A 144,179-nucleotide genomic window follows, 5' to 3' on the forward strand; every position below is an offset into this window, starting at 1 on the left:
AGGTTATCCCTAATTACTCACTGAGATGTGACTCTCCACTATTTTGTATTATAACAGTTATGATATTTTTGCTTCTATAATTTCAGTTATATATTACTCATTTTAAATACATATGACTGATGCAAAATAATATTGAATTGAAAAACACAGGAACATACAAAAATAAGAAAATGTATTACAAAAGCAGCTCAAGCTTATGAAAAAAGTATATATATTAAAATGTCATAGGCTGGGTACTGGTGGCTCACGACTGAAATTCCAGCACTTTGGGAGGCTAAGGTTGGAGGGTTGGTTGAGCCTGGAGATGGAGATTGTAGTGAGCCAAAATAGTGCCACTGACTCCAGCCTGGGTGACAAAGCAAGACCCTGTCTCAAAATAAATAAATAAATTAAATAAAATAAAAGTCACAAAACCTTTAATTAAAAGATGCTAGAATAAATAATTTTAGAATTTTCTGAAGAAGATACAACAAAATTCAAATGCTGAAATGATTCTGTCAAAGAAATAGATATATGCACTCACACACATCTACACACATATATGACACGTGAACATATGTTTAATAAATGTTAACCTTCAACCTGAGCTCAAAATCAGAATTCTATATTTGCCAGACATTTTTAATCTGTAGGAATAATATAAAAAATAAGTAGTAAAAAGAACCTCCCAAATTTTATGTTCATTTGTAAAAAGAAAAATTCGTAAGATCAATTATTGCAAAATATAAAATTTCAAACTGTCATTATTCAGAAGGTCATCATTTATTCATCCTTCTATCTAATAACATCTTCACAGTCTTTTTAGTTTATAACAATAACATTTGAACTTATCAGTTTGATGATGATAACCCATTAATTCCCTTTCTTTGCAGACTCATTTATCCATCATTTAAGGGTGCAGCTACTAACAATTCCTTTAGGAAATTGGACGTTTTATAACTTGCAAAGTTTATTTTGAATGAAACCAATGAATTTAAATGAAATGCTTCAAAATTTTCCTTCCAAACATTGAATTTTATTAAATTAAATGCTATCCCTTATGCTGTATCTCAATTGGAAGATACATTTTCCTTTGTAGATCTAAATCAAAATTATACCACTAGGACGCAAAGTAATTCCCTCCAGTAAGTGTCACTGTTTTATTTCTAACCAAGTGGTAACTATTTCTGCTGATGAAGTTGTTGCAGGAAAGAAAAACTTGATTTTAGCATATAAAGGCAAGTTGAATAATTAGAAAGACAATTGTACAAACATGATACTACTTGTTTCTTAATTAAAATTGAATTTTTAACACAATACATGGATGGTAATATGTATTCCTGCTCACTGAAAATTCTTTCTAATATTATTATTATATAGTAAGAGCCCTTACCCAAATGGTTTGCTATTGAAGAAACATCTGAGAGCATTTTAGAAAATAGTGTAGCCATGAACATTTAAGCTTTAACCTTTATTTCTTCTAGACCCAAATTGTTTTCACAATAATGGCTCCTAGAAATGTTTAATCAATTTATGTTAAAAATTCACATGGAAAGAAGCAAGATTAAAAAGGATTTATGCAGTAATTTTGTTTTATTTGTATCTAGTTGAATTGTGGAGAGATATTACATAAATGCAAATGGGAAGAAGGAAAAAATCTCTTTTAAAGGTAGTGTTAAATAAGTTACACAATTGAGAAAAAGTATAAAAGAATAATAATGAGGTGACATATAACAATTCAACAGAGAAAGACTATGGGATATTAAAATGAGATTGAAAAGGAATGCAATAATCGTGAACTCAAACAATATACACACAACAAAAGCACTCAATGCATATTTATTGCTGACAATTTTTATGGTGACTGATAAAATTAATTTACTTAGTTCCTTTTAAAAATAATAATGAAAGAAACAAATTTAGGTAAGAATTGTTTGTGCTTGTACTACCAATGTTTTTGTTTGATGAGACTTCTTGTTTTTTTCAAAAAAAAAAACATTTTTATTTAAATAAAACATTCTAGGTAAACAAAGTTCAAAGAAAGTATTTAGAGGTAAATTATTCCTAAAAGGGAATTAAATAATATTATTTTTAATAAAAATAACATGTAAAAAGAAGTTAGTAATAGACATATAAGCAACTCTTAACATAGATTTGTTTTCTGAAGCAAAAAACAGAATACGAGTGAAAGTTTTACTTTAGTAAGTACTGATGAACTGTAGTAGTTTAACAATGCTTTGTCTTACCAGTTATAAAATAAACAGGTAAATTGATAAAAACACAAGCAAATATTTAACCTCTAGCTTTTCCAGTGGAATATAATCACAATAATTATAGACAGGCAAATTTTTCCTTCAATCAATATATTTAGGTGGCAAAGTCATACTTCTAATAATATAATTTGATAGATATATATGCCAGTTATCTTTGTAAAAGAGGAAAATAGGTCCATGAATATAGAGGATTGGCTGACTCAACACTACTTAGAAAAGAGGGAACTGCTAATCAAAATATTAGAATGCTAACTCAATTCCATGTAATCGTTTAAGCTTTAACGAGAACAATAATAACAATGAGATAATAATAATTATAATATTGAAAAATATGATTACACCCAAAACACTTTGATAATCAATTCTTAGATGCTAGTTCATATCAAAGTACATTTCTATAATTATGGCCTGTCTTACCAATATAGTGTAATTTTATAAAGTCCTTCCTTTAAGACATTATAGTAGTAGAGAATGGAGTTTGTCTATTTATTTTGGTTTGAAATTTTGGAAAATAAAAAGTTGATAATATGATTAGTCACCTTAAAATATATAGGCAGTTTGACAAATTATTAAATACACAAGTAAAGAATCAGAGCCTTAAAGTTATCATTTTATAATGGAGAAAGCACAGATATGGCATCAGTAATGCATGTTTTACTTGAATCTTGATTACTTAGCAATTCTGTGATCCTCGTTATTTATTTCTGTATATTGAGACTTACATCTCTCATAGCAATAAATATTGTGAAGAGCTTTGAGAATTCTGGGTATTATATGTGAGTAACCAAGTAGTTTCTAAATAAACAGCAGCCATATTATTATTATTATTATTTTGCTGACGCTATGCTTCATATGTTAAGGTATGAAAGTCTAGCTTATAAATTGTTTTTCATCATATTTTGCTACCTATCAAAAAAATAATGAGCCATGCAGAGACCAAAGATTCAATAAAATGTTCAACTAACCAAGATGCTGCAATTATTGTCCATTATTTACCTTCAACATAGCTCAAAAATATTCAAAACAAAATTGAGAGTTCAAAAAGATACTGTCAACCCAAACCCAAAGGGAGATTCTAATATGTCTGTCTCAATATTTAATATATCATGTAAGCAAAATTATATATTACTATATATATTATGTAAATTTGTATATACTATATATTATTTATAATTTTTGTAACTATGCATATAGTTATATGTCTACATACAAAGTATATAACTACACATATTTTTGCAGATATATTTCTAATTATTCAATGGAAACGTCTACTGTAATGTAGATCAACTTTGATCAATTTATTATCTTATTAGACCTCCTACACTTCATGTTTCTTACATTTTAAGGGACTTATAATCAGAAAAAAATAACAAACTAAACTACAACTTCTTTTTTTTTTTTTGAGACGGAGTCTTGCTCTGTCGCCCAGGCTGGAGAGCAGTGGCGCGATCTCGGCTCGCTGCAAGCTCTGCCTCCTGGTTTCACGCCTTTCTCCTGCCTCAACCTCCTGAGTAGTTGGGGCTACAGGGGCCCGCCACCACACCCAGCTAATTCTTTTTTTTTTTTTTTTTGTATTTTTAGTAAAGATGGGGTTTCACCGTGTTAGCCAGCATGACCTAGATCTCCTGACCTCGTGATCCGCCCACTGGCCTCCCAAAGTACTGGGATTACAGGCGTAAGCCACCTCGCCCAGTCGCTAAACCACAACTTCTAAGTAATTCTTCTCCGTATCTATTAAAGACAGAATAAAAGAAAAAATATTCTGAAAAAGTTTTTTTTTCACCAGTTAAGATCTAATGAGGCCAGGCGCGGTGGTTCACGCCTGTAATCCCAGCACTTTGAGAGGCAGAGGCGGGCAGATCAATTGAGGTCAGGAATTCAAGACCACCCTGGCTAACATGGTGAAACCCCATCTTTATTCAAATACAAAAATTAGCAGGGCGTAGTGGCGGGCGCCTGTAGTCCCAGCTGCAGGCTATGTATGTATGTTGGAAGGCTGAGATGAGAAAATCGCTTGAATCTGGGAGGTGGAGGTTGCAGTGAGCTGAGATCGCATCACTGCACTCCAGCCTGGGCAACAGAGCAAGACTCCCTCTCAAAAAAATAAAGAAAATAAAAATAAAAAAATAAACGAACAAAAAATCCCGGAAATAAAGAGATAACTGTGAGAAAGTTGTGGAATCCTTCAATCTTGACATGTATTGCCAAGAATAACTCTAAAGGCTTTTTCATCCCTACAGCGAGGAAACCTGGCAGCATTTTTAGTGGAGCTGTTGACTTCCCTGCATAAGAGAGAGGAATACTTTAGAGGTTAAAAGCCTTAGAACAACAACAACAAAATGACTTTATAAAAGTAGTGGAGAAACATGTAACTTAGTCTGTGAATTTTTTGTGGCTATTTTGATATTATTAAATTAAATGTGAAGCCACTGTGTGTTTAGTAATTCTATTCATAAATTTGATATTTTCCCACCTAAATAAATGAACTTATTATTTGAAGTTGCGTACTGAATTTTCAGATATTATGTAGGCTGGTCTACCAGATTTATTAAAACACTGATTTTACCCTCTGAGATGTCAAAATGACCAGCAGAACCCAGAAGCCTATTTAGAAAATGTATTACAGTACATGCATATGTAAACGTATCTAAACCAGATGTCTTTCTACAATTTTTAGAGAGAAGCTTTCTCTAATTAGTAGAGAGAACATTTTGTTATAAAACTTTCATAGTATCCATTCAGAAATAGTAAGCACGGCTTCTATATTATGAACAACTTTCTGTGTGCCAACTCAGTGGAAATAATTATTGTGGTAGGTGAATATTAAATACTATATTTTTTAGTGTTTATATACTACTAGTCCTGTGCACGAGATAGAGCATAGTAAGGGAAGGAGTGAAGGGTAGTTTTTTAATTGACATGTGACATAACTATCCAGATATTGTGTTTATTTACAGATTTATTTGTTCATTTTTTTCTTTGTTTTTAGGCAATATTTACATAAAGTGGAATGCAAAAATATTTATTTCATTAGTTCTTATAATTGTTCGGTATATCCCTTTGATTTTCTATGTAAACAACCATAATAGATAAAAATAGAGACCATCTTTCTTCTTCCTTTCCAATATGATTCCATTTTTTTATTGCAATTTTTTTCCCTGATTGCACTAGCTAAAACTACCAATAAAATTCCAAGTAAAAAGGATAAAATCCTTCCATTTTGCTCAATCTTAAATGAAAAGCATTCAATATTTTACCAATAATTATAATATCAGCTATAGCTTTTATAATTTCATTGTTTTGAGGCAGATAACAATATTCAGTTATATCTTATTTCTTGATTACTTTAAAGAATTTAAGTTGAAATTTTGCCAAATACTTTTTCTGCATCTGTTGAGCTTACTGCATGATGTGTATATATACCAGTTTTATTTATCCATTCATTTGTTTATGAACACTTAAGTCGATTCCATAGCTGAGCTATTCTGAATAGTGCAGCAATAAAAATGGAAATGCAGATATCTCTTTGACATTTTCTTTCTTTTGGATATATACCCAGCAGTGGAATACCTGGATCATATGGCAGTACTACTTTGCATGTTTTGAGGAAACTTCATACTGTTTTCCAAAATTATTATACTGATTTACACTTTTACCAGCAATGTAGAAGGATTTCCTTTCCTCCACATCCTCAGCAGCATCTGTTATTTTATGTCTTTTTATAACATCCATTTTTACTGGGGTGAGATGATAAGTCACTGTGCTTTTTATTTGCATTTCCCAGATAGATGATAAGTGATATTGAGCATTTTTTCATTTACCTGTTGACCATTAATATGTCATAATTTGAGAAATGTCTACTCAGAACTTTTGGCCACTTTTAAAATTGGATTTTTAAATTTGTTTTGTTGCTATTGAGATATTACATTTTATTATGTATACTTGTTAATAATCTCTTGTTGGATAGATAGTTTGAAAACATATTCTCTTATTTTGCAGGCTGTCTCTTCACTTTATTATTTTCTTTGATGTGCAAAAGCTTTTTAGTTTAATACCATTTGTTAATTTTTGCATTTGTTGCCTATCGTTTTGAGGTTTTACTCAAAAATTCTTTGCCCAGACTAATCTCCTGAAGCATTTCCCCAATCTTTTCTTCAAGTAGTTTCATAGTTTCAGGTCTTGCATTAAAGTTTTAATCCATTTGGATTTGATTTTTCAGTATGGGGAGAGACATAAAAGTTGTTTTCTTCTACATAGGGATGCCAAGTTTACCTACCATTATTTATTGAAGAGATTGTCCTTTCTCCAATGTATTTTCTTGGTGCTTTTGTTGAGAATGTGTTGAATATAAATTCAACTGTGTTCTCTGAGTTCTCTATTCTGTCCCACTGGTTTATGTTTCTGTTTTTATGTCAGTACCACACTGTTATGGTTATTACAGCTGTGTGGTATATTATGATTTCAGTTAGCATTATGCCTCCAGCTTTGTTCTTTTTTCTCAGGATTACTTTGGCTACTCTGGTTCTTTAGTGGTTCCATATGAATTTTAGGATTTTTAAAAAATTTTCTATGAAGAATATTATTAGTATTTTAGTAGGTATTGCATTAAATCTATAAATTGCTTTAGGTAGTATGAAAGTTTTAACAGTATTAATTCTTCCAATCCGTGAACATGGACTTTTTAAAATTTTTCATGTCATATTCAATTTCTTTCATCAGTGTTTTATAGTTTTCATTGTAGGAATTTTTTGGTTTAATTTATTTCTTGGTAATTTTTTGTAGCTATTGTAAATGGTATTGCTTTCTTGAATTCTTTTTTAGATAGTTAGCTATTGGCATATAGATATGCTACTCTTTTTTTTTTTTTTTTTTTTTTTTTTGAGATAGTATCTCACTCTGTCACCCAGGCTGCAGTGCAGTGGTATGATCATGGCTCACTGCAGCCTCAACCTCCCAGGCTCACACAATTCTCCCAACTCATCTTCCTTAGTATTTGGGACCACAAGCACGTGCTACCACATCCAGCTAATTTTAAAATTGTTTTTGTTAGAGGTAAGGTTTCATTACGTTTTCCAGGCTGACCTCAAACTCCTGGGCTTAAGCAATTCTCCCAACTTGGGTTCCCAAAGTTCTGGGATTACAGGCATAAGCTGCTGTGCCTGGCTTGCTACTAACTTTTGTGTATTGATTTTGTATCTGACAATGTTATTGAATTTATTTATTGATTCTAAGCGGTTTTTTTTGGTGGAAACTTTATGCTTTCTAAATATAAGATTATGTCATTTGTAAACAAGGACAATTTAACTTTTTCTTTGGATACTATTTATTTCTTTCTATTGTCTAATTGTTCTGGCATGTAGAAGAAACATACTACAAAACAGTAAGAACCACATTTTTTGCCAATTTGCATATGTTAAAACATCTTTGTATCCATGGGTAATCATGATCATTAGATCATAATTTTTTTAATATATTGTTGAATTATGTTTGCTAGCATTTTATTGAACATTTTTGCATGTATATTCATCAGAAATACTAGTGCTTATGGTTTTCTTTTTTTATTGTGTCTTAGTCTGGTTTTTGGATGAGTGTAATGCTGGCCACTTAGAATGAGCTTGGAAGAATTTCCTCTTATTAACATTTAATTACTTGGAATAGTTTGAGTAGAATTGGTATTACTTTTTCTTTAAATGTTGGCAAAATTTATCAGTGAAACCATTCAGGTCTGGGCTTATGTTTGATAGGATTCTATTATTATTTTTATTACTGCTTCTCACTCATTACTCATTATTGGTCCATGTTGTTGTACGAGAAGTTTCTTACAGTCAACACACAGTTCTGTCTTTCTACTTTTTTGTCCAAAAAGCCACAGTATGTCTTTTAATTGGATAATTTAGTCCATTTACATTTAATGTTGTTATTAATAGTTAGAATTTCATTACTCTCACTGTTTTACTTGTTTTCTGGTGTTTTTGTAAATTCTCCCTTATTTTTTAAAATTTTTTATTGTTTTTCTTTGTTAAGTGATTTTCTTTGGTAATATGATTTATAATTGATTCTTTTTAAGTGTATTTCTTATATGTTGTAGCTCATGAGCCTTACAAAAAAATACCTTATAGTTATAACAAGTCTTTCAAAACTAACAACAACCTAATTTTGATTGCAAAACAAAACCATACAAATAAGCAACACTAAAACCTCTGTACATTAATTCCACCCCTGACTTTCTGTTGCCTCAACTTATATATTTTCATATTGCCTATCTCTTAAAAAATTTTGTAGTTATCATCTCTATTTTTTACTTTTACCAGTGAGCTTTCAGTCTTCAGATGATTTCTTCTGTCAAGAGTAATGTTCAGTTATTTTGTAGAATGTCTTTCAATTGGGATTTTCATAATATTTTCTCATTATAAGACTGAAGTTATAAAGACTTTTTTTTGAAAAAAGACCATAGAGATAAAATGCTATTTTTTATCATATCTTATCAAGGGTACAAACTCCTAAGAAGCTTGTCATTGTTGGTGTTAAACTTAAGCATCCTGACCGGGCACAGTGGCTCATGCCTGTAATCCCAGCACTTTGGGAGGCCAAGGGGGGTGGATTGCCTGAGGTCAGGAGTTCGAGACCAGCCTGGTCAACATGGTGAAACCCAGTCTCTACTAAAAATACAAAAATTAGCCAGGAGTGGTGGTGGGAGCCTGTAATCCCAGCTACTTGGGAGGCTGAGAGAGGAGAATCACTTGAACCTGGGAGGCAGAGGTTGCAGTGATCCGAGACTGTGCCATTGCAATCCAGCCTGGGGAAGAAGAGTGGAACTCTGTCTCAAACAACAACAACAACAACAAAAACAACTACTACTACTTAAGCATCCTGGCTGAATACCTGTTCTCAGGTATTGGCCCCAAAAAGTTTTTTGTTTCTCCCCATTTTCATGCATTGTTTGGAAGAAAATTACTATTCACAACTGTGTCTTAAAGAGTAGAAAAGTTTTCTTCCCCTCTTTTAGGGCAGAGTGTCCTCATAAGTAATTTGGAATTATTTTATAGAAAAGCATTATTCATTCTCTCCCATGTACTTGCTTATTTAATTATTTATTTACATCAATATGGACTCATGGATATTTATTTTATACTTGGGTTATAATTGAGTACTATTTAATGTAATTTATTACTCAGATTATTTCAGTTTTAGCTTTTGGGAGCCTGTTTATTTGGCTTCTGCATCCTTTTATTATGCCATCATTTTTTTAGTAAGTTTATCCTTACTTTCTGGCAGTGCAAAATGCTTCAGGCTCATCTTGTATATTTTCTGCTTTGTAGAATTAGGATGGGAGCAGAAAATATACAAGATGAGTCCAAAGCCATTTCTCCAAGGAGCTCTGTGTTTTTTTTTCTTTTTAATTAAAGAGTAATATGATCAGCCAATATCAGAACACTAAGTGTGCTTGTTTCTACTGGGGTATCATTGTTTCAAGCCCCAATTCACTGACAGACAGAGAAATAAAATATATCTGTATACTGACAAAAGTGTATGCTCATATTTGTAATATTTCTATATGTAATCATCTATACCTAAATATGAGCCTAAACCAGAGCTAGAATTTTCAGAATAAGCTAAGTGGCACATTAATGAAAAGTTCAAACGTATTATATCCTCAAAAAGCATTTGGCAAATTTGTTAATGATATTCTACTTTCCAAAGGGCGTCTAATTTTAATTCTAACAGTGTATTGCTTTGAAATAAACATTGTGTTGGCAAAGTAACAAGAAAAATGTGGATAATTCTACTAAGTTTTAGCTTATATAGAGGTGCTCAATCTTAATGTTTATATATAAAACCCCTGTTATTTAATTTAGAAATAAACCAGGTGTAACAGGGTGCTACTATAAAAAAATAAGAAAAAAATGTTAGTCATGAAGTGAATAAATTTGAACTTTTGTATATGTTTGACAGGAATTCAAAATGGTGAAGCAACTGTGAAAAACAGATTGGAAGTTACTAAAAAATTTAAAAGTACATCCACCATATGAAAAAACAGTTTTACTTCTGGGTATTTATACAAAAGAATTGAAATCAGGATCTCAAAGAGATTATTAACACTTCTATGTTTAATGTAGCACTATTTACAGTAGCCATGCAAAAACTAAATGTCCATTAACAGATAAAAAGATAAAGAAAATATTGAATATACACACAATGATATCTAGTCAGATTTAGAAAACAAGAGAATGTGGCAATGTGGACAACATGAATGAATCTTGAGGACATTATGCTAAGTGAAATAAGGCAGTCACAGAGACAACCACTATGTGATTCCAAGTATATGAGATATCTAAAACAGTCAAATTTATAAAATCAAAGAGTGGGATGGTGGCTTCCAGAAGCAGAAAGAAAAGGAATGTGGAGGAGTTTCTAATCAATAGGCATAAAATTTCAGTCAAGCAAGATGAATATGCTCTAGATATGTGCTGAACAGCAACGTGCCTATAGTCAACAATAGCATACTGTATACTTAAAAATTTTGTTGGGAGGATAGATCTCCTGTTAAGTGTTCTCAACATAATAAAATAAAAATTAACAAAATAAACCATGTTGTATCAGTTACAGCCAATCTTGAACCTGTGAAAATATGCATAAAATTAAGTTTTGAGTAAATTATTACAAAAAAAAATTTAGATTCATTTCTAAAGATAAAACCAAATACCACAAATTAACACCACACTCAATACAAAGAATTTTGAAACATTATAAGTGGAAATTAGAAATATATGTATAACTTAAGAACACTAGTTAGAAACTGGTATTTTAATAAAACCATATTTTATTGACTACTTCAAATTTTTATATTAGATAAGAAAGTTGGGTGTTACATTCCTGAGATTTTTAGGGTGGTATAAATAATTCGTTATTTCAGTCACAGATGATTAAACTGCAACTCAAATTACACCTTGAGACCAGCACTTTGGGAGTCCGAGGCAGGCAGATCATGAGGTCAGGAGGTCGAAACCATCCTGGCTAACACAGTGAAACCCCGTATCTACTAAAAATACAAAAAATTAGGCGGGCATGGTGGCGGGCACATGTAGTCCTAGCTACTTGGGAGGCTGAGGCAGGAGAATGGTGTGAACCTGGGAGGCAGAGCTTGCAGTGAGCCGAGATCACACCACTGCACTCCAGCCTGGCTGACAGAGCAAGACTCCGTCTCAAAGAAAAAACAAAAAACAAACAAACAAAAAAACGATATGTCTTCCATTTTACTATTATCATTCTCTTTGTTCATTTCTTTGTTTTTCTTCAGAGACCTTTTAGTTTTGGATAAAAGCCGGTACCTAACCTTTTCTTTATTTCATAATAGATTTGCATACTAGTTGATATGGTTTGGCTCTGTGTCCCCAACCAAATGTCACCTTAAATCATAATAATTCCCATGTGTTGTGGCAGCGACCTGGTGGGAGATAATTGAGTCATGGAGGCAGGTCTTTCCTGTGCTATTCTCATGATAGGGAATAAGTCTCATGAGATCCGATGGTTTTATAAAGGGGAGTTCCCATGCACATGCATGTCCCCTTGCCGGCCACCATGCAAGATATGACTTTTCTTCTCCTTTTTCTACTGCCATGATTGTGAGCCCTCCCCAGGCATATGAACAGTAAATCCACTAAATCTCTTTCCTTTACAAATTACTCAGTCTCAGGTATGTCTTTATTAGCAATGTGAGAACAGACTAACACAGTAAATTGGTACTGGTAGAGTAGGGTGCTGCTGTAAAGATAGCTGAAAATGTGGAAGTGACTTTGGAACTGGGTAACAGGCAGAGGTTGGAACAGTTTGGAAGGCTTAGAAATGGGAAGATCTGGGAAAGTTTAGAACTTTCTGGAGACTTCTTGAATGGCTTTGACCGAAATGCTGATAGTGATATGGCCAATAAAGTCCAGGCTGAGGTGTTGTCAGATGGAGATGAGGAGCTTGTTGCAAACTGGAGCAAAGGTGACACTTGCTGTGCTTTAGAAAAGAGACTGGCAGCCCTTTGCTCCTGCCCTAGAGATCTGTGGAAGCTTGACCTTGAGAGAGATGATTTGGGGTATCTGGCAGAAGAAATTTCTAAGCAGCAAAGACCTCAGGAAGAAGGAAAGCATAAAAGTTTGCAAAATTTGCAGCCTGATGCTGAATAAAAAAGACAAACACATTCTCTGGGGAGAAATTTAAGCCTGCTGGAGAAATTTGCATAAGTAAGAAGGAGCCAAATGTTAATCACCAAGAAAATGGAGGAAATGTCCATGGTATGTCAGAGACCTTTGTGGCAGACCCTCCCATTACAGGCCCAGAGGCCTAGGAGGGAAAGACAGTTTCATGGGCCAGGCTGAGGGCTCCCCTGCTGTGTGAAGCCTAAGGACTTGGTGCCCTTTATCCCAGCCACTACAGCCATGGCTAAAAGGAGCCAAGGTAGAGCTTATGCCATGGCTTCGGAGGGTACAAACCCCAAGCCTTGGCAGCTTCCATGTGGTATTGAGCCTGCAGATGTTTAGAAGACAAGAATTGAGATTGGGAACCTCTGTCTATATTTCAGAAGATGTATGGAAACACCTAAATGTCCAGGCAAAAGTTTGCTTCAGGTGCAGAGCCCTCATAGAGAACCTCTGGTAGGGCAGTGTGGAAGGGAAATGTGGGGTTGGAGCCCTCACACAGAATCCCCACTGTAGCACTGCCTAGTGGAGCTGTGAGAAGGGGACCACCATCCTCCAGACCCCAGAATATTAGATCCACCAATAGCCTGCATCTTGCACCTGGAAAAGCTGCAGACACTCAATGCCAGCCCATGAAACCAGCCAAGTGGGGAGCTGTACCCTGCAAAGCCACAGGAGTAGAGCTGCCCAAGGCCATGAGAACTCACCTCCTGCATCAGCGTGACCTGGATGTGAGACATGGAGTTAAAGGAGATAATTTTGAAGCTTTAAAATTTGACTGCCCCGCTGGAATTTGGACTTGCATGGGGACTATAGGCCCTTTGTTTGGGCCAATTTATCTCATCTGGAATAGCTGTATTTACCCACTGCCTGTACCCCCATTGTATCTAGGAAGTAACTAACATGCTTTTGATTTTACAGGCCCATAGGTGGAAGGGCCTTGCTTTGTCTTGATGGGACTTTGGACTGTGGACTTTTAAGGTAATGCTGAAATGAGTTAAGACTTTGGGGGACTGTTGGGAAGGCATGATTGGTTTTGAAATGTGAGGACGTGAGATTTGAGAGGGACTGGGGTGGAATGATATGGTTTGGCTCTGTGTTCCCACCCAAATCTCACCTTGAATTGTAAGGATTTCCACGTGTTGTGGGAGGAACCCAGTAGGAGGTAATAGAATCATGGGGGCAGCCTTTCCTTTCTACTTTTGTGATACTTAATAAGTCTCATGAGATCTGATGGTTTTTTGAAGGGGAATTCACCTACACAAATCCTCTTCCCTGCTGCCATGTAAGATGTGACTTTGCTCCCCCTTTGACTTCCACCATGATTGTGAGGCTTCCCCAGCCATGTGGAACTGTGAGTCAATTAAATCTCTTTCCTTTATAAATTACCTTGTCTTGGGTATGTCTTTATTAGCAAGTAAAAATAGACTAATTTATTTTAAATGTGAGGTACTCATTGATGAAATGTAGACCCATAATTTTTAATCTACAATGACTTTCATGAATGTGTTTCGAATCTTCTCCAGTGTTACATTTTTAGGGAGTTCTGTATTAGACTGGTTTGGAATGTGCCTTAGCATGGAGACTTTTAAGGATTGTGCTGATTTTGTGTCCCCAAAACTTTTCAAATATAGATACTATAAATATATATACATATTCTAAATGTGTGTCTATAAATTATATACTTAAGAATAAGTAATTGTAATGACTCTTGGAAAGAAACAGTCTAGACAATTTCACGCATATATAAATAGCCTAGAAATGTTGAATAGAAGATTAAAATGTCAATATTATTATTTTCAGAACACTTCAGAACAATTCACAATGATCTTTAAATTCTGTGCATTTCTAAATTGTGCTTGAAATTCTTAATTATTATTACCTTTTATTTCTTTTTTTAAATTACAAGCATCCATTTGTTATGGCCTTGTACTAGAAACTGTCTTTGAAAACTTAAGATAATGGAAGGTGAATCACACAATTAATTATCAGTCAAGGCATTTTTCTTTATTAACAAAAATCTAGCCAAACAGCCCAGTCATTCATGTCCCCAAAGAGAATTCTAAAAAAAAAAAAATTCTTTAGCATATTCAATATGCTTGATCATTTCAAACAATATGTGTAAGTAGTATGTATGTATACATGTATATATATCATACATAAACAATATACATAAGTAATAGATTGGAAGAAATAACATGTGAAATTAAGAAGCTAACTATCTCATGTAGATTTTATAAAGCTTGCATACAGAATTGATAATTTTGCATCCAGGATTTAGAATCAGATCAACTAATGAATATAATTTTAAAATAGAAGATATCAAACATCCCGAATCCTAGTAAATACTAAATATAGTATAGAAAAAGCTAGCTGTTCAATATAAATAACGTAAGCAATAAACCTGTATGTCACCTAATTAGTAATTAAGCATTCAGCATTAGTGTATCTGGGTTCTCCTTGTGTATGCAATGTTATTAAATTCAACAGTATCTGTAAAAATTAAATTGAATATATTTATTTTTAATAAAATATGTTGCCAATATATCAAGATTTTTTAAAAATGGAAAGCTGAGAATGAATTTGATTTTTGCTCTTCATTTTTCATACAACCAACCCCTATATACCATTTTTACTATGTCTGAAATATATGATAATAATGTAATTTGTCTCCACATCCAATGACATGACAAATTAAAATCTGAATTCTACAATGTCAGTATTATATATTATTTTTTGGTTATAGGACACATAACCCCAACATAAAATACCTTCATAAAAATATAACTTGAAAGGATTTTGGAATAATAAGCTTGAAGAATATTAGGATCAGTTTTTATGTCCTCAGTTTTCTGTCTCTTTTTAGAGAGTTCATTTATATTGAAAAGAACAAAAAACCATACAACTAGGAAGTTCTAAAACTTCAGCCATCACAGGTTGCATTGAGTTGTAAGGCCAAAATTTATGGAAAGAGCTCTGATTATCTCACCTTATGAAGGAATAGAACAGGAAGTTGTCAAAAATAGAGTACATGACAATGAGAAGTCAGTGTTTCATGTGTTGTAATGGTTAATTTAACAGGTCAAATTGACTAGGCTAAGTAATACTCAGATGGCTGGTAAAGCATTGTTTCTGGATATGCCTGTGAGGGTGTCTGCAAAAGAGATTAGCATATGAGTCAGTAGACAGTAAAGAACACTACCTTCACCAATGTGAATGGGTGTCATCTTATCCATTGAGGGCCTGAATGGAACAAAAAGGGCGAAGAATGAGTGAATTTGCATATTCTAATCGAGCTGAGACATGCATCTTCTGCCTTCAGATATTGACACTCTTGATTTTTTTGTCATTTGGACTTGGACTTGAACAATATCAGTGGCTTTTCTGGCCTTCAGCTTGCAGGTCACAAATTGCATGAGTTCTCAGGCTCCCAAATCTCACGAGAAAGTCCTCCATAAAAAATCGTTTTACACACACACACACACATACATCCTATTGTTTCTGTTTATCTGGCAAACTCCAACTAATACAGAATTTTGTATCAAGGGTGGTGTCTAAAGCAATGAAAATTTAAAGATAACTTTTCTAATTTGACTGTGAAATTTCTGAAATTGGTTATCTAATCTGATTAGATTTAAAGATGCTAACGACTTTGTTTCTACTAGTAAAGAGACCACTGATAGCCAATGGGGTGAACTGTTTATTGATATTACAAAATATTTGCATTAGATACTTCTAATCAAATAATTCTAAATAGCAAGAAACTGGGTGACTCTATACATGATACTTTCAAGTATTTCTGGAAAATTAACTAATATAACAACATTGTTTGTTTGCTCCTAATGTTTCTAGACAGATGGTGAAAGAAAAGAATAAGTTCAGAAATGTGAATTCTCAGTTCAAGATATAAATGACCTAAGAGCTTCTATATGTTCCTTATCTCCTATAGCCACAAGACTAAAACTGCTGAAAATCAGACACAAATGCTCATCCTATGGGTGGCTGAATTACAACAAAAGTAGAACTCTCAGCCTCACAAGATGTCAAATCTTAATGTGAGGGCATTGGTAAGGAAAAAATGGCATCCTATAAGATGGGATAGAGCATGTGGGAAGTCTCTAATAAAGCTGGGGACATTCAGTCCCTAAATTATGATGAATCTTCTTGCCATTGGAGGATAGGTTCACATCCTGGTGGAAGCAGCCTTTCCAAAATCAGTGACAGTAGTGTTTTCACCACCAGTGATATTAGCCTCTTCTCTGTAGTGGCATTTGTCTTTTTACCTCCATCAGAAGATTAGCCATATACTGCCCAAAGAAACTCTAGTGGGCTTCCCTATTTGGTAGGGACCAAATAGTGGCATTCAACCACAAAAGGTAACATGTTTGTGGTTACCATAATGGACAAGAGTCAAAGCAGCATTCAGAATAGTCTGGTTCTGCATTGGCTAGTTAATTCTGGCATTTCTAGAAGTAAAATAGAAGCTGCTATGATGTAAATGTGTATTTCCAAAATTTATAGGCTGAAACTTAATTACCAATATGATAGTATTAATAGGGAGTGACTTTAGGAATCAATAAGTTATGAGGTCAGAGAACACATCAATAGAATTAATTACCTAATAAAAGGGATACAAAGAAGCTGTGTATCCTTTTTGTTCTTCCTTCCCTTCTACCACTTGAGGATACAGTGTTTACCACCTCTGGACACACAGCAACAAGGCATCATCTTGAAAAAAGAGCCCAGGTCCTCACCAGCTATAAAGTCTTCCAGTGGCCTGATCTTCTACCCCAGCATCTAGAACTGTGAGAAATACATTTCTGTTGCTTATAAATACCCAGTCTCTGACATTTTGTTTTGGCATCACGAACAGACTAATACAGAAGCCTACTAAATTCTTACTTGATCTGCATAAGCAGTTTCAGTTCAGTGAACAGAAGACTAACTTGAACCACAAAAACAGAGTCACAGCCTTGCAATAATTCCCAAACTTGAGCCAATTTACAGATCCAAAACTCCTTGAATAAAGGGCAGGCCAAGTTTCTTTGAGAAAGGACCCCACCACAGTGCACTGAAAATGTATACTAATTTCTCTTCCAGCCTTCCCCGAAAGGACCTACAACATTTTACCAGGTTAACTTTACATTGAAGAAAAGGAAATAATCAGACCTACTGGGGAATATTGGACACCGTCACTGAACTGGCACTGGTTCCAGGACACCCAAAGCATCACTGTGGCCTACGAGACAGGCCTTATAGAGGTCATGTGATCAGTGGAGTTTTGGATCAGATCCATCTCACAGTCAGTCCCTGAACTCACCTTATAGTTACTTCCACAGTTCCAGAATGTATAATTGGAATGGACATACTTAGCAGCTGGCAAAATGCCCAGGTTTGTTCCTTGACCTGTGAAATAAGGGCTATAATGGTGAAAAAGGCCAAATGAAAGCCACTAGGACTGCTTCCTAATTAGGTATTAAAATAATTAGGTTAATTATTCTAGGAGAATAATTAACCAAAATCAATACCACAGCTTTGGAAAGATTGCACATTAGTGCCAGCATTAAAGACTTGAGAGTTAGAAGGGTGGCGATTTCCACCACATCCTCATCCAAATCTATTTGGCCTGTACAGAAGACAGATGAATCTTGGATAATTACAGTGGATTATCATAAGCTTAACCAAGTGATGACTGCAATTGTAGCCACTATACCAAATTTATTTTTATTGCTAGAGCAAATTAACATATCTTCTGGTATTAATACTTAGTATGCAGCTATTGATCAGGAAAATGTCTTTTTCTTCACCCCTGCACATAAGGTAACCAGAAGAAGTTTAGTTTTGGCTAGCAAGGCTGGCCATACACCTTTATTGTTCTATGTCATGGATCTATCAACTCTCTAGCCCTATGCCATAATTTAATTTACAAGGATGTTGATTATTTTTTCTTTTCACAAGATATCACATTAGTCCATTACCTTGATGACATTTTGTTGATTAGTTTTGAGTGGAGCCCAAGACAGGAGATAACCATGCCAATAGGTCCAGGCTGCTATGCAAGCTTCTTTGCCACTTAGGCCATGTGATTCAGAAGATTTAATGGTGCTTGAGGTGTCAATGGCAGGTAGGGATGCTGTTTTAGAGTCTTTGGCAGGCCCTTATCAATTAATCACAGCACTGGCCTTTAGAATCTCAGAGTAAGGCCCTGCCAACATCTACAGATAACCACTCTCCTTTTGAGAAATAGCTCTTGGCCTGCTACTGGGCCTTACAGAGAAATAAATGCTTGACCATGGGCCATGAATTTACAGTGCAACTTGCTGAAATCTGATTCATCAACCCATAAAGTTAGACATGCTCACCATCACCCCATGATCAAATGGATGTGGTATTTATGACATCAGTCCTAAGTAGTCCCTGAAGCCACAAGTAGGTTACATAAAGAAGTGGCCCAGATGTTCATGGTTCCCACTCTAGCTACAGTGCTTTTCACTCTAATCCTGCACCTATGCCCTTCAGGGGAGTTCCTCATGGTCACTTGATAGAAGAGGAGACCCAGACCTGGTTGACAGCTGGTTCTGATAGCCAGTTACCACTTAAATGAAGACAGCTGGAACATCACAGCCCCCATCTGTAACATCTCTGAAGAACTTTTATGAAAGGAAATCCGGCCGGGTGCCTGGTTCACGCCTGTAATCCTAGCACTTTGGGAGGCTGAGGCAAGTGGATCGCAAGGTCAGGAGATTGAGACCATCCAGGCTAACATGGTGAAACCCCGTCTCTACTAAAAATACAAAAAAGTAGCTGGGTGTGGTGGCAGGCACCTGTGGTCCCAGCTGCTCGGGAGGCTGAGGCAGGAGAATGGCATGAACCTGGGAAGCGGAGCTGGCAGTGAGCCGAGATCACGCCACTGCACTCTAGCCTGGGCGACAGAGCAAGACTCCGTCTCAAAAAAAAAAAAAAAAAAATAGAAAGGAAATCCTCCCAGTGAGAAGAACTCTGAAAAGCCTACTTGGATGTGTACTTTGTTTCAAAGAAGAAATAGACAGTCTTTTATTATATACTTACTCCTAGGCTGTAGCTAATAGTTTGGCTAGTTGGTCAGGAACTTGGAAGAAAAATAATTGAAAAATTGGTAGCAACGTATTATGTGGATATAATACGCATATAGACCTCTCTGACTTAGAAAAACCTGAAGGTATTTGTCTCCTATATGAAACTTCATCCAAAAGTGACATCAGCAGGACATTTAAACAATCAAGTGGATAGAATGACCCCTTCTGTGGATACTGGTTAATCTCTTTTCCTAGCCATCCCTACCATCACCCAATGTGCTCATGAACAAAATGGCCTTTTTTTACCCAAAATGGCAGATTAGAGGCTTTTAGCATGCCTCAGCCACTTGGACATAGGAAGACAGTGCATAAAGATCAACTCTGTGACTTTTAATTCAAGAAGGGAACTGGTAATCCACAGGAATCATGAAGGTGTGAACACCAAATATCTGAGATAGGTCTCAGTCAATTTAGAAAGTTTATTTTGCCAAAGTTAAGGCAAAATAATGTGCACCCATGACACAGCCTCAGGAGGTCCTGACAACATGTGCCTAAGGTGGTCTGAGCACAGCTTGGTTCTATACATTGATATGGTTTACCTGTATCCCCACTCAAATCTCAAGTTGAATTGTATCTCCCAGAATTCCCGCATGTTGTGGGAGGGACCCAGAGTGAGGTGATTGAATCATGGTGGCCAGTATTTCCCATGCTATTCCCATGATAGTGAATAAGTCTCATGAGATCTGACGAGTTTATCAGGGGTTTCCTCTTTTACTTCTTCCTCATTTTTCTCTTGCTGCCACCATGTAAGAAGTGTCTTTCACCTCCCGCCATGATTCAGATTCTTCCCCAGCCATGTGAAACTGTAAGTCCAGTTAAACCTCTTTTTATTCCCAATCTCAGTTATGTCTTTATCAGCAGCATGAAAACAGACTAATACAATAAATTGGTAGCAGTAGAGGGGGGCGTTGCTGAAAATATACCCAATAATGTTGAAGTGACTTTGGGTAACAGGCAGAGGTTGGGACAGTTCCGGCTTAGGCCATTCCCTCATCCCAGTACGATGTCTGTCCCCTGCCATAAGCAGTAATGCCGCAGTAGATTTATGCCACACAAAAGCTGTGAGCCTTCTGCCTGGGGAAGCCCTGCAAAAAGTTTGAACAGGGGTCTGTAGACTCTTGCCAGTGGGGACAATAGGATTACTTCTAGGAAGGTCTAGTTTAAATTTAAAAGGGGTAAAAGTACAAACAGGAGTCATGGATTCAGATTACAATGGGGAAATTCAAATTGTTATATCTACTTCTGTTCCCTGGAAAGCAGAGCCAGGAGAGCGTATAACACAGTTCCTGATTGTGCCATATGCAGAAATGAGGAAAAGTGAAATTAAACAAACAGGAGGATTTGGAAACACAAATAAACAAGGCCACAGCTTATTGGGTGACTCAAATTACTGATAAACATCCTACCTGTGAAATAAGTATTCAGGGAAAGAAATTTAAAGGTTTGGTAGATACAGAAGCAGACATTTCAATCATTTCTTTACAACACTGGCCATCCATGTGGCCAATTCAACCTACTCAATTTAACATAGTTGGAGTTGGTAAAGCCCCTGAAGTATATCAAAGTAGTTATATTTTGCATTGTGAAGGGCCCAATGGACAATCTGGGACTATTCAACCAATTATAACTTCTGTACCTATAAATGTATGGGGAAGAGATTTATTACAACAATGGGGAGCACAAGTTCTAATTGCAGAACAATTATATAGCCCTCAGAGTCAACATACAATGCATGAAATGGGGTATGTCCCTGGTATGGGACTAGGAAAAAATTTGCAAGGTTTGAGGGAAACACTTCAAGTGGAAAGACAAAGTTCCCACCAAGGTTTAGGATATCATTTTTGATGGCAGCCATCGTTAAGCCTCCAGAACCTATGCCTTTAAAATGCCTTTTAACAATTCCTGCAGTAAACAACCTGCAGCCTGCTAAGCATTTTCACTGGAAAGTGTTACCACAAGGCATGTTAAACAGTCCAATGATTTGCCAGACTTATGTAGGGCAAGCAATTAAACCCACTCATAAAAAATTTTCACAGTGTTACATTGTTCATTATATGGATGATATCTTTGTGCTGCCCCCACTCAAGAAATATTACTCCAATGTTATGATCACTTGCAAAATTCGATTTCTTGCACTGGTTTAATTATAGCTCCTGACAAAATTCAGACTACTACTCCTTACTCCTACTTGGGTACCTTCGTAAATGACACTACCATTGTGCCACAGAAAGTAACCATACGTAGGGATCAATTGAAAACATTAAATGACTTTCAAAAGTTACTAGGGGACATTAACTGGATACGACCTGCTCTAGGCTTTCCTACCTATGCCATGAGTAATCTATTTTCTATCCTTAGAGGAGATCCTGGTCTCACTAGCCCTCAGCAATTAACAAAAGAAGCTGAGGCAGAGCTGCAGCTAATCAAAAAGGAAGTCCATAAAGCTCAAATAAATAGAATAGATCCAGAGAAGACTCTTGATTTGCTAATTTTTCCAACTCAGCATTCACCTACTGCTGTTATTGTCCAAGAGCAGGACTTAGTAGAGTGGCTTTTTCTTCCACATACTAATTCACAGACTCTATCGCTACTACGATAGGAAATGGGAGAACTTGGATTGTTAAATTACATGGATATGATCCCGGAAAAATTATTGTCCCTCTCACGAAGGCACAAATATAGCAAGTTTTATAGATAGTCTTACTTGGCAAACCCATTTAGCTGACTTTGTAGGTATTCTCAATAATCATTTTCCTAAAACAAGACTGTTTCAATTTTTGAAATTAACTAATTGGATTCTCCCTAAAATAACTAAATGTAAACCAATTTGAAAGTGCTGAAAATGTTTTTACAGATGGGTCTAGTAACGGTAAAGCTTCTTATTCTGGCTTGAAAAGTAAAGTTTTTCAGACGCCCTATAGTTCAGCTCAAAAAGCAGAGCTTGTAAGCTGTTAATTGAAGTATTCACTGCTTTTAATATGCCTATTAATGTGATTTCTGATTCTTCAGATGTGGTTCATTCCACACAGATAATTGAAAATGCTCAGTTACAATTTCATACAGATGAAAAACTGATGACCTTATTTACCCAATTGCAAACAGCAGTTAGGAGTAGAATGCACCCTTTTTACATCACCCACATTAGGGCTCATACGCATCTTCCAGGACCTTTAACTGCAGAGATTCAAATGGCTGATTGCCTAGTTGCTAATGCAATATCTAATGCTCGACACTTTCACAATTTAAGCCCTGTTAATGCCTCTGGTCTCAAACACAGATACAGCATTACCTGGAAAGAAGCTAAAGCTATTATCCAGCAATGCCCAACTTGCCAAATAGTGCATTCCTCATCTTTTACACGAGGAGTTAATCCTTGAAGATTGGAACTTAATTCTCTTTGGCAAATGGATGTCGCACATGTTCCCTCATTTGGAAGACTAGCTTATGTACATGTATGTGCGGACACCTTTTCTCACTTGTCTACATGCCAATCAGGAGAGTCTTCTGCCTGTATTAAACATCACCTTTTGCAGTGCTTTGCGGTTATGGGCATTCCAGCTTCTATTAGAACAGATAATGCCCTAGGCTATACTAGCCAAGCTCTAGCTATATTTTTCTCTATGTGGAATATTAAACACATTACTGGTATCCCATATAATTCTCAAGGACAAGCCATAGTGGAAAGAATGAATCTCTCCCTGAAACAGCAGTTGCAAAAACAGAAAGGGGAAAATGGATTATGGGATAGCCCACATAAAATTGAATCTAGCATTATTAACTTTAAATTGTTTTAGCCTGCCTAAAGGCCAGATGTTATCAGCAGCTGAACAGCATCTACAGAAACCAGCTACAAAGACAGAAGCAGAACAACTGGTTTGGTGGAGAGATCTGATAATAAAAATTTGGGAAATAGGTAAAATAATAACTTCAGGTAGAAGTTATGCTTGTGTTTCTCCAGGACCAAATCAACAGCTGATTTGGATACCCTCAAGACGTTATCATGAGCCAGATGCTGAGGAATAGATTCCAGGAGGATTCCGAGGACCCACCAGTTGTAGCCATGTTGAGACTGACACTGAAGAGGACCCCAACTATCATGCGCAACCCCTGTTGAAGACAACCACCTACCTGGGGACAGGTCAAGAAGCTGTCACAGATGGCAGAAGAAAACCTGAGGAAAGTGGGACAACCAGTCACAATGAGTGGTCTAATGGTAGCTATAATAGAGGTGATCACCATTGCCATGAGTATTCCTTCAACAAGGGCTGGCACAGAGATCAATTATACTTATTGGGCATATTTATCAATCTTGGCTGGCAATAATGCCTGGATGTAATCACTCTCTGACACAGTTACACATGCTTTCTGATCTCAGTATTTACCATAATAAATCTGCTCCTATATGTATATGTATACTGTCATAAAGTAAATAGAACTGCAATTTATGATCATAACCATTTTAACAACTATTTTAATATCCTATGTTGTATACTTCTCTAGCACATTTCAAAGTGAAATAATTTTATCCTCCTTTAGGAAAGTGGGAGTTTATCTGTGGCAGTATTGTTAAGCGGGAGTTGTGGGCTCTGTGTTGTATTCCCAATGCTGTGCTCTTCCTCCTCACTTCTGAATATCTAGTCTCCGTAAAACAGTGGACCAGAAGATGACATTTCAGGGTTTATTACTGCCAGATATTTTCTGTATTTAAATATGTAGTATCTCAGGTAAAAGACTGAGGAGGGCATGAAATCCAATATAACTTTGTCTATTATAAAACACTGTTTTAAAAGTGTGTCCATTTTAATTGCTAGGTTCAAGTAACTCAGATTCATTGCTGGGGTGAGAAAATTTTTTCAACACAATTCAGGAAAAATTTACAAATTTTTAATCTTCTATTTGTTTTCTTCCCTGAGTTTAACTTAGGGAAACTTCTTAGTTATAAAATGAATATTTTTGTTTTAAAAAACCACCATTTTAGGAAAAGCATAGGCTGCCACTTGAATTTCTGTATTTGGGGCAAAATAAAGATAAAGAACTTCAGTGTTTAGGCAAGTATAAATAAACTAGCATATTTCTATCATTCTCAGCACTATGGTACTAACGCCATTACAACATTTAATCTTCAGATATTAGAGACAACTTTCTTTAGAGATGGAAGATCAATTAATCTAAAAAATGTCTGGTACACTCACGATTCACTCAAATTGAATAATTATACTCCATTTACACCAAGCTTTATGGAATGACACTGATTTTTCACAAGTTTTTGAAACCATCAACTTGTGATTATTCACTGTTTTTAGCTCTATTAGTTATATATGACACATTCCATATTATATACATGTATTGCTCTATTAATATATATTATATATGTAAACTGTTATTAGAAAAATCTTTTCATCTTAAAAAACACTATAGTGCTCCTTCTTTATGAGAAAGAGACATAAGATTTAAATTATACCGAGAAATATTATTTAGCACTTTGGCCATAGTAGCTTTGAAAACATATTTATATATGGATTGCTTGATTTTACAGGCTTAATTCTAAGTCCAATGAAACTCTACTTCATTAATGTTTTCAGTTTATAAACATATAAAATAATCATGCATTTTTACTCCTTGGATTATTTTTAAAAGTTTAAAATTACGTAGATTGAGAAATGTTATGTCAGAGTATGGTCAGGCTATGCCTAAAGATCATAAATGTTAAGGAACTATTACAACCTGCAGAAACCCATTCCATTTTTTGCAGTCTGTTAGTAATCTCACCCCATTTCTTCATACATATACTTTTTCAGAGAGCTCATTCTATTTTTCTGTAGCAAGCACCTGATCGTTCGGTAAATTTAATCCTAACGACCAATAAGGAAAATCAGTATTTACCATGTTTCTTCCATGACAGCCACTCTCTAAAAGTTTCTTTCTCTTTACCATATTCTTGTAATATTTCTACTGTGACATGTTTCAAACAGACTAGCACCATTGCATCAACTCTAAATACCTTTATATTACACTAATAGTTGTTTAAACTATAAAATCTATAGTAGTTCCATTTCACTTTTCTCTGAGAAATGAGTACATTTTCTTAGTCATCTGTTCACTAATATTTTGGAAAAAGAAGGCCAGCACAGTCATTTCTTCCCTTCCGTCAGACATAATTCCTCGGTTTAGCCTTCCCACCTCTATATAGTCTGATAACGGATTGGCCTTACTAGTCAAATCACCCAAGCAGTTTCTCAGGCTCTTGGTATTGAGTGGCTCCTGGTTTTACCTCAAACTTCCACCCTTAAGTCTCTCTTTAAGTGGATAGAAGATCTTCAGTGACAAAGTACACTCCAATACTTTCACCCTAATGAAGTCCTATTCTTTACTTTTATACTCACTCTTATTCTCGTTCCCGTTCTTATGCCACCCTCTACCTTTCCCCACCACTCTATCTCCACCACTCTATCAATCTTAGCCACTCCTTCCTAGCCGTTTCTAATCCTTCTTTAATAAACAATTGCTGGCTTTCCATTGCTCTTTCCTCCAAAATCACTGAGGCCTCGACTTACTCACTGCTAAAAAAAAAAAGGGTCGAGGGGACTCTGTATATTTTTCAGTGAAGAGTGCTGTTTTTCCCTAAATCAGTCTGGCCTGGTATATGACAACACTAAAAAAGAACCCTCAAGGATAGAGGCTAAAAACTTGCCAACCAAGCAAGTAATTATGCTAAACCCCCTTGGACCCCTTTGGACACTCTCTAATTAGAGGTCCTAGGTCCTCCCAATTCTTAGTCCTTTAATACCTGTTTTTCTCCTTCTCTTATTCGGATCTTGTGTCTTCCGTTTAGTTTCTCAATTCATACAAAACTGCATCCAGGCCATCACCAATCATTCTCTACAACAAATGCTCCTTCTAACACCCCCACAATATCATCCCTTACCCCAATATCTTTCTTTTTTATTGAAGAAAAAAATCTTCCATAAAGAAAATCATCTTCAGTGACAAAGTACACTCCAATACTTTTTTTGTTTTTGTTTTTAACTCTTATTTTATATGGTATTTTATTCTGTTAGTGATCTCGTCAAAATCATGTAGCTTTATACTGGGTGGGATTAGGGCACATCTTAGTTTCTCTTGAATCTCCTCAGGCCTTTTAAATCAGGTTCAGCATCCGAATTTTTAATATTAAATTGCATACATTAAATTCCATTATAACTAGAAAAAAAAAGAATATCAACAATTTATCTATGTTACTTGCTCAGTCCTTGAACATCGAACTTTGTGGTGAAAACTTTTATTTTATTTGACTTTCCATTGTCAGATAGTACTCTCAGTAGAAGTATGAGAACTAAAAAAAAAAAACAGAAATCTTGAATACAATAAACATATTAATGGTTAATACAATGACTTCTAATTTAAATTTTAATTATTTATACTATACAATCATATTTATTTGTGCATTCATTTATTACATGAAATATCCTAAATATATATTTAATCTTAAGTATGTTTTGAATCAATCTAAACATTTAGGCATTTTAATCATAATATAGTTTGACACACTATATTAATTACTAATTTAATTTCCATCAGTATCCAAATAAAATTTATATTTTAGTCTGAAGGTAATGAGGAATGGTCAAAACATTTTCTACATGGAGTGACACACCATACTGACTGAGACTAAATTATCATTTTGGGCAATTATACATTGTGAAAAAATGTTTCATTATGTTTATTATGATTATCATCTATTTTAATGTTATATTTGTCATTATTCAGTAAACCTTTACTGAATTTACAATTAGAATAAAATACAGGTGAAGAAAGTCATATCTCTACTCAAAGGTGTACCCCAAATATCAAGCAGAATGAATATAAATCTAGACTAATAAAAATTGTGATAAATCTATGAAATATCAATTTTATACAGAATATTTAAAAATTATCAAAAGCCAAAACAGTTAATATTATGTGTTTTAAACAAAAAAATTATAAATCTTCTTAATAACGATGGTAGAAATCAATGGAGTCATGTCTTCACAGCGCTAAGGGAAAATCACTGGTGATCTAAAAATTTGTATACAGATGAACTACACATCAAGATTGACAATAAAGTAAAGACATATTTAGGAATAAAAAACAAAGTTGATCACCTATTATAAAAAGTAATACAAAACATAAAACTCATTGAGAAGATAAGCGAAACTGAAGGGAATGTGAAGGAAAAAGAAACAAAAGTAAGACAACTTTAAATGTTTCAGAAATGTTAATAATCTGGTAAATGTAAAATTTAAAATATCACCTTTTTAAAGGTCAAACATAAATTCTAAACTAAAATAGCAAGGGATAGATAAGTGAATTTTAGAGTTAAATTTGCCAAAATTCTTATTAATATTAATAAATAATAACAATATGTTCTCTTTTCTAGAATCCAACTATTAACATTTTAAAGTTAATCACAAAAATAAGAATATAATATACAACTTTTGAAAATTTTTCAAACCAAAACAGGTTTATAAAAGAGAAAAGCAAACAAAAATAATAGAGTAAAAACAAAATCTGCATTAATAATAATAAAATCAAACTGAAATATTAAAAATAAAGAGGAGGAAAGTAGTTATGTCTAAATTCTAAGTTATAAATATAAGCCTGCATATCAGTATCTGCAACAGATGAAATGTATTCTATGGCAAAAAATTAAAAATACAGCAAATATTTTATATACAATAATAAAATCATTTACGTATTGTAAAAATTAGTAAAATTAATACAATTACCATATTTAGTCAATAAACATATAAAGTAACAACAGAAATAAAAAGTGAAATGAACAGCTCTAAAACCAGAAAATTATAGATCATATAGATTAAAGAATTTTTTTGACTTGATCGAGCATTGAAATAAATTTTATTGAATCAGAGACAGAAAGTTTATTTTAAATGTATATTTTAATGCATTTGACGAGTGTTTTCTTTGAAGATACGTGTTTAACTGCAACTGTGTGAATGTGTTTTTATTTCTCTGTATTTAATAAGTAAAATTACAGAATTTGGGAGGATCTTTTTAATATTCAATAAGTATTATATTACATATTACACAGAATTAAGATTGATGTAATGCATATTATAACAACAAAGATACCATTAACTTTATAATGTAACATTATTTTAGCTATCACCAAGAAAGAAAAATTATTCCCATTTAATAGTCAAACAATGATTATTTTTTTACTTAGATTTGCTTTACTGTTCTTGAAAGATTTGCATGAATTAATTTAGGCATAGTTTCTTTTGTACATTTCACATGTGCATACATTAAACGGAAAATATCAGCAATAGCAATAGGACAATTGCTTATCCATTAGGAAAAAAAAAACAAAGTTGGATTAATGTCCTACATTAAAATACATCAAAAATGGAATAGAGCCCAAAGGTGTATCATTAAAACTTTTAGAAGGAAAAGAGATTTTAATAAACTATGGCAGTGTAAAAGTGTTTTTCAGTTTGGTTATTTGTTTGCTTTTTGCTAAGGCTATCTTTCTTTGTTTCTTTTTTAAAAATATGTGACTCTATTTTATAGAACAGCCACAGGTTTACAGCAAAACTTAGTGGAGAGGGCAGTAGTTTTCTATATAAGCCCTCCTCAAACACATGCAAAGCATCTTCTATTCTCAACATCCTGCATCAGTGTGGTTAAAATCTATGAATCAACATTGACATGTAATTATCACCCAAAGTTCATAGTTTATACAAGGGTTCACTCTTGGTGTTGTACATTGTATAATGTTTAGACAAAGGTAAAATTATATGTATTTACCAATATAGTATTATACAGAATCATTTCGCTGCTCTAAAAATCCCGTGTTTCACCTGTTTATCCTCCCCTCCCACCCCAAACCTGTGATCTTTTTAATATTAGACATAGCTTTGCCTTTTCCAGAGTGGCATAGTTAGAATAATACAATATGCGTCTTTTCAGATGGGCTTATTTTACTTGGTAACATACATTTAAGGTTCTTTCATGTCTTCATAGGGCTTGATAACTCGCTTGTTTTTAGCACTGAATAATATTCCATTCTATACATATACCACAGTTTATGTATCTGTTCCTCTATTGAAAGACATCTTAATTGCTTCCAAGTTTTGCAATTTTGGCAATTATGGGTATAGCTTCCATAAATATCCATGTGCAAATTTTTTGTTCAAGGAAGCTATCTACTCATTTGAGTAAATATCAAGAAGTGCCTTTGCTGAATCACATGGTAACAACATGTACAGTTTTGTAAAAAACGAACCAAACTGTTTTCTGTGGTGGCTGTATCATTTTGTGTTCCCACCAGAAATGAATAAAAATTTCTCTACTAGCATCTGGTTGTCAGTTTTTGGATTTTTGTCATTCTAACACATTTGTAGTAGTATCTAACTGTTGTTTTATTTTGCAATTCTCTAATGACAATTGATGTTGAGGATCCTTTCATATGCTTCCTTTGCCATCTGTAAATCTTCCTTGGGAGGGTGTCTTGTTAGGTCTTTTCTCATATTTTAATCACATTGATCATTTTCTAATTATGAATTTCAAGAGTGCTTTGAGATTGAAAGAGTTCCTTGGAAAATTATCTTTTGGATAATTTATTGCACAGCTTCAAATCTCTCAACATTCTATTGACCATAATCACTAAAAGGATAGGTTTTCACTTTATGACTCACCTTAAATTACCTTGTCGGTCATTTAAAAAATAGCTTTGCATACAACATCAAAATATTTGTCACTTTCCCGCTTCTTTACACATAATTAGTAAAAGTCCCAATCTAGGATTCAACTTTTTGCCTACACCATAACTGCACTTACGTAGGTTATCATGTCTGAGGAAAAAATTACATAATTCAACCATACTGACTGGTATCACCTTAAAATCATAACCACAGCATTTAGAGGGTCTTTACTGTTTGGTGAGAGCATTAAAAAGAAACCATTTTATTGTATAATGTCTAATAAATAATGTGAATATCTTGGAGTCCATCTAACAGTTAACATTACGACTTACAGTTAGATCATATTTAAATTTTCTCTCCTCCAGTAAGTGGAAATTTTTGATTCATATTTTATATAAACATTTTTGTGGTAATTGAGTTTAATTAAATTTTCCTTTGTCAAAATGTATCTTAATTTTAAAGTATTGGTATTAACACGTTTATAGCATCGCCTTATGATTTATCCTTTAATTCCTCTAAAAATCACATTAAAATAAAAATTAAGCAATTTTTATTTTACTTTAACTTAATTGAATTTTTAAATCATTGTGTAGTTCCGCCAAAAGAAAATGATATTAAAACAGGAAATAGACTTTACATAATTTTATTATTATATAATAAATCAATTATTGTGGTAAATTCCAAGTGATTGCAATTTTTATTTATGAAACATCTGCCTCTATGCAGCATGTTAATTCTAATCCATTTGAGAAAATTATCCAATGACAAAACTACTTTTCCATAAAGTAAAATGGAATAGAATTAATATATGTACTTTTTAAACTAATGAAGCAACAATAAATAACTTACATGACTTAGTAAGAGAAAATTATGAAATCATGTTTTTAAATATTAAAACATAGAAATGATTGCATTATATAAATTCAGAAACCCAGTATTTCCTTATATTTGTGCTAGATCTTGTGACGTGTACTGGATTCCATGAAATTTAACCTAGAGCTTTTCACTTCTATAAGAAAGGCTATGTATACATAATTTCAAAATCAATATTTTATTATCACATTTTTACTTTCTATAGTAAAGCCATATGGAATTAGTCATTAATGCTTTTTAATTAGAAGACAAATTTTCTAATACACTATGTATTATTACAATAGGGGCATCTCACTTGTATAGGTGTTTTCAAGGAAAGACAAATAGTCTAAAGTAAAATGACGAAGGGAGCTCACAGAGCTATACATTAGACAAGTCAAAAGCTTCTTGATTTATTGAAGGCTCCTGGCAAAATTATTTAATACAAATTATAAAGTATTCTAGAAAGATTTTTTTACTCTAATTTATATAGGAACTGTGATGTAGTGATATATTAGTGATATATATAGTGTGTTTTTTTCTCTTAAAATCAGCAGCATATTAGCCTACAAATAGAGAGCCAATGGAAGTATTAACATAATTTATATAGGCTGCAAATGTTAAGTGTTTTATTCAGTGTAGAAATAAATCTATCTCTTTGTTTAAATCCATCAATTAAGTCGATGGCTGAAATTCATTAAAATAGATGTATAGCATGCTACTGAAGACAAGCAAATGGCTCATCTATCACTACTAAGCAAACGATTGTAAGAAAAAAATGATATGGAAAAGATAGCACTTTAGCTTTCAATTTGCATCAGATTAGATATACAATATATGGTTAACATTGTAAACGCTAATCACAAAACCCTTATACTTGTTCCAAGAGTTCTTAAACAACATGTTTTCGTAAGTAACTTCACTATTTTAATTGGCAAATCAGTAGACTCTTAATTTGCATAAACACAATTGAAGCACAAATTTTAAAAAAAGAGACAAATCAAATTAATATTATTTTCAGTTAAAGCACTATCATAGCAACTATGCATTTATTTCCTGTGGAATTACTTTCCTTAAATTGAAATATTTTGTAAGTCTGGAGAAAAATTCAACTGATAAAAGTTGCGATAAAACAAGCATTAAAAAGTCTATGTATAATTTATTGAAATGTGATTTTTATCAGAAGCTTAATAATAAAATTCATTTCAGAGAGAGTAATCATTAATCCACAATTGCCAACATCTTTTCTGAGTCAAAATTTCAATTCAAATCTCTATCATTCCAAATCATGTGCACCTTTCTAAATGTCCCAATGCTTCGTGTAAGATCATTTTGAAGTACAACACATTGATAAATTTAGCAATTCAATTGAAGCAATCAGAAAAAAATAGATTTTTGTACAAGATAAAAAATTATAAGAATAATGATGTTTTTTCAAAATTTTATGTCATTTTAAATAAATTAAAATTACATTATTTCATTTTAAAAACTTTTTAATTTACCTAAGCAGTATTTGTTGATTATCTTTTACATTTTTAAATAAAATGTTTTATGTAGTAGATATACACTATGGTATACTATGTAGTAATACAAAAGAATAAAATCATGCCTTTTGCAGCAACATGGGTACAGCTGGAAGCCATTATCCCAAGCAAACTAGCATAGAAACAGAAAACCAAATACCACATGTTTTTACTTATATGTGAAACACAAGTACTCATGGACATATGATTTACTTAGTAGTGATAAATGTGCCATTTGCTTGTCTTCTATAGCATTCTATACATGTATTTTAAAGAATTTCAGCCATCAACATAACTGATAGTTTTAAACAAAGAGGTAGATTTATTTCCACCGTGAGTAAAACCCTTAACATTTGCAACCTATATAAACATTGAGTTAAATGTTGGGTACTCATGGACATAAAGATGAGAACAATAGGCCGGGTGCAGTGGCTCACACCTGTAATCCCAGCACTTTGGGAGGCTGAGGTGGGAGGATCACAAGGTTAGGAGTTCAAGATCAGCCTGGCCAACATGGTGAAACCCCGTCTCTACTAAAAATACCAAAAAAAAAATGTAGCCGGGCATGGTGGCACATGCCTGTAATCCTGGCTACTCAGGAGGCTGAGGCAAGAAAATTGCTTGAACCTGGGAGGTGGAGTTTGCGGTGAGCCAAGATTGTGCCACTGTACTCCAGCCTGGGTGACAGAGGGAGACTCCGTCTCAAAAAAAAAAAAAAAAAAAGAAAAAAGAAAGAAAAAATGATGAGAACAATAGACACTGGGGAATACAAGAAGGGGGAAGACAAGAAGGCAGCAAGGATTGAAAAATTACCTGTTGGGTACCATGCTCACTACCTGGCAGACAAATTTGTTCGTACTGCAAACCTCAGCATCATGCAATATACACTTATAACAAACCTGCATATATACATATACCCTCTGATTCTAAAAGAAAAGTTTTGGCCACAGTACTATACAAACTTTTTTTTCCCCACCAATTATTGATTCTTCTTTTCATCTACATTATTGTGGTTTTTGAGAGACTAAAATTAGCACTAGTAAGAAAAGCTTTATTTCTTAATCCAGATTATTATTTCTATTTCCTTCTCTTATTTTCTCTCCTCGTCATTTATCTCTTCAACTCCTTCTCTGTCTCATTCTTCTTTCCAAATTTCTTAAGAACAAACCAGTATTTTAAATAAAGAATGTATGCTATTACCATATTAAGGGAATTGGAGGTTTTTTTAATTCCAGTAGATTTTAATATAACATTGTTTGAGATATGATTCTTAGAGTCATATTTGAATATTTTAAAGGCAAGTTATTATCACATATAAAACTTACACTTTCATTGGACAGTTGTTTTATTGTGGCCACTCTTGTTTAAGAACATTTTGATAGCAAACCAGCATAACACTTTTTGAAAATTCTATCCATTGGTGATGTGAATTCTGTCAGTTGGATTGACACCAAATACGTATTGTTTGAAACATCTGCTGCTCCTCCTGAGGAAGGATTATACTGCCATATCCTATCAATGTCAGGATTGTCAGTATTATCCACAGTGTCTCTCTTTGCACAAGGATCATACTTCCCTCCATGCCCAATTATCTCAGATTTAGTCATTGGGATTTGTGGTTCACCATCTAGAAAAAAAGTTATACATTTTGAAATCAAGAGAGGTCATGTAAATCATTTTGGTCAATGAAATTAGTGTGGAAGTGATATGTATCATTTCTGAAGTTTTAAAAGCCAATTCACAGTTAGCTTTATTTCTTTGTTCCCTTTGCCAAGCAAATGGCATGCCCACAAGAGTCTGTTTTTTCAGCCTGGACTGGAGGGAATATAACATAATGCAGAGACACATTGGTCCCACAATGAACATTTAGCAGGCAATAGAAATAAATTTTCTCTTCATAATCCATATAAAATAATTATAAATAAATGTTTCATTGAGATTTGGGCTTGTTTATTAACAAAAGTAGCATACTGTATCTATAATAACAATTGTAGTAACTAAAATTTATTAAAACTGAAGTTAGGACAAAATATAAACTAGTTAAAATATAAATTTTAGTGTGATTCAAAAAATTTCATGATGTATCAGTGATGGGATCTGCTTTATTCTGAAGGTCAGATTTTTTTAATAACAGTATCCATATGATGAGAAATAAATGTTTTGATCAATAAAAATTATCTGAAAATTTAAATCTATGACATTGTGATTGATTTTTTTTTAATGTTGCAATCCCTTCTGTTGCTACTATAAAGTCAGAGGTGTTGGCCCTATAAATAAATATTTCAACCAAATTGATTTTAAGGGTTACATTAGTCATTGTTCTCCAGAGAAGCAGAACCTATAAGAGATATATGTGTGTGTATGTATCTATATATGTATACATACACTCCTATATATACTCACACATATACATATATATATGAAATTTATTATAAGGTATTGGCTTATACCAGCCAGTTGTTCAAAGTCAATGGTAAGTTCAAAATCTACCATGTGGGCTGCCATTTTGGAGATTCAAGAGAGCCAATGCTGTGGTTCCAGTTCACAGGCACAGCAAGCTAGAGGACAATGAAAGTCAATGTTGGAGATGAAATCTGAATACAGTCTGCTAGGGAGCTCTCTCTTGCTAAGGGAGACCAATCTTTTTATTTTTCTATTGAGATCTTCAACAGATTGCATGAAGTTTACAACATATGATGAGCAATCTGCTTTACTCAGCATTCACCAAATTAAATGTTAATCTCATCCAGAGGCATCCTGTAAATTGACACAAAAAATTAACTATCCTGGCCAGGCGCGGTGGCTCATGCCTGTAATCCCAGCGCTTTGGGAGGCCGAGGCAGGTGGATCATGAGTTCAGGAGTTCGAGACCAGCCTGACCAACATGGTGAAACCCCGTTTCTACTAAAAATACAAAAATTAGCTGGGCGGGTGGTGGATGCCTGTAATCCCAGTTACTCAGGAGGCTGAGGCAGGAGAATCGCTAGAACTTGGGAGGCAGTGGTTGCAGTGAGCAGAGATTGTGCCACTGCACTCTAGCCTGGGTGACAGAGCAAGACGCTGTCTCAAAAAAAAAAAAATTAACTATTCTAGATATCAGGGGAACCTGCCCCCAATATTTCAACATAGGTTCTTTCTATTTTCCATAAGTGTTGGCCAGCTGAGAAATAATGAGAAAGAGTACAAAGAGAGGAATTTTACAGCTGGGCTGCCGGGGGTGACATCACATATCTGTAGGAACGTGATGCCCACCTGAGCCGCAAAACCAGCAAGTTTTATTAAGGACTTCAAAAGGGGAGGGCGTGCAAGAACAGGGAGTAGGTCACAAGATCACATGCTTCAAACGGCAAAAAGGAGGACAAAGATCACATGCTTCTGAGGAAACAGGACAGGGGCAAAATCAGAAACTCCTGATAAGGGTCCAACAAAGATCACAAGGCAAAAGGCAAAAGCAGAATTACTGATTAGGGTCTATGTTCAGCAGTGCACGTATTGTCTTGATAAACATCTTAAGAAACAGAAAACAGGGTTCGAGAGCAGAGAACCAGTCTGACCTCAAATTTACCAGGGCCGGGTTTTCCCCACACTAGTAAGCCTGAGGGTATGGCAGGAGACCAGGGCGTATTTCAGTCCTTATCTCAACTGCATCAGACAAACACTCCCAGAGCGGCCGTTTATAGACCTCCCTGTAGGAATGCATTCCTTTCCCAGAGTATTAATTCTTGCTAGGAAAAGAATTTAGTGATACCTTCCCAACTTGCACGTCCATTTATAGGCTCTCTGCAAGAAGAAAAATATGGCTCTATTTTGCCCGACCCCACAGGCAGTCAGACCTTATGGTTGTCTTCCCTTGTTCCCTGAAAATCGCTGTTATTCTGTTCTTTTTCAAGGTGCATTGATTTCACATTGTTCAAACACATATGTTTTACAATCAATTTGTACCTTTAACACAATTATCATAGTGGCCCTGAGGTGACATACATCCTCAGCTTATGAAGATAACAGGATTAAGAGATTAAAGTAAGACAAGCTTAAGAAATTATGAAAGTATCATTTGGGAACTGGTAAATGTCCATGAAATCTTCACAATTTATGTTCCTCTGCCACAGCTCCAGCCAGTCCCTCCGTTCGCGGTCCCTGACTTTCTGCAACACTAAGAATATGTCTTTATCTATCCATCTAGATAAATAGGTAGGTAGATATATAAAAAGTATAAGTTGGTAATTAATTATTTTGTGAATCATTAAAAGTAAAGATATGATTTGACTTTTGATTTGGACAAACATTTAAATTTTCTGTCATTTAATGACTCAAATTCCTAAGTTTACATACTACATTGTTTTTAATTATATTTTATATCACTGATTAATTCTGACTGCACCTATACATGTTAATTTTAATATAACTAAACATTGCTTTTGCTTTCAGAACTATCCACAGAATGTTTGATTAGAAATTTATTGATAAATATCTGAAAATTCTAATACTATTATAGAAAAAAAATTCCAAAAAGGAAACAAAAAGCAAACTTCTAGGTAACACACACTCCTCAAAATATTTATTTTCAAGGCAAGCTAAGAAACACGACAAGCTATTTATACAAAGAATCATTTTAAGTCATTATGTTTACATGGTTTCTCCTTAGAAATCATTTCAATTTACTGCAATTTGTGGCATCCTCCAGGTGTCTCTGATAAACATAACTTAAAAGTTTTGTTTTTTCCCCCCCAAAAAAGAAGAAATGTCATGAAAAATAGTGCAGTAGGATCATTTGGAAATGATCTAGTTTCACTTACTCATTTTATCAGAATTAGCAAATTATCATTTTAAGCCAGAGACTGTCGAGAAAAATCTGCATCTTCTTAATCATCTCATTTACTTTCACAAAAAACCACAAATGTTCAATTGTGTCTCACAACTTATTTTCTCAATTCAACAATCCATCAAATACTGAATGAGCATGTACTATAAGATGTACACTTTAGAAGGTATAATAGAGAGTATTTGTGGAGATAAAGACAAGAAAGTCATAGCCTCTTTTCTCCATACACTACAAAATGTGATGTGAGTTTTCTTCTTATTTATATTAATTAACTTATTTTATTTTTTTGAAACGGAGTCTCTCTCTGTTGCTCAAACTGGAGAGCACTGGCACAATTGCGGCTCACCGCAACCAGGTTCAAGTGATTCTCCTGCCACAGCCTCCCGAGTAGCTGCGATTACAGGTGCATGCTACCACACCCGACTAATTTTTGTATTTTTAGTAGAGTCGGGGTTTTGCCGTTTTGGCCAGGCTAGTCTCAAACTCCTGACCTCCAGTGATCTGCCCACCTCAGCCTCTCAAAGTGCTGAGATTACAGGCATGAGCCACTGTGCCAGGCCAAGTTTTCTTCTTAAACATACAGAGATAATATTCAAGTCTTTTATTCTAAGTATTAGTAACTAACAATATTACTCATTAGCATTGAAAAGCTATTTGTATACTTTATTGTTTATATAAGATGGAGAATTGCCATCTTCCAACTTATTTCTGTGAAGAAACAGACTACACTTCTGAAGAGGCAGACTATATTTCTGTTAAGTATTTACAAATATGCAAAAAAGTATATTGTTAGCAAAAATATGCGTTTAGAACTTCTGTATGCCTCAAAACTTTCTGTGGTGGGTTGAATTACTTTAAAAATCCTCAAAACATCTCTTTATTTACCTAATGTATAGATTCAACCTGTACTTAGTTAAGGAATAATTTCTTAGAAAAGTGAGAATTATTTAATTCTTTCTTCAGAGTTCTGAGTAAACTTTTCTTAATTATTCTGAACCTACTCCATTTCTATTTTATAATTGAGTTCAATTCATATGCATATTTGCATTCTAGCAGCTTGCTTTTATTGTTTTAAAAATATTAATTCTTCAGTAGATTTCTTTAAAATATATTCTACACCCACAATTAATGTCTTAATGACTAGTGTTCCATATCTAGGTTTTATCTAAAAGAAGAACGGGAATATTTAGTTGTAGGAGTAAATAGCATATCTTCCCCCCATAGGAAAACTACAGGTTTACTTACAATCAATTTATAATATGTTGTCAAAATCTTCTTTATACAGATTTCTGCAAACAAGATTTATCACGGCTGGATGGAATTAATTTACTGATTTCTGTGGCATGAGGTTGATCCTTTTGATAGGTAATCAAAATTCAGTTTTCAGTGAGATTTAAAAGAAGCTGCTTTAATGGATACAAGTAAGATAAAATTCAAGCTTTTTCAATATTTCTGTATACCATATAAGAAATATACATTCTGTAACAATAGTCTGTAAATGGAATAGTCATGTAACTAGTCATACATACTACGGTCCATTTGAGAGTAAAAGGAATAACCATAAATTTTTTTTTTTGAGATGGAATATCACTCTGTTGCCCAAGCTGTAGTGCAGTGGTGCAATCTCAGCTCACTGCAACCTCCACCTCACAAGTTCAAGTTATTCTCCTGCCTCAGCCTTCTGAGTAGCTGGGATTACAGGCCCGTGCCACCATGCCCAGCTGATTTTTGTATTCTTAAATTTGATTTTAAAGGACACATAGATGTGTAGTTTACTGGGAAAACAAGAGTTAGGTCCATCTTACGTGTAAACAATTTGAGGCCTGAGCATAGTGGCTCATGCCTGTAATCCCAATGCTGAGGCCAAGATGGGAGGGTAGCTTGAAACCAGGAGCTTGAGGTTACAATGACTATGATCACACAACTGCACTCCAGCCTGTGCAACACAGCAAGACATTGTCTCAAAAAGTATTATTAATAATATTAATAATAATTTGAGGAGAGGTACTATTTTCTTAACCATGATATCTTCAACACATAGCCTGACACGTTATAAGCACCTAATAAATACAGGTTTAAAAAAAGAATGCATTAATTGTTTTAAAAGTAATTATTATGCCCTTTTTATAATTATTGATTTATTACAAACTTTACCTATTAAATTTATAATTCAAGTGCTATTAAGTCTAACATTTTAGAGAATAATTGTTTTCCCAATTATTCTAGGTCAAGTTATACTCTGTGAAATATTCTTTATGCATTGTATTAGAATGCACTTATCCTTTAGTGAAAGTAATTTTATATATCAAACAATATACATGCACATCAACATCATTTATCTAGATGCAAATGTTAACTCAATGACAGAAGCATAACAGTGGTAAATTTGGTAAATTAAATTTACGAGTCTGCGTCAGGGATAAGGGAATATGTAAAGATGTTTGCTTCTACTTCATTGTTATGGGTGATATCAGGGAATCTGATATTTTGAGATAAAGTACAGTGACATACAAGTAATACAATTTAAATGGAATATATGGTCTTGCTAACCTGGATTTCAAGTAAGTTCTATGTTTTTAAAATTCTAATAAATTGATGTTCAACAGGAAAACTTTGACAATGCTTCTTTGATAAAAAATAAAATGTAATTATAGCATCTATTTCATAATTAGGTAACTTACGTTTATGAAATTATAATGTCAGCCCATCGTTATAAGAAAAGCAAAATTCCATTTTTAAGTTTAAAAAATAAAGATGAGTAGAATTATTTTATATGACATGCAAACAGGACACTGGTAATAAGCTTAATTAAAGAAGAAATCTATCGTTTGATCTTGTTACAATGTTAGCTAAAATGGAATCCAAATTTACTTCTAGAACACCATGGTAAATTAAAGAAGTGATGTAGAACTCAGGTGAGTTCAATAGTATGGCATAATTAAGGTTAAATTCTTGTCTTTTTCCAGATATTCATCTGTTCAATTTTAGCTAATAATAATTATTTCTTATTTCATTGGATTTCCCCAATGGAAAAATTAGGAATACAAATAAATAAGAATTTCTAAAACTGAATTTATAGCAAGCATTGGTATGTATAATAGTTTTTTAAAAATATGTTGTATTTTGGAATTGAGTCTAGGATCATCTTAGAGATTGATAATTCACATTGCCACTATGAAAAACATTACTGTAATAAAAGAGCATGCATAATTTGTGTTTAATACAGCATGAGCCAGATTTTACCACAACTCTTACCTGATATTTTGATTTCTAAGAATTGCTATCGAGGAACTCTGGACAAGACAGTATTTAAATCATCTTATTTAAGTATTACTAAGTATGTCATATGCATTGTATAAATGATGTAATTTACATGTATTTCCAGTGTAATGAAAATAATAGCTTTGCATACATAAAAATATCCTCATATTTTATAATAACTCATTACATTTTTATTTCAAAGCTCCCAATTTTCTGAACTGAGTGGACAGTAAAAGACATAATGTCAAAATTTAAATATGCCAGTTAACAGTTATTGATATCTCAGAACTTCCCAATAAATTAAATTTAAAATAACTATTAAAACCTCACTCATTTACCATCTTTTACCCCTATCTTTATCTAAATGATTTACCAATTAATGAGATTTTAATAGTAATTTTACAGAGATGGAGAATTAACCATTATTCTCTATTTCTGTCTGTTAAAACCCCCTCTCATGACTTGGGCAGCACTCTCAGCCCACAGCAATCTGCTTGCTGACTTTTTCTCTACTTCTCGTGACCAACTTGCTGGCCAGCTCAGAATGAAATATGGGATAGAATTGGGTAAAATGTCTTTCAATATGGCTGTTCATGTCTTGGTTGAAAAAGAAGTTTTCATACCTAACCCATATTTTTCTCTTTCTGCAGAATTCTGTGGTCAATCTAGCTTGAAGTCAAGAGGCTTTACATTGGCAAGACATGACAAATCAATTGTAACAGACCTTATCTTCTGCAATTCTGTATGTATATGAGAACTCCAGGAGTTTTTACCACATCTTTCTGATTTCCAATTGGCCACATATGTCCACTTTCATCTCATACAAGTGAACCTGCACCCCATTCTTCAATAGCTTTGCGAACCCGTACATACCTGCAAAACTTTGGGGATATAATCAGTGGCCTACTGGAGATAGTGATATGTTTTTTCCTATCATTCAGGAGTTGTGAGGAGCTTCAGACTGTCTTTATTCTTTCCTGAATAATTCTTGCCCCATCATGCTATCTCTTGCTGAGGTCCCTATTCCATATTCTATGCAATAATGACAATTCTAACAATGGATATACAGGCATGAAAATAAATATTTATGACATATTATGCAGGACATACCATACCACATAATCAAGATTAATATAACACAAAGAGAGTAATATAGAGGATATGCAAGATTTAAGAGCATATTGGAGACTGAACAAAATGTTCTGCTTAATAAGGTAATCACAAGTATCCTTGTTTTATTGAGCTTCTTTATATCACACTTTGCAAATATTGCATATTTTATAAAGTGAAAGGTTTATGGCAACCCTGCGTGGAGCAAGTCTATCAGTGCCAATTTTTCTAACAGCATATGATCACTTCGTATTTCTGTGTCACATTTTAGTCAACTCTCACAATATTTCAAACTTTTTCATTATTATTGTATCTGTTATGGTGATTAGTCATGATCTTTGATGTTACTATTGTAACTTTTTTGGGGCATCATAAATTGTGTTCATACAAAAGGGGAATTTAGCTGATAAATATTGTGTGTGTTCTGATGCTCCATCAAACAGTCGTTCCCATCTTTCTCCCTCTCCTTAAACCTCCCTGTTCTCTGAGACACAGCAATATTGAAATTAGACCAATAAATAACCCTACAATGGCCTCTAAGTGTCCAAGTAAAAGGAACAGTTACACATCTCTCACTTTAAATCAGAAGCTAGAAATAATTAAGCTTAGTGAGAAAGTCAAGTCAAAAGCTGAGATAGGCTGAAAGTTAGGTCTCTTGTGCCAAACAGCCAAGTTGTGGTAGTAAAGAATAAGTTCTTGAAGGAAATTAAAAGTGCTAATCCGGTGGTACAGTTTGGCTATGACTCCACCCAAATATCATCTTGAATTCCCTTGTTGTGGGAAGAACATGGTGAAAGGTAATAGAATCATGGAGGCAGGTCTTTACCATGCTGTTCTCTTGATCGTGAATAAGTCTCATGAGATCTGATGGTTTTAAAAAGGGGAGTTTTCCTGCAAAAGCCTTCTTCTCTTGTCTGACACTATGTGAGACGTGCCTCTAACCTTTCACCATGACTGTGAGGCTTCCCTACCCACATGGAACTGTAAGTCCAATAAACGTTTTCCTTTGTAAATTGCCAATTTTCTTTTGTAAATTGGTATGTCTTTATTGGCAATGTGAAAATGGGCTAATACAGTAAATTTGTACAAGTAGAATGGGTCATTGCTGAAAAGATACCCCAAAATTTTGAAGCGACTTGGGAACTGGGTAACAGGCAGAGATTGAAACAGTTTGGAGGTGTCAGAAGAAGACAAGAAAATGTGGGAAAGTTTGGAACTCCCTAGAGACTTGTTGAATGTCTTTGACCAAAATGCTGATAATGATATAAACAATGAAATCCAGGCTGAGGTGGTCTCAGATGGAGATGAGGATTTTGTTAGGAACTGGAGCAAAGGTGACACTTGTTATGTTTTAGCAAAGAGACTAGCAGCATTTTGCCCCGACTCCAGAGATTTGTGGAACTTCGAACTTGAGAGAGATGATTTAGGGTATTTGGTGGAAGACATTTCTAGGCAGCAAAGCATTCAAGAAGTGACTTGGGCGCTGTTAAAGGCATTCAGTTTTAAAAGAGAAACAGAGCATAAAAGTTTGGGAGATTCGCAGCCTGACAATGCAATAGCAAAGAAAACCCCATTTTCTGAGGAGAAATTCCAGCTGGTTTTAGAAATTTGCATAAGTAATGAAGAGTCAAATGTTAATCCCCAAGACAATAGAAAAAATGTCTCCAGGGCATATCAGAGGTCTTCAAGGCAGCCCATCTCATCACAGGCCCAGAGGTTTAGGAGAAAAAATTGGTTCTGTGAGCTGGGCCCAGGGACCCTCGGCTATGTGCAGTCTAGGGACCTGGTGCCCTGCATCCTAGGTGCTCCAGCTGTGACAAAAAGTGGCCACGGTATGACTCAGGCTGTTACTTCAGAGGGTGGAAGCCCAGGCCTTGGCAGTTTCCATGTGGTGCTGTGCCTGTGGGTACACAAAAGTCAAGAATTGAGGTATGGGAACCTCTGTCCAGATTTCAAAGAATGTATGGAAATGCCTGGATGCCCAGGCAGAAGTTTGCTACAGGGGCAGTGACCTCATGGAAAACCTCTGCTAGGGCAGTGTGGAAGGGTAATGTGGGTTGGAAGCCCCCACACAAAGTCCCTACAATGGCACCACCTAGTGGAGCTGAGAGAAGAGGGCCACCATCTTCCAGACCCCAGAATGGTAGATCCACCAATGCCTGAACCTCATGCCAGGAAAAGCCACAGACAGTCAACATAAGCCTGGGAAAGCAGCCAGCGATGGTGGTGGTGGGGGTGGGAGGGCTATAACCTGCAAAGCCACAGGAGCGGAGATGCTCAAGGACATGGAGCCCACCTCTTGCATCAGTGTGACCTGGATGTGAAACCTGGAGTCAAAGGAGATCATTTTGGAGCCTAAAGATTTGACTGGCTTACTGGATTTCAGACTTGCATGGAGTCTGTAGCCCCTTTGTTTTAGCCAGTTTCTCCCATTTGGAACAGCTGTATTTACCCAATGCCTGTACCACCATTTTATCTAGGAAGTAACTAACTTGCTTTTGATTTTACAGGCTCACAGGCAAAAAAGACTTGCTTTGTCTCCGATGATACTTTGAACTGGACTTTTGAGTTAATGCTGAAATGAGTTAAGACTCTGGGGAACTGTTGGGAAGGCTGATTGGTTTTGACATGTGAGGACATGAGATTTGGGAGGGGCCAGGAGCAGAATGATATAGTTTGACTGTGTCCCCACCCAAATCTTCTCTTGAATTTCCATGTGTTGTGGGAGGGACACAGTGGGAGGCAATTGAATCACGAGGTCAGGTCTTTCCCATACTGTTCTCATAACAGTGAACAAGTCTCACAATATCTGATGATTTTAAAAAGGGGAGTTTCCCTGTACAGGCCTTCTCATCTGCTGCCATGTTAGATGTGCTTTTCAACTTCCACCATGATTTTGCAACCTCCCCAGCCACATGGAACTGTATGTCTAATAAACATGTTTCTTTTGTAAATTGCCCACTCTTGGGTATGTCTTTCACAGTGTGAAAACGGACTACTACACCCAGTAAACACATGAATGATATGAAAGCAAAACAGCCTTATTGCCAATATGGAGACAGTTAAAGGGGTCTGGAATAGAAGATCAAACAAGCAACAACATTCCATTTAAGCCAAAGCTATTCCAGATCTAGACCCTAACTTACTTCAATTATATAAAGCTGAGAGAGGTAAGGCAGCTGCAGAAGAAAAGTTGGAAGTTAGCAGAGTTTGGATCATGAAGTTTAAGGCAAGAAGCTATCTGTATAACATAAAAGCACAAGATGAAGCAGCAAGTGCTAATGTAGAGGCTACAGCAAGTTACCCAGAAGATCTATCTAAAATAATTAATAAAGATGGCCATACTAAACAACAGAATGTCACTGTAGATAAAATAGCTTTCTATTGGAAGAACATGCTGTCTAGTACTTTCACAGCCAGAGAGGAGAAATCAAGGCCTGGCTTCAGAACTTCATAGGACAGGCTGTCTTCTTAGGAGCTAACACAGCTGGCGACTTTTAGTTGAAGCCAGTGCTTATGTACTATTCTTAAAATCCTAGGGCCCTAGTTCAAGATAAGCCTGGCCAACATGATGAAACTCCATCTCAACCAAAAAAAAAAAAAAATAGCTGGGCATGGTAGCGCACACCTGTAGTCCTAGCTACTCAGGAGGCTGAGGCACAAGAATCACTTGAACCCAGTGGAGGTTGCAGTGAGGTGAGTTCGTGCCACTGCACTCCAGCCTGGGTGATGGTGAGGCTCTGTCTCAATAAAAAAAAAAAAAAAATAATAAGAAAATAAAAAAATCCTAGGTCCCTTACAAATTATCCTAAATTTACTCTGTATATACTCTGTAAATGAAACAGCAAAGCCTGGATGACAGTACATTTGTTTACACCATGGTTTACTGAATATTTCAAGCCAAATGTTGAGACCTACTGCTTAGAAAAAATATTTTTCAAAATATTAGTCATTGAAAATGCGTCTACTCACCCTATATCTCTAATAGAGATGTACCAAGATATTAATTGTTGTTTTCCTGCCTGCTAATACAATATTCATTCTGCAGCCCATGGGTCAAGAAGTAATTTTCACTTTCAAGTCTTATTACTTAAGAAATACATTTTGTAAGGTTATAGCTACCATAGATGATGGCTCCTCTGATGGATCTGTGCAAAGCAATTAAATTTACTTCTATACTTTAAAAGCATCCATTCAGTCAATTATACTATGTACTGGATTCTTTTTAGGAGAGGATGGTCCAAGAATGTGTAAGACAATACTTTATAGCTGTCATATAATTCCTTTGATTTTACTCCCACTTCTCTGCTTGTACCTTCTCTATTTTGTAGGATCCTTGTTTTCTTTCTCTTGCCTTTTCCTTACCTGTAGATGTTCCACAGGGCTCAATTCCTATTTGACTTTTACCTTCATTGTCAATGTTCAATTTGCTTTAGGCTCATGGTTTTTACCCACATCTTTATAAAAATAATTTCAATCTCTAAGACTCACAAACCACATTTTCATATTTTTAACAATCTCTGGATATTTCCTTCTAGTTGTTCAACAGAAAATTTAAATCAAAAATATTTTCAAAGTATTATATTTTTATATCATATTATATCATAATTTTCTCCAACAATTGCATCATAAGTCTAGGAAGCATGTGAATAGTCTCTTCTTTTCCCCAAGGGTATACTTTAATTATGTATGAGTTACTCTTTTGCTAAAATTCCTTCAGGGATTCTTATTCACAGGAGTATATTATTATACTGAGTAGAATGACATACAAACATCTTATACTTAAGTCACATAATCATATAATTTGTCTCTCAGTTAAACAAACTTTGGCCATAAAAAGTAAAAATCACTGTACATGTCCTTTGGTTGAGACTTCTGTTTTAATTTCTGTTTCATCCTCTTACCTGAACTTTCCTGTCTTTCTAAGAGCTGGACTCCAACTCCAGAAACTTAGTTCCAAAGTTAGGTACTTATGCTTTTGGACACAATACTTCAAGATAGTCGTACTTATTTTTTTTCCTGCTTCTAAGTACTTTCCAGACATTTTCAACCACTGTGCAGCCGACAGCTGAGACCATATTTTCACCCCAGAAAATCTTAGGACTAACCTTTGCCTGAAATAAAATTGGGCTTGCTTATCTTCAAGGTGACTGATTCTGATCATGCCCTTTCTGCCTGGGTGGTCAGGTGCCTCATGTGACTTGCTTTTCTTCCTTTATTCCACGAAAATTGTTCTGCTTTTATCCTATTTTCTACTTCTCAGCTTCTACACCATTTGCTGAGTTCCTAATATTATCTACATTACAGTCAACTTACCATAATTTTAAGCAAATGTCATGTTTGAAATTCAGTGTATTTTTAAAAATATATCAATATATTTTACCTTCTATAATTATAATTGAGTACAATTACATAATTTAGATTTATTTAATAAATGTTGTATTTTACCTATATAAAAATGCATGTATATATATATTTTTATTTATAAATATACACTATACTTTATTAATATTATGATATATGATAAGATATATGATAAGAATCACATGAAAATGTTTAATTAATTAATTTGTTTTTCTTACTCAATGTAAGTATTCAGAGCTCTGATAGTGGATCTTTTTATTTGAAAACTACCTTTGTAAGTGGTTAGGAGAAAAAGGACAAAATAAACTCGATCACTCCAAAGATAAAATATAAACAGTTTTTGGGGAAAAGCTACTTTTTAGTTAGCACTTTTTTTGTGAATTGTGCTTGTTAATGCATTTGGTTGTTTATACTTTTTTATATATATAAGTTATCCTTTTTCCATTTTTACATCTTGATAATTCTGCATGCCACTATTCTTGGCAAACAGTTTACAGCAGTGTCTTATTGGCTGGAGATTATAATTCAACATATATTTTAAGTACTTACACTTTCTCTGTTTGTAGTTATTCTCATTCACTTATTGAGTACAATGTCTTACAGACATGCTTTGGGATTTTATTTGTATTTATTCCCCATAAATCTTCAAGTTAGCAAGCTCATGAACTAATAACTATCTCTTTATTGCTTGCAGACTGGCTGACTTCCAGTACCTCACTGTTAGCAATTCTGTTTAGTCTTTTCATGTTATTTGTTTAATAGTATAATTTCCTTAAGGCCTGCTGAACACTGTTGTTTATAATGTTTCTCTTAATTGAACAATCACATGGGTACAAGAAGATACATTCTCAAAGGTCAGAAACAAAAGTATGAGAATAAGTAAACCGAAAATACAAAAGTGTTGTTTAAACAAAGTTGTATTTCTGAGAAAATAGAAATACGTTTGGTATTAGCTAAATAAAGTATATACATATATAACTTTCTTCTGTTATAAAATGCTTTCTGGATACCCTGACACATACTTAAATTCTCTTCACATGAAATTATATTTTAGTTTTGCTCTCATTTCTGTTTCTGGTCTCTTATCCAGTTTTACAGGCTGAACATCATAAATTTCTGTAATTTTTTCTGTAATTTTTATGCACTAAAATCCATTTATATTGAAATAAAAACAGTTGAGACAAGTGTTGTGAAATATTTTATTGGAGATAATTTTATTCAACACATGAGAAATTTCCTTCTTCAGAGTCCATTCAATTTCCTTTTTACTGTAATATATTTTTGCAGTTTGATAGTAACAGCAATAAATAGCTAACTATTGAGCATAGTATTTCAACAATCATATTTTTTAAAATTTAAGGATGTATCTTCTTATGGTTGTTCTCTATTTGTTCTCTATTTTATATAATTTTCATAACTTTTTATAAGTTCTTCACATAATTACATTAAAAACAATACTGCTATTTAACACAGTTGATAAGTTCATCTTTGGCTCATAAAAGCTGGGTGGTTGGAGTTCAGTATTCTGTGAAGTGCGTGCAATACTACTCCCACATTACTAGAATGAACAAGTGTAAAATTAAAGCCTTGCATAAGCTCTTGGAGCATAAAAAGATTTAGAAACAAGAGGCTCAAATGATATTATGAGAACACAAAACACTTCATTAATTGTATAGACATAATAAAATTAAGATATGATAAAATCTGGAAAATTATGATGGAAAAAGAATGAGAAATAGGTTTGCTTTTATCTCTTTAGTTTAACTGCAAATTAAAGAAGAAAATGAGAAGTATACAAACCTGCAAAATGATTTTCATTCCTATTGTAATCACATGACATTTAGGATGCTGTCACAATAAGAATGTTGACTAGCTCCTTGTGGTTTAAGAAACATCATTAAAAAATACAGTATTATTTTTAATTTTCTTTTTTCTTTTCATAATGAGAATATCAACTGTCGACCTTGCCCAAGAGCTTGAATTCCTATTAAAATGTTATCTGCCAATATTTCTATAGTGTAAATACCATGAAGCACCCATAAAGGTTGTTGTTTGGTTTAAGAGTAAATAATATTATTGACTAAAAAATATATAAATCCTAAAATACAAAAATTAGGTCAAAATATTGTTTTCACAATTCCATCACCATATTTGATTAACTACAAAAATTTAAATAAGCAATGTTATTAAGTGACAAAGATTAAAATATTATTCTTTTGATTACTGAGTATTGAAAATCTTGGTAATGAACAGCAAATGCAAGGGTCTTAGTCCATTGGTGGCTACAATCACAACTGTGCTATCTCTAAACTGTGTTCTTATCTAAATGTTGACTTAAAAACATTAGAGTATATTTTGTGCATTAATATATTTCTGCATCCAGTGAGTTAGTAAGAAAGAATGAGAAAGAAGCAAAGTATATGACTTTATGAAATGTTATAAACATTAGGGATACAACCTTAGCCTTGCCTACAAAGTATGTATCTATTCAGGCTTTTCATCAACTTTGTTAGTTACATTGGATACACTGCTGAGGGTGTAATTTTAACTTACATTTGAAGTTCTGATTGCTACTGCTTGCTACATGCCTGGTAGTGCAATTAAAATTGAAATTGCCCACATGTATATGAACAGTTTATCAAATTTTTTTCAAACCTAAGAAAATTTGATGTAATATATTCACGCATCATGAAGAAGAAATGATCAAAGTGCTTATAACTCCCTACTCTCTGGCATATTGTCCTGAAAATTCCAGCTGCCAAAGCCTTCTGAACTTTAATTTCTTACTTTTAAACTCAGCAAAATTGCCACAATCTACTTCAGTTTTCATTCCCTACACCAATATCTAGAAATTGCCTCTATCCGAAAGACCATAATATGCCTTCATGTGTTTGCCTTTACTCAGGGATCACAGTCTTATGTGTGTGTTGAAAAATGTTTGAAAACAGTTGGTTCACATATTTTACAAATGTCAAAATTGGCTTTTTATGTGAAGAATAATTCCAGTTCTCACTTTGGAAAGAAATAGAATAGTAAGAATAAAGCTTTTAGGTTAAAAATGTGATATAACTCAGTACAATATTACATACAGATTTAGATAGATACCTGAAATCTCCATCTATCAATCTATTGAACTATCTATCTATAAATAAATCAGACCAGTGATTACTTTTGTACCTAGACATAATGGAAGAGATTGAATATGTACATTTAGAACAAGATTCTTCAAAGGTGTATATAGAGTTTTCCTTCTTAACTGAATTTTAAGTGGATGGGTTTCACTATAAAAGTTCCCTCTTATCCATGGGCAGCATTTTCCAAGTCCCCTAGTGAATGCCTAAAACCATTAATAGTACTGAGCCCTATATATATACTATACTATGCTTTATTCAATATATGTACATACCTAGGATAAAGTTTAACTTATTTTTATTCTTTAAACTTTATAAATTAGGCTCAGGAAGAGATAAATAGCAACTAATAATAAAATAAAACAATTATAATATACCATAATAAAAGTTATGAGAACATGGTACTCACCTATTTTTGGACCTAGGTTGACCATGGGTAACTGAAACTGCTGAAAGTAAAATCCAGGATAGAAAAACCATGGATAAGGGGGAGCTACTATACATTTCTTTTCATTTCTTCCTATTTCATTGATTTCTTTTAACCCTGTGCCTTTATGCATGTTGCCTCTACCTAAAACACACACCACTCCACTCTCCAGATCTGTTCAACTCATCAACAAAAATTACTGTAGGCATTCTCATTTCATTTTCCTCTGCTTTATTGTGTTTCACAGATATTGATAGAGGCAAGAGGCAGACAAATTCTAGACAGACATGGGTGGGTCCCCGGTGAAACCCAACCTTCAAGCCAAAAAAACAGAAACGTGTGGCCCAGTGAGAACTTCTATTCCTATTTGCTACTCCCAATTGCTTCTTTCTGAATAATGCCTTTTTTCCAAAAGAATGTCACCTTTTCCAAAACTACCCATGTCCCACTCCACCCCCGATCTTGTGCCTATAAAGACTCCAGACTCAGTGGGTAGAAGGGAGAGATGGCTTGACTAGGGGAGAGATGGTTTGACTTCGGGGAAGAGACAACCTGACTTCAGGGAAGGTGACCTACCCTTCCCATCCCCATTCCAACTCCTCTGTCCACTGAGAGTCATTTTCATAGCTCAGTAAGATTATCCACCTTCACCATTCTTCAATTAGTCTGCACAACCTCATTCTTCTTGGACACCAGAAAAGAGTTCAGGACCTACCAAGTGCAGGTACCCAGAAAGTCTGTCAAACTGGCCCTTTGACCTAGCTGGTGGAGGACAGCCACCTCACACAATGAGGCAAGGGGTCAATTGAACTGCTAATATACAGCCATCTGCAGACAGCAGAGCTAAGAAAGCATTGTAACACTCTCTGGGACTTTGGGGTTGCAGCTCCACCAAGGCACCACCACAGGCTCCCCATGGAGCTTGCTCACATGTTCCCTCCCACAAAAGGTTGAGCACAGCGATCTGAGTAAACAGGGCACCCCTGTTACAAGTCCGATGAAGGGGCTGAGAAAAATCCTGCATGAATACTCTATTATTTAGAAACTGAAGGTTTGTGGCAACACTGCGTTGTGCAACTCCAACAACACTATTTTTCCAACAGCATGTGCTCATTTCGTGTGCATGTTTCACATTATGGTAATTCTCAAAATATTTCAAACTTCTTCTTATTATTAAATCTGTTATGTTGATCTGTGGTCAGTGATATTCGATGATGCTATTGTAATCACTTCCTGCCGAAGAACATATGCAGACTGTGTTGTGTTACTAAAATGACACCTCAATTTCAATTTGAAAATACCTGTAGGAAGCTTTTGCTGAAGCTCTAGACTAGAGCATGACAAACTAGTAATATCTACCCATAGCATGTGTACTTCTCCTTTGTAGTAGTAATTATATTTATTAAACAAAAATATGCAATCATTCATTTTATGTATATTTTCCCTGCTAGAATATAAGCTCATCTGTGTTGATTTTACCCAAATGTGTGTTTTTACTGGTAAAGAAATATTTACACATACTAATAGCTCAATACATTTTTATTGAGTGATAAAAAATATAATGAAGCTATATAATGTTAACAGGATTGGACTTAAACCTAAAGTCTTTTTGCAAGTTGCAGATGGTTTTACCCAAGAATCTGCTACAGGACATACAGACCAGCAGAGTCTCCTTTCTACTCCAAAAATTAGAGATCTTCTTAGAATGGTAGATGGAATGATTCAGGGTCCTAAATTGTCTCAAAATAATACAGTTTTTGAAGTAGTAGGTGAGAGACATAAAAACTTAGCAGCAACTAAAGACAGATAAGTTATAATGCTACTACAAAAATGTACCTCAAATATTTTACATATATAGAGAATAAAAATTATTTGAAAAAAATTTGAGAAAAAGCCAATCTTGTATGAATTTAAACTTCATACAAGTTCAAGATATATATAAAACATATATCAGCATTTACATCTTAGCATATTACATAAGATATATATTACATATTAACATATTACATAAGATATACATTACATATTAGCGTATTACATAAGATATATATTAGCATCTTGCATTTCATACAAGATAAGACATATATCAGCCTTTTCTATGTCCATGAAAATTTTTGAGTGAAAAGTATTATTCTTATTTCTGGGAAAAGCTAGAATAGAGCTGAAGGCTAAAGTTTTGTTGTTTCTGTACATTCTTCATTCCCTAAGAGAATCATGCTGACTGTGAGAAAAAAGAATATATATATACTTTCAAGAAACATCACAAACAATAAATCAGACATGTCTTATCATTAAATGATCTATAACTTAGTCTAAAGGGAGAGAAGATAAAATGTCAGCACGTATCTCAGAATGTCTGTGGGTGAGCAGAATTGGAAATTTTAGATACTAGAATATTAAAGTCTAATTGCCAATTTACTTAAATTACTTCATTCATAATTCTTGGTGCATTTATTTTCCAGAATCATCACTTTTAATTGTAATAGATTTGTTATTGTTCCTTCATCAAAGATCAAATTTCAATGCCATAATATGAAAGAGACAGACAAAAAATTCTCTATTACTTTCCTTAAATACAATGCATCATGAATCATTTCTGTTTGTGGAACAGTGAAAGTTCAAACACTCAGAGAATATATTGCAAAATCCATAATAAAAAGGTAAAGGTGTGCAGTGACATGAGATATTAACATATATAATCTTAACATGACTGAATATTTAATGAAGGGTTCTCACAAACCACTGTCTATGATATTTATAATATAAAAGAGATCTAACATGCACTGCAATTGATCATGGATAGCTAGAGTTTATTTTAGTTACTTCCTCAACAATATAATGTGATTCTCCATTTAGCCATAATTTCCTTCTAAATCCCTGCATATGAACAACCTCACTTAAAATATTAGGGGAAGGACAGAAAATATGTATTATCTCTAATAAAAATAATAAATTAAACGTGATGGCTTTCTTTAAATTTAGCAAACATTGTGTACTAAATCATTCGGGTAAAATGTTTAAGTTTACAATGGTACAATGGAGACCTTTTTTTTCTTTGGAGACACAGCCTTGCTCTCTTGCCCACGCTGGAGTGCAGTGGTGCGATCTTGGCTCACTGCATCTCCGCCTCCCGGGTTCAAGCAATTCTCCTGCCTCAGCCTCCCAAGTAGCTGGGACTCCAGGCACACACCACTATGCCCGGCTAATTTGGAACCCTTTTAACATAGTTTAATTAAGTTAAATCTCATATCTAAATACTTTGCCATAAGCACACTAATACTTTGTGTTTCCCTAGAGACCAACTTGTGATCCATTACAGTTACTCTAAATGTTTCCCCTATTTTTATATATCCCTATATTTATACCTTTGCAGATTATAATATAAATTTTTTATAAATTTGTAGGATAATATTTCTGAATAAAGCACTGTCATATTTCAAAAGCACTGATGCACACCATTGATGTGAGTTCACAGATAACTTTGCCAATATTCCTAATCCCATTTTCTTGTAATTAAAAAACATTATTGTAATTTTATTGCCTTCCAATTCTTTGAAAAAAATCTTTGTAAATATTTGCTGTGATTCAGTGGAACTCTTATATCTGGATTTCAACAGGTATTACTAACTCCAACTCCTCACTTGGGAATAAACTTTCTGCCTATTGCATCCTAATGATACTACATACCTTCTCAGGAATATCTCTCTCTATTTCTCTCCCTCTCTTTTTCTCTTATCATCCTCCCTCCATTTTTTCCTCCTTTACTATCCTTTCTGTCTCTTTCTCTCTCATCTAGTCAACTTACTCTTATTACTGGATTCATTCCATCAGTATTAATATGTTCAAACTGTAACTGAAAAACTTTTAAAAGAAAACTCAACACTGATTCTTTCGTTAATCACTTTTCCCTCTCCCTTCATGGCTGAAATTTTGGAAAGATTCGTCTTTGTTTGCTCAATTTTTATTTTCTCCTCATATCATTCAGTTCTCTGGTTAATCAAATGTTTTCATTAAACTACTTCTCATTATTATTAAAACCACCACCAAAATACATAACAGGTATTACTTCCATGCTTATCTCATTTGACTTTATTATTGTTAACTATATATTATGTAATAATAACTATTATTATGTTTACTTTTTAGGTTTAGGGATACACATGCAGGTTTGTTATATAGGTAAATTGTATGCCGCAAGGGTTTGGTGTTCAGATTATTTCATCACCCGAGTAATAAGCAGAGTACCCGACAGATAGTTTTTGTCCCTCGTACACTCTCCACCTCTCAAGTAGGCCATACAGTCTGTTGCTCCCTTTTCTGTGTTCATATGTTCTCAATGTTTAGCTTCCACTTATACTCAACAACGGAATAGCTAGGTCGAATGTTAATTCTGTCCTAAGGTCTTTGAGAACTTAGGTTCTCACACTGCTTTCCACAATGGCTGAACTAATTTACATCCCCACTAGCAGTTTATAAGCATTCCCTTTTCTCAGCAACTTCCCTAGCAACTGCTATTTCTTTAATTAATAACAGCCATTCTGACTGGTGTGAGATAGTATCTTCATTGTGGTATTAATTTGCATTTCTCTAATGATTATTGATGTTGAGCATTCTTCACATGTTTTTTGGCTGTATGTATGTCTCCTTTTGAAAATATAGTTAAATTATTTAAATGTATGTTTCAAAGAATAGTAAAACTCGAAGAGCTCAACCTTCATGACTTGATAAATGCTTTCATCATCCATTCACTAATCTTTAACACCACCCTTTTTGTAAAATGTGTATACCCAACTCTTAATTAAATTCTATTGGTTTGATCTCACACCTATCATCTTCAAACCATCTACATGGAAACTGAACAACCTGCTCCTGAATGACTACTGGGTAAATAACGAAATGAAGGCAGAAAAAAGATGTTCTTTGAAAGCAATAAGAATAATGACACAATGTACCAGAATCTCTGGGACACATTTAAAGCAGTGTGCAGAGTGTGTATTGCACTAAATGCCCACAAGAGAAAGCAGGAAAGATCTAAAATCGACACCCTAACATCACATTTAAAAGAACTAGAGAAGCAAGAGCAAACACATTCAAAAGCTAGCAGAAGGCAAGAAATAACTAAGATCAGAGCAGAACTGAAGGGGATAGAGACGCAAAAAAACCCTTCAAAAATGCAATGAATCCAGGGGCTGGTTTTTTGAAAAGATCAACAAAATAGATAGACCACTTAGCCAGACTAACAAAGAAGAAAAGAGAGAAGAATCAAATAGATGCAATAAAAAATGATAAAGGGGATATCACCACCAATCCCACAGAAACACAAACTGCGATCAGAGAATACCACAAACACCTCTACGCAAATAAACTAGAAAATCTAGAAGAAATGGGTAAGTTCCTGGACACATACACCCTCCCAAGACTAAACCAGGAAGTCGAATCCCTGAATAGACCAATAACAAATTCTGAAATTGAGGCAGCAATTAATAGCCTACTAACCAAAAAAAGTCCAGGACCAGACAGATTCACAGCCGAACTCTACCAGAGGTACAAAGAGGAGATGTTACCATTCCTTCTGAAACTATTCCAAACAATAGAAAAAGAGGGAATCCTCTCTAATTCATTTTATGAGGCCCGCATCATCCTAATACCAAAACCTGGCAGAGACACAATAAAAAAAGAAAATTTGATCTGCAGTAGCTTCAATGTTGGTTAACACAGATTTGAAATTGCTCAATTAAAACACATTTTCTCTGTAAGTCAAATTATTTTTCCACTGGGCAAAAATGTAAATTTTACTCTCAAGCAAAAATCAAAAACCTATTCCACTGTTTCAAATGTGGTAATAAAAAATAATAAAGTTATTTTATATTTCTTTATAATATTACTTTATTGATGTCTGTACTGATAGCATAAAACTCATTAAAGGCAGAACTCAAATAATTTTTGACTCTTTTTTGTCCGAAACTATCAGAAACGAATTAAACATTTGTTGAAATAATAAATCACATTTTCTCCCTATAAATTGAATTAAAATTGTTTCTTTTCCTATCTAATTGTTTCTTTACACAAGTATAACTGTTACATTTGGCTAAGAGAGTGATATAGACCGGTATATATATTATCTACATGTTTCATCTTGCCAAATGAAACAACAGTAAGTATTATATATATATGATTTCTAAATCATATAATCAGTAGTAACTCATTAAGGCTAAGTGATCAATTTGAACTATTTACCATTCATTCATTTTTTAAACATAAATAAGCAAAATAAGCATAAATTAAATTTATGATTCTGATAGAATGGAGACTATTTTGTGTTTCTCTATGTGGGAAATATTATTGATAGTCCAAAATAGTACAATGTTTCTATTTATTTTACACTTAAAGCATTAACAAAAAAGTTTTAATTAGTAATAAATTATTGACAGCTTTAATAAAATTTCATTAAAATAATCTTATAGTTATTTGAAAATGACTATAAAGCATATGGAAAATATTAGAACTTATACCTGTAATATTAGCTCATCAAATATTTTCCAGAACCCTATGAGGATTATTCAAAGTATTTTCTCAATTTTACTGAAAAAGCCTTTGATAATCTCTAGGTTTTCTTGGTTTTGTTTTTCAAATTGTCTTGGGACATTTACCTAATTGTCTTATTATTGGACATGATCCAATGGGCCTACAAATATTGACATTAAGAAAAAGCTCTCTAATTATTTTAAAGACATATGTATATGTGGTATGCACAATATAAAAGTATTTGCTGGTGTATTTACAGCTGCTAGAGCAAAAATACATGTAGGAGAATATATTTGAATGCCTTAAACTTTCCCCCATATTCCAAATGGGTTAATTTCATTGATAATCTTATACCGAACTAATAAAAATTGTATTAAATTTCAAAGACTGTGATAAGGGCTTAAGTTTAATCCACAGAACACTATTTTAGATAGCTATTATAAGAATATTAATAATAGAAAAGATGAGATTTGAATATATTACATATGTTGTTAGAAACTATAAAATATTAAATGGTAGCAAAGATATTTAAACATAGCTTATTAAACCTTACCACATACGTATTTGAACAATCCTATGTATTTCTTGCCTTATCATAATAGACCTATACTGTACCACTAATTTGCAAATTTGTTAATTCGTTTATCACCTTGCTGGACTTAAACGGAAACAATTATTGTTGTGATGGTGATGACAGTTTACTTATATCGTCCAGAATTCTGTAGATAGCTGATTTTATAGGGAATAAACTCAATTACATTTTTATTAACATATCTTGCCCTAGCTACTCAGAGAAACCCAAGCATGTTAAATTTTGGAAACTGTAAAGGGAATAGAAAAAGGGTACTTTGGGATTATTTGGATATTTAAACACAGAGTTAAATAAACACTTCACATAAATCTTTACCTCTGAGCACAAAATACTCAAAATCATAATCCTTGATAACAATGAAAACAAGTTCATGTAGGGTTGGTCTGACAATAGATGGACTTGGGAAAAATATATTTATTTGCAAAGAATGTCTTCAGATAGGTCAAAATGAAGAGAAGAAGAGAATTCATGGAGAGAAAATAGACATTTGTAATATACTGCACAAAATCACTAAAGCAATCGCTTTGGAAACCTTACTTTCTTAGAAAATCTTGTTGATCTGAATTCAATCTAAGCCTGTCAAAAATATTGATGAAAAAAATGTGTCTTCTTTATATTTAAGTTACCTTCTCAGAAATTCAATTTTTTCGTAAGAAAGGTAAATTTTCCCTCAAATCAGTCTGTTTAGGCATGAAAATTTAATTAAAACACAGATGATGCCAACAAAATTACTGTTTCACTGATGCACTGAAATAACTATTGACAAATAGCAAGTATGTTGAAGATGATAATCATGTTTCTGTGAATTGCTGTTATACATATTTTCAATAAATGATTAGTTTCAATAAGCCTAGTTCCTTTCAACACAGATTTGATCAAAGCCATTGTCAATATCCAAACTAAAGTTGGCTTCTAAAACAGGATCTGAACTGATGTTAAATTTCTCAGTCTATTCTACTTTGTTACTTCACTGAGTTACTTTAGTTTAATCACCCAAGTCATGACTAAAATTAGGTATCCTCAAAATTATATCTATAAAATAAACCAGAAAATATAATTTGTCTTTCCTAGGCAATTCATGTCAAAATCGTGTGCACACATATGTATACATAAAACACATATTGGAAATGGGCACATGACAGATCTGAACAACTGGTTTCTGTTTTTCTTTATCAGTATATTTTTGCTTGATTGTAAAAATATTTCTCAAACTTGAAATAAGCAGTCTAAAACTATTCACAGTTTATCCTTTGCTTTGGAATATTGAGAGTTCTTAAGCTGTAAATTACCTTAACTCCAGTTTGCAGGCAGCCCTTCACCATATTGTCTCAAAATTCATAAAATTATTAAGATGAACTATAATTCACAAAATTTATTAGACCATGTTTGTATCTAGTAAATTCTAGTAAATTCACATGGATTTTTTGGTAACAGCATCACAATAAATGAAGAGAAGATAAATATTTCACTACATTAAATAGCAATGTTTTATTTCTTAATATTTCTAGAGGCATTTTAGAGGATTAATATTAACAGGGTGGTTGCCTTAATCTTCCCCCAAGGAAATCTATTCTTGTATAAACTCTACCAGAGACATGAGGGAGGAATGTATTTTGCAGAACACATTTCAACTTTTTTCAGACAATAAGCATTCCAATGACCAATATTAGGTGTGAAAATTTAGCTGAGAGAGAACCTCTCTCAGCTAAATTTATATACCTAACTAGAGGGGAAAGGTGTTAAAGAAAATATACCTTCTCTTTTCTTCTACTAAATATGTTTAATATAGTACATAATAGCATAACTAAAAAAAGCAGAACCCTGTGAACAAAAGCTTTTAATTTTTTCTATGAGAGAATTATTTATTCTAGCTGTATTAATGTAAGAAAAATATATCTACAGGGCATTTTACACTGGGCAATACTGGGGAAACTTATGTGAGAAGACATGACCAAGGAGATTTCTTCCGGTAAATAATTCAAAACTTAAAAAACACTTTGGGAGGCCGAGGTGGGCAGATCACGAGGTCAGCAGATACAGACCATCCTGGCTAACGCGGTGAAACCCTTTCTCTACTAAAAATACAAAAAAATTAACCGTGGTGGCGGACACCTGTAGTACCAGCTACTCGGGAGGCTGAGGCAGGAGAACGATGTGAACCTGGGAGGCGGAGCTTGCAGTGAGCCGAGATCACACCACTGCACTGCAGCCTGGGCAACAGAGTGAGACTCCAACTCAAAAAAAAAAAAAATTCAGAGGACACATGATATTAAAAATTATCACATTTTCATCAGTTGATTACAGTTCTGGATATATTGGTATTACAAGACTTTAAAGATTTTTAAACAAGTTGAGGAGGTTAATAACACAAAGATAAGCACTTATAGTGAGGAGAGATTTCTCAAGAAAAATAAGCAAATAAAAAGTCTTCTCTCCTGTAATCCCAGGACTTTGGGCCCCCAAGGCGGGTGGATCACCTGAGGTCAGGAATTGAAGACAAGCCTAACCAACATGGTGAAACCCCGTCTCTACATAACAAAAATACAAAAATTAGCCGGGCCTGGTGGCGGGCGCCTGTAGTCCCAGCTACTCGGGAGGCTGAGGCAGGAGAATCGCTTGAACCTGGGAGGCGGAAGTTGCAGTTAGCAGAGATCGCGCCACTGCAGTCCAGCCTGGGTGACAGAGGGAGACTCCCTCTCAAAAAGCAAAACAAAACAAACAAACAAACAAAAAAAACAAAAAAAGTCTTCTCAGAGCAAAGAGTAGATTTTCTTTTTGAAGTGAATTGACATTTATGGAGAAAAGATCATTTAATTACATTTAATAAAGAAAACTTATAGTTTGTATTCCTGACTTCCAGCATCAATATATAAAGAATCCTAAAAGTGATATTTAAAAAATGTGTTATGTGTCCAGTAATTTGCAAGCTGTTTTACAACCCTGGGAAAGCTCTTAGTGTTAGTCTTTGTTTTTGATAATTCTTAGAAATGTCAAGGTAAAGTGATTCTTGATCAAGTTGCAGTGAAAGATAAATCTTCTATTTCATTGTAACCTTTATTTGAAAACTATAATTTTTAGAACATTTATTGTAGACCTAGAAAGGAGAATAAATAATTTGTTAATTCCACTTTTTAAATTACTGTCACTTTATATATAGATTTTGTTAATGCTTAGGACATAAAAGGATCATTACAAACATCAACTTTTAAGCCTTTCTGTTTAATGTCATTGAAAGTATAACCACATAATGAACACCACATGCAATTTCATTTGGGGCAACATGTTTATCTGTTTGTTTCAAAGTAATGACAACTACATTTTAAGCAACAATTCTATCCTGCTGTGTAAGCAAACAAACATTTTATGTACTATTATACTATCCTCTCTCTCTCCCCTTTTAGAGGTTATCTGATTCTTTGTATTAAGGTTTACTTAAAATTATATAAAAATAAATGAATAGCAAATTAGAATGTTATGAGTGCAAATGTAGGGCTTGGTAAAAATTCATTCTACATAATTTAAATAAAATTTCAGTAAGTCCATGCCTATGCAATACCAATACAATCCCTGAGTAGTGAAATATTCACAGATTCGATTACATATTCTATATGCATATAACCCAGTAAATACATAGATATTCTTTCCTCATGAAAATGTTTAGGAAATTTTTTTGACAATATGTGGTTTATTTAAAATCTAGGATGTTAGTAAAATGTTTCACTGGTTTCTAAAATAACTGATTAATAGATGATCACGTATAGCTAAGTCATTGTACTTTTTAAAAATAACAAATATTTTTTCTGTGGTAAGGTTTTGGATTAGTTGTTGCTGGCATCTGAGTATTTGCCTTGCCATTTCATTAGTGCCCTTTCAAACATTATAAAAAGAAAACACATAGTGATGTTAGAGTTAATACTAACAAATACTATACAAATGTTGCATTGCAAATCAATTTTAGAAGCACTGCAGGACATGGGACTCCATTCTATTCTAAAATTATTTAAAAGATCATGGATAAGAATGTGAAAGCAAACATGTTGTCAACATGTACATGTATGAAATGACAGTACTGAATTATTTATATTGGAATTTCTTATTTTTTAATAAAGCAATTCCTTATCTCATCTTCCATGTTTTCCTCTGAAAATCCATCCTTCTTTCTCTCTCTCTCTCTCTCTCGTGCTCTCTCTCTCTCATTAATTTTGTTATTGCTAGCAAAATACTAGCCACTCTGGCAACACTCCTATTTATACCTAATATAACTATAAATTTCTGCAGTTTCACATTCTGTCTAGCAGATTATGTTACCATTAAAAGAAACAGTAAGAATAAAAACCAGAATCATTGCTAACATGGAAGTCCAAATGAGAAAATAATCATTCAACTGGCAACTAGAGCAATCTGGAAGCAGCGTGCCTTTGAGTTTTACTAGAAATTCATTGTTGTGTTAGGCATACAGACTATAATGCCAAGATTTGATTACACTTAGAAAAATGGTTAATTTCATATACCTATCTATAAATTATTCTAAGCTTCTGCCTAAAATAATTAGCCTTAAAAATAATATATTAAATATTAACAGATAAGATACATCTATGTATCTTATGATAATAGGCTACCGATTAAATTATTTTTCAACAATTAATGTTTATATAATTAAATAATTAGAATTTTGTTAAAGAACTTTACATTTAATATTTAATAACAGAAGAAGACTATCTTCATCTTTATTCTCTCTTTCTCCTATATAAAATGTGAGGTAACAAATTGACCCTAATTTTAATCCAGTTTCAGAGAAAATGTAATGTTAAATTTGCAGGAAAAATTTCAAAAATGACCGTTAGTTAAAAAAAAAGAATATTTCTATATTATGAAATATAACTGAAGCTCAATTATTCTTATAATGTGTAAGTCTTCTCTTACTACATTTACATTTGACTGGCTTATAATTGAAATTTGTTTGTGCCAGAGAGTGGTTAAGTTAATCTTCATGTCTGATCTGTATTTTGAAACTACACATTTCTGATCATAGTATAAAGATCAATTTTAACAATCTACTGCAGGGCTAAGAAAATAAAAGAGCATTTGTAGAAAATTACACAAGAATTGGGTCAAATTTTGCAGTATAAGTGTCGGAACTGAAGAATATTATAATTAATTTAGTATTCTCCATTGATATGACCTTTAGAAAGCAATTTTTAAGTGTTTAAAATAAATAATGGGTCTTTCTCCTTCTCACCTATTTTATTGTGGTGCTTTTGCTGAATAACAAATCAATTTGTATTGTAAGGACCACTTAAGACTGTACGGAGTATGCATTTTATTCATTTCTATTTGCGCTGCCCATCAATTACACTAGGTATTCTCTTAACTGAGGTGTAGTTGCTTTATTAAAGTTAGAATGAATAAATGTAGTAGAAAAATAGAAATAAAGTGTGTGTAATAATTGTATGTCAGTAAAATACGGAATGATGAAAGAACAGTCTTTGGTGCCTAAACAGCTAATAATTTGTATCTGAGTAATAACATAGAGGAAGCTGTAAAATTTAAAAATTAACCACTTAGTTACATACACAATAACATTATAACTGATACTTTTCCATTTTATAAATGGAAAAGGCATATTTCTTGTAACTTAAATAATGGAGAAGGGAAATGTTTTTACAATGAGAATGAAATTTCATATGAATAACAAATTTTTCCAACCAAAGATATGTTTAATTTACAATCCCTACAACTGGTAAACATAATCTTTTTGGAAAATATGGTATCTGCAAATCCAATCAAGTTAAGACAAGGACATTAGGGTGTGCCCAAATCCAATATGACCTGGGTTCTTATAAGAAAAATTCTATCTGAAGACAAAGAAACACAAAGTGAACTTTTTGTGAAAACAGAAGCAGAGACTGGAGTAAGGGTTCCAAAAGCCAAAAACCCCAGATTGCCAGCCATTACCAGAAGATAGGAGAAAGGCACTAAGGCATTTTTGTTAGTCTGTTCTCACACTGCTATAAAGAACTGCCCAAGACTGGGTAATTTATAAAGAAAAGAAGTTTAATTGACTCACAGTTCCACATGGCTGAAGAAGCCTTAGAAAACTTACAATCAGGGCGGAAGGGGAAGAGGCACATCTCATATGGTGGCAGACAAGGGAGAGCAACAGCAGGAAAAATTACCTTATAAAACTATCAGATCTTGTGAGAACTCACTCACTATCATGAGAACAGCATGAGGAAAACTGGCCCCATGACCCAATCACCTCCCACTGAGTCCTTCCCTTGGCACATGGAGATTATAGGGGTTACAATTCAAGATGAGATTTGGGTGGTGACATATCCCAATCATATCAGCATTGAACAGACACTTCTGAAAAAGTCAACACTACCTGATTAAGGACTTCTAGCCTCCAGAACTGTGAGGGAATACATGTCTGTTGTTTTAAGCTGCACATTTTGAAATAGCTTTTTATGACTGCCTTAGGAAACTAGTATTACCCATAGGTTCTAGATATTCAAGGTTCTGGCCATTTTATCCTGCCTTCTGCATTGAATTGTCCTTATATAAACTACATTTTCCTGAATAATACATGAAACGTGACATTAACATTTCAGGTGTAATTTCGACTGAGATTTTACTAGACTCTAGACCATAACAAATGTGAACATTCCAGTATAGACCGGACTCTACCATTTCCCTGTTCTGCTTTATACCATCATTTCTAATTGTTCTTTCTAGCATAATTTTGACCTGCAGGCAAGGTCATTATGAGAAAACTCCATGCAAGCCTTGTTTGTATTCTCCATGTACACATATTAAAAGGCTTCTACTTTCCCTTCTACACCCTCACATACATTCCTTGAGCAGAGGCTGCAGAAGACAAGTTTTGTGAAGTGATTGCCTTAACTGCCCACCTTTAATGTCTTTACAGAAGAAACCTAAAAGGCTTGTCCAAGTCTTTAGATTTTTATAAATCTAGTTCTTGCCTTGCAATTGTTAGGTATCCCGATCAAAATCAATCTTCCAAGCCCCACATTAATTGTTTTAATTAGCATCAGAATTCATCTCTTCTTTAAATCATGAATTTCTAGAAGTCAATGACTCTCAGTTATTGGTTTTACAAATCTCAAGGTGGTTTTCACTTGGTAAATATTCAGTGTTCCTTCGATTGAATGACAGGCTCCTCTATCATTACTTCCTGTTTCTGACTCCAAATGATTGATTAATCTTAATTTATAATGCTTATTTCCTTATTTAATTGGTTAACCCTTACATTTATTAATGCATGTTAAACAGTGAATATAATACAAATATTTATTAAAAGATGTGAATTTTAGAATAAACACTTATGTATCCAGCATAGCCTTTGTGACGAAGAACAGGTGGGCTGTGGTTGCTCACACCAGCACTTTAGGATGTCAGGAAGAGAGAGTCACCTGAGGCCAAGAGTTTCCTACCAGGCTGGGCAACATAATGAGACCGTGTGCCTACAAAAAAAATAAAAATAAAAAAAGTAGCTAGGCATGGTGGCATGGCCTGTGGTCCCAGCTACTTGCGTGGCTGAGGTAAAGGACCTTGAGCCCAGAAGTTCAAGGCTACAGTGAACTGTGGGTGACAAAATGAGACTTTGTCTCTAAATGAATATATAAAGTTTCCTTGGAAAAAAAGTTAAAAAGAATAATACCACCTTGGGAGATTGCTTGCTGGTCCTTACTTTGTCTCAACTCAGTTTTTCCTACTGGAGGAAATCATACTTTCCATGTTATGTCTGCCATTCTCCAGCTTCCCGTAGTTTTCTAAGTATGTACCTGTGTCCCTGAACAAATACTCATCTGTGTCTGGATGTTTTTAAACTTTATATTAATATTCCATGGCAACCTTAGCAAAATAGCTGGAAAAGCTTCTTGTTTTCTTAAACTTTCCTTAGTCTCTTTATCTATAGGTACTATTGCTTGAAGAACTCCAGATGGTCCAGTGATCCTTTGCCAAACACAGAAGGAACATGAGACCTGCACCAGATGGGTGCAAACCAGAACCGGCTACCCTAGTTGCCTTTAGATTGTTCACATATCATTATAGTGTTAGAATCCCCTCCCCTAAATGAAAATTGCTGCCTTGCGATCTATGAAGTACGTCTAGGGACTGCACCTGCGTGTTTGTAACTCCATTTTGTGCATGCTTACATACTTCCCTCAACTCACGTCTAGTTCTTTAAAATCCCCTTGCTTCCAATCACTGAGGGAGAAGGTATCTTTCGAGTGAGACCTCCCTTTTCCTGTTCCCTGGCCAGTGAATAAAACCTGATTGCTTTAATTGCGTGTTCTTTCTTTGAGACCAATATAATGTAGACAGAGAACTCAGTTTACTGGTGACATTAATACTAGAGACTACAAGAATACAACTGTGTGTATTCTTCTGCAACTTCCTTATTCGACTTAACATTGTGCTCCTGAAACTCACCTATGTTTTTTGTAAATAACTGTAATGTATTCTTTTTTCATTTTTAAATATTTCACATTGACAGATAACATGAAATGTATGTATCATGTAAACAGGATGTTTTAATGTATATATAAATACATTGTGGAATGCTTACATCTAATTAACTAACAAATGCATTACCACACATAGTTCTTATTGCAGTGAGAGCACTTAACATCTACTCTCTTTGCATTGTCAAGAATACAATATGTTCTTAATTATTACAAAATATTTGTATAAAATTTGTCAAACATTAGAATTATTCTCAACTTTAAAAGGTAGTATAACAAATAATATCATGAAACTTTTTATAGATGCCTCCTGGAGCACAGGTGCAAGAGATTCTCAGGGATATACACCTAGAAATAGAATTGTTACATAATATGGTATGAGTAGTTTCATTCCTGTTAGGACAAGCAAAATTGCTTTCTAAAGCAGTTGTATCAACGTGCACTCCCATCAAAGTATACAAGTATTCCAGTTACTTCATATCATCACCAACACTAATATTTCAGGCTTAATATTTTACTAATCTGGTCAGTATAAGTTAATTTATCACTGTGGGCTCAATTTTAATTCCACTGATTATTTAAAAGTTTAACATCCTCATATATTTAATGGTTGTTAAAGTTTTATTTACTAGGAATTGTGTCTTTTGCCCATGTTATTGGGTAATTGTTAAAGCGTTGTAGATGGCTCCTAAATATTCTAAATTTATAAGTTATATTAGTTTAAACATCTTCTTTCAGTTCATGATTTGTCTTCATACTTGTTATAATTTATTTTAATGAATAGGTATTCTTATTTTGATACAGTCGCATGTATCAGTCTTTACCTATAGTAATTATGCCTCTGATTTGAGAAATCCTTTACTAGCTTTATGTTTTAAAATATTTGCTTATAAGTTCTGTAAATTTTATAGGTTTTCCTTTCATATTTAAATTTTCAATTCATCAGATCTTTGTTCATGCTGTGAGGTAGATACCCAGTTTCATTTTTTGGCATAAGTGTAGTTAATTATCTCAGCATGTATTGTTGTAAAGTTATTTCTTTCTGCAATGCCTGACAATACCATTTGTGCTATAAGTCAGGTTTTCTTAACAGTGATATTTGTTTCTTGTCCTTCTGCTTAATTGTTCAATATATCTAGTCTCTGGTAATATTACACATTTTAAAATCTTAGATGAATAATTAATTATTGTTGTAGTATAATACAGGTACTCTGTTATGGACAGCATGCTTGTGTTTCCCCAACATTTATATGCTGAAATTCTAATCCCCAACATGATGGTATTTGGGGATAGGGCCTATGGGAGGTAATTAGGTTAGGAGGGTGGAAGCTTTGTGATGAGATTAGCGACCTTATATCAAAAGACACAAAAGAGCTTGCTTCCTCTCACTCTCCACCAAGACAGAATACCGCAAGATGTGCGTCTGCAAATCAGGAAGAGGACCCTCAACAGGAACTGAATCAGCCAGCACCTTGATCTTGAACTTCCTGCCTTTAGGACTGAAATTTCTCTTGTGTTTTTGGGACTTGTTGCAGCAGACTGCGCTGACTAAAACACCACCACTTCCTGTTATTTTTGCATTATGATTGTCTTGCTATTTCTTGATTATTAATGTTTTATATAAAGTTTAGAATTACCTCGGGACATTCCTTGAAAGACTGTTGTGGGACTTTGGAATCATATTTAACCCATATATCTATTTGGAGAGAGTTATAATCTTTGCTGTATTTAATCTTTCCACATAAGAATATGGTATATATCTAAATTTGTTATTAAAGTCTTTCAAAAATTTAACAGTTTTCTCCCTATACTACTGGCACATATTCTTCTAGATTGATCGTTTATTTTTCATATTATTTTAAATATTAAAATAACTACATTATATTAATTGGTGTACTTTAATATAATTTCTTATTTGTTGGTGGTATGTAGAAATGTACCCGATTTTTGTATATTAATTTTGCACTGAGCAAACATTCAAAATTCTATAGTTCTTTGTGATTGTAGCCATAGATTCATTTGATTTTACTAGAGAATAGTATTATCTGCATTGCTTGAGAATTTTTTCCTTCTTTCTGGAACTTTTCATTATAACTATTTGATTTTTAAAATCTATGTGAACTACACTATTTACCACAATAATGGATAAAAGTGATGAGCATGAGGACCATTAAAATTGCATATAATGCACACTCTTAAAAATAATGCTTTCGGCCAGGCGCTGTGGCTCACGCCTGTAATCCCAGCACTTTGGGAGGCCGAGGTGGGCGGATCATGAGGTCAGCAGATCAATACCATCCTGGCTAACACGGTGAAACCCCATCTCTACTAAAAAACACAAAAAATTAGCCAGGCGTGATGGCGGGCGCCTATAGTCCTAGCTACTTGGGAGGCTGACGCAGGAGAATGGCGTGAACCAGGGAGGCAGAGCTTGCAGTGAGCTGAGATTGCACCACTGCACTCTAGCCTGGGCAAGAAGGCAAGCCTCTGTCTCAAAAAAAAATAAATAAATAAATAAAAACATTAAAAAGAAATAAAATAATGCTTTCAATGTAATATAGTTTGGATGTGTCCCTTCTAAAACTCATGTTGAGATGTAATCCTCAGTGATGGAGGTGGGGTCCAGTGGGAGGTGTTCGGTTCATGGAAACAGATCCTTATTGGGCAACTTAACACCATCCCAATGGTAGAGTGTTTTTCTCGCTGGGAGTTCACACAAGAAGGACCAGTTAAAAGTTTGTGGTACCTTCTCCACTCCTTCCTGCTGATCTTGCCACGTGAGACACCTGCTCCTCCTTTGCCTTCTGCCATGATTGTAAGCTTCCCGAGGCCCTCACTGGAATCTGATGCCAGTGCTATGCTTCTTGTACAGCCTGCAGAACCATGAGCCAGTTAAACCTCTTTTCTTATAAATTACCCAGCCTCAGTATTTCTTTATAGCAATGCAAGAATGGCCTAACACACAATGTTTCATCATTAATTATAAAATTTTGAAAGAGATTTTTGCAGATAACCATTTATCAAGTTAAGAATGTTCACTTTTATTTCTAATTATTTTTGGTTTTAAATTTTTAATAACCACAAAATGTTGAGTTTTTATTGTATTTTTCTTCATCTATTGAGATGATATTATTTTTCTTCAATTCTCAATATGATACACTATCTCATTTCTTTCATGTTAAATCAACAACATATTGTGAATAAATATAATTTCTTCCTAATTTACGTAAGAGTCACTAGATTTTGCATGTTAAATTGTCTTTAAAACTCTGTGTTTATTTTAATAAGTGAGGTCACCTGTAATCATTTTATGTACTGTCCTTGTATGTTTTGATATATAGGATACGTTAATCCTAAAAAAATAGTGGTGATTGTTCCCTATTTTCTATAATCTGAATTTCAATATAGAAAATGACATTACTTATTTCTTGAGTACATATACTTGTTGGTAAGAATAATTTCTGGGCTAAGTGTTTCCATCTTGGAAGACAACCAATATTTTTTAAGCTATAAAATATATAAGATTTTTTTTTTTTGAGACGGAGTCTCGCTCTGTTGCCCAGGCTAGGGTGCAGTGGTGTAATCTCGGTTCACTGTAACCTCCGCCTCCCGGGTTCAAGCAATTCTCCTGCCTCAGCCTCCTGAGAAGCTGAGATTACAGGCACCTGCCACCACACCTGGCTATTTTTTGTATTTTTAGTAGAAACGGGGTTTCACCATATTGGTCAGGCTGGTCCCGAACCCCTGACTGCGTGATCCACCTGCCTCAGCCTCCCAAAGTGCTGGGATTACAGGCGTGATAAAAATAAATTTTTAATTTATTTTGTAGTCAGCTTTTCAAGTTAATACTGATTTTGAAATTCATTTGTTTGCCTTATTTTTTCAAAATAATTATCATTTTTAAAAATTAAACATTAATTATGTGTGAAAACACAGGTACCTACATTATGTCCTCTTTTTCCATGCCTATCGTTGTATATATTTGTTTTGTCTCTTTTTTCCTGAAGAATAACGCTTTGCTTGTTTTATGTCTTTCCAAATCATCATCTTCTAAGTCATATTTTTTATTTCTATTAGTTGCTTATTTTTTTTTAAAGATGGGATCTCACTATGTAGCCCAGGCAAGAGTGCAGTGGCTATTCACAGGTGTGATCATAGTGCACTCCACCCCAAACTCCTGACCTCAAACAATCCTCCTGCATTAGCCTCCTGAGTAGCTGGGACTCCAGGTGCATACCACGATGCCCAAATCATTATTTTTTATTTCCTTAAATATGTTCATTTATATTTGTATATTTGCACTTTCATCTGTATTTATTCTTTTCTCCTTAAGTTTGGTATTTAGGTCATATTTTCCAGATTCTTTCATTTTATTACAAATATGAACATAAGATCTGATGTATATTCTGCATTAGTTATACATATTAATTTAGTTATTTATAATTTATAGTTATAGTTTATAATTTATAGTTATTTATAATTTTCATCATTTTCTACTTATTTCATAATTTTTTCTAATTATTTTGTAATTTTTATTTAAAATTTGTCTATCTCAAATGGCATTATCAAAGTAATTATTAATATAGGGTGTTCTATTATCTTGCTTTATTATTTATTTATTTATTATTTATTCATTACTTATTTTATAATTATTTATTTTATAATTTTTATTTAAAATGTGTCTATCTCAAATGGCATTCTCAAAGTAATTATTAACATAGGGTTTTTTATTATCTTGCTTTATTATTTATTTAATTGTACCTGTGATCCTAGACAGTTGTGATTTATTGTATCAATTTTTTGAAATTTCTTAATACTTAATTTTTTATCTTTTTTGTACCTTAATCAATATATATTCCTGTTAGTTTTCATATGATAAACTTGTTCATTAAATGAACCTTGTTAAAATCATATACAGCCTAATTATTTTTGTCTTCTTTACTTACTGATATGTCTATTTTTTCTTTTAATAAGGCAGTGTTTGCGGTCTAGATATGTAGATGAGAGGCATACATGGATGAATGTATACATAGATAAGTAGAGATATAGATGATAGATAATATGTGTATAATCACATTTTATATCACATACTTTCCTGGTGAATTTAATATCTTATTTCATGCAATGACCTTCATTGCCATATTCTGTTTGCCTTAACTGATATAACTATGCCATCTTTGTTTTGGTTGGTATTAGCCAATCCTATCTTTGCTCATTTTACTTTCACCTTTCTGTTGGCTGTTTTAGATGTTTCTTTTGAACAGCATATATGTAGATAGTTCTGGAAGAGTCCATTTTTGATAAACTTTATGTTTCTTAACTCAATTATTTTGTCTAATTATATTTATTGTAATTATTAATCTATATACAGTTATTTTTTATTGTATGGGTTGTCCTTAAAATTTTCTCAAACATGACAGAATTTTCACAACTTGGGAATAATCTTGTAAACAGTGAATAGTTATTTTGCTCCAAAAAAGAGCAAAAATTTGAGTTTATATGAGAAGTATTGGGAAATATCCTGTACCATTCTCACCTGTTTGATTACACTTGTAAAAGCTTAGAGGTTAAAACTAGTTAAAAGCAAGTCATTGAGTCTTTGATTCAACAACAATAAAACATTCTCAACTTTTCTACATTTTTGACGTTTTCTGCCTTTGTGATTATTTGTTCTCATGCAATTTTCTCCTCAATTTAGTCAAAATTAACTGTTATATTTCTCTTTAGTTTTTTCTTAAAAGTTTTAATTCTCATTTATTTAAGTCAGTTGATATTATTACCTTTATCACAAATAGTATTTCAAATACCTTATATTTTATCATACTTTTCTCAAATTTTTCCAAATCATCACCCATTATTGCAATTTAATATTTTCAATTCCTATAAAGAATATTAATATTGGCTTATTCAAGCAATGTTTATTTTCATTACTGACATGCACATTATATTCTTTGCTTTTTGTTCCTCATTGTATCATCATGAATATACTTCTAAATTCTTTTCATTCTGATATAATTATATCCTATGAAATTTCAGAAGATGTGAGTCCATTTCTGGCAGTCGCATATGTTGTTTTCTTAACATCTGTTTTTTCACTTCATAAATTTTATTTTCAGTGGAATTTACAATTTTTTTCTCTTAGTAGTTTGTGATATTATTTCAAAATTTTCAGGTTTCAATTGTTACTAGTAGAAATCAACTATAAGTCTAATTGCAAATGTGTTGAGGGCAATGTTTCTTATTCTCTGCCATTTTTAAGAGATTCTATTTGGCTCTCGTGTCCTACAGCTTTACTGCAATGTGCTAGGAGCAGGTGTCTTTTATTTATCTCATTTGGGAGTCCTTGAGCTTCTATGAACTGTTTTCTTTTACCAATTTTGAAATTTTGTGGTAATTATCTATTCATATATGTCTGTGTTTATTCTATCTACTTATTCCCAAAATTCTGATTAAAGATATTTTACATTTTTCTTTGCATAAACTTGTAGCTTAATCATACTTTGGTATATTTTACTGCATTTCTTCTTAAATCACATTCTCAATAATTACTTATGTTTCATATTCAGGAGTAACTTTCCTGTTGTGTCTTATCTCCACTAACACATCCATTGAATTTTAGATTGATGTTACTTAGTGCTGATTTATATATGTTCAATTAGGTTATTTTCCTTTTTGAATTTACTATGTTAATGCCAGCTTTTTTATAATTTAATTTTTTATTGATACATAAAAGATGTGCTTATTTTCAAGGTACATGTGATAATTTAATGCATTCATACAATGTGTAAAGATCAAATCAGTGTAACAGGAATATCCATCACCTTAAATCGGTGTAATAGGAATATCCATCACCTTTTTTATGCTAGAATCATCCAAATTATTCTTTTCTTGCTATTTTGAAACGTACTAAAGATTATAGTTCATTATAATCACATTACTGATCTATCAAATGGTAAATCTTTCTTTTAACAAACTATACATTTGTACACATTAAACAACTTCTCTTCATTCCTCCCTCCTTGCTACTCTTTCCAGCCTTTAGTAAACACCAATCTATCCTCATCTTCATGAGATCCACTTTTTTAGCTCTCACATGTGAAAACAGGCAATATTTGTCTTTCTGTGCTTGGCTTATTTCAATTAACATAATGACCTTCACTTCCATTCATGTTACTGCAAATGACAGGATTTTATTTTTTATGGCTGAATAATATTCCATTATGTCTATATACACCACATTTTTTTCCTATTCATCTGTTGACAGGCACTTAGATAGATTCTGTATTTTGGCTATTGTTAATAGTGCTGAAATAAACATGTGAGTACACATCTCTTTTATACACTGATTTCCTTTCTTTTGGATATGCACCCAGTAGTGGAACTGCTGGATGGCATCTTAGTTCTATTTTTACTTATTTGAGAAACCTCCATACAGTTTTCCAGCTGTACTAATTTACTTTCCCACCAATACAGTAAAAGAGTTTTTCTTTCTCTATATCCTCACAAGCATCTGTTTTCCCCGTCTTTTTTATAAAGACATTTTAACTGAGATGAGATGATACCTCATACCTCATAGTGGTTTTGATTTGCATTTCTCTGATGATTAGTGATGTTTAACATTTTTTCATGTACTTGTTAGTCATTCGGATGTCATTGTTTAATAAATGTCTATTCATGTCTTTTGTCTATTTTAAGTTGGATTCTTTTGTTTCTTTGCTGTTGAGTTGTTTGAACTCTTTATATGTTCTGATTTCAATCTCTGGTCAAATGGATAATCAACTTAGCCACCTTTACTGGATTCTTGCTTTTACCTCATTGATCTTTCATTTCTCATTATCATTAAATGTACTTAATTTTATAAACTTATATCTTCAGAGCTTTATTATTTCTTCTTTTTGTTTATGCTAGCTCACATTAATGGTGTTGAGAGTTCATTGTTTCACTATGGACTCATTTTTTAAAAATATTTTTGTGATAATTCTTGAGGTTGGGTTTCGTGGTAATAAAAAAATAAAGTTCAATATACTTAGCAGATGTCCAACAGTGAAAGTTGGCTTTATTGTCCCTGTTTCTTTCAACTAGTAGTTGATTTTAAGCTTTCACTTCCAATCAGTATTTGAGTTTCTCAAAAGCTCAGATCATACATATTTTTAAAAATATATGTGCTAATATATCAGAAATAGCTGGTTGTAGTTGGTGGAATATTTGGTCAGATTGCCAGGATGTCATACTATCAGATGAAAATTTTCACACTCCATTTTTTTAAACATAGTTACAACCATTTTTAAATTAATACTCTAATAGAAGAAAAGGTTACATTTTTGTTCCTTTCCAGTGATCATAAAATGAATATTTTGTTTTTATACTTTTAGTTATATTTTATATAATTATTTTACATATTTTATATTTTATAAATATATATATTTCTTAGTTATATGAATATGTGCTTTACAGCATATTTTACCTTAGTAGTGTTTTAGTTTTTATTTGAAAAATCTTCACTGTAATATATACACATATTTTGTACACACACACACACACACACACACACAGACGTGTATCTTAAATGTTCAAACTGGAAGCTGGTTTGAATTACAGTGTATCATTTATTTCTGTCAATATTACATCTGATCCAGACAGTAGAGTTACTGGACATGCCGAGTGTCCAGCTAAGTGTGAACCATTTGAAATTCATTCAGTAGAAGATGGAAGGGATAACTGTTGAGCAGAAAAAAAGTTTTGATAATTTATAAAGAATTTTATTTAGACGTCCATGAAAAACACAAGTTATGCTGTACCGTGATTAACCTGACACTTTTGGCATTAGATTAAAAAGAATTTTCCACTCAAAAGATCAATGATATGCTTCTCCTTTTTCCTTTATTAAGAAAAAAAAATCCCCAAGTTTTTTGGCTTAGAGTTTGTAGATTAATTACACGCATGATGCTTTGGCTTCATTTCTGTGAATTTTAATGGACCTATTACATATTTTCTACAAAATATAAATACAGTAGATAAGAAAACACTAGACACAAGGGAAAATTGCTTTCATGGTTCAGATCCATTTTTTTGTATAGGCATAAATCACACTTTGAGGAAATGAAAGCACTATACTATTCTTGTATTTTGTTTAAAATATACAATTTTAAATTTATTTTCATAATTATGCTGACCTATTACTGTAACCATTTTTACAAAGTTTCCTCAATTATTAAGAAGACAAACATACCTTGGGCATACTCACAGCATTGTTCAATGTCATATTTGTATATATGCAGGAAATGACTTGAAGACCTAAAAAAAGCCTTTATATTTTTTACATTTTAAAGCATTTAAGTGTTTGGAGTGTAGGCCTCCACATATAAAAAAATTAGAAATATCAACTAAAACAAAATCTAGACATATTAATATTTTGTTTAAAAGTTTGCATTTCTGCATTTACGTAAATTTAATTTCAATAAACTTCAGCTTGTTTGTGTTTTGGGATTATTTAATGTGAGAAACTTTTCCAAGTATAAATTTTAAAGAATCATAACATCAAAACAAAAGCAAAGCCAAAAAAAACAAAGAAGAATATTTAATCCAAGAAAATACTTTAAAAATCTAGTGCAATATACTAATTTAACATAATGGAAAAGAAGATGATGTTGATAGGTCAAATGGAGCATCTAACCTAGCAGGTCAGTGGGAGAGGTGGTACTAGATTCCTTTTGAATTACTGATGGAAGGGCGCAGCTTTAAATATTAGCTTTACCCTCAGTAGATGCTAGAAGATTCAGTACATTTGTAAAGTTGTTAAAAGTTTTCCTTCAAGACAAATAAATTAGGAAATTGTCACTTCTAGGCAAACTAGAAGTAGGTTCTTTGTCAGTTAAGGTCTATGTAAAAAAAATCAACATAATCCAAATTAGAGTAATTAAAGAAAATCGTAATACAAAAGTTACACATCACAAGGATCTTTGGTATAACCTGGCTTTGACTTCTTAAAAAATTAATTGATACTGTACATATTTAAGGTTTATTTTCTCTTCTATGAAAAGGGAAAGGTAAGGAAGCAGTGGTGGAAAGCTGTATGATAGAGTACTGTGGTGCTTGACAGGTAGAAAACAGCCAGTCTGTAGGGGAAGACTGGGAAATAAATACCCTAAAAATATTTTTCTTCCTGCTTTTAATCCCTTCTTTTTTGCTTCTTGTTGACCAAACACAATTAGCTGCCAAAAGCAAAATCCTCAGTCAGAAAACAGGGTAGGAAAAGATGGCAAGTAAATACGGAGGAGCAGAGATTTCTAGTACAGGTTCTTTTCCTCCAGGCTGTTAGCGCTCAACCAAGTTAGAGAATTTGGCAAGCAATGCATGGGTGACTTTCAGCCTGACTTCTACTTCCTTGGCGGGCATTCTTATACATGGTACACTTATCTGTTTCATCACTTACTAACATTGTAAAATTGAGCAAATTACTCCTACATCCAAAATAAACATAAAGATATTTTTCCTCATGGGTGTGTTGTGAAGACAATGTAATTAACTATTTGAAAGGAAATTACAAATCTACAGAAATATGAGAATACATTACAATTTTTCTTATTGAAAAAAGCAAGCCATTTTTCAGATAGTTGTTATATAAAAAGCTCAGAGATTGATTAATCACTCTCTAATATGAATTTTCCATAAGAGGAGTTTTATTGCTAATTTTTAGTCAGATATTCTCACGACCTATCTCCCCTATCATGTTGACATTCAGCTGTCTAAAGTTACTCCAGTTGTTTCTCTTTCCTGAAATCTTTTAACCATTCTTTCACCTATGTTCCTAGTACTTGCAAAAAACTATGCCTATTTCTTATTTTTCTTGTCTAGTCTCTTCATGTCTTTATTATTATACTTTGAGTTTGTATCACATGATTAATATATTAATATTGGCCATGTAATATTCTATATTAATAGATTTCTGCATATTTGAAATTTTTTCTAATTGCCATTAGTAATGACAGAAGATGAATTGCCACAGAGAATGAACTCAAGGTTTTATGAATTAAATAATTGTGTATCTTTACAATACAAAATTTAGACACAAGTAACCTCCACAATCTTAGCATGGAACATTCTACTAAAGTTTGTTCATGTGTACCTGAATATTTATTTCAAAAGGCAAATTTATAGAAAATTATTACTAAGCCACCAAATAACTTTTGACTATTAGCTCTTATTTTTTCAGTGTAATTTAATGAATGGATTTAAACCCAGAGTAAATGCTCATGGCTGACACTTGCAAATGAGTTAAAATGTCTGGTCATGTTATCAGTAACTATTGTGGAGCAATTTGAAACCACTTGATAGATAGTTATATTTACTTTCACTGTCAATTCCATAAACCAAGTTTTCTTTTGGTAGAGTAGACTAGAATATCTATTTAAATGGCCATTTTTTTTCATTAAGCAGTTTGGTTACTTTTATAATTTACCCTAAGTCTTAGTCCATTGGTCTGCTGTAACAAAAATACTGTAAATGCAGTAATTTAAACAATAAGAAAACATTTATTTTTCACAATTTTGGAGGCTGGGAAATTCAAGACCAAGGCATTGGCAGACCTGGTGTCAGGTGAGGGCGTATTACTCTGCATTCTCACATGATGGGAGGAGCCAAAGAGCCCCTTTTTGCCTCTTTCATAAAGGCACTAACCCATTCATAGGGACTCCACCTTCATGATCTATTAGCTCTTATCTTTCCAGTAAAATTTAATGGATGGATATAATCTCTGAGTAAATGCCCACGATCTAATAATCTCCCAAAGGCTCCAACTCAACAGTATCACATTGAGGAGTAGGTTTATAAATTTTGGTAGACACAAACATTCAGACCATAGCAGACTGTATATGTATATAACAGCATAAAGATAATTTGACTTCTAAATTTTCCATTTTAATATATTGATTTTTTTAAAAAGGTAGTAAGAATAAAGTAACATCCATAAACTGATACTAACTTATTTGTTCATAGTTTCAGACAGCTTATCTGTAATATAATGTTTTCTTAATCATTCAGATAATATTCCTTGAGTTAAGAAAATCTTTTAAATACAACAAACAACTTCATTTTTCTGTGAATAAAGCTTTATAATAAACTCTGACATCTACAAAAGATATGTTGACACACATCACCACATATACAAATACTATAAACCTGTTTGAGTATTATTTTATAGAAAAGACACTAAAGACTGTAAGTGGTTTGTCCATTCATACACTGAATAAGCGGCAGATTCAAGTTCACTAGGTTTCTGCCAATAAAACTAGTGACTAATCATTGTTTAAAATTTTTTCTCAACTTAGAAATACAATCCATTACCATTAGCTGTTTTAATCGTTTGCTTTCAGAAACTAAGATAATTATTTTGCAAAAACCACAACAAAGTTAACACTTAATTCTACGGTGAAAATGAGATAAAAATAATTTCATTGTCTCTCTACAAAATCAAAATATGCGCACAATTTTATATGTAGATTTTAATTCTAATATTTGACTCATATGTGCAATGCAAGATTTCTGTTACATAATAGGAACAGAAGGCAAATAACAATGGTAAATTCTACTTTCCCCATAAAGCCTTCTGTTATATCTTTAGATCTCGTCTAGTGCCATGTTGAGACAGCCAGGTGGAAGGTGGTCCCTGGAAAAATTCCAACCGGCCTACTCCCTGGGATGGGACCTTGGGATATTCGAGCTATTTGCTCAAATCTGAGATTCATGCAGCAGGTGGAGAGTGCTCTAGCAGGGACTCTGGCCTAGGGAGAGTTCCTGTTTCCCCCTTTTCTTCCTTTTTCACCCAATAAAACCCTGTCTTATTCACCATTCAAATTGTCTATGAACCTGAATTTTCATGGCCATGGGACAAAGAACCCCATCTTCAGCTGAACTGAGGAAAAATCCCGCAACATTTTTAGTGCCCAGCGTTGGGGTTCGAGAAGCAGTGAGTGAAATGGGGACTCTAAACCTCTCACTGTTGCTTCTAAGCCTTTTCATCCTTGGACTTCTGAGGGTGGGAAGCCACGCCCCCACATCCCGTGGCTCCCGGACCTTTTCATGGCCTTTTCTTTCCTTTTTTGGTATAAGCAGGGGGAAGCTTCCCCTTTCCTCTCCTTTCCCTGCTGGGGCTAGGACGCATGGCCTAAGGGTTCTGCCTAGCCGGCTGACTTGTTCCCAGCCATGGGTCGCTGCACCCATTATCTTCCCCGCCAAGGGATTCAGCTCCATCTGACAGTGATTAGCTTTCCGCCTAGTGGAGGAACCACTTCCCTAAGAATAAGAGGTTATTCCCCAGGCATTTTTAAACTGTTTCTTTTCCTCCCCTTTTTCTACCTTGTCAGCAAGTTAACTTTAAAAGTTTTTGTTTGTTTGTTTTTTCTTTTGGAAGGTGTGCTACTGGGCCAGTTCCCCCAACTATCACTGTTGGTATTCTCTGCAAAGTTTTGGTTGTGAAATCGAGCATCCATTTTGTTTTACATCCTGAGGGCATGGCTTGTAACTCCAGTGGCAATGCTTTGTTTAGCAATCCTGCCTTAGAGGATGAGCCCTCTCTGGTTTGACATTTGCATGTTTTCCTACCCCTGTCTCTTAAAGGACCCACCCAGTGAATGGGTTTTCTTCTGCCTGTCTGTGTGTGCACTGTATGTGATGTCTGCAAAAAGAGCTCTAATTAATTTGGCCTAAAGAAAGACACGCACTTGAAGCTAATATTTTTTAAAGGGAAGATAAAAGCTGTGGTACTTTCAGTTCTTGCTGTACTTTGTGCAAATAATCAGGCCAAGTATAAAGTCAGTTCATGTTGACTTTAATCTTTGAGAAATAAAAACATCTCTAAGGACTACTGGTAAAATGCAGGTCAGATGCAAGATTTGCTAATTGTTTTAAGGTTACAAACTGTTTTTTGAGTTTTGAGAACTGTCTGTCTTTCCTGCTTAACAATTGGTAAGGCCTGGGGACATACGGAACTAACCATGCCCTTAATTATGCTGGAGTCAAACCTTGATTGAACTTAGCACATAATTGAAGTAACCTACCAGGTTTTACCTTAGTTAAAAATTACTAGGAGTTACCATTATAACATGTAGCTGAGACTACTAAAAACAGATTTACATGCAAGGTGTGTAAAAACAGTAAAATGTGTTGTTTAGCAAAAGCTTATAAGAAGGAATGGAAATACAAATTTTTGCCTAGGGTTAAAGGATCGTTTTGAGTTAGGAAAAGCTGAAGGTTCAAACAAGTGGTGGAAGAACTGTGGAAATTAATCTTGTAGAAGAGGTTCTCTGTGTGAACATATTGACTAAATTCAAAAGGGTTATAAAATATTTTTGCTTCTTTAAAGTTTCTGAGTCATCATTTTGAGAAAATAAATAGTTAATGGTAATCTGGAATTCTATTTCATAACATTAAGTGTTTGAAACCTTGAAAATTTAACAGCCCTTCCCAAATCAAACTTCAGTTTCAAAATTTGTCTTTCCTGACACCTGGCTTTTCAGATGTTTCAGAGGGACCCTGAGACATCTGGAAAAGAGAGGAAAACAGGATTATTTGACCTGTTTAGGTACGTTGGATTGCCAAAATGATGTTCAATGTTCTTTAGGTTATATCTTGGTAAATAATGCTAATATATCTTTCAAAATTGTATGGGATTTCTATGATTCTAATGTCTAAGTATATGCTATCAATCATAATTAAGGTTGTTATGTTAAGCTATTGTAAACCACAGAGATAACCAAACATCTTTGCCAATCATGTTTCTAACTGTAACTACCCTGGACGTTTTGCTATTCACAGACAATTGTTGTCTCATTTTAATCCTTCCAAAAGATGGTTAATAATAAGCTATAGAACTGACAGGTGCTCCCAAATACAGGCTTTTGATAATTTTGGAGATTGTAACATTGGAATAAAGGAAAATGTATATAACTCATAAAGATCTGAAATGCTCATGAATATCAAGCAAAACAAGAGTTAACTAAATGGACCGAACTCAGAAACTGAAGCAAATTTTTTGACTTTTCCATGGAATATTGTTGATTTTTGTTTTATCTTTCAGAGTTAAGGAAACTTATTTTGGACTATTTACAGCCTTTAATAATTGAGTAAGGCATACTCCTGCGATCAATATTTGTGGTATCCTTGTTTCTCCCTGTCTGGTTCCTCTAAAATTTGGAAACGATCTGTGAGTAAGTGTTCTTACGGCAATAAGTTGTTTCTGTCAGTGCAATAAGAATCCATTTTTCTTTTGCAACAGCACACAATTGGAGAAAGTGGTTATTTTACCAAGGCTTTGGCTGAAAGGGTATGCTTCCCTTTAAGGAGCCAATCTGAAATTGCAGAGCCTATAAAAGCCCGGTGGGGCGACCGGCCTCATACCCTTGCCTATGCAGTCCCTGTACAGGGTCCCTGACCCGTGGTCAGTAAACAATTGAACTTTCTAACAGGTCCAGCAGCTCCAAGTTTACCTTGGGACCTTAGGAACGAATCACCCAACTCACAGATATTTGAGGATGCAAACCCGCGTCTGGGCTCAGCTTTAAAAGGTCTTATCTCAGATTCTTTGTGGAACAAACTTTCATCAAAGCCAATCTAAAAGGCCTATGTAAAAATAATTATTATTGCTCTTCTTTATGGCCAAGTAGAAAGCTAAAGTCTATTTTGCAAACAACTCCATCCTATGTTTTTTTTTATTTAAGAAAAATGAGGACTAGAGAGAGACATTATATTCCAAAATGTATCATACATTTCTCATTAAATCCTTTTTTTTTTTTTTTTTTTTGAGATGGAGTCTCACTCTGCACCCAGGCTGGAGTGCAGTGGCACAATCTCGGCTCATTGCAACCTCTGCCTCCCAGGTTCAAGCTATTCTCCTGCCTCAGCCTCCCACAATTGGTAGTTTTTGTTATCTGCCTATGGGCAGTAGATTTTGTGAGCCTCAGTTTCTCTCCTCTACAAAATAGGGTGAATAATATCTACAATTGCCATTTTAAAATACTGAGATATTCAGATGAAAAAATATCATTAAAAGATATTGAGAAAATTGAATTATATTACACTTATCTTAGACTGACTTTAAGCAGAACAGGCCACCAAAATGGAAAGTTTGTGTATTAGATAATTTTTTTCCTGCTCTTTTGTTCTGTGGAAATGCAGCATGTTAAAAAGCAACCTCCTCTAAGATTATTATTGACTGTGTATAGATAACTCTACTACTTCTCTCTACTCCATTCCCTCCTACCACTCTGATCCTTTCTTCTCTTAATCATGAAGGAGGAATGTTTCTCTTATTATAAGTTGTCTTATACAGCAAAAAATTGTGATAGAAGAATAGACTTATAACCTAGCACAATGAGCAAGTGAATAAAAACGTTCTACAGCTGACCCAAAGAAGAAATTGATTGAAGTCTGTGAGCATTTGAGAATCTTCTAAGAAGAATATGTCTTCACTGTGTGCTTAAATGAATATATAATGTAGTATTATAAAATACAAGATAAATATATACTGTAACAATTTTAAAAATAAAAGTGAAATTAGCTTATTTTGTGAAAAAGTTACAGTTTTCATGATTTTCAGTTGAAGTTTAGCATTACTTATAAGAGTTTCAAAGGTGGTGACTGAAGTAAATTTGGAATGTTCAAAGTTATGGAGCTTTTAAATAAGCAAACCTCGTTTTCTAGTGTTCAGTAGGCATTCAATTCCATTATGAAGCTTGAAAGAAATAATGTAGAAATCGATGTGGAATCTGAAAGAAGGGAGAAAACAATGTGTAATAATTGTTTTATCTCCTTGAGGAATGCTGCACTATAAAAAATCCTATAGTCTCTATTTCTTTTCCATTAGTTTCCAATATTATAGTAAGGATTTGCTTTTTTTCTGAAAGTATTACTAGATTAATTTTATTTTCTCTTTCTGCTTTGCGATGTGGACTTTGCCATTTTGTGACTTTTCTGGTGTCTGTGCCTTTTATTTCTCATTAAAAACCTTAGTTCAAAAGCTCATTACCTCATGATCTTCATAATGATAAGCTCACAGGCCTTCTGACCTCTAGAATCTCATCTGGTCGTCTGCTATATACAAGGCTAAATTATAACTTTTTTCTTTATGTATCATGATAAAAATATTTTGTTCTTGGTCAAAAAAATTACCCATGTCTGCAGTACATGTTGTGTACATTCCAGATTTCTGAGTAACATTCAAGACCCCCAAAACCTGACAGAAATTGAAATTTTCAGATGGTTTTTCACTATTATATCCCTGAACTGCATGACATTTTCTTATTGCAACACATCTGTACCTGCGCTCTATACATATATACATAACTTTTGACTTCCACATCTGATTTCATGATATTTGATGTTTCCGAAGAAGGCTGTGTTATACTTTTTAAAATCCTGGCTCATCCATCCAAAGGTAGGCTAAAAAGGCCTGAGGAAAATTACCAGACTTTTACCCAAAATCTAAATCTCTTTCCCCTTTGATCAGCCATGACATTTTCATAATATTAATCATACTCCTGGCCTATATTGTTAATGACTCATATTCCTGCTAGATGATTATAAAGGGGAATTAATTCTACTTTATGTCTTCAGTGCAGTGATTCACAAACATAACTTTCAGCCTGGTACAAGGTCATAGACTGAATAAGAATCAGCTAGAAAATTTGATAATATATAGATTTATAGGTCACGCCACAGAGTTTCTGAGTAGACTGAAGATCCTATACAATATCCACCAGGTTTAGAAAACTATAACTTAATTAAAATGTGTAATTCTAAGTAATAATTAGATCACTTTTTAATAAAAGTGCAATGGATGTATATTTACGGGTAAAAAAATAAATAAAATGCTTTGTTAAAGAGAAGTAGTCTCTATTAAAGAAGAATTGAATTTAGCTCTGCTATTTAATGCCTCTTGAAATAAGAATTTAATCTTGTTAAACTTCAATTTCTGTCTAAAGAAATATCATTAAGATATGTTTTTAAAAAATCAAATATATTCTTGATATATAGTCACTTAAGTATTTCTAGGCTCAGAAAAAATAAATTCCTCTTTTTTATATCTCATTTTGTCTATTTCAACTCAAAGTCTCTTCTGTATTTTAGGATGCGTAAGATAAAAATATAATATTGAAGACAATGCATGTGTCTCCTACAGCTGAGCCCGGATTATCTTATTGTAGGAGACAGAAAACACAGGGGTCATACACTAGAAATTAGAAGCGGGAAGTAACAAATGAAATAGACATTTTCTTCTTGCTTCCTTTGAAATATGAGCTTCTCCAAAAGTGTCTCCTAATAAAAAAATGTATGTCATGTGACTCAGAGGACAAGCAGATGTATTCATATCAAATACACCTTGGAAATCCACCACTTGCTTTGTAAAGACTATGCTCTAGCTGTGTCTCTTTTCTTTTGTCCTTTCTGTGAATTTTTTCAATTTTTTGTGCCCTATTCACTTATTAATGTATATCTTTTGAAAACATAATCCAGACCCTGTGCTAGGCTTTAAGATATGGAATCAGATAAAAAAATCCTTGAGAGATGAGTAGAAATTATCCAGATGAAATAATCTAGATGAAAATCTGCAATAATATTCCTGGCAGAGGAAGTAACTGCATCCTGGTAAGAAGAGTGTGAGTCTGGGATTTAAACAATGAGCTATTACCCTTCACCTTCCAGCTAATCGTGGCCCATCTATTCTGCCTCCTAAATAGCTTTAGTATCTCCTCTACCTCTCCATCTCTTTTTTCAACTCTCCCCTAATTTACTTTATCATTTCTTTATTGAGCCATTTTAATAGACATTTTGTTTCTCTAGCTCTAGCCACACTAATATCTAATAATTTTGAGGCAGTCAAAGTGGTTCCTCTTCACAGTTGTTATCTCAAACATTTTTCTCAAGATTTCCATCTATTTATCCCCTGTGATAGATTAAAAATTAAATAGAATGTAAATTACATGAAATTTCTCTCTTCTTTATTTTAACATATACATTATAGCAACTCCCTTCTCATCCTGTCTTCAATTGTCAGGTAAAGAAGGGACTTTGTTTCAGTCTTGAAAAACCACATATATGAATACATAAAGGTCAAAAGGAATACAGATACCTTGAGAATCAAGTCCTGAATTACTAATGCAGCAGAAAGTGTTCTGTATGATAAAAGTCCTATCTCTCTCCCCCTTGCCTAACTTAATGGAAATGCCCCAGGCACTATGAATTTGCAAAATTTTCTAAATGTCCCATATGTTTTAAGTACACACACATAGAAATAACAATTTGCCTGTCTTATTAGATTTATTTAGTGGAATTCTATGTGAGAACATATTTCATATTGCCTCCAGTAAAAGGCACATATAAGTCTTTATCATATTTTAATCTTTTAAAATATTATTCCTTTAACATTATTACTTATGTACCATAAGAAAACTTGGACTTGCTGCAATGTAGTGAAAATCTTTGTGGGAATCACAAGGCAGGAGGTCTGAATCGATTTCTGATACTACAAAACAGTATAGACGCGGAAAGTTCACTCAAACACCTCAGGTGTCTTGCGGAGTTGATTGGATGATGAATCTAGTTTTAATGGATTATGAGCCCATAATTTTATATTCTCATTCATAATTCTGAAACAGAGCAATGAAGATTTTGACTAACACATTTTTAATTCTCATTTCCACTATAGGAAAAAATAAAAGCCTGAAGAATCATTGCTAATGACACTAGTTACTGAAAACATGGGAGAAAGAGCTGAGGTGAGAAAAGATTGACTTCTCTTGGGTTTTCAAAATTATATGGTAATTATATAGATCCTGAACCTGCTTAGAGGCTTCCTAATCTAAATATATTATCTCTGTCCCAATTCTTGATTTGTCATCTATTAAGGGAATATAACAGTATTTTCCATTTTGTTTACAGAATTACCAATGTAAAATAAGTCAAATTTCTGCAATAAACATGCTTTTTGAAATTTTAATATGCAGTAGAAATATCATGTTATTTTAATTAATATTACTACCTTTATTGAAAGTTAATTTAGACTAATGTTAGAGTAGAAGTCTGTCTCTCTGAAAGTTTCTATGTATTACCAGGCTATGTATAGTTACTTCTTTTCTTCAGCATTTATTAGTTATAATGATTTTGTAGTTAAAAAGTTACCAAACTAAAAAAACCTTTTTTCATAAACAACCCTAAACTTTAGCTTTTTTTGCTTGTAAATAGAGTAAAACGCTTCATTCTAAAACTCAGTAATTCTAAATTATTGATGATTTACAAAAAGATCTTTTGAACTAGACTTCAATGTGTTTGCTTAGCAAATTTTCTTTTTAGTGGACATTTTTCTATAATAATATTAATGTAAACAAGCCAGAAGAGGGAAAGTGTTAATTTAGTTTAGGTATTTTGGACAGTTACCAAGTACGGAGCCTGACAAAAACCATGCTTAACGCCAAGCCCTGCTTAGAGAAAAGCTAATGGGTGTTAAGGAACACAGACAGAAAACCTAAAGAGCTATGGGATGACTCTAATTTTTTAACTACAAAATCATTATAACTAATAAATGCTGAAGAAAAGAAGTAACTATACATAGCCTGGTAATACATAGAAACTTTCAGAGAGACTGTTAGACTTCTACTCTAACATTAGTCTAAATTAACCTTCAATAAAGGTAGTAATATTAATTAAAATAACATGATATTTCTACTGCATATTAAAATTTCAAAAAGCATGTTTATTGCAGAAATTTGACTTCTTTTACATTGATAATTCTGTAAAAAAATGGAAAATACTGTTATATTCCCTTAATAGATGACAAATCATGAATTGGGACAGAGATAATATATTTAGATTAGGAAGCCTCTAAGCAGGTTCAGGATCTAGTTTTTCCATAGCTAAACTTCTCTGCTGACAATCAGATGCTGAGCACTGAATGGTGGTTGTGAATAAAGGAAACACTAATATGTCTTAAGGACTTGTTTCATAAATGCCTTTTGAAAATTCTGTTATAAAACAATAGTGTACACCTTCAAAAATCACATAATAGAATAAAAACTCAAAAATTTAAATAATTTGTTAAAGTAAATTTCAAAGATGATAGTTAACACTTTTTTTCACTTTTTATTCCAAGGTCCAAGCATTAATATTCCAGAATGTGCTAGAATTTAAATAATTTTAATAGAATAAGAATGAATGAAAGAATGAATGAACAAATGAATAAAATATTTATGTAGAAATGAAACTGTTATATTTGGAGAACACAGATTATATCTATTGATACCAATAAAGTGTAGTTGAAAATAAAGATGAGAATTACACCTTAAGACCTTGAATTTTAGCTGATGCATTTGTACTGCATATTTTAATTTAGGAGAGGCAACAGAATATTTTGTGAAAGGGAGTTCCAAGGACTATTGCATTTATTCATCACAATTCAAAAATCAGATGTTGAGGACAAGTATGTTTAATAAATAGAAATGAAGTACCTCATAGACCTTAACTAGCCCTGAATCTGAGCATAAATTTACATTTGCATTTGCTGGCCAGGCACAGTGGCTCATGCTTATAATCTCAGGACTCTGGGAGGCTGAGGCAGGTGGATCACCTGAGGTCAGGAGTTCAAGACCAGTCTGGCCAATATGGTGATACCCCATCTCTACTAAAAATAAAAAAAATTACCTGGCCATGGTGGTAAAAGCCCATAATCCCAACTACTTGGGAGGTGAGGCAAGAGTATCAGTTGAACTCAGGAGGTGGAGGTTGCAGTGAGCTGAGATAATGCCACTGCACTCCAGCCTGTGTGACGGGGTGAGACTCTGTCTCAAAAAAAAAAAAATAGAATAAATACATAAAAAGATAAAAAGAAATTTGCACTTGTCAAGCCACGGAAATTTTAAAAATTTGTGTTACTATAGCATAATGTTGAAAGGTAATTTACTAATTTATGTTATTATAGCCAATATTGAGTAGTAAAGAAATTGGCACCAAAAGTGGGGTGACTCTTAAAGAAAAATCTAAAATATTTCCATACAGTGAGAAAACTGATATCAAAGCCTGGAAACCATGATACATGGTGGCAAAAGGTTTAGAAAAATTGTCAAGTGAAATTCAATTGAAAACAGTAACTTGCTTAGTGAACTTAGATCCTTAGGATAAAAGATTTAAACACAGAATGATTTTAACACATGTTGGTGTCTATTGTCTATATTTGCTAGGTATTAAAAGAAAGAGAAAATCTCAGAAAAACATGCCCGTTTGAATGTAAAATAGAAAGTGAATGTAGAATTTCTAGAAAAGGTTTGCCTTTCAGTATTTACAATAATAATAATAACATAAAATCCCACTTCTTAACCCAAAAAGTAAAAAATAATGACTGAGGAAGTATGTAAAATGAGCCTTTCAATAATTAAATTGCATTAAAACAATGTGTGATTCCCAAGTTAATCATATCATGGAGGGTGTCCAGGTTCTTGGCGTCTTCAACAAAGAATTGGACAAAACGCACAAAGCAAGGAAGGAATGAAAGGATTCATTGAAAATGAAAGTACGCTCCACAGTACAGGGGCGGGGCTGAGCATAGGAGCTCCAAAGCCCCATTATAGAAATTTTAGGAGTTTAAACACCCCCTAGAGGATTTCACTGGTTACTTGGGGTATGCCCTATGTAAATGGAGAGGATGAAGTAAAGTTACAAAGTCGTTTGCTTGGCCTGCTCCCTACGGAGAGGATGAAGTAAAGTTACAAAATCATTTACTGGGTCTAAGCCCTGTAGAGGGGATATTTCCTGTCATAGCTGAACTATGAATTGGCCTTGTGTTCCCTGCCTCCAGACCCAATTTTCCTACCTCATCTACCATCTGAGAGATGTGATTCCCATAAATCTTTATGGGAGGTAGAGGGACCGATGGCCTTTTTCCGGTAACTGCTTCATGCTGGCTTGGGGCATAATCCCTACCTACTGGGGACCACAGAACTCTCACCCTGTTCTGTGTAGTGGAGGCAGGGTAGTTTCTTGATGGCCGGGGTGGTGTCTTTACCTGGAACTGGCTGGAGCCTTTGTTGCATGATCTTCTGAAGCTTAATGGTCTCTAGGCGAGAGGAAATGAATTTGGTTAAAAGATTTAATGGGAACTTCAATGGGCGGATACCTATGCTGTCAAAAATATTTGCTATAGAGATTTTCAGGAGAAAACACAAAACCTGGTCTGTTCTAGAATCTATGTGTTTCCTTAAAGTCTTAGCATGAGCGACTCCATTGTGGTTTGATATGGTTTGTTGGGGCCTAGTGCATGAACCTGGTCCAAAACAATGACTTCCCATAATTTTGTTATAATAAATTCCCCCTTTTTGGTCAGGCTCTTACATAGGTGAGAGTGTAACCAAAACTTAGAGGCTTAGCATCATTCTCAGTTACCATCGTTTTGGGTTTCCCATCTCAGCATTTCATTTATAGGTTATGATGTTCTCATCATTGCACATTTTTTTCAGCTCCTGTTTTTCCAGTTAAAGAGAGACCATATGACATTCTAGAGATGGCTGCATGCAAGCATTTAAAACCTTTGAGAGAATACAGTGTACCAGGGAGACTACTATTATTACCATTGGGAGGATAATATCAAGAGTTAGGAGTTGCTCCTTACCCAAGGTCCTCAAAAACCAAACCTCCTAAAATCAAACAGATCAAAGAAGGAGCTAGATAAAGAGTTTATTCACTTAATTAAGCAGTCTCTTTGTTAATCCCCTGCCACTGAATTTCTATAATCTTCATTTGATGTACTTCCCCACAGGCCACAAGTGCCAGCAGCTGCACAGATACTTCTCTGTTTAGCCAATTTTATCATAACTTTCATAAGAGAATTTAGAGTCTATTGTGTAACTGTAGCCTTTACGGTAGAATTTGCTATAGAACCTATCATGAGGGATACATTTCTAATCATTGCTTCTTTTACTTTAAAACATGGAAAAAGGACCTAACAAATGATGCCCTTTTAGAAGAGTGAAGACCTTCTGGCAATGTTCTTTTTAACCCACCGTATGGGTTAAGAGGAGTGGACCAATGTTTTTGTTTTGATTGATTATGAGGCAACATATATACCATTAAAGTTTCTTACCTACATTGGGCCTTTATCTTTTATCTATAAAAGTATAAGTTTATCCATGTATAAGGCTGGCGCCAAACTCCTTCACAAATAAAAGTACACCCCATTAGTGCACATAACAGACCTCTTTTCCATTTCTGTTGTCATAGAGGCATAAACAAGAAAAAAGTGCTCAAAGATAAAAGTTTCATGACAATAGAAGACTTAATCTGAACTTGGGAAAAGCTGTTCACATCAAGGATGCCATCTTCTTGGGCAAAATTTCCCCGGTTAGCTTTACATCAAGGGTTCCAATGGGTGCACAGTTCCAAAAGTGTAGAGGGACCCTTCTCAGTGGTGAGACCATGAACCCAATGCCCTAAGTCCCAAAGTTTTGCTGTAATGTGGTTGGCAAGGACAGTCTTTCTCTGATGTTTCCAGAAGATTCAAATGATAAAAAGCTTTCTTTACCTAGCAAAAATACATTGTAGCATAATAATCTACTGTTATAACATCAACCCTCTTGCATGGGAAAGCTTGTATACAACCAGAAAATATGCGTTGAAAATAACAATGGAATAAAATTCCTTTATAAAAACGTTTAAATGGCCCACCAGGTGACCAAATGTACCTGAAGCTTTAATTGTTTTCCCGGTAATCTGGGATCAAGCTTTGGTTACAAACTTTTTAAACAATTTCAGTATTAGCTGGTTTAACATGAAAGTATTTTCTTGAGATTTAATTAATTTATTGTTTTACTTGGGTTAGTAGCTTTATACAAGGAAATTGGGTTATTTATGTGGTTTAAAATAACAACATGACAACTATAATTGTGATTGGTAGCACACAATTAGACATTAGAATTTTAGAAACCCCATACCGTTTTGGAATATATATTAGTATTATTCACAAAAATATAACCTAAAGAAGATTGACCATCATTTTGGCAATCCCATCTACCTAAACATATCAACTCATCTTGTTTATCTCTTTTCTGGATGTTTTCAGGGGCCCTCTGATCCATCCAGAAAGCCAGGCATTAGGAAAGACAATTTTGAAACTGAAGTTTGATTTTGGAATTCCAGATTGCAATAAACTAAGTTTTTACCAAAATGATGACTCAGAAATTTCAAAGAAGCAAAAACCTCTTATAACCTTAAAAAAATTCTACTGTTCCTACACACCTTGCATGTAAAACTGTTTCTAATAGTCTTAATTGCACGTTACAATGATGACTCAGAAATTTTAACTTTAACATAAAACCTGGTAAGTTATGTTCTGATAAGGTTTGACTGTTTCCAGCATAGCTAGGGTATGGCCAACTCCACATGTCCCCAGGCCTTACCTAGCTGGAGAGCAGGCAAGTTAAAACAATTTCAAAAATCCAAAGAAGCAATTTATGACCTTAATGTATTTAGCAAACTTAATATTAGAACATAATTTAGACCACAAGTTTACATTTTGAAGACATTTGTATTTTACCAATAATCTCGAAAACCATCTCTATTTCCGAAAGATTGCTAAAGTCATGTGAACTAAAAGACATCACACTTTCTACTTTTCTGACAAAATATTTGCTTTAAGCTTTTATTATTGAACTAATTAATTAAAACTTTCAGAGAAAATATGCAGTGACTTTTACTTTATATTTAACCAGTTTAGACTGAAAGAAAGAGGCCAGACACTGACTGTTTAGAAATTCTTACCCTTTTGTTGGCATGCCAAATTTCTGGGTTCTTTCTCCATGAGCAGCCCTGATGACCCTGCTTGACTGTATGCAAACAGACACATTGCCATGAATTAAGAATATTCATAGATAGTTTACAAATTTTGGAAAAACAAGGAAAAGAGAGAAATATGACTCAACTTCTATTTGTGAGAATATACTCAACACATCTAAAGTATCAGGAAGACTCAAATCCAAAAGTTAGTTTAAGGATAAAGAGCTGGTGTGCTCTATTACTTCCCGCAGGCCTGACAAACGTAGCTTAGGAATTCCAGATAAATGGAACTGTTGGGCCTCTGAGCCCAAGCCTGCAGGTATACATCCAGATGGCCTGAAGCAAGTGAAAAATCACAAAAGAAGTGACAATGGCCAGTTCCTGCCTTAACTGATGCTTTACTTTGTGAAATTCCTTCTCCTGGCTCAGAAGCTCCCCCACTGAGCACCTTGTGACCCCCGCCACTGCTGGCCAAAGAACAATCCCGTTTGACTGTAATTTTCCATACAAGCTGCTAGCCCACCTCTTAGAACCTCTCATTTCCTTTCCATCGTGGAAATCTATCCTTAAGGAAATCACTTCTTAGTGTTCCATCTGCTATTCTACTACTCCTCAGGGATTGCTCAGACCCCCTCCCTTCCCTACACATCAAGCTTGGGGATTTGCCCGCGCCCAGGACTGGCAAATTGACTTTACTCACATGCCTTGAGTCAGGAAACTAAAACAACTCTTGGTCTGGGTAGACACTTTCACTGGATGGGTAGAGGCTTTTCCCACAGGGTCTGGAAAGGCCACCACAGTCATTTCTTCCCTTCTGTAAGACATAATTCCTCAGTTTGGCCTTCCCACCTCTATACGCCAATATCCCACCCCACAGCACGCTTTAAAAGGATTAAAGCCTTTTATCACTCGCCTGCTACAGCATGGCCTTTAAAAGCCTATAAACTCTCCTTACAATTCCCCCATTTTACCTGTCCAAAAACCAGACAAGCCTTACAGGTTAGTTCAGGATCTACGCCTTATCAACCAAGTTGTTCTGCCTATCCACCCCGTGGTGCCAAACCCATATACTCTCCCATCCTCAATACCTCCCTCCACAACCCATTATTCTGTTCTAGGAAACCTAGCTGACCCCATAGATCCTAAATCCTTTCCCCACTACTCTTTTAATTCCTTGAAGGCAGCTTTAGAGACTGCTCCCACACTACCTCTCCCTAACTCATCCCAACCCTTTTTCATCACACACAGCCAAAGTGCAGGGCTGTGTGGTCGAAATTCTTACACAAGGACTGGGACCACACCCTGTGGCCTTTTTATCCAAACAACTTGACCTTGCTGTTTTAGCCTAGCCCTCATGTCTGTGTGTGGCAGCTGCCGCTGCCTTAATACTTTTAGAGGCCCTCAATATCACAAACTATGCTCAACTCACTCTCTATAGTTCTCATAACTTCCAAAATCTATTTTCTTCCTCACTTCTGACACATACACTTTCTGCCCCCCTCCACTACCTCTCAGCAAGCCAAACTCATTGCCTTAACTCTAGCCCTCACTCTTGCAAAAGGACTACGCATCAATATTTATACTGATTCTAAATATGCCTTCCATATCCTGTACCACCATGCTGTTATACGGGCAAAAAGAGGTTTCCTCACTATGCAAGTGTCCTCCATCATTAATGCCACTTTAATACAAACTTGGATAGAGCCGAAAAATTCACCAACCAAGCAAGCAATTACGCTGAACCCCCTTGGGCACTCTCTAATTGGATGTCCTGGGTCCTCCCAATTCTTAGTCCTTTAATATCTGGTTTTCTCCTCTTATTTGGACCTTGTGTCTTCCATTTAGTTTTTCAATTCATACAAAACCACATCCAGGCCATTACCAATCATTCTATACGACAAATGCTCCTTTTAACAACCCCACATTATCAGCCCTTACCACAAAATCTTCCTTCAGCTTAATTTCTCCCACTCTAGGTTCCCACACCATCCTTAATCCCACTCGAAGCAGCCTTGAGAAACATTGCCCATTATCTCTCCATACCACCCCCAAAATTTTTGCTGCCCCAACACTTCAACACTATTTTATGTTATTTTTCTTATTAATATAAGAAGATGGGAATGTCAGGCCTCTGAGCCCAAGCTAAGCCATCATATCCCCTGTGACCTGCATGTATACATCCAGATGGCCTGAAGTAACTGAAGAATCACAAAAAAAAGTGAAAATGGCCTGTTCCTGCCTTAACTGATGACATTACCTTGTGAAATTCATTCTCCTGGCTCATCCTGGCTCAAAAGCTCCCCTACTGAGCACCTTGTGTCCCCCGCCCCTGCCTGCTAAAGAACAACCCCCTTTGACTGTAATTTTCCTTTACCTAGCCAAATCCTATAAAACAGCCCCACCTCTATCTCCCTTCACTGACTCTCTTTTCAGACTCAGCCCCGCTGCACCCAGGTGAAATAAACAGCCTTGTTGATCACACAAAGCCTGTTTGGTGGTCTCTTCACACGGACGTGAGTGAAACTCGGAACTAAAATAATCATGGTTTTATATATACATGCATACACAAGCAAAGCCAGAGGAGAATAAACAGCAAATGAATGAAAACTCAAAGCAAAAATAAATAAGCAGGAAACCAACCCTAAATTATCCTACTCAACTTACCCTGGAGGTTACAGTGTTACCTAGGACCTCAAAAAACCCACATAATGGATATTTTGTTCCTGATACTTAATTCAATATCCTTAAGTTTACCAATATCATTATACATTCTATGCAATCAAGAAATTCATTTTAGGCACATGACTAATAAGTACTCTAGTACTTTCCACACGAAACTGTAAAAATAGTGTGAAGTAATGCAAACATGTATGTGAAATTTGACTCAACACTAAATCCAGCTTCATGCTTAACTATAGTAGAAAAAGAATTGCCAAACTGCTGATGCATTTTCATAATACTTCTTATTTAACTTTAATCAAGACTAAGAGCTTTAACTATGAAAATGTTAATTAGCCAAATGTCTCCAAACTGCTATCAGATTTTAAAGAATATTTTATCATTTAAACTTTTCCACATCTTTCTCCCCTACTTAATGATTCCTCACTACATCATTTCATAAATAACCTTTTCAAATCTGTAATTTGAACTAACTTTTAGATAACTTCTGAGTTAGACAAAATTATTCCTTTTTTTTCACTAATAACATAAGCCTTTCTGGCACATTTTCTATACAGAATTACGTGTTAACTAAATTTTTTATCCTTAGTAACAGAAAACTTTGGTGAAACCCTAAAAAGGAAGAAATCTTGAACTATGATGATAAGGGCATATATAGATAATAACAATTCCACAATTTTAGAAACATATTTATCTATATTACAACTCTTTATTAATTGGAAATGATCCACATATAAAACAAGCATTAAAAATATCTTTAAGATTTTAATTTACACAAAATGTTTACCTAAAACAATTATCCTATTCACTGTACTTAGTTTTTTACTTTTAACAAAGGAGACGTGAAACATCAATCAACATATGTAAAACAAATATCGGTTTGGTCCTGGAAAGGCAGGACAATTCAAGGTGAGGAGGGGACTTGGAGGTTCTCAGATCACAGGTGGGAGACCTACAGTTGCATTCTTTTGAGTTTCTGATTACCCTTTCCAAAGGAAGCAATCAGATATGCATTTATCTCAGTGAGACTTTGAATAGAATGGGAGGCAGGCTTGTCCCAAGCAGCTCCCAGCTTGAATTAACACTGACATTTAAAAATATCTAGCAAAGACAAACATAAAATTCAGACAAAATGTATGCTGACAATTCTGAAGGCTTTTCTATTTTTATTCCACCAATAATTTTAAAGCTAGCCTGTTTAGTAAAGTCATACTTAGGTCACGTGAACTTGAAAATTGCTTAGACATATTTACTTAATTTATGAGTGCTCTTTTGCTTATAAGCCAATTTGGTACACACAACATATAACAGTAAGTGTACATACAAATAAACACATCTAGGTATGTATCCACACACACAAATGAAGATTCAATAGCTGGGAACCTTAGCCATAAGATAGCAATACAAGCTTTCCGGTTTTACTTTGACCCAATAGGTAATCCAAGGAAGGCTGGCATCCAAAATTTCGGGTAAAGCAGTCTCCTTGGCAGTTTGATTTTTAAAGTAAACCTCCCCAGACTCCAAGGAGCACTGGGGCCAAACAGTACCAAAGGAGGGCATCACACATTAGCCAGGCACCCTGCCTACAACAGCAGCACAAAAGCGTGGATACATGCAATGCCATCTCACTTTCCCATTAGACAGAAAACCTCAGATTTTAAACAATTTCGGGGCCAAGCAGCATTGCAATTGTGAGAAAATTCTAAGGAGAATTTAATACGAGACCTCAGAACCTCTGCTAAGGGTGTCCCCTTTGGGCAGGTTGAGGTCTGCAGGACCAACAGAGCGCTCTCCTGTGGGGTCCAATCTTAGAGTTCCAGATGTCTCTGGCCTTACGTAGGTGGGCATCCAAGCCACTTTGCATACATTCCCTCCAGAGCCTGCTATGAGCTTTACCTTGGTACCTGGGTGTAATCCCTGACTTCTAGCAACCTTACAATTTGATAAGGCCACGCTTTCCCATGCTTTGCATTCCATGAACTTTAATGATAGGAACTAGAACTTGGTGGGTTTCTTTGCCCCTACCTAGTTGAATAGGGGAAGGGAAGAATTTAGCACGAGTAAAGAAGGTTTAAGTTGCCTGAAACACGTGAGAGTTTGCTGCAAGCTGTACCACACGTAGGGATCAGGGACCATGTGTGGAAAAGATTAAAAAGAAGTCCCTCCACCTTTGGGGCAGGGCAATTATTCCCATTCATTTCTAGGCCTTCAGGCAGTACCAGGGAGTGATGCCAACGAATTGCCCTCAATTTCCAAGAAGCCACAAGGAAGAAGCTGCTGAAGACTGAAAAATAGGGAAAGAAAAATATATATATATATAGAAAAAGGCCCAGATCCCTTAAGTGAACGGGGCGGTGGTAGTCAGGCTTCTTCACATGGAAACCCCTCAGTTTCACTAGCCATAGCCAGAAACCTGCTGTCGCTTCCATGTTTAGGCACTTCCCACCAAGTTTCTTAGGTGGGAAAGGAAAAGAGATTCCCTATATGGAGCGGAAAGGGAAAGGAGAAAGAAGAAGAATGAATCCCAGTCTTTGGGCTTACCTTTTCCTCCTGGCTGGCTCGTCAAAATATGCAAATGGTGGAGGGTGTCTAGGTTCTTGGCATCTTGAACAAAGAATTGGGCAAAACACACAAACAAAGCAAGGAAGGAATGAAGGTATTTGTGGAAAATGAAAGTACACTCCATAGTGTGGGAGTGGGCCTGAGCATAGGGGCTCAAAAGTCCATTACAGAATATTTTGGAGTTTAAATATCCCATAGAAGATTTTATTAGTTACTTTGGGTATGCCCTATATAAAAGGAGATGATGAAGTAAAGTTACAAAGTAGTTTACTTGGCCTATGCCCTATGGAGATGATATTTCCTGTCATAGGTGAAGTGTGAATCGGCCTTATGTTCCCTGCCTCCAAACCCTATTTTCCCTCCCCACCCACAAATCATCTCAATCCAAATTACTCAGAGCAAAGATCAGATTGAGGATGTGTATTTCCTATCAAATATAGTACTTTCGAGGCATCCGATATTAAGTTGAGAAGAGAGGTGAACAGAAACTAGGAGCTATCATGGAAGAAACCAAATCAAAACAAATTTAACACATCTTAAACCATGCGTGAGTGTGTTTACTAAATGTATTCTATGAAAGATGGCAAGAGTCAGTTCTTAAAAGCACCATTAGTGTTTAAGACAAAACTTTTGCTTTGGCCCTTGCCAAATATCTAACTGTAGGTAATGAATTGAAAAAAAAAATGCATAGCCTACAGTGAAAACATATTCTCCTAGGCCTATTTCTGAGGTGGCTGAATAGGATAAGGAACATTGCAGATTCTCTCAGAGGGTGGGACTAGAAAACAATGAATAATAAACAAGATGATAGCTCGTCCAGGAAGTGAAACCAAGACTTCCAAGTGAAACAAGGAGTAACAGGCTCTTTCAATATCTATCCAGCAGGATTTTATAACTGCTTTGGAACAGTCGACGATATATTAAATATGTTTACCATTTTTCAGTGTTATGAATGGAAATAATTATCGCAGACTTTTACTGTTCCAGTATTATATCATGGACATACATTGAAGTCTGACAGTTAAATTTTTTTTTTTACTTTTTTGAAAGATCATATTATGACCATACTACTGGATGCAGTGACTGGATGGAATCATAACTATGCTTTGACCCAAAAAATTTCTAAGGTAGGTAATGAACTGAAAAAGAGGTACAGACAACAGGAAGAACATATTCTTCTAAGTTTACTTTATATTTGACCAAGTAGGATAAGGAAAATGAAAGAATCCCTCAGAAAGTTAAATAGCTTACATATCAAATATTTTTGATGAGTTAGAAAAAGGAAGAAAGAAGGAATTTGGTAATTAAAATAACCAATTGAAGCAGACATTAATACCCACTAAAGATTTCATTTGCCATTGCTTTTCTACATTATCCAGAAACCTTCCTTTAATGTGAGGTCATGTGTTGCTCTGGCCAAAGGGCTGTGAAGAAAGATGGCGTATTCTTCACAGCCTAGTCAATGAAAATCTCATTAATAATTTTCTGATCTGTTCCCCCTGCTTCACTGACTGATTGAGAAAACCTTATATTTTAGTCAGGGAAGCAAGACAAGGGAGATTTTGTTAGCTTGTGTTCTTGAAAGCCTGTATGGAGCACAGCTCTTTAATGACCCATGCTAACTGACTATGCAGCATGAACAAAACATGAAAAGAAGTTTTTTGTTTTGTTCTGTTTCTAAACCATAGTAAAATTGGGGTCATTTGTTACTTCAGTCACTTCTGATTCTACAGGGAATAATTTGAGCATTCCGGCAACTATAAAATGGCTTTCTTTTGTTCTTTCTCGGACACCAATTAAGTTTTAAATTGTTCCACCATTCCTGAAAGAGATCCCAATCAAATGGTATGCAATCTCTGGTAAACTTCAGTCGAAATCACACAACTTACTTCTGTACCATAAAAAAAAATCAGACAACTTATCTAGATTATACATTGGTTTATCACACTTTGAACTATCAAAAATTTTTAAAGACTATTAGATGCTGAGAGAATTAAAGACAATTGCCACCTTAAGCTAAAAAATTGCTTATGAAAGTTTCTTTTTTGGTGATAGGCTAATACTTTGCCTGATTTCACAGTATGAATGGTGTCATGAGACTAATCAAATATATTCATATTTTTTTTTTCAGAAATTGCCTCAGTAGTTTTTTCCATAGCCCTCAAGAATTTTGATTTATTGGTGAGATGATTCCGGCAGCCAAAATCATAATTAATTTTGGATGATCAATCTAGTAGACTTTTAATATTAGAAAGAAAGGGAGAGTAAGAATTAGAGACAGGTGTCAGAGACATGAGTTAGAAGTGTTGTGATACAATATCATAACATTTATAATGAAGTATTGGAATTTTTATCATTTCAGCAAGTATATTTTCTTCTTAATTTGCTCAGTGAATAAGAAAGGCACAAATCAATTTTCGTAGCAAAGAAAGGCAAATTATCTGGATAAATAAGGATGTGTTCAATAGCAGGGTTCATTCACTCTCAATCAATTTAAAATATCTATTAGAGAAACAAATGTGGGTATAATAATCACAAATTTGTATTGCTTAATTAATTAGACAGTATCTTATTCTGAGTGAGTGCATGTTACTAAATTGAGCCCTACATAAAGAAACTACATTTCTTTAAAAATGTTGATTTTTAACATGTGAAGGTTTGTTATATATGTCATGGGTTTTGTTGTATAGATTATTTCATCAACCAGGTACTGAGATTATTAGTACCCAGTAGTTACAATTTCTGGTCCTCTACCTCCTCCCACCCTCCCCCATCAAGTGGAATCCAGTGTCTGTTGTTTCCTTCTTTGTGTTCGTAAGTTCTTATCATTTGGGTCCCACTTATAAGTGAGAACACACAGTATTTGGATTTCTGTTCCTGTGTCAGTTTGCTAAGGATAAGAGCCTCCAGCTCCATTCTTGTTTCCACAACAGAAATGACTTCATCCTTTTTTTCTGGCTGCATGGTATTCCATGGTGTATATGTACCACATTTTCTTTATCTAATCTGTCATTGATGGGCACTTAGGTTGATTCCATGTTTCTGCTATTGTGAATAGAGCTGCAATAAACATTCATGTGCATGTGTCTTTATGGTAGAATGCTTTATATTCCTCTGGGTATATGCTCAGTAATGGGATCCCTGGTGCTTTATATTCCTCTGGGTGTATGCTTAGTAATGGGATTGCTGGGTCAAATGGTATTTCTGCTTTTAGCTCTTTGAGGAATTGACATACTGCTTTCCACAATGGTTGAACTATTTTACACTTCCACCAAGAGTGTATATAAGTGCTCCTTTTTTGACATAACCTCACCAGGATCGGTTGTTATTTAGTTTTTTAATAATTACCATTCTGACTGGTGTGAGATGATATCTCATTGTTATTTTGATTTGTATTTCTCTAATATTCAATGATACTGAGCTGTTTTTCATATGCTTGTTGGATGCATGTATGTAGTCTTTTGAGAATGTATTTTATGTGTTTTGCCCACTTTTTAACAGGGCTGTTTGTTTTTCTCTTATAAATTTGTAAGTTCCTTATAGATGCTGGATATTAGACCTTTGTCAGATGTATAGTTTGCAAATATCTTCTCCAGTCTTGTAGGATGTTTGTTTACTCTGTTGATAGTTTCTTTAGCTGTACAGAAGACCTTAAATTTAATTAGATCCCATTCGTCAATTTTTGTTTTTGTTGCAATTGCTTTTGGTGTCTTTGTCATAAAATCTTTTCCCATTCCTAAGTCCCAGATGGGATTTCTTAGATTGTCTTCCAGGGTTTTTGCAGTTTGGGGTTTTAAATTTCAGTCTTTAATTCATCTTGAGTTGATTTTGGGGTATGGTGTGTATAACATAAAGTGGTGCAAGAAACTAACTGGGATTGTACTTGAATAGAAAAAACTTACTCTTCTCATTCTCTTTTTCTCTTTTCTTCTTCCTGTTGCCTAGAAGGCATATAAATGTTGGAATCAGGAGCCTAAGCAGGCAACCTGCTTCATGAGCAAGAATTGTTGTTAATGTTGGTGCAACAAAAATGTGGGAGCTTGGTTTCCTGAGGATCATGATATCTTCATTCTCATTCTGGTCTGTTAATACACATGCGTAAGAAAATATAAAGCTCTGATGTTATTTAAGCCACTATTATTCTTTTGTCATTCATAGTTTAATATGAACAAATACAACCATCTTCAATCATTTTTATTTGAAAATAGTTTCTTTTCCTCACTATCCAAAATTATTTTTTACTCTTTGACTTCTCTTCAAACATTGCATATCTTTTCATCTCCTCTCACTTTCAGCTGTGGTCTTGTCTACATTTTATTAAAAAGGAAACAAACAGTGATACATCTTCTCACCATGCACTCTGACATCTAAATACCTGTCTTCATATCTTCTTTTCTCCTGTTAAAATGTTTTCCTCATGAAAACCATTTTCTTCTTACTAAAAAACAATTTATACTCTTGTGCTGTGGATTCCTTCCACTCTTGACTTTCTAATATCTGTGTCTTTACTTAATCCATCTTTCGAGTATCCTCATTCTTTCTATTTCAACTGAATAAATTTCATGTGTGTACAGATATACTCTAATTAATAATTCCTTTCCCCATAACATAATATGGGGACTATCAAATTCATTGCTTCCTTTTAAAGCTAAATATCTCTAAAGAGCCATACATACACAATGTATCTATATTTCACTTTGTGTTCACTTCAACTAATTGCAAAATCAGCTCTCACCTGCAAAATTCCAGTAAAACTACTCTTATTCCAGTCACCAGTGGCCTTAGTATTGAGAAATCTAAAAGAAACTTTTCTGTCTTCATATTTAAAAGATAATTAGGTAGCATTTAGAGAGGTGAGCTCAGCATTATTGTACACATGATGGTATTTAAGTCAGCTTTATTAATCATTTTACCCCCTTCTTTACTCACATCTTCTTTTTGACATCCTTTATTCACTCTCCTGTTTCTGGGTGCTAAAATGGTGGACTTCACAGGCATCATTTTAGTCCTTTGTCTGTCTTAGAATTCCCCAGTTAATTACACTACTGGTTTCCAGGATTTGAAAGATCAGCTTAATGTCATGTTTCAAATTTATTTCTCTTTTCTAGAGCTCTATAATTTCCTACGTGCACTGCCAACTCTGCACTTGGCATTTTCTTTTGGGGTATCTCTCACAGACATCTCAAACTTCTGATGTTCAAAACTGAAATCTTAATTTCTCCCCTCCACAGATACTACCCATCCCCAAATTCAACAGTCTCAGGAAATCACACTCACATTCATTCCTAAACCTAAATCCTAACAGATATGTCATACACCTCCCTTTATTTCATAACTCTATGAATGGTATCTGTTTTGCCAACACATCCTGTTAATATTACCTCCCATATTTCTCAAATCTTCTCCATCTCGAGGAGCAACATTCTAATCTACTTACTGACTTTACCCAGTTGGAAGATTACCACAATATCCTGAATTGTTTCTACACTTCTATCCTTCCAATATATTCCCAACAAGGCAGCATGGTGAGGAAATGAATTACAACACTTAATTGCTTAAAATCATTTCATCATTTTCCATTACACTTAAAAAATAATCCAAATTCCTTAATATATACACATACAAGGGCACACATGATCATATTCATCCTCATAGTATGCAATCCAGCCATCACTGGTTTCCATTCAGTCTCTAGAGTTCAAAGCCATTTCTTGCGGTCTTTTTCCACATTAAAACCCTTTTTTACCTCCTCTTCACATTTTTAGCTCTATCTTATTTTCACAATTTAAATGTCACAACTCTAGAAAAGTCCACTTTGGTTCTTATATTATAGAACCCTTAAAAAATACACACAGTTTCAGAACCCTGATATTTTTATATTAGTCCTCTCTTTCCTTTGTACTATTAATTAAAATTTAATGTTTTTCCTTTTTTTAGATTGAAGTTACTGAGACTTGAATTTTGGTATTTTTAATATATACTTTATAATTGCTGATGGCTATCTCCTTATTGGACTGCAGGCTTTATCATGATCTTTTTACTATTCTAACTTCAGCACCTACAAAAATGTCACGTAGAGAGTACTTAATGCATATTTGTTCACTGAATAAATGAACAGATGAAATATTTAATTTGTGTAGGCTTCTCTATGGGAGGAACACTGGACTCACATAAGGAAGCCTGAGTTACCATCTGGACACTGATACTAACTCTCCTTAAGGCTACATGAAAATATTTTAATTATTAAGGTATTTCCAGATTTCTTAGGCCTGTGTCATTTGTAGCATTTTTCTGTGCCTTTATAAACTGTCTCCAAATTTAAAAGTAAAATTCATAAATGGTGGTAATAAAGATTTTATTAAATGAAAATATTTTAAAATGTTCACACTAATTTTAACTTCAGAAAATATTCGATGATTACAAAGAAAATAAGAAGTTAAGAATAGTTACCTGTGCATTAAAGTTAGATTTTTCTTGGTATGTCACTGTGGACTAGAACAGAATCCTTCACAAACAAATATGAGGTTAAGTGAAAAATAATTCATCAATGCATATGATTTACTGACTAAATTTACTTATACTCTAAAAAGATTTCTGATTATTATCCAGTAATCATGTGAATAATAAAGCTTATCTTAGTGCTATCCAAAGACATGATAAATATATTTGTAAGCATGCTTTTCTCAATATAAGTGAATAGAATGTTACATAAATTTTGCCAAGTATACATGGCATATTATTCAAAATTATACCTTCTAATAGCAGTAATTTCCGTAATTCTTGAGACAGAATTAATGTTCCAGGAATATTTTTGTATTTAACAAGTTAATGAAAAGGTGTTTATATGATATATCTTATCTATTTTAAAGTATTGCACTATAAAATTTTTTTGGTCTTTGCTTGTATAAGAAATAATTTAAAAATTGCTTCTATTTTAATTATTTTTATTTGTAATTTAATCACTTATCAAAATCTAGTTCCTTAGAAACAAAAAGCTTGTCAGAGAAAGACTTCAGGCAATAGGAAAAAAGAGAATAATAACCTGTTTGTTCCTAAGTTTACTTTCATCAAGCAGCTATATGTCACTAAAGGGATTGCTATGTCCTCCTTATTGCAAATTAAATCTGAACTGTACAACAGCACTTGTAAACCCCTGCACACAATTCTTTGATTCTTGCGGGGGGGAAAAAGGAATACAGAAAGAAAAGTGAGTAAAACATTGGTAATTTGTTTAGCTGGTGGTGCAGGCTGTTCTCCGATCAAATTTTGTTTCCCAAAGGAAAGCATCAGTTTTAAATTACACAGCAAGCAGGCAAGAGAAAGGAGGCAAACAATCAAAACCTTCCCAGGAGGGGAAAGAATAAGGCTAGAGCTCCAGAGATCCCATTTAATAAATAAACACCTTCATTTCTGTAAGTTAATTTCACCACAGGAAATAAGTTTAGTCTTAATTATATTGCCTCATGTCATGTTTTATAAAAGGTACATGAGGTTCATTGACTTTCACTTATTAAAGCTTTGGTTGTTTCCAAATATGTTGCATGTGGATTAAGTCTCTGAGGAACTGTCATATGATGAACAATGATATGAAATGCAATATTTTCATCTTATCCCATGTTATTGGCAATTAGATAGATGAAAACAGCCTATTACATTTAATTTTCATTGAAAAATGTTTTGACTTTTTGGTGTTATGTAGAAAAGGCTCTAGGTAATACAGCTTGGTTGTATTATTTGCAAAAATGTTAATAGTGAGCTACCCTTGGTCAGGTTTGAGAAAATATATAGGTAATAATTTCAGAATTGATTTTTTTGATGTGGATTTCTATCCCTCATAGTTTTGAATGTTTTATTTAAATTTAACATCGTGAGGAGGTGAGTAAGCTTAAGTTTTTGCTCAGTTATACTTTTCTAAGCAAAGAAACTGGAACCTAGGTTAAAGGGCAAGACTTGGAAGTTAAAGATGACTGACAAGAGATAGAAAGAGAGACCTCCAGAGAGATTTAGGGGTTTATCTTTAAAATGTCTTTATAGGCAGGGTGCGGTGGCTCATGCCTGTAAACCTAGCACTTTCGGAGGCCGAGGTGGGTGGATTCCTTGGGCTCAGGAGTTCAAGACCAGCTTGGGCAACACAGCGAAACCCCATCTCTACAAAATACGAAGAATTAGCCGGGTGTGGCAGCATGCAACTGTAGTCCCAGCTACTTGGAAGGCTGAGGCAGGAGAATTGCTAAAACTCGTGAGGCAAAGGTTACAGTGAGCTGAGATCCCGCCACTGCACTCCGGCCTGGGCGACAGAGCAAGACTCTGTCTCTTAACAACAAAAAAAACGTTTTTATATTTCAATTCAGAATGAAACCTGAGTCATTAAGCTGGCTATTTACATTACAAAGCATTCTAAAATATTAGGGAGCAAGTATTTCTCACCTTTTAGGAGAGGGGGCTATATGTAGTATAGAAACTCCAAGATTCATAATTTAACCTTGTGGTTTCTGTCTGGTGGTGCACAAACCATTTTTTGCATGTGCATGTTCCATCTGGCTCTTAATGGCATCATCCTCAAATGGTGAGAAGACAGTACGGGCTGATGTAGTTATTGCTGCAAGTAATAAGAATCTTTATTTGATCCAAAAATATGTTTACTTTCAGATTAATATAAACACATGTAGATATTGAGGCTAACCAAACAGATTTATGCTTGTAAAATGCATTATATGAGCCACTTTAAGGGTGGTAGAAACATATCTGAGCCTTTGGCAAAGCTCTATTCTGTAGCCTATGATAGATTTGTTAGTATTATTTTTGTTTTTAGTGATAAATTATAGAAAGGTTAAAGGAACCGCTCAGTGTCAAAACTGGACATTAAAACTCAGTTCATTATTAGTTATTATACAATGAATCGAGTTTATTTTAGTTCAGTGACTAATGTCACACAGGGAGTAAAGAAAAACATTCTTTCTTGGTATAGTTGGCTTTGTTATACTGAGTGACAAGTAAAAACAAATAAAATAAGGTTTATATATGAAGATTGGTAAAAGGAAAACAATTTTCTATGTGTGAGAGATCCCACTGATGTTAAAATTCTGAATGTTACTGGAGAAGAGACAAAAATTTGCCCTAAATTTCATAGTTATTAAAATCTTGGTGTATTGAGCATTCATACCTAAAGCAAGGTTTCTAAGACAAGAAATGCATTTCCTAAGATAAAACCAATAGGTGGTAGATTGAGATCAAAGACAATGAACTTTGTGCTCTAAACACACATCCCTGAGTTAGGCTTACTTCTGAAGAGGATCTGTATATATGACATATAACATGATAAATACAATGCCCACCACGTATTAAGTACTAAATATATAATAATTGCTCTGCCTTTTATTATTGCTATTCCTGAATTATGTTTTATATTGGTGCAACAAGTCAATGTTGAATGTTTCTTATATTTGTTTTTTTCTAGCTAATTTAAATTGATAAGCCAAGGGTAATCATGCCCTCATAGCTCTGACTGGGATAAATAACAGATGACAAAGAGTAAGATGTCCCCTTCTTACACAAAATAATTTGAAGAGGCTTACACAATTGAGAGTTAATTTTCTTTAGATAACTGTTAAAATGCATGGAAATGCTTAAAACAGTATTATATTCATTGTTAGGATGTTAAGCCAAAACCCACCTTACTACTTCAGGTATTTCTGGGAAAAAAATATAGGGGACTATGTGTTGTTGACTCATTATTCATTGGAATCAATTATAACTATGTTTGGGGCAAGGTACTCAAGGAGGAACACATGACATGGACAGGCAATGGTAGACTTGTTGAAGGAAGCAAAATGCATATTTTCCATTGTGTCTTTATATCAAGTATTTAGGTTGCATTCCCATTTAAATCTGTTATGAAATATGTGATATTAAATTAATTAAATTGAGTCTCATGGGAAGCCTAGGAGGACTTTAAATAAGGAATATGGCAACTATTAAATTTTGCCAGTGGAAAACCTTTATAAATTGTACTTAATTTTTTTAAATTAAAAAAGTATTCTTTCCAAATAAACCGCTAAAAAAATAAGCTATATGGAAACAATTTCAGGTTATATTTCTAAAAAAGTACTCTCAAAACTCAATAAAAACTCCAACAACCTAATAAAAATGATTTGAATGAAATGTCGCTACAAAATATATAGAAGTTAAATTAATTTGTGAAAAGTTACAAAAAATGATGAATATTAGGGAAACATAAAGCCACAATAAGGAAACTCTATACACTATTTGAATTAAATTTAAAAAGAATAATCATAGCATGTGTTGATGATTTGGAACAAATGGAACCCTCACACAATGTATAGAGGAATATGAAATATTACAACCACTTTGGGTATATAGTTTGGGTAATAGTTTGGTAGTATCATCATACACTGAACATACCACCTACCAGCCATTCCACTCTTAGGTATTTACCAAAAATGAATAACAACAACATGTGTCCATACAAAGACTTTTACACTAATATTCCCAACTAATTTTACTGATTTTTTTTTTAGACGATGTCTGACTCCGTCACCTAGGCTGGAGTGTGGTGGCGTGATCTTGGCTCACTGCAACCTCCACCTCCTGGGTTCAAGCGATTCTCCTGCCTCAGCCTCCGAAATAGCTGGGACTACAGGCTTATGCCACCATGCCCGGCTAATTTTTGTAATTTTAGTAGAGACGAGATTTCACCATATTGGTCAGACTGGTCTTGAACTCCGGGAACTTGTGATCCACCTGCCTCGGCCTCCCAAAGGGCTGGGATTACAGGCGTGAGCCACCACGCCCGGCCCTGAGTATTTTTTAATAGCCCAATACTGGAAACAACCCAAGTACATATTAACAAGGGAATGGTGAAGCAAATATCAGCATATAGCTGTACAATGAAAGGGCACTCATCAGTAACATAAAAACCCTTTTACAACATTGATAATCTCAAAGAACTGTGGTGAGAAAAATGAGTAAGGCAGTTCCCTTCCCTCAAAAAAAGTCCATACTGAATGACTCCACGTATACAAAATTCAAGAAAACACAAACCACTCTATAGTGACAAAAAATCAGGCCAGTTTTCTCCTGGGAATGAAATAGTGAGAGCATCAAGAGAATAAGATTAAGAAGAAATGTGAGAAAAAAATTGAGGGTAATGGATTTGTTCACTATGTTCATACAATGCATTTTTACAAAAGTCAAGAGTTATCAACTTGTATACTTTAAAAATATGCAGCTTATTGTGAGTTTATTGTATGTCAATTATACCTAGATAAATCTTTTTTAAAAAAAAGGATGAAGGACAAATTTTCATGAGATTCTCTTTCCTTGAATATTTGTGTAAAACAAGAGTTTTCCTTTTAGATATCATATCTATTCCAATAATGCATAAATTATAGGTGACATTATAATCATACATGATATTTATGCATAAGTTCACATCTTAAGCTACATTTTTAGTTTTAAACCTTCCACAGTAGCATCACCATATATATGTGAAAGGTTTAAAACTTATATATACACGCACACATATGCATGTGTATATTTTAGTATATACGTATATATATTAATATATATGTATTAGTGTGTGCATATATGTGCGTGTGTGTGTGTATATATATATATATATATTTTGAAACAGGGTCTCATGCTGTTGCCAGGCTGGAGTGCAGTGGCTCAATTTCAGCTCACTGCAACCTCCACCTCCCAGGTTCAAGCGATTCTCGTGCCTCAGCCTCCCGAGTAGTTGGGACTACAGGCATGCACGACCACGCCCGGCTAATTTTTTGTATTTTGTAGAGATGGGGTTTCACATGTTGCCCAGGCTGGTCTTGAATCTCTGGGATCAAGCGATCTGCCCTCCTTAGCCTCCCTAAGTGCTTGGACTACAGACGAAAGCCATTGTGCACAGTCACCATATATTTTAAATTTAACGCATTAACCTTCACATTTGTCATTGCGGGTCTAGGTATCAGTGTGCATTAAACAGCTATAGTTGATAAACACTAATGTGTTTTTCACTACTCTCAGTCTATTTTACCCACACTGGTGCACAATATCTCAGATTCTCTCAGGGGGTTGTACTACCAGACCTTAGCTACCTGGTCACCCAGACTCATGTCTTCTTTTTCAGCCCATACCATTTTGATCAGTACTGTTTCTGAAGAGGCTGTAGATTCCACTTTTGTGTCATCATCAGGTTTTTAAATTCATCATGACCAGAGCAAGTGAGCAAATCTGTTACTACCCTTTCCTCTAAGGAGCTGTTAGAGCATCCTGGCCAACTGATCTCATGTAATAATCTACAATCACTTGAGCTGCCACTTCAATTTTCTCTTCCTTTTTCGTGCCACATTTGACTAGTCTCCTGGCCAGTAACATTTGGTTTAACCAACTTGCCCTTTATTATTCCTTTTTAAATTATTGCAATTTTTTTTCTAATAATCTGTATCTTCTCTCTGTCATGCAGTCCCATTTTGTGGAGCTTAGCTAGTAGATTTTAGATAGCTTCCCGTATTTTGTCTTAATTTCCAGTCACAATGTAAAATGAGATGCTCAAAGAAGCAAGACTCCATTTATTATGGCACCAATTCTGACCTTTAAGGCACACACTTATGAGATACTTTAACATCATCATATAACCAATCCAAAATAGCATACATTCTCAAAATTTTAGCAGATTCAGGAATGTTTTCTTTAACGTATAAAGGTGTAATTGGTCAACTTCCCCTCTCAAGGTAATCTTTATATAAGTTTAACCTAAACCAGCTCTATAGACTGAACATCTCTCCATTCGTTTACATTTCTTATAGGGTGTTATTAAGTGAGGATGCCGAGAAAAACCAAACATACATTCAGATCACTGAGTCTTAACCTAGAGCGGTAACTCCCTGGTCCTAGCAATTATTATATACCTCAGCAATAGCTATTGAAATTCTTAGTTGACTTCTTTTCTGTCTGAATTACTTTTTAAAATTGATATAACAATGAATCCAAGTGTTGGGTCTGCCACATTTAAGTCCCATTGATAAACTTTTCTGATTGTCAGTGACAGTTAGAAACTTTTCTGATTGTCAGTGACAGATATTTGCTCAAACTCCAAACATAGATATCTTGAAAGCAATCCAGGTATAGGTTCCTTTTCCTCCTGTTCTTTCTCTTCTCTGTTCAAAATAACACCTGCTACATTATTAAATAGGATCAGGCATGATTTTGATTATTCTGTTATTCTGCCAACTATACCACCACCACCAACTACACTAATTTTATCCATCCTGATATTTGAAAGGACTCATAGGAGCAAACAAATTACATATCCATAAAATAGTTTAGCATAAACAAAGAATACATAGCAGGAAGAACAAATACAAGCCTAGAACAGCATTAGGGAAGTTGTCAGAGTACTTCCTCAGCCCCCCAGGATACAAATAGGTCTTTTATACCCCTCTGCTTATTTAACTGAAGCCAGACTGTTTCATCAGTGTCAATAAAAGACACAATGATAACATAAGCGGAATTCTGCACATTATTGAAAAACAAAGCTGAAATTTGCTTCAGATTACCCTTATTGTGTCAGACACAAAAGCATGAGTCATTAACTAGTAAATTCCATTTCATTTTGATCAAGTTTTAGCACTGTGTCTCCAAGTATTTCTAGAGAAAAACACAGAGCTGCAATAGATTAACTGAGATTACTCTAATAATTACACAATTTTCTTGTAATAATGGCTTTAGTTGTATTTCATAAGTTTTGAAATTTTGCATGTTCTCTACCATGTGAAATATTCATAAAATATATTCTGATTACTTACTTGACACATAGGTTATTATTTCTTTGACACAGTTTATTTAGACATTCTTAATTTTCAAATATAATTTTTAATTTCTAAATTAATTTTACACTGTCATATGAAATACCCTAAATAATTCCAATACTTTATTGAGACATGTGGTTGTTCTAGAGATTACAACATGTTTAAATGAGTATCATTACCAATATTTAAATGATACTACTTTCTTCTTCTTGTAAATTGCAAGAAATATATAATCCTTCAACTCCATTTCAAAAAATGGTGCCAGAACAATTAGATATCTATATGCAAATAATTAACTTCAACCCATATATCACCTAATGTATAATACTTAACTTTTAGTGAATCATGGACCAAAATAAACTTAGAATTACATGCTTTTACATAAGAAAACATAGGAATAAATTTTTATAACCTTGGATTATGCAAATTTTTTAGATACAATACCAAAAGCAAAATCCATATAAAAATTGATAAATTGCCTTACATCAAGATTAAAAACTCCTGTTTTTTGAAACATACTAAGAGAATAAAAAGACAAACTGCAAACTAAGAGAATATATTTGCAAATCATAAGTTTGATTATTAAAAGTTGCTTCTAAAATATATAAAAACTAAAAAATCAGTAGTAAAACCCAGCTTCTAAATTAAAATGTGGACAAGATTTGAACAGACACTTTAGTAGAGAAGGTATCTGAATGACAGGTAAGTATTTGAAAGATGATAAGCCTATTTATCATTAGAAAAAAATTAAAACCACAAGATACCACTAGGTACTTATTAGAATGACTAAAATTTAACAGAAAGAATACTATGTGTTGATGAAAATGTGGAGAAACAAATTCTTACACTGCTGATGAAAATGTAAAGTGGTAATGATCATATTAGATACAGTTTGACATTTTCAAAAAGTTAATCATGCACTAACTCTACAGCCCAGTCATTCTACTAAGTATATAATCAAGATATATGACAGATTTCCATTAAAAATTCATGTACAATAATGTATATAGTAATTCTACTTATAACAGCTCTAAGGTAAAAATAACCTAAAAGATCATCAAAATGTGAAGGGATAAGGAAATTATGGTATATATAATACAAATTTCATTTCACAGCAAAACAGTATGAACAATTGATGAACTGTCAACATGGATGAATATAAAAATAACTATGCTGAATTTGAGATTCCAGGCAAAAAGTACATATTTATGATTTCATATGTATAAAATGTTAACTAATCTGTAATGAAATAAATTATAAGAGTTGTCCCAGGATTTGGGCAGCAGGGGCAGTAGCAAGGTGGTAGTAACTACAATGAAACACTTGAAAAACTTTTGGTGCTTATAAATATGTTCACTATCTTGATTAGAGTTATGGACTTGTGGGCTTACACAAATATGTGCAGTTTAATCTATTATTTTATATTAAAATCATCTATTAATTATTCTATAATAAAATCATTAAAAATCATTGGAGACCATAAAGTGAGTAAAAATTAGTTGGTTAATTTAAGGAAGCAGAACAGTGGGAAAAAAAGAAACAATGGATACAACACCCCCAAAATAGAAGGATGTTAGATTAAAGCTAATTATATCTAATCCATATTAAATATAAATAGACCAAAAACTCCAACTTAGAGACAAAGATTTTTCAGGCAGAATTAAAAACCTAATAAATGATGTAACTAAATGCTGTTTACCAAAGTTAGGCATAATAATTATGACTAATTTGAAAGTAAAACTATAACTCATACCACACAAAATTTAATATAAACAAAGCTGCTAAAACTATATTAATGTTACAAAAGGTAGATTTTAAGGCAATAAATATTATTAAAGACAAAGAAGTACTCACACTTTAAAAAGGGGAAAATCAACAAATAGTAAAACTCATTGTATAGCTTCCATAGATTTAAAGTAAAATTTGTGGGATTCATATGGACAAATCCAAAATTATATTTGAGATTTCAGTAAGTGATACTACCAGCATATTTTTTAAAAATCATGCAATTTTGATGAATTAAGAAACATAATGGACCCTCCTTGACCTAACAGGAATTTGTAAAAAACTTTCCCAACAACTGCACTTTCAGCATTTGAACATACAACATTTACCAAAAAGGCCATATGATAGACCATAAAGCAAGTCTCAGAGTGTTTTGAACTATTTAAGTAATACAGGTTATATTCTTGTACTTAGGGGAATTAAATTGGGAATAAAAGTCAGAAAGAGAATTGTTAAAATTCCAAATTATCTGCAATTGTAGAATATAGTTCCAAATATATCTTGGATCTAAAAAATGAAAACTAAAAAATAATTTGGGCTGGGCATGGTGGCTCACAGCCTGTAATCCCAGCACTTTGGGAGGCTGAGGTGGGTAGATCACGAGGTCAGGAGATCGAGGCCATCCTGGCTAACACGGTGAAACCCCGTCTCTAATAAAAATACAAAAAAATTAGCCAGATGTGGTGGCAGGCCCCTGTAGTCCCAGCTACGCGGGAGGCTGAGGCAGGAGAATGGCATGAACCCGGGAGGCGGAGCTTGCAGTGAGCCGAGATCATGCCACTGCACTCCAGCCTGGGCGACAGAGCGAGACTCCGTCTCAAAAAAACAAACGAACAAACAAACAAACAAACAAAAATTTGAACTGAATTGAAATTACGATATCTCAAAAATTTGTGAATGCAGCTAAATTAGTATTTAGCTGAGAATTTACAGCTTTAAATGCACATACTAGTTAAGAAAAAAGTTAAAATGATCTAAGTGTCCATTCTAAAAACCTAACAATAGAGCAAATAAAACTACCAAAAAAGGACAGTTACAAAATAAATACATTTTGGAGATCTAATGTACAGCATGGTAATTATAGTTAGTAAAACTGTATTGTGTCGTTCATATGGTTTGACTCTGTGTTCCCACTCAAAGTTCACATTGAATTGGATCCTCAGTACTAGAGGTGGAGGCTGGAAGGTGATTGGATCATGGTGTGGTTTCTAATAGTTTAGTACCATCCCCTAGTGCTATCTCGTGATAGAGATTTCACGAGATACGGTTGCTTGAAAGTGTATAGCACCTCCTCCTTTGCTCTCCCTCTTTCTCTCCTGCTGGCCATATGAAAATGTGTTTGCTTCCCCTCCACCTTTCACCATGATTGTAAGTTTCCTGAGGCCTCCCCAGAAGCATAAGCCTGTACAGCCTGCAAAACTGTGAGCTACTTAAGCCTCTTTCCTTAAAAGTAATTCAGTCTCAGGTATGTATTTATAGAAGTGTGAAAACAAACTAATACTCTTGTAAACTTGAAATTTACTAAGAAAGTGGATCTGAAGTGTTTCCATCACCAAAAAAAAGGTAGCTACATGAGATGTGAGGTGATAGATGTGTTATTTAACTTGATTGTAGCAATTATTTCAGAATATATTAATATGTTAAATCATTATATTATACATCTGAAATATATATCATTTTCATTTGTCAGTTATACCTCAATAAATCTGGGGATAAAATAAAAATAGATAACACAGTTAAGGACATAAGTTGTAATTAAGTAGCAGACAACCAAAGTGGGGGTATCAATAGAGCAAAAGTTGCTTTTTTGAAAAGATTAATAAAATGTATGAGTCCCTATCACAACAGATTAATAAATAAAGAAGGATAACAATTCCACCAATAAAAGGGTATCATTACACATTCTATTGATGCTTAAAAATTGCAAGAGGATACTATTGAAAAAGTTTATGGCCATACACTTGACAACATGGATGAAGTGGGAAAATTGCTTTAAAAGAACAATTAACCAGAACTGACAGAAATTAGATAGAAAATCTTGGTAATCCTATGATAGTTAATTAAAATACTCAATTTTAAATGACTGCATTGGTGACTTTTTTTCTAATACTTAAACAAAACAATTTATATCAATCTTGTTCAACTTCCCAACTTTTATGTGAAGACATCTAAACTGTGACACTAAAAATCTTTCAAGGACCTCAGAGGGAAAGAAAAGGCCAATATGACTCATATATATTCACAGAATAATTCTAAACAAAACCTTAGCATTTTGAATCCAACAACATATGAAAGAGATTGCAATGTTGGTTTAGCATTCAACAGTGAATAAATTTAACACTCCAATTAGCAGAAAAAAATGAGAAAAAACACGTTTACACTAAAGATAAAGAGAAAGCAGGAGATTCAATATCCATTCATTCTAAAATCACTTAACAAAGTATAAAGAGGAAAATTTCCTTTATTTGATGAAGAATATCTATACAAAATCGGAAGGTTAGATTTTATTAAACAGTAAGCATGTTCCCTTTATTCTGGGTATAAGAAAACAGCATTTACTAATACCAACTTTATTTGGTGGTCTTTAGAATAGTGAAAATATAAATAAATAAAATAACCATATGTCATCATGCAAATATGGATAATTTCCTTAAACACAGAATCATACAAAAGAAGCTAAACACAACAGAATACATTTCATTACATTAAGAAAGGATAAATTTCAAATAAATGACAAAACTATAGGGTTTGAGGTCTTTAGGATAGAAAGTAAGAGGAGTGATTGGGAGCAAAAACCAAAGAGGTGTTTTGGTTGCTTGCAAGGATTACTTATCCTCTGTACTCTGTCTTTTTTCTTTACTCCCTCTATATTTAATTTCTATATTTAATTGGAATTTTATTTATTCCTTTCATTTCAATTAGTACTCTCATTAGAATGAATATCACATTTAGATTAGTAGCTCTATCCTATCTGGAGGAATACATCAAAATTTCAAAAGGCTTTTACTCTTTTATCTTTCTTTAGGCTTCTACATTTACCTACAGTATTTCTAATCTGCAGCTCTCATCACTTGAAAGTATTTTGATTTTTCAAAATTCATCCCAAATGTCCCTCAAGGAAGCTTTCTCTGTGAAATGTCCACCTATGATTTTCCATTGTGTTTAGTTTCTAACCTATTCTTCATATGCCCCAGTCCAGTTTACATTGAATTATTTATTTATAGCCTTCTCAAAATAAGGTTTAAGAAATATGCTGAAATACTGATATTTTATCCACTGAAGTACTGAATTAGTGTTTTAACCAAATCAAATGATAAAAAGTACTTGACAAATTGCACTGATTTTGTATCATAGTGGGATCATGGCCCACCAACTTTCAACATTTGAAAAAATATTTATTCATGCATTACTTTTGGTGACATCAGATGTAGAAGAGATAGGAGTAAGAGGAATCAAGGTGCCAAGAGAGGTTGTGAGGAAAATCGCAAGCCCCACCTGAGCAAAGACCATCCACAAAGTACCAGCCCACTACAAATCACCGTCTGTAATGTCATAAATTCATGCATTAATTACCCACTTAAAATAGTATTGGACTTACTCCCCAAATTCTGCTTAATCCCAGTTCAGTTCCACTTTGATCTAATTTAAATAAATACTCCATCGAATCACGTGAACCCCAGAGACGGAGGTTGCAGTGAGCCGAGATCACACCATTGCACTCCAGCCTGGGCAACAAGAGCGAAACTCCATCTCATAAAATAATAAAACTAAATAAATAAATAAAATACTTCATCTTTTGTGTGTGTTCTACTGTTTTACTTTTTTTGCATAATTTTTAATTTAAATTATTTAATTGACACATATAATTTGTGTATATTAAAATTTGTATAATGTGATGATTTCATATGTTGTGTATTCATACATTGTGTACTGATTACTACAGTCAAGTTAATTAACATATCCGTCATCACCCATGGTTACAATTTGTGTATGTGTGTGTGTGTGCATGGCTGGGGGTGGGTGAAGACAAAAAAATATACTTCCTTATCAAATTTCAAGTAAATAATACACTGTTATAACCAGAGTCACCATGTTATATGTTAGAGCCCCAGAACTTATCAATCTTACAACTCAGTTTGTAACCTTTACCAACATCTCCCTATTTTCACTATCAACCCTGCTGCCCTGCCCCAACCTTTCTACTCTCTGCTTCTATGAATTTGGCTTTTTTAGAATCCACATGTGAGAGATCATACAATATTTGTCTACCTGTATCTGTATTATTTTACTTAACATACTGTCCTCCAAATTCATTCATGTTGTCTCAAATGGCAAAACCTTATTTTTATATAGATGAATACTATTCCATTGTGTGTGTGTGGGTGTGTGTGTGTATTGTATTTCCTTTATCCATTCATTCGTCAATGGCCACATTGTTTTCATATTTTACCTATTGCCAATAATGCTGCAGCAAACATGGCAATGTAGATAACTCTTCAAAATACTGATTTCATTTTATTTAAATATATACTCAGACATGGAATTAGTGAATAGCCCAGGACAGATACCAGACTGGAGAGTCAGAGCACATAGTAAGAGAGAATACAATATTAGAAATAAAGCAAGCATTGCCAGTGAAGAAAAAAAATGAAATTAGCCAAAAATGTGTTTGTAATCTCGTACCTATGCAGGAAACAAGCTTGACACCCTGGCTCTGGTTCTAGTTTTCCCCTTTAAGTAAAGAATATCTAGAGCTTTGAGAGAGCAATGCAAATGCCATGTACTCTCATAATTGATATGTTTTCCTTCCATTTTTTTACTAACATCTAAATCAATGACATTCAATTTCTACATATTATAGATTGAAAATATGTTAATAACTCTCCTTATCTATAGTTATCAAATTATAAAGAAGGGAAAATAGACTTACCTGCTCTATTATATACATTGTTGGCTATACTGTGTTAGAATTTGTTTTAATATTATTGAAATATAAAGGACCAGTATTCTTTGATTCCATTTTCAACCCCAACCCAAAAAGAGGGAATGCTGCAAGCTATTCTACAGTTCCACGTTTTCTTACATCCACTTCCAGGTATGCTTTCACTGAGGCTTCATCTCATCAATTCCCACACTTTTGTCATGACTTAGATTAAAATTGTCAGTTCTTGAGAGGATTTTTTCTCACATGAGTTACAAATCCATATCTACATTACCTACCTGTGTTTTTCACTTAGTATCAAATTCTCACCCTTTAAAATCTTCACTGTTGTAGACAACTATACATATGTTCAATGTTTACTTATTATCCATTTCTTCTACTAGACTTTAGCTCTAAAAAGTTGAAGAAAAGTCATAATAATATCTTCGCGACTCTGAGTTTTCAATATCCTGAATGTATACTTTATATTTTGAAAACTGTAATATGTAACTGTAGTATATAACATAGTTTGTATTATTCTAAGAAAACTTCAGGTATGTTAACAGCTATATTAATGTCCCTAACAAAACCTTGACCTCAGACATCCTATACCTGCTTCAGTAACCTCTACCTCATATTCTCACCATTTATCTTGATGTGACTATGTCTTATATTTTGTCATCATTTCACATTTTACCATTTTTTATCTTAAAATCTGAAATATAAATCTAATTTCCAGCTGTACCTTTGAATCTTCTCTTTAGTCTGGTTAAAAAGTTTCTTCAAGTTCCTTCACATATCTTTGTTCCCTGACTTATAACATCACCTATCCAAATGACTTCATACAATTCTCTATCCAAGACAATTTGGTTAGCCAATTTGAGAATATATCCTCTATTATCTCCAAATCTGTAAAGTGAGTGCTGAGAAATATTTAGAGAAAGTGTGTTTATTCATCTAATTAAATTTCATGTTACCTACTATCAAAAGTGATTTCTATTTCTTTTTAATCATTTAATTTTGGCTTGTTGGATCCTTTCTTTCCTCATGCAAACTGCTTCTAAACATTGTTACAGCCATTATGTCTTTAACCTTATTCCTAGTATTCTCACTCAGTAAGCAGCTTCATTTTTTACCTTTTTCAGAAACTTCAGTAAACAGCCCTGAATTGATTCCCTTATAACTTTTTATTTATTTATATATGTGAAAATATATTCCTTTATAACGTTTTAAAATTTATTTATGAAAATATAATATACAATATATAACCTCCTTATTAGAATATATTATAGGATGGCCAGGCGTGGTGGCTCACGCCTGTAATTCCAGCACTTTGGGAGGCTGAGGTGGGTGGATCACAAGGTCAAGAGATAGAGACCATCCTGGCCAACATGGTGAAACCCTGTCTCTACCGAAAAATATAAAAAATTAGCTGGGCATGGTGGCAAGTGCCTGTAGTCCCAGCTACTCAGGACGCTGAGGCAGAAGAATCATTTGAACCCAGGAAGCGGAAGTTGCAGTGAGCCGAGATTGCACCACTGCACTCCAGCCTGGTGACAGAGCAAGACTTTATCTGAAAAAAAAAAAAGGAATATATTATAAAATATATATAAAATAGACAAAGATTTAATTATCTATACTGTTAGACCGTAGTCTTTTTTTTTTCAAATCTTAAACTCCTAAACTATGTGCATGTGTGTTTTGTTAATACTTTAATATTTTTCCTTACTTATGTCCTGCAGGGCTATGCACTAGAAATTATCACTTATCTCCTCTTCTTTACATATACATTATCTTTTTCTTACTTTAAAACAAAAACAAATTAATAAGCACTTTCCCATGAATCTGAAAACAATGTCATTTCACTCTCACTCTCTGTCCCTGCCTTTTATAGTTCATGTCTTATAAAACTTCTTGGAATAATGTCTAAAGACATTTTAATAATTTTAGTTCAACCTTGAAGATAGTCTTCTTCAATATTTTTACCTTATTGATGAGACATAAAGATCTTATAAGTGAAAAGATTTGCACAATGTCACATTACTACATGGCTGAGAATTGTACCTAGATTTTAAAAATAAAATCCAGCTTTCTTTATTTTGTCACCCATGCTGTTATCGTTTGAAATTTATTTTTCACACTTATCCTACTCAGCCTAGACTAAAAATAGTTTATTCCTACTTCTTTCTCTCCAAAAAAAGGTAATTATTTACTAAGTCCCATAGCTTCTACCAGCACAATATCCATGCACTTTATTCCTCCTTTCTGTTATTATTCCCAACTCAATAGTCCCTAAACTTACTAAATCTCACCTATGCCATCTTTAGCCAAAAACTACAAAAAGCAGCTTCTAAGTGATTCCTCAGTTATATATTTTTACTCACTCCCATAGCCCGAGTGCTATGCACTATGGTGGATTCACATTTTTAAAACTGAGCTCTATTCAAAGTATTTCCCTAATTACTGTACTAACCAAAAAATCAGTTTAAAATATACTGCATCATCCATGTCTGTTGAGCACATAGCATATGTCAGACTGAAAATGATAAATGACAAATATTAAAGTTCTGCAATTGAGAAATAATTCAAGATAAAGAGAGATATTTTTACATATAATAAAATATACAGATTGTGTCACAGAATTGTACTTGTTGACATTGCATTTGAGTGGAGATTTGGTAAACAAAAAACTTGTCTTCCCATCACCAGCAGAATTTGGTGAGAATTCCTTAAAGAACGCTATAGCTTGACCCTACCCTCCATTTTCAGTCTTATTTCAGACTTACCTTCTATTTTAAGGACTTGTAAAAGTGAGAACCAGGTAAGAAGTTTCCTCAAAGAAGAAGACAGTCATTTTCATATTACAATCACTACAGACAAAACAAATTGATTTAAATAAGCAACATCATAGTGATACTTTATTTTCAAATATCAGGGTTTGATCAAATGCAGAAGGAATGGGTAGATGATGCAATGTCACTTGAAAAAATTTATTTCCTCAAATGGTGGAACGCCATTGGAGTTTTAAATAATAGTCAGCTAATGATCCAGAATAAGTGATCAAAAAACTGAATCAAGGAGGATTAGGAAGCCACAGTGATGGGGTTAAAGAAGGGAATTATTTCCCAACCTCCTCCGTGTCTGATCACAGGCAGAGGTAAAACTCCAGTTCCTCTTAAAATTTCATTCTTTATCTTCTCCAGCATGTTCCACTGAATGCGAAAAAAAAAAAAAAGTGGTTGTTATAGAAGAACCGAGTTAAAATGAGAGAGAAAAAAAGGAAAGGTTGAGTCTTCCTCATTCTACCTCTAGCTGTGAAACTGATTGATGTTTTTAAAGCTCTCAAGGAACAGCTGCAGTTTCTGTTTCAAAACAAAAGAAGAAAGAAGACCAGAAAATTATGTAGCAAAATCATTTTCCCACAATAAACGGGGAGAGGATTATGTTAGGTAAGAATAATACAACAAATGCAGTTGATCTGTGAAAGAAAGGGAACAGTTAGTTATGTCTAGGACAGCCTGCAAGGGAGCTTGGTAACACTGTTCCACAAACTGCAACAGCCAGCAGAAGAAAAACCATTCCTTAGTCCTGCTTCATTATGTAACTAATAGATTTTCTTATCCATGAAGACTGATTTCCAACAATTTACTATAATGAGGAATTGCAACCTCATTATTCGAAAGCTTAGGACACAGAAAGTTGTCACCTCCTTGACCTGGGGTTTTAGTTAAGAGGCCTGAAGGGAACACAAAAGGTAGGTATTACAGGAAAAGAATCAAGAAAATTCAGTGTTTGAATTCATGAAAAAAAAGAAAAAATAAGAAAAAGAATGCTGTTTTCTGAGAAACATGGAGTATAATAGTATAAAAAAATACAAATAAGAAATTTAGAAACATGGAAAACATTTTTGAGGTGAAACAAAACTGATTTTGATAGTTTTGAAATTTGGTATTATTCCAAATGCTTCAAGTTTGCAAGTTCAAATGAACAGTATACCACGTGAGCATATCATGAACCAAAGGGAGTGACAGAGGAAGAATCAGAGCCCTGGGATTATGGTTAACTGAGGCTTATTTCATTATTGTATAATCCGTGATGGCTAACATAATGATGGTCATTGTACAGGGCAATGCTATTACATATCTTCTGCTTTAGGGAATTGAAGTCAAGGAAAATACATTCCCCTATGTATATTACTATTTTCAATAAACTCCTTAAAAATGAGTCTTTGGTGAGTAAGTTAATGTTCTCTAATAATAATAACAACACATACATTTGGAATGATTATATGGAGCTATATATGTACAGTACCTAGAATAGTATCTATCATGTATTAGATAATAAATGTTTTTTAATATTTAAAATATTTTTTTATTTCTGTGGTAAGTACTTTGAACATAAAAATTAATTAAAACATGAATCTTCTCATGAAAACTATAGTTTCAAGAAAGATTATATATATATCTGTATATGATATATATTACCTATATGTAAACACATAAATCTCTGTGTGTGTGCGTGTGTGTGTGTGTGCATGTGTACAAATTCCATAATACAGCATAGAAAAAGCTGCAAGAGAGCAAGAGAGATGCTGGCCAAATTCATTGAGGGTTTAGAAATAGAGATTTAACATTTATCAGGAACACAAGATTTAGGAGATAATATTAGAGTTAGAATTTGAAGACTGGGTTGGATTTGAGGATCTACATCGAGAGACCAACTAATAAATGGGAAAAATAGGAAATTCGTAGAAATCTGCAAACAAATGCAACTTGGAAAATTCAAGAATATGTGAGAATGAACAATGTTAAATAACACTGGAGAAAGAGGTTCAGATAAAATCCTAGGGGGCTTTTATGAGGGGGAAATTAGTTCCAACTTATTCTGCAGTGATGCAGCACATTGGAAGTTACCAAGGGCCATGAAATTACATCGTAATTATGACAAGCTATTTTATACACATAAGGAATAAGAAAAAAGATGTGTTGGACATACATGAAATAAATGCATTTATGGCCTCCAAAAGTTCATAATCTTGATCTTAAATGAGACTTTATTACATTTCTTCTTATGCACAAGGGTATTGATAGGTAAACTTTGCTCAATGCTGTCATTTCAGTGCCTAGAAGAATATTTCTTGAATGAACACGTGGAATATAGAGCCAGGTTTGATATAAATGTGTTAATTCAGTTAGGCAGAATTGAAACAAAGAAAAGCCAGGGTAGAGGTTCTATGGCTGTTCATTAAGGATTCCCTTTCTTTTCTACTAGGCTGTTAACTGCATGAGGAAAAGATTACAATTACTGTGTTCAACATTTTCTTCCCAGTTCTTAACACAGGTTCTAATATATAGCAGTTCCAGAAAAATATTTGTTGAGCAAACAGATTTTCATTAGTATGATTGTACTCTGTAAGTAGTTTTATAAAATCAGGAATCTTAAGAGTCTTATATATATGTATATGCAAATACATGTAAGGCAGATCAACATCATCATTTTAATGGCAAAAAAGTCTTCCATTTTATAGAACTATCAGAATTTAATAAACTCCCTAATGCAGGATACTTTAATTTTAGCTCTCATAACTGTGTGACTTATATGTATAGATTGAACAACTATAAATTAATACATTAGATAATATTGTATAACTAAAGTCAGATTTATAAAGCAGTGTATGCATATATTCTATAGAGATACAGATATGATTAAGTTGTCCTAAAAATAGTATAGCAGTCTTCATATATATCCAGAACCATATAAGTGGGTCTGATTTTTTTATACCCTCATATCCCCAAGGTATATATAGTCTTTTTCAGCCTTTGTCAAACTAATAAGTAATTAAAAGTTATGTATACTTAATTTGTTTGATGATTACTGTGTTTACAAACACTCTGCATTTATTATTTATTTATTAAATTGATTTTGCATGACTGTCCCTTAATTTTCCAGTTTTTCTTTTCTTTATATAATTGTAGAAAAATGTTTATATTAAAATATTAACATTTTATATCATATTTAACATAATATCTTTTTCTAATATCTCAATTAACATTGTCTTTATTTTATGTATATAATTTTCCAGTTATTGGGGGTAAAATAATTCACCTTTCCTTTTACACTTTTTTATTTTTGTATGTTACTCTTTTTCATTTTTATATGTTACTCTTAGGCATGTCTTTGACATTTTTAACTAGAGATTATTTTTATTCTAAAATTGTTTTTCCCTTTAGGAAAATATTTTTCTCTTCCTCTTATTCAAGTAGATATGCTTTTATGTGCCCAAATTCAAAGGATGGTATATCACAAATAATAGAAAGAAAGTGTCTTTCTTTGACTTTTATGATTAGAAAACCTAAGCCATTACAGCAATTGAGAGATCAAAGTCCTGAAAGACACATCATAAGTATAAGCAGGCTTTTCCCATTTTTCTAACTAGAAAGAATAATTTCTACTTTGGGTGTTTTGAGGGATTGGTAGAAGGGAAAGTGATGAATATTTTAAAATTGAACTCTATACTCTGTATCCCACAGTAGGTCTGCAATTAGGCAAACACCTCTAATTACTTTGACAACCCAGCTCTGAATACAGAAAGGTTACATGACAAATTTTCCAAGTAGAGACTAAGGAAAGCTGGGATAAACAAAATTGAAATAATGCCTGGGTGTACAGGCAGGAAAGGCCTCAAAAAGCATCATAGCCTCGTGAGTTTTATGTTTAACTTTCTTGGGGGCAGCAGTGGGACCATTCTAGCATATTCCAACATAGCATCAACATAGAAGAAATAGTTTCCAGGCCTGAAAGGCCCATGAAACAGAAATGAAGGGAAAGTATTTAGCCAACTTTGGGGACCACCAGCTTAGAACCAGATGAGTACTGGATGATCAGTAGGAGCTTCTGTTACCATACAACATCAAAGAAAACACTAGTGTTTCTCTGAAACCATGACAGCACTTAAACATCATCCCCCATCCCAGACTTAGGTGCAAATCTACAGCATGGGATAAATTGATTGACATTATGTTTTTGGTAAAACTTCAAATCAAGGGCTTGAAATGATAACAAAATTGATTCATAAATAATTCAATAGCTGCATGTTTGATTTTTTAAACAAATATATTCTTTCAATAGGGCCATAAAAAAATAAAATTCTCAGCTTATCATTTTCTAATACTTTCATCAAATCAGCTTTTAAATTTAAATAGCTGAGTTTATTTACTTGAATTTAGGTTTATGAAAGAATGATGGAAGAATCTAAGTGCTACAGGTAGAAGCATTCGAGTGTCCTGAGAAATATATCTTTCCCAATGCAGGTGTAACACACAGATTTCAGATGTCAGTTTGCTCGCCCAATTCTGACTGAACAAGCCTGTTCAGGAAATGTTGCATTAGAATAAACCCCTCAAATTTGTGTATCTCTGGTTAATCAGGCTAAAGATTTTCCTACAAAGATTAGGTTTCCCATGCCTCTCCTACTTGCACTAGTTATCCTGTCTCTAGTCCTTTACCCTTCCTGTTAGCATATGAGGATTATGCAAAAATATTCAATATGTGGCTGCAAGGCCCTTTCTTTTGTTTTGAAGTTATTGTTCATCGACTGAGATACACTGGCTTTGAAGTGGATATTTTGAATATTTTTAATACCCTTCCCAAGCCTTTAGTTTTTAGAAATTGTTATTAAAGGTTTCATTGTGTTTTATCCACGTCTGAGATCCATAATATCTTAAGAATAATCTTTTGTGGGAGAGAGGTGGATAATTCATTAATGTATCTTATATATATCTTATATAGACCTTAATTTACATGAGACTATTTATATTCTCTCTATTTATTCTGCAACTATTACTTCAAATTCTACTGGAGTTGTTACACCATGTATTGTTTATGAAAGTGTTGCCTATTTAAATTTGAAATACACTGATTTTTAATAGACAGATATACCAAAGGATTTAAGAAGGTAGACCTTTATTTATTAGGCTATATTATAGTGACCCCTTCAGAATGTGTTCCACTTACTTATACTGGGCTCACAGGATTGACATGCAGACTTTCGCTCTACTGTTTCAAATTGATCCAAATTATACTGCATAAGATAGCTAGATACCTAGATATATAGTTTATATTATACTATTTAATAAGTTTGCTATGGTTCATTGTTGTGGATTATAAAGGTGGGAGGGGTTTTCAGGAAAGACATTTTTCTGACTATATTTATTCGAGCAGATTTCCTGGAAAGTTCTCAGAATTGACTCATAGAAAGATCTCTTTGAATAAAATATAGGGAATGAATTGGAGGAGAATAAGACAGTGACGGGATACCCTTTAATGTTCCCAGGAGTTGGTGAATCAAGTTGAAGGGCAAATTCTACTTACAATTAAAAGGCTCTGCATTAGAAAAGTAGGTATATTAATTCCTTACTCTCCAACTTGGGATATTGGCCAAAATGAATTGTCCTGTTATAGGTTCCTTTCTTCATGCAGCTAGCTGTTTTGTCTAGGAAAATAATGTACGATCTGTGCTTAGATAACCTAATAGAGCAAATAACACAGATGTTTTATTAGATTTATAGTTAAATAATATGTGAAATATTTCTTTCTAGATAGATAACTATCTGTGTTAGAGTCAATGATTTAGTCTCCACCATATGCTTTCAAATTCTATTTTATGTCCTTTCCAAGTAAAGATATGAAAAACACTATACTGAGATCAGTAATGATACTGAATATAATTTTCTGGATAGTTTCAGCGATCCCTCTGAGGCACATTCTCTGCACTATTTTTGCCCAGACAGTAGGCTTGTTTCTCATTAGTTAGGAGAGAGAAGAGTGTCTTTCAACATGCTGTGGAACTCTCATCTCAAAAAGACAAGCCAGGGAGTTGCACAGCTATAGGTTAACCCTGGATGTTCATTAAAAGTACCAGATTTTGTCAGTAGAGTGAATAGTGATCATACACTTCATAGTAGGCTCTGGGGAGGAATCTCTGTTTAAAATAGGTTTCAGTTGTTCATTAATAGCATGCCTGTCCAAAACAAATAATAAACTCTGAAGCAGGAAGCTGTTGCTTTTAACTCACCTAAACTCAAAGACTAAGGGTAAAAGTTTTGTTTTCTAACTTCCACATACAAAATTAAAGATAAAGATCACATGAAATTTTCCAAAAAGTTTTCTGAATTGAGAATAATTTGAATCCATATAACTGGAGTCTTGGTAATTATTTTAGATGTGAATTTACAGAATAGCTCACAGAATATATGATATAATACACATGTATTTAATATATAAATTTTGAATACATCCAACATGATGAGTAACATTTAGAGGTATAAATTAGAAAGAAATATTATTTAAGTATTATTTTTTTCTGACAGATTAAAATAATATTCTCCAAAAGAATATATTTATGGCTAAGACAAAGGGAAACATGATGAGAATGGAACACATTTATACACTGGTCAGAATTTCACGCAACTAGCTGAATATTTCTCTCTCTCTCTTCTTTCTCCTCTCTTTACTTTCCTAAAATTTACACCACAGCTCTCATCAATTTCACATATGCAATTGAACTATGATATAGCTTGAAGATTTACAAAGAAAAGGGCCATTTTGAATACCTCTGTGCATTTTGTACTGCAATCTCTCACCTAAAATCTTGCTCCTCTTTTACATTTACTAACCCAAAAATCATCCCCCCATTGAAATCTCTGAAAAATGCCTTTACATGCTAGATATCATTGTTATTATCAAGATGTTATGTTCTCACAGAGTTTTGAGCATATTTCTGGTGCAATGTTCATCATATCATGTTATAGTTACTAGACAATACGCCTATCCAGCCCAGGCATATCATGAGTTTTGAGAAGGCATGGACTATATTCCCATTCTTTATTTGCCTCTTATCATAGGTCCTAACCTATGGTATGATACGAAGACACAGCCCAACAAACTAGTATTACTAAAAGCTTTGACTTATTTTAGTAAAATTTAAACTTGATATAATATTGTGCATTAAACAATCATAACATGTACATAATACCCATGAAATCAAAAATAAATTATATATAGTAGCATCTGCCAATTATGTTTCAAATAATTACCGTAAATGTACTCTGTAGTGACATTTTAATTGTAAGAATACTAATATTTACTTTGAATTTGCAAATTATTTTAAACAAATCATATACTACGATTCAAAATGATAATCTGTGAAAGTATTCCTTTAGTGTTGTTTATTTAAAACCATTGTCTGCCATTTTAGAGAAAATAGTAATAGTAATAATAATATTAACTAACAATTATAGAGGATTTAATATGTTTCAAGCACTGTTCCAAGTGACACCTTATTTAATCACTAAAACCATCCTGCGATGCTGACAGTATTGTTTTACCTGGTTCACAGAATGGGAACCAAGATCCAGAGATATTTAATAGTCTGACTAGAGTCAAGGAGGTAGTGACTAGAGAAGTTAGCTTTCAAAAATAGCTATTTAGTTGCCAGAGCTTTTGTTCTTAATCAGTTGGATGAGACATACTATTTATTATCCAATTTAAAGATGCAGCTAATCATAAATTCAAATTTCATGAGGAAAAATGTGTATTTGTTAGTGATCACTAAGCAAATGTATATTCATGATTCAAAATAAAAATGATTCTGGTTCATTTTCAGAGCATTATGGTCTTAGATCTATGAGAGATGAATTTATGTTAAATATTCTATTTCTCTACTTAGGCCACTCTGAGATCAATAGCATAATTTTATTTCTTAAAAGTGTTTAGGAAATTATCTATGTCATTTGAACCCAGTATTTCTTCTCATAAAATGAGGTGTTAAGAGACTAAGTAGGTCTCATTAGAACCACAATCTGAGAACTGGTTTACATATCTCGTAATAATATGTATAGATGAATGCAGTCATTAGCAACAGCAAAAAGTGTATATGACTGGAATAATTGTGAGGAAAATATATATTTTAGGATCAGAGTTATTAAATATCTGACATAAATGTGAAAATATCTCTTCTATGTGAGCTTTGAGAATCTGCATCATATACATCAGTCGGATAAAGAAAATTGATGCCATTGTCAATAGTTCAAATACTGGACATTTACTATAGGAAATTGGCCTCAAAGGACACAGAAGGGCTATAAGTACAACCGAAGATGAGCCAAGAGAAGACCATAAAGAAAGAAAAGGTAATATCTGGAGCACACAAGATATTAATTTCCCAGGCTGGAGTCTGTATACCCAAACTTGCTAAAACATGATTGAAAATGTTCTGGTACTCTATTCTGGATTCACAAAAATAATGACAGAAGCAGCAACAACAAATACTGTTTCTCCTTGGACTGCTATGTATGGACACAAATCATACCACCCCCGTGCTGTTTCAGTCATTCACAGCAAATGCTACCTCTTGGTGTTAGAAACAGGTTTTGCTTGTCCTTCCACACTCTCATTACCTACCAGCACCTTCTATTGGAAGCACCTAACAGAATATCTGTTGGCAAGAGAAATACAGTCTGCACAACCCCAGCCCAGCAATGCACAGGGGAAATTAGAAGGTGGGTGTTGAGCCGGGAGACCAAAATATTAATAACTAGCGTGACGTGCTACATGAAAAATTACCGTCCCAACTCCTATGTCTATAGTCCAAGAAGCTTTTGTTTGTGTTTCCTTGAAGTATCGTTGCTTTTTAGGGCATCCCATTTACAATATAAACTTTGAATTATTTTGAAAAGCATCATGGAATTTGGAGAATAAAGGAACCTGATCCTTAGCTATCTGATTTTGAGTCCATTTGCTAATTCATGTTGGGTCTACACTGCAGCAGGACACAACAATCAACAGTGTATTCAGTTGTTTTTTAAACCAGTACTGTTGAAAGAGAAATCAACCTTGAGAACTTTAATAGTAATGACAGGCAGGCATGATGGTGAAAACCTAAGGAGTACTTAGAGATACCAACTTACCTAATGAAAACTGTTTGTCTGTCTCAATAAACCCTTGAAATTATAATCTATCCATCTGAATTATACTTACTCATATCTCTGTATGTCTACTCTACCACACTGTCCTACAATCTTTTCATACAAATTTCCTTTTAGTGTCAGTTTAGGGAATTTTCTATGTGAACTACTAAATCTAAACAGGTATGCAAAGAGTTGTAAATGTTTTAAGTTTGGTAAGATAATGCTAACTCTCATAAACATGGTTAACTTAATCAGTGAAAACAACTAGAGATATGTATTAAAATAATTTTAAAAAGAGATAATTAGAAAACCTAAAGATTATTTAAAAGTTCTTATTTTCTATGTAATTTTAAACCAGTGTAGATTTTGTGGAATAAATGGACAAAGGATAATATAAAATGATCAAATTCCCTGCTTTCATTCACGATTTTGTGATCTTTGATACCTTATTTAATCTTGCTCTCTCTTACCAAATATCGAACATTTTTAGGTACTAGGCACTGCGCTATACTTTTCTCATTAATAATATCACGTAATTCTCACAACAACCTTAAGCTGTGAGTACTATTATTCTGATTTCATGGAAGTACAAAATTAAAATTCAGATAGCTATCTTAGCTCAATTTGTCAGTTGTGAAGTTTCTGTTCATTTAGGACTACAATAGACTGCCACCCTTTTAAAGCTATGTTGATTAACTTTGTTTTCACAGATAAAAACAATAACAGGTATTCGTAGCATCATAAGAAATTAGTGAAATAACATACATAAAATAATGACTACATTCTCTGGTACCTTGTTGGTCAGTCATTGAATTTGTACCCCATTTCATCATTCCATTATATTAGAATAAAACAAAACAAATTAACAAAGAAAAAAGATTTCAGAAAAACAGTGTTATTTCTCAAGTGCAGATTCTATGCCAGTATGACAATAAAAATACACACTTTTAATTAATTTATTAAAGTTAAAAGTTGATCATGTAGTTTTCTAGACATACCAGTGGATCATTAAGTAAATCCACAGAAAAATCCCTATTATAAAATCAAAAGATTGATTCAATTTTCATCTTATGAAGGTTTCCACTTCAATGTATCTCATTATATAATGAGATAGACAGAAAATTTAATTTTTATATTTATTTACTCATTTATTAACAACTACATATATATATATACACACACACATATATATGAGTGCCCACTATCTGTCAAAAACCATGCTAGAAATTAAAACTATTAAAAGAAGACATTCTGAGCAGATTCAGAAGTGTAAGATGGAAACTGCTATATCATGATAGCACGTAAGTGGGCCACTTAAACTAATCTCCCAAGCACATGACATAGAAGAAACAAATATCTCTCAGAATATATGTCCTAATGTTGGAGTCAAATTGTAAACTGTGATTATGCATTGATGAGATGTCTTTTCATGTTTTAGTCATACTCATAACCTCCAGGAGATAGTTTACCAAAATCAGCCTTACCAGTACAGCCACAATAGCTGGACTTCAATAAAAGAGATTTATTTTAGAAAATGTGTTAAGTCCTCTCCTTTGAATAAAATGTGTTTGATTTTTGCTTCTGTTTTTAGTGTTTGTGATGTTTCTTAATACCTGAAGATAGAACACGTTAGAAATTCAAGTATCCCTAATCTAATAATGAGAAATACAAGTATTTCTTATCTGATAATGCAAGATACCCAAAGTTTTCTGAGTTTGCCCTGTTTGGGCCTATAATTAGTTAATCTTTCTATACTTACAATTGATAAATTTCCACCTAAATAGTGTCTTCAATCGTAATTTCCCTATTTAAAATATATTTAAACTAATTTCCCTATTTAGACATATTATTTACATATTTTATCATGCATGATATAGTTAAATCCATAAATTTGAATTTAACCAAATTTAAGGTCCTAAAATTCAAAAACTAAAATTTATGATATGTATTTTAGTATTTACTTTTTAAATAATCATATGATAACACTAATCAATAATTGTTAATGTCTTAAAAATTCACTGATGTGATATAACAGTTGAGACTATTAACTGGCATTATAAATCTGCTAATTTTATTTTCATTGTAAAAGCATAACAAACTTTTTTGCTCTAAAAGAATCTAATTGAAAATTCCAAATATATAGTGTATAATTTTGAAAGAATAAAATAATTTCTCACTGTTTTATTTTTCTTTCAGCATTTCATGCTCTCAGTTAAAAAATGTTTCATTTAAACAACTAAAAAAAAACTTGTATATTGTTTTTACTGTGAAGTCAGAAATAGCTATATCTTTCCTGTATTTCTTTTGACAGAATTAAATTGCATTTCTGATGTGTCAAACTGGAAACTATCTTGTTGGCTTATGACATGGTGCAACACAAATATGTGTATAAAGTGTATCCCAGTGTGAAAAATTACAAGTATTTTTTAATATTAAATACCAGCTATCAATTCACACTTCTATATAGCAATGGTTTGGATTTTCATAAAGTGGCAAATGAAAATAACCTAAGTAATATATGTTCACATAAAGCGTGAGCAAGTCATTTTTGTGTCTGTCTTATCTTTCAAAAATTCAAAGCCTTTTCTAATTTAGTTCTTGTTTTATATTTAAAGCTATTTGCAATACAACATTTTTATAAAATTTTGATTCTCAATTACAGCATAATACTTCATTTTAGGTTGATATCATCATTATGCTATAGTAAAGAGTTTGCAAATTTAAATTAATTTATTGGCCTCAATATCTTTTAAATTAAAAATAAAAATTTATTATTATCTGGGATCAATTATCATCCTAGAAATAATGAGTTTACTTAAACAATATATATATGTACCTATGGTGGTGATGTAGCTGAGGACAGAGTTTAAATAAAGCCAGAGACAAACTTATAGATGCGGATAGAGGAGAAAAAAAGACAGAGAGAGAGAAGAAAAAGAAGGAGTTGGAGGAGGAGGAGGAGGAAGAGGAGAACAGACTTAATCGATATATCTAATATTTGAGCTGGACAGTTTACAGTACTGAATCACTCCAATACCCTAAATCTGAGAAAAATGCCTGTTTGTAATTTATAAAATGTCTCCATGTTATGTCCTAAATAATACTGTCATTCTGAGCACCACTAATTGAATCAGAAATTAACACCTGAACCAAAGAAAGCCATTCCTCATTTTCCCAATGGCCAATAGAGTAGATTGGGAAAAAACAGTATTGAATAGTGTTTAAATTCTATTTTGCTTCATTATTTACTAGCCATGTGACCTTGGCACGTTATTTAACTTCCTTGTACTTTCCTTTTATTACCTCTAAAATAAGAAAAATATTATAAATGTCTAATAATTTTTTTATTAAGCAATAATTGAGATGCCATCTCTAAAAATTTAGAACCAGTAATAGCATACAATAAAACATTCCGTATTGCTTAGTGACTATCAACCCGTCATCTAGGTTTTAAGCCTTGCATGCATTAGGTATTTGTCCTGTTGCTCTCCCTCCCTTCGAGCCCCCTGCCAGGCCCTGGTATGTGTTGTTTCCCTTCCCTGTGTCCATGTGTTCTCACTGTTCAGCTTCCACTTATGAATGAGAACATACGGTGTATGGTTTTCTGTTCCTGTGTTAATTCACTGAGGATAATGGCTTCCAGCTTCATCCATGTCCCTGAAAAGGACATGATCTCATTCATTTTTATGGCTACATAGTATTCCATGATGTATATGTACCATATTTTATTTATCTAGTCTGTCATTGATGGATACAGATACAGATACAGATATATGTGTATACAGATACACATATAAATACAGAGATATGTAGATATAGGTATACACAGATATATAGATACATATATACGCATATATATATAAAGACACATGTATACATATATTGACACACACATATATATATAAACACACACAATTTTATAGATACACATATATGGAGAGATAGCTTATATGTATATATATTCCTAGTAGTGAGATTGCTGGATTGAATAGTAGTTCTATTTTTAGTTCTTTGAGAAACCTTCATATCATTTTCCATAAATTGTACTAATTTACATTTCTACCAACAATGTGTAAGAGTTTACTTTTCTCTACATCCTCACTAACATCTCTTGTTTTTTGACTTTTTAATAATAGCCCGGTATAAAATAGTATCTTACATCTGGTATAAATGACTGCCACAATGGTATCTCACTTTGGTTTTAATCTGCATTCCCCTGATTATTAGTGATGTTTAACATTTTTTTCATACGTTTGTTGGCCGCCTGCTTGTCCTCTTTCAAAAAATATCTATTTATGTTCTTTGCTTACTTTTTAATTAAGTTACAAATTTTTTCTCATTGAGCTGTTGAAGTTTTTTTTAGATTCTGGATATTAGCACTTTGTCAGTTGCATATTTTACATTTTCTCTTATTCTGTATGTTATCTATTTACTATATTGGTTATTTATTTTTCTGTGAGAAGCTTTTTAGTTTAAGTAAGGCTCATTTGTCTATGTATTTTAATGTTCACTTTTGAGGACCTAGTCATAAATTCTTTGTGTAGACCAATGTCCAGAAGACTTTTTCCTAGGTTTCTTTTAGGATGTTAAGAGTTTTAGGTCTTAAATATAAGTCTTTAATCCATCTTGAGTTAATTTTTGTTTAGGGTGAGAGATATGGGTCTAGTTTCATGCTTCTGCTTATGGCTATTGAAATTTTTCCAGCACCATTTATTGAATAGGGTGTCTTTTTGCTAGTATATCCAACAGCATATTAAAAAGACAACACACCATGATCAAGTTGGTTTTATTCCAGCAATTCACGGATGGTTCAGCATATGTAAACAAACACATGTGATTAACCACATAAAACAAAACCATTTGATCATCTCAATAGATACAGAAAAACATTTGATAATAAAATCTAGCATCCTTTCTTAGTAAAAACCCTCAACAAAATAGTCATCAAAGAACATATCTCAAAATAATAAAAGTCATATATAAGAAACCCACAATCAATATCATATTGAACAGTGGAACACTGAAAGCATTCCCAGTAAGAATTAGAACAAGACAAGGATGCTCACTTTCATCACTCCTATTCAACAAAATACTGAAAGTCCTAGGCAGAGCAATTAGGCAAGAGAAATAATTAAAAGGCATCCATATTAAAAAGGAGGAAGTCAAAATATCTCTGTTCACTGATGATATAATCTTATGCCTGGAACACTCAAGACTCCTCCAAAAGAATCCTAGATTTGATAAATGATGTCAGTAAAGTTTCAGGATGCAAAGATGATGTGCAAAAATTAGTAGCATTTCTAAATACCCATAACGTTGAAGCTTAGAACCACATCAAGAACTCAATGCAATTTACAGTAAGAAAAAATAAAATAAAATAGCTAGGAATATACTTAACCAAGGAGGTAAAAGATCTCTACAAGAAGAACTACAAAACACTGATGGAAGAAATTGTATAATAGATGACATGAACATATAGAAAAACGTCCTATGCCCATGGATTGGAAGAATCAATATGATTAAGGTTACCATACTGCCCAAAGCAATCTACAGATGTAATGCAATTCTTATCAAATTAGCAATGTCACTTTTCAGAGAATTAGAAAAAATAATTCTAAAATTCATATGGAACCCTCCCCCCCAAAAAAAGCCCAATTAGCTAAAGCAATCCTAAGCAAAAGATTAAAGCTGGAGGCATCACATTAAGGGTACAGTAACCCAAACAACATGGTTCTGGTATAAAAATAGACACATGAGGATATGGAATAAGAATAGAGAACCGAGAAACAAAGCCACATACTTACAAACAACTGATCTTTGACAAAGTCGACAAATTTTTTTTTTCAATACTAATGTTTATACTTGTTATTAAATTTGTGGCTGAAATTTTATTATTTGTGCTTTTAATACTGCATGTAATCTTTTATTCCATTCCATTTTCAAACTGGACATTGTTTTCTGTAGGTATACTTTTCCTATAAAATATTAACTTGGAACATAGTAATCTATTATAATTTATAAAATGTTTAAGTTAATCATATTAAGCTTTCAAGATAATCAAATTTACCTTTCAAGTAATAAACATTTTACTATATCCTTTCCCATATTGATACCTTTCTTTATTCTCATTCCTAATTATAGTAGCTACCATCTCCTAAACAATGTTATATAATAATGTCAATCATGGGGATCTATTTTATTTCTATTTTAGAAACGATAATTTCTGCTATTGTTTCATTACTTTGAAGTTGGCTTTTTGGCCAACTCTTTTTTATCTATTTCTATATATTCCAAGAATTTAAAAAATTATCCATTTATTCCAAATCTTATAATATTTAATATTATTTTGCATTTTATAAAATGCTTTTCAGCATTTGTAGAAAGAATTATATATTTAATCTGATTATTTAATTGATCATAAAAATGCCTTTCTAATCTTGTATTCTTGGTAGGATATTTACTTGATTGCTGTGCACTATTATTTTTTAAGTTAATGTGAATTATTTTTGTTACTACTTTATTTAGAATTTTTGAATTATTATTCAAAACCTGAGTTAGTTTAACTAAAGAAACTTCTTTGTGATATCTTCATTTGGACATAAAGCTATCTGTCTTTTAAAAAATTAGAAATATTTTCCCCCTTTTCTCAGTTTTCTATGTTTTTTTAATTTTAAAGGTATTTGAAGTTGGGGAGGCCAAGGCTCTTGACCCCTAAAATATTTGTTTCTGTACTGAATGGGGTACTTACTTCTACAACCAGTTACAGGGAGGAGGTTGGAGTAACTCACCAGACCAACTCAAAGCTATAAGTTTTTCTCTAGTGCTTATTCAAATTCAAACCATATTTCTATGTGTGGAGTACACCTGCAAGCTGAAGTGTTTCCCTCTTTCTAATCTTTAAGTAGGGTCTGGAGTCTGGAAAACTACTTCAGAGCCTAAGAACAATTACTTTATCTGAAGTAACTCCTGGTACAAGGTGTGCAATATTATTTTAATTAAAGTCTAAGGTCTGAGAAAGCCCAGATGGGGTCTTAATGGACTTATTTTTACATTCTATCCTTTGTACTAAGGCACCAGTTTCCCCAGTTCTTTAATGTTTAATTTATACATTCATCAGAGTTACAGTAAGGTGTTGGTGAAGGCTGCTCTGGTTGCTAATGGAGACCTGACCTGCCACAGGTTTGCCAAAAATCACTGGCATGGGGCAGATTGATTAATAGGAGAAAGGACATACCCATTTATTTAATGCATATACACTGGAGCCTTTGGAATGAAGATTCAACCTCCCAGTGAGGTACAGAAACTTACACACTATGTAAGCTCACAGGTTAAAGAAAGAATGGCAGTTTGGATCCTGTTAAATTGGGTTATGGGAGGAGGGAGAAACAGAATTATATTGAGGGGCAATAAATGATTACTTTGATGAATGACTGGATCAGTAAACAGAAATTAACTTGTAAATAGTTCTCTTTGGAATTTATTTATTTGTTTACTTTTTTAATCAATGGTGTCTTGCTCTAGCTCCCTTGGTTGGAATACAGTGGTTCAGTCATAGCTCCCTGTGGCCTCCAACCACTGGGCTTAAATGATCCTTCTGCCTCAGACTCTTGAGTAGCTGGGACTCCAGGTACACATCATTGCACTTGGCTAATTTATTTTTATTTTTATTTTTATTTTTGTAGAGACTGGATCTTGCTATCTTGCCCAGGCTGGACTTGAACTCCTGGCTTCAAATAGTCCTCCCACCTAAGTCTTCCAAAGTGCTGGGAGTACAGTTGTGACCCTCCTGGCCCCTCTTTTGGATTTAAGTGATCCTTGGAGACAGTAATAATCTTGTAAAAGGATCTATTCAGATGTGGTTACATTCTTGGTCTCATTTTCTGTAATAGATAATGATATAACAGGGAGGGGAAGACAACTCAATTGTTCTTCTTGGTGGGTGTAAATCTTAGGCAGATAAAGAAACTTCAACTTTTGTGGGAGAGAGGGGAGAGAAGAGGCATCAGAGAAACCCTGATGCTTCTTTAGTTCATTTTGTCAAATGCTGTATTTCAGGATAATGGTTTCTGAGCCCCAACAGAGTATGCATATTTTAAATATTTGGAGTATATGTATTTTCATTGTCATTGATAGAGCTATTTGAAATAGGTAGCTTTTTAAAAATGATATAGCTCTTTATAAATATTCATATGTTCTATAGATACTTTGGGGCTTTCCAACTCTTATGGCATCATTTTAGGTCATTTCTATTTTCCTAGAAAATTATTTGTATAGCATTAATCACAGTAATCTTCTAATTCTCTTCATTCCTTCTGGTTCTGAGATTATTTTCTTATTGCTCTTTGGTTTTCTCCCATGAATCTTTTTGAACTTAATTATTTGTGTTAATTTTAAAAACATATTTGTTATGTATAAAGAAAAACTCTTTAATTTTATTATTACTAGTATTTGTGTTGCAGCTTTCCTACTTCCAGTGCTTGGTGAGTGGGAGGAAGTGGCACCCAATGGCTTCTCCACTCCCATAGTTCTGTGAGTGAGAATAAGTGTTACAGCTCTTTTACTCCCACTGCCCATAGTTCAGTGAGCTGGAGCACTACAGTTCTTGTGCTCCTGGAGTTTGGCGAGTTCTGGGTTCTTGTCCCACAACCAAGAAGAATAAGTCACACAGACACCAGAGGCCAGAGGGTGAACAAGGCAGAGTAACAGAAAAAGCTCTCAGCAGAGAGGGAAGAGGTTTGCCTGCTGATGGGCTGAGTTCAGGATTTTTACAGACTGGGAAGGACAGGGAGTGTGCAGACGGGTCCGCAGGCCATTTTGGATAAAGGACGATTCAGAAAGAGAAATGTAAATGTAAAGAACCAGTTGGAGGCAGAAGTGAAGACTTGACTTGAAACCAAGCAGGGGATGGAGTGACATTTCATTCTATGCAAATGAAGACTCACCTGGCAGCCAATCACAGAAAGATAGGTATATGTAAAACAGGTGGAAGGTAAGAGCCAATAGGGAGGAAGTGCACACAATGGGACAAAGACATGCTGAGGGGAGAGAAACATGCCCAAAACAGGAGTGAAGTTTGTTCATTTGGGCTCACAGAGTGGGTGTTTGCATTTATGGATGTGGGCTTTTGCTTATATGGTGCCTGTAGTTTGATTTTCAGGCTGTTGTTGGTTTGGAGGAGTTCTAATGAGGACCCGCCCTAACTGCCTGCCTAACTGGTTTCTTTCTTCTTCCTCTCTCGTTAGCATTTTTTTATTTAAATCTTTGAAAAATTTGTTGCCAACAAAATTACCATATATTTTAATAAAATAATCAGTATGCAATGATTTGTGTTTGTTATTATGTTTGTATTGCTTGATATGTCTAGGATTTAAAATTTCAATTTTCTTTAACAGTGTGAAAATGGACTAATGCACTCAATCTCACCAACAAAAGACAAACTGAAATTATGTGCCCCCTGCTGTGATGCAGTAGAATGTACACAAAATCACATATGTAATATTCTTAATAAAAATGTTTGATCTGAACATATCTTAAAAAATAAATGAGATAAAATTTCAATTTTCATACTTAGCTCTTTTTTTAATGGCACTACAAGAAACTCAGCTTCTAATTTTTATTTTGTTTAAGATAAAAGCCATATTATTTAAGTTAGCTCAGAAGTAAGAACTACATTAAGAATGTTACTGATTCCTGAATAATGGCAACCTCTCTTGTGAACCGGGGGATATGGTTACTTTTGAGACTTACCCTTTTCCATTAATAAACATATCAAACAGAATCTGCTTAGTCTGTGTATGCCCAGTTCCCTATTTTTTCTTCAGATGTTATTTTTGGTCTTTTATGTACTTTTAGAGAAAAGAACAGTTATATGCTAAAATCTGGACCCACCTATTCTGTTCCATTATGGAGACTTTATTGGACTAATGAGTGAAAGATAGATAAATCATTATTGTTTAAATATAAGACATAACTTTAAATATGTTATAGTTATCTAATCATGAAATAAGGCATCTAAAAATAATAATAATTACTTTCTTGCCAATGGAACTCTTCAAGAACAACTGACTGACTATATTCAGTGGTATCTTAAAAGTATTTTCTGTATTTGTAGAATATTAAAATAGATGGATAAACAATGTTAATTTTCAAAATAAGTACAATAAATTGATAAATGAATTAATCAATCTAAGAAACATAATATGGTAAGCTAATTTAAAAATCTTAAGTATGCCTTTATTAAGTAAATGCCTAAAAATATAAAACAGTGATGATGTATTTCCTTTCAAACGAGTTAGGTTTCTGTTAGCACTTGTTCTGTGACTGCGATTTGGGATTCCTTGAAAATTTCCCTGTATCAAAGGAAAGAAATGAAACTGTATTCCATTCTTAGGTCTTTATTGAATCTTTTCTTCCACAATGTTAATTTATCTGAGCCCTGTGCTCCTATATAAAAGTAATGAGTGACAAATCCCCTGAAAACCAAAAATAAAACTGTAAGCCCCTAATTGACTGAATGGACCCCTGCTCTCATCCAAGAGGATTCCAAAGTTACCCTGAAAAATGAGTTCATGCCATGAATGCAAAGTCAAACACTCTTTGGAGTGTATACTCTCCTCTCTTTGGAATTCAGGCACAACTTACTAGCACTAACATTAAAGCACAGATCTCAAGACTGACCAAGAAAACTCTCTGTAGCAATAAAATAAAAAATTTCATCCTGACTCCAATATAGCATGACATTACAGATAGCAGGCCCTGAAAGAAATTAAAATGTTTTACACCAAAATATATTTTTTGATGTATTTTGAAATGGCCTGGCCAAGCTGTCTCTTGTAGAGGAAATTTACATTCTGTAGATAATCCCTTTGCCTTTCCAGGTCTTCTTTTGATCCTGAAAAGATTAGCTGAGCAAGTACAGCACCTTTTAAAGTTCTGAATATAAACCATTTGCTATCTATTGCCTCTAAGGGCAGCCACCTATGAGATCTATATAATAGGAACCTTGGTCTCCACAACTACTTTTCTTAACTCAGACACTTCTTTTCATTGATTCAAGGTCTTTAAATAATAACTCTTTCAACCAATTGCCAATCAAAAAATCTCTGAATCCACCTATGACCTGGAAGCCCCAGCTTAAGTTGTCCTGCTGTTCCGAACTGAACCAGTGAACTGGGGCATCACTTCACCAGCCGGAAACCTCTGTGGCCAGTGGAGCCTTTGCCTGGCTTTTGTTCTGGCCCACTGTGTTTTTTCCACCCACTTCGCATAGCAGGCTACACTCTGCTCATGCTACTGGCCTGGATCCCAAGCCTTCCAAGGGTGAGTCAGGCATGGATCAGCAAGGGGTGTGTGAGTGAGTGTGGAGTCTGGCCACTGCACACAGTCAAGCATGCTGCATGCGGTAGGGCATGCAGATTTAGGTGCCAGCATGGCTTCTAGCTCCTGCAAGGCTATAGTTGGACCAGGCATACCACGACCCACTTCCACAGCTGGCACTGGGGAAAGCAGTGGTACTCAGAAGCTTGGAGATGCCAGGAACTGCAAAGACCTGAAGAGGGTGTCACAGCCCTAGCTCAGGGAGCTCTTAGGTCTGGGCTCCCTGAAGGGCTGCAGTTCTTATCTCCTTCTCTCCTCATATTCTTGTCATTTGCAATGTGGTGAGCAAGAAACATATTTCAGCACTGTTTGTGTTACAGCCCTTACAGCCCTGCCATTCAGTGGGTCTTGAGTTCTTGTCCCAAGCCCAGGAAGAATGAGGTACACGGACAAGTGGAAGGTAAGCAAGGTGAAAAGGTGCTTTATTGAGCGATAGAACAGCTCAGAAGAGACTTGAAGTGAGTAGCTCCTCTCCACAGCCAGGGTGTCTGGCTCTTAGCAGAGGAAAGATCCTGGAATGGGTAGCTCCTCTCTGCATCTGTTCATCCTATCATCTCAGCTCTCAGCAGAGAGGAAAAACTGGGGTGGGTAACTCTTCTCTGCAGCTGGTCATCTCATTGTCCCCTCAGCTCTCAGCAGAGAGGAGACTCTGGGGTAGATAGCTCCTCTCTGCAGCTGATCATCCCATGGTTCCTTCAGCTCTAGCAGAGAGGAGACTCTGGGGTGGGAGCTCCTCTCCACAACTGGTTATCCCATTGTCTCCTCAGCTCTCAGCAGAGAGGAGACCCTGGGGCAGATAGGTCCTTTTTGCAGCTGATCATCACGTGGTTCCTTCAGCCCAACAGAGATGAGACACTGGGGTGGGTAGCTCCTCTCAACAGCTCATTGTCCCATCATCTCCTGGAGTCTGGCTGAGTCCAGGGCTTTTATGGACCACAGAGGGGAGGAAGTGCATGCCAACTGGTCCATGGGCAGCCATGGGCAGGCATGAAAAATGTACCACAAATTCCCAGTCTGGTCTGCAGGACTGACAGCCTGAATCCCAGGCTTCAGGCCCTCCCTGACTTGAAGACAGAGCTATACCAGGGACCCGCCTGTTTCCACCCAGGAGCCTGTCTGACTTCTGCCGCTGTTCATAGGCTGTTTGTGGCAAGGGGCACCTCTAGGCAGTACCAAGCTGCCTTCAGCACCCCTTTTGTCTCCTTCCCATGCTCATCAGGACCCAAAGTCCAGAGGGGGTCAAGGCGACAGGGGACTAGTGTGTCAGTGCTGCCCTGAGTGTGCACACACCTGGCCAGGCTGCAACAGCACCCTGGCTCAGCCCCAACCTTGCTCCAAGATCAGAGAGGGCACCAGAAGCAGGGAAAGGCCAGGCAGTGGGAGCAGACACCTCCAAGCCTGCAGGGGCAGGGGAGTCTTTCCAGGCCACTGAGAGTGCAGAGATGCCTGGGTCTGCAGCTGCAGCTTAGGTGGTTGCAGTTGTGTCCAGGAGATTGGAGCTCCTGCCTGCTCCTGGCCTCCACTAGCTCCGTGGAGTGTGCAGCCCTGGCTACACCTCCTACACTGCAGCCTTGCGTCATGGCAGCAGCCACTCTAGATGGGCTGCCGCTGCCATCAAATGTACACCTTACATGCATTGATTGATGTCTGTCTGTAACTTCTGTTCTTTTAAAATGTATAAAACCAAGCTATAACCCAACCACCTTTGGCATGTTCTCAAAACCTCTTGAGGCTATCCCTCAGGCTATATATCCCTCATATTTGACTCAGAATAAACCTCTTTAATTATTTTACAGAGTTTGACTCTTTTCATCAACATCTCTTTCTTTTTCCATACAAGAAAGGGAAATCTTTTCCTGGAATATTACAATATAAGACCAACTTACATTCTTCTACATGACTTTCTTAAGGCCCCCTTTGTGAACAAGTCTCAGACTCCTTTTTCTTTGAAATGTTATTCATTAATGGAAATACGTCCTATTACAATATGAACAAAATCATCTTCCTAATGGCCCTATTAATTGATTTCACAGTTTAGTGCCAATACTCACAAAGGATAGGCTCTTATTTTGGGATCCCCATTTATTTCACTGAGGTAATAAAGCCTCTCAGAGCCTTTTAACTTGTTATCTGAGGACATTACAGTCAGTCCTGTTCCTGATTCTGTGTCTTGAATTCTTGTCCATTGGTAGCAAAGTAAAGATTTGACTGATATTTTTTAGGTCCTCACTCAATATCTGGTGCTGACTTCTTCTCACCTCATAAGCTGATCATTTGGTAATTTCTGTAAGCAGATAAATGTTTTATAAAGTTCTCATTTCCATGGTGTTTGTGAAGGCAGAGAATCTGCATTGCCAGTCATTTCTATGTGTGTATTTGTATATTTTGAGCTCAAATAAAGAATTTTATGCCCACTGGAAAGCAAAGTTCTAATATTTTTGTTTTTATGCTTGACCCCTGGCTGGTGTTTTAGAATTGAACAGTTATACTTTCTGTATTCATGTTTCTATCTGTTATTTTATGTCTGTTATTCAGAAAATTTCATTGTATGTAATATTTTTCTACTTCCACTTAGTGTTATCAAATTAGATGATAAAAGACTCTTAAACTTTATTATAAGTAGATTAGAGATAAATATGCACATATGTATATCAAATATTCCATAATTTGATACATAATATCAAATTATGTCTTAAAAATTAAATGTCAATTTATTAATTAATTGTCTGGAAAATTAAAGACATTAAACATCTTTCTAAAGGACTATACACCATGACCAAGTAAGATTTATTCTGTAATGGAAGGATAGGTCAACATTTAAAAATCAGTGAGTATTATTCACCATATTTCAAAATAAAGGAAAAAAGATATGCCAATCTCCATTAATGCAGAACAAAATTTGACAAAATTC

This window comes from Gorilla gorilla, chromosome 3, assembly GCF_029281585.2.
Source record: "Gorilla gorilla gorilla isolate KB3781 chromosome 3, NHGRI_mGorGor1-v2.1_pri, whole genome shotgun sequence".
In the NCBI taxonomy this organism is placed as follows: domain Eukaryota; kingdom Metazoa; phylum Chordata; class Mammalia; order Primates; family Hominidae; genus Gorilla; species Gorilla gorilla.